We start from the raw sequence: 128,515 nt of genomic DNA on the forward strand, positions 1-128,515 counted from the left end.
TCACTGCCTGGCAGGGGTCAGCCCCCCAGTCCCCTGTGTGAGGGGCTGAATGTGATTCACTGGGCGGAAACTGTTTTACTGCCTGCTTCTCTCCCTTTCTGTCTCACCCCCCTAATGGCTGCACAGTACAAAAGGGGACATAGTGCCATAAACAGAGCCTGCTCATTGATGAAAGGTGCTGAAGTGTTGCACAGCGCAGACGGGATGAGATGGATGTTCGCCTGCATGGGAGGAGATGACGAGCATTCTGCGTGTGTGGGGATAGAAGGGGAATCGAGGTTGGCGGTACAGCTCTTCATGAACTTCAGTGGCCTGCAACAGGCTGTGCACCACAGAGCGCTGCAGAGCTGTAGAGGAGGGAGGCATTTTTTATTAAACCGAAATAACTCTTGGTACAGTTTGATGGCTACACTGATATTCATGATCATTTTTGTGATCTTCCACATCAGTAATATTTGCATAATTATTCTGAAACTCAAAGTAACACAAAAGGTTATAGCTGTCCTCTCTTCAGTCAGTGTTCAGCGTTTACATTTTTCATGACGTGCAAAGCAGCAGATCTTTATCTATTTCACACCTCCCATTAGTTATGTTCTGGTTTTCACCTTGAGAGGATGAAATGTTGTGCTTACAATCCCACCACTCTCTCGAATTACAATTTCTTTCAGAGGTACAATGCAGTAGAATGATTCATAACTATTTGGTGCAAGACAGATTTACACCTCAAACCTGCCTCTTTGGCACGACACTGGGAGTTGAACTCAATAAAGGAAGTGTTTTTTGCAGCAAGAGATCAATTTATCTGTGCACAGCTGACATGAGGAGGGTTTCCCTTAAATGCAGTTTGTATGCACTACAAAATTGCTGGGGGGAAAAGCAGCAGCGGACGAGCAGAAAGTTTTTGGTGTCATTCCTAGATTATGTGATATCTGGCCAATGTGGGGAGAAGAGGCGGCGCTGTGGACAGAGAGTCTGATTAAAGCTCTCAACTCCCCGGGCAGACACTGAAGAGACCAGGCACGTGCTATAGAGTCAAATACAGAGAGAAAATACAAATGTAGGAAAATGACAAAATTTGACAAACAATACCACTCTAATATAATTGATTAAATAACATTCACCATCTCCTCAGTGTCAAATATTACTGCACCTATGTAAGTCTATATGCACATCAACCAGTTATGTAACTCTACTGAGACAGTGATGTGAATATACATATAAATAAGTGTTGTATCCTGTTCTCTAGTCTAGTTTGTTTTCAGAAATCATTTGACAGTTCATGCTTACGCACAGGAGACGGTGTCATGTTTTAGTAGTTGTTGTCCTTGGAGCAGAGCGACAGGAAAGTGGTTGGCCGTCGGCGGTGGCCAACAATCCTGAGGTCTCTTTAGTGGGCCTGACCAACCGCATATTGTTCCCGGTGAGAGGCTACGACCTCGCTGTCAACTCTCATAATCGCGCATTCTTACATACACACACACTCATGTACACATGCAGACACACACTTGTTGTTATACCTCACACTCTGTAGAGGTAACGGGGAGCACTACTACATTTGCCCAAGAGCTCCACTTTAGTTTTAAACTTGAACTCTGACCTCTTGTGATGCTGGAGGAGTCGGTGACATCAGACAGGTCAGCCTGCAGAGACTCTCCTACCAGCAGTGGTGAACACTATTCACGTAAAAGTACAAATGAATACACAAAAATGCACTCAAGTAGAAGCGCATGAACTCTTCTACTTGCGTAAAAGTAATTTAGTACCTGCTCTTAAAATATGTTTAAAGTATTAAAGGTAAATGTACTTGCAGAGTGTGACCTATTCTCCAAGGCTATAGGTTAACTGCAAACATGTTGTGGGGTAGAAGGTACAGATATTTGCTGATATATTTAGTGAGGTCAAAACAGTACAAAGTACCTGAAATTAAATCTACTCAAGTAAGGTACAGGTACATAAAAAGTACAGAAACTGAGTTTATGTACTTTGTAACATCCCACCCCTCCCGTTGAGCTGTACCAGTTAAAGTCCAGCCATCGTGAGCTATTGTCCAAAAAATTATATTCTACTTAATTTCTCTTAGTTGTAGAAATTATATTAGTTCTATCATAATTTAAATTTAAATCCACTTCAACTATAGCAGCTAAGTTTCATTTCCACTCATAGACTGAATGGGAAATCAGTGCAGGACGCACACAGAGTAACGGGGAACATCCTTTTCTCAGATATCAAAACATAGAGAAAAGTAGAGGAATGTTTAGGACGGCTGTTTCCTCTGGTTCGCATTAGCTTGGCTAGACTCTGTACAAATTAAATTAAGTTTTAAGGACTGTTTAAAGCATGTATTCCTTTTTTTTCAAACATGGAACGGTTTATTATCCCCATTGCTTTAAAACCTGCCTAATTTGATAAGTCAACACACTGTTCAATGATCCTGTTCTTTAGACGCACAGACCCCCACATGCAGGACCCTCCGTCTGGCCATAAATCCGCAGGAGTTTCAGCCGGCGTGTCTGCTTGTTTTTGAGGGAGCCACGTGGAACACATCCCACGGCACCCGCTGCTTCCTGTCTTAATTTAGACAGGTTGAGGGGGTCACACTGCATGGGAGGACATCATGGCTATCCGTCTCCATACCGCTTCCTTCTTTGTCAGAACCCCCTTTGCTTCTCAGTGGGGTCTGAAGTTCTTTGTGGGTGTGAATGGGAGAGAGACGGAGAAGTAGTGAGTGGGAGAGAGGAAAAAGTTTCAGGGTCTTTTTTAAACATTAACCTGGTGATGTAGGTCACCCCCCCCCCCCCCCCCCTGCCCAAACCATACTGTCCTGTCGTTTATTCTTTCTTTCTTTTCTTTCTTGTCTTTCTCTGTTTATCGCTCACTTCCCTCATTGTACAGTAGTCGGTCAAGGCAGTGGAATCTCTTAAGTAGGTGCGGGCGGCTGATCCGAGCATGGCTGAGATGTGGCGGGGTGTGTTTATTGTTGTAAAAATAATGATGTATTCATCCACTCTCTCTGGACGCCTGTCATTATGGACCATGGCTTTGTGAGTAAAACTTCTCAGGAGATTAGGATCACTTGATCGTAAATGGAAAGCACTCCCTGTGTCTTTGTGTGAGGAGCTGCAGGAGGTCGAGAAGTCACCTCAGATAAGATTCTTCTGTGTGTGTAGGGCAGCGGCGGCCAACATGGTGGCAGCGAGTCCCTGATAACTCACACAAATAATTTTATGAATTCTTCAATAAGTTTTGTTAATAATTGATAATGTATAATAGATAGATAGATAGATAGATAGATAGATACGTTTATTTTGACATCACGCCCCACATCCAGTGCTTTCAGGTGTTGGCTGCCTGCGAAATAGCAGACTACTTGTTAGAGTTTTTCAAGGCTTTTTGTGGTCTTTAATTCTAAATCCATGTTCCATGCATATTTATGCACAAATATAGGTTCAACGTGAACCAGGTGAAATGACGTGGTTCTCGAGTTGACAACGTTTTGTACAGCAAAAGCAATAAAGCAAATATATGAATTAATAAAATGATGAGCACTATGATGGAAAAGTGTGCTGCACCTAAAAAAATATTTTTATTAAATTTTTCGCTGATATATAGAATCTGTTGGCCGCACGTGTTCAGGGATTTGCCTCTGCCTCAGTCCTGCCTTATGGCCCTGTCTGCTTTCCACTGTCCCGACGGCCTGAATGAGGGGCTCTCCCACACCTACTGTCCTGAGGATACGTGCACCGTGCATGTCGTTGCTCAGGAGTGATAGAGTAGAACCAAGAGAAAAGGGAGAGGGAGTCTGAATAGGATAGTTTGGATTGTGTTGAAGAGGAGGCTGGCAAGCCAAAGGAAAGTGGGAGAAACAAAAGAATAGAGAACTGTGGCGATGTTAGAAAATGCACGAGAAAACACAAAAAGCAGCACGAGGGAACAAAAGCCTGCCCGTTAAAATTGTGTGCTATAGTCAGTGAATTGTAAAGTCCCTCTTCGTCTCCAATGAAAATACTCCCCCGTTTTTGTGTTGCCTCTCTGTTTTGGGAACGCTTTTGAAATGCAATTAGCATTTCATCCAGGCCCAACTGGTTACATGCAATGAAGTAATACCCTTTCTAATTTGGCCCTTTGGTCTTCGAGGCAGTGGAGAGCACAACCTTGTTTAATCCCCTGAAAGTTCTTTTCTGTCTGTCTCCATCACTGTGTGTCATACAAACTAATCAGTCAGCCAATGCGGAACTGGAAAACGGCTCCGAATTGCTCACGCACTGGTTCCTACTCAATTGGAACCACTTTCCTTATTTTCTTTCCCACTATTTCCGAAGCAGAAGAAAGAAAAACTCTTGTTTTTGGTTCGGGATGGGATATGCTATTGGCCCAACTTAAGAGACCACGGCCGCATGCACAATACCTCTCTCTCTGTTTCGTTTTTCACGGTAAAATGCACACTTGATTGGCAGCTTCTTGCCCCTGAAGGAGAAACGCCTGGTTTGAAAAGTATCGTCTGACAATAGCTGGAAGGCTGACCTCATGCATTTTTCTCTTTCAAGAGGCATTCATTCAAGGGTTTTCTAGTGTCCCCTTATGTGGCATAACTTGGCTGCAGTTCAGGACTTTGCCATCTTTCTTTCCCCCAAAAATCGCTCTCCACCTTCTTGTTGGACTAATGGTAGGTTTTCTATTTTCCCCCCTCAAAATAAACAGAATTCTGTTTTTTGGGTCGAGCTCTCCAAAATAAGCCCTAGTGAGTAACACAGTGTTTTTGTCAGATTTAATGATGTATGTTTTAGCTCTACTCGCTTATTAAGTTTCTTAATTTCTTCTCCTTAGCGTCTCTGTATGGCGAGAACATTCACTGATCTAAAAATACCGGAGGCAGAAACTACATGCGAAGTGCAATTATGGGCTCGTGAGTTGACCGGGTATGGCAGCCGCGGCTGCGTCGGGCTGAGAATGGACGGTGGGTGGTTTCTGAGGTATAGGCCCCACTTGCACTGGGCTGGTGGCATCGCTTAGAAAGGAGTGCTGCTCGAACAGAAAACAATCCAATAAACAGAACAAAGGAGGCACCATGGCTTTGGACCAAACACAAAGCCTGAGAATATATAAACTCAACTAATTCAGCAGCCGCTCTATGAAAAGAGAAGCTAATTTATTTGCATTGTATAACACAATATTGTTATTAGGCTTATTCATTATTTTATTTTATTAGAATTGCTTTATTTAGTAATTTTTAATAGTGACAGGCTTTTATAAACTGCCCCCCGTCTGCTCCAATAATGCATTCTTACCTCCGAAAAGGATGTTATGATTTCACCCATGTCCATTGGCCTGTTTGTTGTTGGATTGTTTGTTTATGAGAAAGATTATGCAAAAACAACTAAACAGATTTCGAAGGAAGCCTTTTGAAGTATACTGTACAAACAATTCTGGTGCAAATCTCCATAAGGGGGCAGATGCAGGTTTTGAGAGATCAGGCATTTTTAACATTTTCACAGATTTTTCAGAGAATAATTCATGGTTCTTGATGAATCATGCATGTTAAGGCAACTGATATCTGTGGAGTCAGGAGTGTGCAACATTTGGTACATGTTGATTGGGTCTACTGTTTGGCCTTTTGCAGAGGTATGCGCTCGACTGAGTTCCATTCTAATTAATGTTTAGTCTGACTTCTCAAAAGTTACCAGCCATCCAACCACAGAGCACTTCCATTTTGCAGTGTGTTTACAACCTGAGCAGTGATCCCCCTCACATAACTAGACGGATATATTTGAAGGCTCATTATCACCTCGGCCTCTGTTTCTTGTTGCTGTTTCTCTGTTTATCCGTCAGTAGCCGTCTCAGTGTCTGTTTGTGTGGTTGGTTTTCAGTGTGAATTTGTGCCCAAGGAGACACACAAACATTCCAGCTACATTGGCATATCAGTTGATGTTAATGACAGAGCAGTTTCTTTTTGTGGCCAGACTGACTCCAGATCACCGACCAGAGCTGTAAGATTGATGAATGGCATCCCACTGCAGTGCCTCCCAGTGTCAGACAACTGGGGGATCACGTTCTGTGTGTGTGTGTGTGTGTGTGTGCGCGCACCAGATATAACCACATGCCTCTCCACCAAGGGCGTCTCAGGACCAGGGAAGCCTCAGGGCAGGGATGCCACATGGGAAAGCCCTTGATTAAGACTCTACAGACTATTATCCAACACACCCTCAACCAAAAAGGAAGTAAGAGTATTGCTTTCCACTTTTAAAGCTTCTAATCTTAGTATTCGCTGTGAGGCGGCTCAGGCTAAGTCACTGATTATGATTATTGAGGCTGGTACTTGACCTCAAGAAGCTCTCAGTGGCAAAGAAATAACAAATACTCAAATAATGTGTCAGAGTTAGAAAGAGTGAAGTTTAAGTCACTCATTATCAAACCTGACTGTCTGTGAAACCAAAATTGTAAATGCAATGGCACTGAGAGCGCATTCCTCTGCCAAGGCCCAGCCATCCCCTTCAATTCAATTAAGCTGCAGAAAATTGCACACAATCATAGAAATTGGTTACAAGAATAAGACAGATTTGTTTCAGCAAGATCACTGTATTATTTCTTTAGAATCCACAAAACTGTTGAAACATTACTTATCTCACAATATTAAAGAAAGTGAAAGCAATTCCTGGATTTGCCCCCTGTTCCGGATCCATACTAAAGTTTTATTGGTTGTCCCCTGACCCGTGCTGCATCCTTCCATCAAGTTGTGTTGCAATCCGTGCAGTGGTTTTTGTGTTATCCTGCTAACAGTAAAAACAAAAAACAAAATAAATATGTCAACTACCAAATCATCCAACTTACTGCAGCCAGCGTCCAGTCACGCTTACTACCATCATCTGGCTAAAGTCTTAGTCATTCATTGAATAATTGATGCTAAAGATTACGGCATAGGAGCCACTGTCAGGAGAAACCCTAGAGGCATCAGCAGCGAGCAGTGACCCCGGGAGCAGCCCTGCAACCAGACACCAGACACCTCCACAGCATCTCTGATAGGGCTATCCAATAGATCAGCGTGTGTGTGTGTGTGTTTGTGTTTGCCTGTTTGTGTGTGTGTGTGTCTGAAAGGGATCCAACACAGCATGTTTTGAGAACCAGGCTCCCAACACTGGTGGGACAGACAGGTGACAGGGTCGAAACCACCACTGACCAGCACTGACATTATCACTGTCTTGGTGACTATCATGTTTGAAGCCTGCTGTGATGGCGGTCTGTGGGTGGTGATAAGCTTTCCATCACAGACACATAGAAAGAGGTCAAAGGTATTATACGTGTGACAGAGCATGATAAGGAGATGGTGATTGGAAGTGGATACTGATGAGTCATTCTACTTGTACCATACTCAACTTGGATGTACAAAGCCAGACTGTTCAAGAGAAACATTCATTTTCAGTGACTGTATATCGGAAAAAAGGGAGAAGTCAGTGGGAATTATCATGAACTGGACAGACTGAGTAATGTTATTGTTTGGGAAGAAGAATGATTCAGGATTGACCCGAGCCAAATATTACTTTTCATCCTAGCCTTAAGACTAATTAGAGATAAAATCTGACGCTGCTTTGTTTTTCTGTTGTCAATGAATATTATGACGTGCATCACATATTTCTCCAATAGTGGGTCATTTACTGGCTGTTATTGAAATAAAGTAATACATTATAAAAGAAGATTGAGCTGACTGAGGTCAGAGTTTCAGAATAAGAAAATAATAAAGTGATTTTGCATGTCCAGAATGACAAGTCTCTTTAGTTGTGGTGTTGTTGCGGGCGCCAGAACCCAGAGTCCTGGTCCCAGTCGTCGTTTTCTATTCCTTTGGCTGAGGATGTTTGTGATGGACAGGGTGTTTTTCGTGCATTGCAGATCTCTCCAGTGTCTTGGCCTGTCACCCAGCGTGACTGGCTGAGCATTGAGTCCTTGCGTTTTGGACGCATATTCTGAATGTGGCAGCTCTGGCAAATGCATCGCAAATGCGTGTGTGTGCGCATGCATGTGCATCACACATATGTGACTGTCTCTCTTTGGCCTCTCTACATGGACTCTGACTCCCAGCCTTATTGATGTCAGAGGTCTGGGCCAGGCACTCCATGTCGCCTTTTGCGGTGACGGACAGATCCTTGGTTCCCCTGTTACCCCTGGGGTCAGGGTTGGCACAACACATGATGCCAGCACAAAAACTGCTTTGCCTTTCATAAACCAGACCTGTGCCGTGCCATCCTCTCACCATCTGCTTTGTGTTAAGCCGTTTGAAGAAAGGGCAGCAGCTGGGTCGGTGCATGCAAAAGCGACCTGCCCTCTTTTTTCAGAGGTAACCGAGTTGGATGTTTTCTGCCAATCATCGAAAAGATTGTGGTCCACGTGACGATAGGCAATCAAGTGAGGTTTTGAAGATTTACTGAAGAAGAAGTCTGACTCTGAGACCTTTTGTTCTGAAAACCGAAAGCAGACATGACATAAGACTTAATGTCCAATGTTGAACTCTACATGATGAAATTGTGATGAGTTTGCGAGCTGTGGTATTGCAGACGTTTTTATTCTTAACCATTATTCAACTCAATTAGGCAGACGAGGGAATATACTGTACATGCATGGGACTAGAGGCTATGAAATTGCAGGTACCCTCAGGTGCATTATCACCCATTAGTCTCGACTATTGTAGACTAATAATGTGTAACGCGGTTCCAGTAAAACGGTTTATTGCTTTTCAATCAAGTTCCTGGTCAGGAAGTTCCTAACCACAGGAGAGAGACCAGGGCAAATAACAGGATTTATTCAACCCGGGCCCCTCTTTGTCCAGTGACACACCCACTTCCCACTTTAGCCTCACCCTCCGTCCATCCAGCCCCGCTACCCACCAGCTCTAAATCCCTTTTTGATGGATTTCCCAGCCATCTCTCAACAAACACACACAAACGCACACACACACACACACACACACACACACACACACACACACACACACACACACACACACACACACACGCACACAGACACACACATCCCAAACCCCTAACCCACACACACACGCAGCCGTGTCTCCATGACTTCATAGGACATTACTTTGACATGCATTGATTTCTTTGGAAACTTGCTCTAACCTTAACCATAGTTAATACTTGTCCAACCCGAATCTTAACCTAAACTTAACCTTAAAGGTTACCACCACACCCTCATCCAAAAAGGAAGTAAGAGTATTGCTTTCCACTTTTAAAGTTTCTAATCTGAGTATTCGCTGTGAGACAGTCACTGATTATGATTATTGAGGCTGGTACTTGACCTCAAGAAGCTATCAGTAGCAAAGAAATAACTGTGTTTAATAAGAATGTGTCCCAGTTAAAAAGTGAGAAGTTTAAGTCACTCATTATCAGAACTGACTGTCTAGAAGATCGGAATTGCAATTTCAATGGCACTCAGAGAGCACATTCCTCCGCCAAGGTCCAACATCCCCCTCAATTCAATGAAGCTGCACCAAACTGCACACACAAAATCAGTTATACAAATATGCCTGATTTCTTTTATCAAGATTCCTGTATTATTTCTTAAGAATTCATAAAAAAATTTGAGAAATGGTGTATCACACAATGTTAAAGAAAGTGAAAGCAATTCCTAAAGGTTCAGTGTTCAAGGTGGCTGAAGTTGCATGTGGCAGATGAATTCCCCTCACCTCACCCTCCCCTTCCAGACATGAAAGACAACCTGTAGCCTTCAGTTTTTAAAAACTCAACGTAGAGAAGACCCGCTCCTGATGTAAATATAGAGTATTGGCTACCCCAGAACCTATAAGTAACCTAACTGTAACCTAACCTGCCCTAAACTTAGACTTAAACTTAAACCTGACCTTAAAACATGTCATCACCTAAAGAAATTAATGATTTACATAAGGGCACTTGCTTTTTGTCCTCATAAGGAAGACAAGTCCCCGTAATGTGACTGTGTAAACAGAGTTTGGTCCCCACAACATGAGTAATACCTGCACCACACACATACACACACATGCATGCCCACACAAACACACACGCACACACACACACACACACACACACACACACAAATGTTGTCTCTATCACACACATCCATAATGCCTGCATCAATTGATTCTGACTGTATCTGTCAACTGACGGCCTCGAATACTGAAACATTGTCGTCTTCTCCTCTCTGAGCTGACAAATTGATTGATGTGTGGTTGTTATTTAAACGCTGAGAATTAGTCCGATTGATATAACAGTAATGGAACATATGATAAATGGGATATATTCAATGTCCAACTTTCCTAAACGATTTCTGCGAATGAAAAAAAATAAAGGCACCAAACAGCATGACTTCATTCACCGTAGCTGCTGATGTTCTTTTTCAACCTAGTAATTAAGAGCAAATATTTTTTTTTAAAGACCTTACGTGTGTTCATACTCTTGGCGAGGTCGTGCGGTGCAGATTATGAATGGGATGGGTGAGGAGGCAGCTGGGACGGGGAAGACGGGACAAAGTGGCCACAATTTAACGTTAAGCTGGCTCCACCTCGCTTGTCATGCTGTGTTTTTTTGTTGTGTTAACCATGACAACTGTCCCAGCAGCTCCATCCGGCTTTAGGATTATTCTGCGTGAGGGAGCTGAGCAGGGGATGACGGGGGGAGAGCGGAGGAGCAGAGACAAGTGGAGGAGAGTAACGTGAAGAGCAGACGGGGGTAGAGGGGACAGATTGAGAAGTGAGGATGATTGGGGGAAGCAGGAGAGAAGAAGAGATAATTAGAGAGAGAGTGTCGGCAGAGCACAGACTGTCTGAACGTACCCTCAGTGACCACATTGGTTCTGGCAGGACATTAAAATCCATAGAATAAACTCAACAACAACTGCTTTAACAGTTATGACAACATGAGGACAACAGCCATTGTAATTATGGAATAGTGCTATGAATCACATAGACCACAGTGACCAGCAAATCTGCCAGCCAGCCCGCCTGCATATTTTCAAAAGCCAGACCTTGTGAACATCTGGCCACTCAATACTGTCTGTGGATGGTATTAGTTATACAATATAGTTATTCTATACCCACTGTATATTTTAAATTCATTTTATTTTTCAACACAAATTAGTATGAAGTTTCTAGGACATGAAATGTAATTAGGATGCCCACTTGGCATATAGTGAATATTTTAGACATGGTTTTCTGTGGTTCTTTACTTTTTAACTTTTTCCTCAAGATTTATTCTGAAATATCTTTAAAGATTAAATAGGTTAATTCTTATTACTGTGACATATAATTCTCAAAATTCTATCTTGTGAGTTTTTCTGCATAGACTGAATTATATATTTTTGCAATTTCAAATACATTTTCTTAGTGTGTGGAGAAAGATTACATATATTATATATTTTATTTTTTAGATTTACCCATATTCATATCCACATATTGGCCTTTGCGTAATTACCTGTGGCCAGAAGGTTATGCATCCATTGGAATTTCTTTGTTTATTAATTTGCAGGATTACGCAAAAACTACTGATTTTAATTAAATATAATGGAAAGGTTGGGCATGGGAAGAACCCATTAATATTTGTGGCAGATCTGGATAAACAAGTGGATCCAGGAATTTGTTTCACTTTCTTTAACATGGTAAGATAGGGCATTAGCCTTGATTGAGGTATGCTCTCTCCGAGCGCCCTTCTAGTTTCAGTATTTACGTTATGTCTGCCCTTCCAACATCTTTTTTGAATGTGTCCTCTGTGTCCTCCCTCCTTTTCATAGGAATGCTCCCTGTCCTCCTGCTAGCTGGGTTGATTCTGGCTCTGTCCATCCCTGGCACCGCGTCCGAGTCCGCCACGCTGCGGTTCCTGGGACAGACGGACTTTGTCGTGAATGAGAGCAGCACAGCTGTGGTCCGGCTGGTTGTGGAGAGAGTCGGAGACCCGGTCAATGTGACGGCTTTGGTTTTGGTAAGGACATGCGATCCAAGCACATCATTGATAATGTATCCGTACTCATAGAACTGCCATATTGACACACGTTATATCATGCGTGAATCCAAACACATACATGTAACAGCAGGATACATCAAGTAATACAGAGAAAATCCCTCTGCTGTGTTGCCGGGCTGCTAAGAATCAGTGATCTTTTTATCAATGACAGAGGCGGTGACATTAGACTCTGTGTCTTCACAGAAACAGTCTTGGAAAGCACAGTATGGGTTTGGCTTCATGTTCTCCACATAGGAGCTGGTGTCAGCTGCTCACAGTTGGTGTCTGGAAAGGCGAGCTGGCCATCCAGTGAAGTGTGGTTGGAGTGGGGGGGTGGTATATCTTCCTGATATCTTTACCATATTTTTTCTTCTTCTTACATGAGCTATTATAACCGGTCTGTTTTATTCATAGTGAAGCACTTAGTTTCAGGAATCTAATGGGCATAGACAGAGGCACATGGAAACTTAAGTAAGCAGATAAAGGCAGAAGTTGAAATGAAGGAAAGAAGCAGGAACATAGTCAATGGACTCTGCTGATGGAAAGAGCTGAACCAGGAAAAACCAAGGTTAGAGGCCAAGGTTTCCTATTAGCTTAGCAGTTCAGAGCACAAATCATGCACCTGCAAAATTCATGGATTTAAACTCCTCTTTGGTCTAGTGTACCACATTGTCTCCATCTCTTTTGTATCTCCAACAAACAGAAAATGTACAAAGAAGCAGGCGTCTTACTTTAGTGAAATGGTGAGTGATACAATGCCATGCTTGGTTTTTGTTCCCAGCTAGAGGGAGTCGACACAGGGGACTTTGAGGCCGTCAATGCTGCAGCCTTTCTGCTGTCCACTGAGTCCAGTAAGACCATCTTCATCGCTGTGAAAGATGACGACTTGCCTGAAGCCGATGAGACGTTTACCTTCAACCTTAAAGTACAGGTAAAGGCTCAATGATTGCCTACAAATCGATGTGTGTCTGCCACTTTTATTTTGTGGTCTCGTGTGTATTTATGTGGCAGGTATCTTTTTGCGCCCTATTTCTCCTTTCAGAGCTCCAAGCTTTTCCCCACAAAGTCCCAGTGTTCCGATTCTGCCCGTGACCGTCTTAAATCCTAACCCCAGCTACTAAGCAATAGGGAGTGTGTGTGTTGGGGGTGTGTGTGTGTCACAGTAAGCCCCGGGATGCTCGGAGCTGCAGGGTCTTTTGATGCCTGTGTGCGCTGTAGTACTTGTCCATGGCTGCTGTGGGTGGGGCCCAAATGTTGTGTGAGGTTCCCCACTAAAAGACACCTTTTGTGAACAGAAACTAACTTTGACAGCCACCGCCTCGCCGCACGTTAGATTAAAGTGGTTCTCTAAATCACAGTCCCCATTGACCTCAATGGGCATGTCCGTTCCGTGGATTTCCCCCTCATATATGTTTCTATGTGTTCACCACACACTAGTATAAATGAAAGCTGCTACAATGATTGAATGGATTCCAAGTACAGGAACATCTTTTCACGCATTTCGAGACTTTTTGTGCTGAATGGAGACACATGTTATCATCAGAATCTGAAGTCTTACTACTTTATTCTCAAAGACAATACAAAATGTTGAGCATATCATGCTTTATTCCATTGTGCACAGTCTTGTACAGAACGTTTATAGATGTTTTAAAGTTTGAAAATGATCTCTAGGGGTACACACTGTAAATCCCTGTCAAAAGAATCACCATCGCCGCCGAGGATGCCTGACACCCAGAGAGTGTCTCCATGGTTTCATATAACCTTTGGCTGTCAACTTTGATTGATGAGCTCGGGGGCCTGGTCTGTCTGCCCGTCTTCTCCTTGCTGAAAGACCCAAAGACAAAGGTCATCGGGAGTCACTGGTTGTCAGCTGTGTATATTTACAAAACAGCAGCAAAGAGGAACTTCTTTCAAAACATTTGGTGTTTTATACATTTTTGTGACATCTGGTTGAAATCCAGTTGCACAATCCCTCAGTTAGCGTGCCACCAGAGTGAAAGGACCAGATGAGGCCCACTTAGGCCTTCTGTTTACACTACAGTGCAGACAAAGCTGCTGGCGAAATGCTACCCTATCGGTTTACTGAAGGACCGTCCAGAGGATGACTGTGAGCTACAAGAGGAGCGACCATCGCGTGTCAGAGATCAAGAACAAGTGGGAAAGAAATGTTTGAACATTATAGCTCTATCATTTTTGACAGAGGAATCTGTTTCCAAAGAAAACATTGTACTAGATGTATCGGAAATTAACTAAACCAAACCAGTTGTACCAAAGTAGTGAAGGGTCATGGTGGAGCAGAGCAGGTGCAGCCTCACAGAGCTGCGCAGGAACAGAAGGCAGACACACACAGTGGATTGTAGCATCTTGTGTGGTCAGGGTTTTTCCTGTTTCTTTGGGGCTTAGGCGATTGGGTGGCAGGTGGGGGATGTAATCACATCCAACCTACTGGTCATCGGGCATTACAGATAAATATTTAAAATTTATCATTATCATTATCAATGCAGTATTGTCATTTATGTTACCATTTAATCATTACAATATTTAGAAAAACACTATACAGGTTGTTGTTTTTAATAGTACATTTTGATATGTTAATAAGAGAAAACTGAAATACAGTATGTCCTGAAGTAATTCTTCACATTTTGTGAGTGCTCACACTGTGCACTGTACAAAATAACACTGCACTTCATCCTCCCACAGCCATCTGACAATGAACCAGCGTCTGGCAGCTTCCCAACATTCTTGTCCAGTTGGACGTCTGCAGACAGCTCATTGTCCCTTTGGCCACCAGTCAGCTGATTGATTTACTGTAGCAAGTCGAATCCTCTCACATAATTATCATTAGACATTAATGTAAAATGTATGGTAAATGGACTGCATTTTAAATAGTAATAAACTACCACTCTTATCAACCACTCAAAGTTGCACTCACCCATCCACTCCACACACACTCACACAGTGATTCTAAAAGCAAGGACTTTTCCTATCACCAACTGTTGGTGCAGCTGACAGGGACAACTTGGGGTTCAGTATCTGGCCCAACAACACTTCGGGATGCAGACTGGAAGAGCTGGGGATCAACCACAGACCTTCTGGTTAGTGGACGACCCTCTCTTCCTCCTGAGCCTGTGTGTTTTCAGAGCACTTTCTCGGCCAGTGGCTAGGCTTAATGAAAGTGAGCGGATTCTGTGTCTGTGAGTTGACCAGAGCCGAGCAGTGGAAAGAAAGTTCTTATATAGCTTTTCATGTTATGCTTCGGCTGCTCTCACCTTAACACATACAGTGGTTTTACGAAGGACTTTCAACTAGACTGCGTTTGGCTGAGAGAAATCGCACACTCACATTTATTTTCCATAACATCATTGTATGTTTGAATTTAGGAGATTTGCTTGCACTCAGACACAGTGGTCAGCAGAGTTGGTCCATGAGATGCTTGTGAAAACATTGGTAAGCTCCCTAATGGAAACCAAGCAGCAAATAACAAGGCTGCGGTCGGTCTCTTTAACAGGGCTCAGAAAAAGGAAAAGCCTCCTTTCACAGATCACATGTTGTGGCTCCTTTATTTTTTTTTGTTTAGTTAAAAAACCTGGTGGAAGCCCTGTGCAGTCGCTGTGATTTACAAAAAACACGGAGGTTTGTTTTGTCTTAGTGCCGAATCACAGAGCACAGCGCAAGTCCTGAAGAGGTGTCCCACTGTGAGCTGACCTGACAGATCAAGTGGGCTCAGACCAGCGCTTCCTGCCTTTGTGCCTTCTCACCTGGGTATCTCAGTGGGAGCACAGGAATGAAGTGAAGACCACGAATGAATGGGGCTGGCATTTTTTCACGGGAGCATGAGTGACAGAGGAGGTTAAGGTTTGTACTGTAGTGTGTATCTAGCCTGCAGTTTGTGTAACTATTTCAGTTTTCCCCCACTTTCCAGAGTTCGTCCAATGGCGTGACACTGGGGACGCCAAACAAGGCGACCATCACCATCCTGTCCAATGACAATGCCTTCGGAATAATTGCCTTCAATTCAGTAAGGAACCACTTTTTGCATGCATCTTGTCTTTGTCTGTTCTTTGTCTGTTCTCATCCATCACAGCCTTTTACAGTTCAATCCATGGTTAATTCAATATACATCAGTTTGTCATACTTAGTGTCACGGTATCAGTGTGTTACTACTGCCCTGTTCAGACCTTCAGGTGAAATCCATCTTGGTGATCCAATCACAAGTGGACAGCTCCAAGTACGGGTGTGAACTCACCCAAGATGCATTGAGGCATGCGACCCCCATTATCCCAAAGGACATTCATTTGAGGGGGCGGAAAGAAAAATCACTTACATGCTGCAATATATCCTGTGGTGCTTTAAATCAACCTGATGCAACTGATGCTGTCACTCATCCGTCCCAATCACCTCAGGAATAAAAAAAAAAGTAAAATAAGAAGATTGATTATTATTTGCATAGTATTAATCGCAAGTATGTTTTAGCTTTCAGAAGAATTATAAAAACCCATTTGTCATAGTTGCAGAAATGATGGACATGTTTATTTGCATATGGAGCCGAGGAGTGAGATCTGATCACAGGAGACAAATGTAGATGCATTCTAATGCCAGTTGTGAGACTATATTCTTAGAGCTGTCCACGTGTGATCAAATCACTTCAGAGGAATTTTATTACCAGGTCTGAGCAGGGCCGGCTAATACAATAATATTTACATATTATCTTTGGAGGCGCAAAAAGACAGAAATAAAAGCAGCTCTGATCAACCAGTTAAATGGAAAAACAAGACTGGTTAATGATGATTAATAATAATTATGTGCATATACTTAAGACAGTTTATTTTGAGCAAAGGAGGCACACAGAATCAATCCATGTTTCAAACATGAAAAGCTGCCTGGACTCTTTGATCCTTTAGGAAACTGCCTTTATCTAAGTTTTGTTTAATTTATTCTCAATTTCTAAACCCTCCATCGACTTTTGTCTTTGCCTCTGGAGCAACACTATTCTGTTTTAGTTTTACATCGCATCACTGTTGCTAAGTTTGCGACTACCGTCCACACTACTTCACAGTTTCATAGGACCTAACATGCAGAAGTTCGGAAACGCTGCTGGCAATGTTTCGATTTGTAACAAAACGTGCACTTGCACTATGAGCCCTCGCTTGTGACCATATTAATGATGTTGTAGAAACTAAGAACGGTGGTGAACGGTTATTTAGACCCACTCCTGCAGAGACGGGGTCGATTATGCCAGTGTTGTGGATGTGGATGAAGTGAGCATCTTGCGGTTGTGGGTGCCAGGGGCGATTAAAACCACAACAGTCTCTGGATTAACTTATCAGTGGGAGTTTATATTGTTTCCATGGCGGCTTAGCTATGCTGGGAACTGTGTGTCCTACCACCCCAGATGGTCTAATATGCTCTATGATGATTAGTCTTGCTTACAATCAATAAGAGGGTTGCTGGTCCTCAGGGGAGGGACACGAGGGGATTACATTTCAAAACTGCAGTAGCTTCATAACGACTTCCAAATACATAATGGGCTTTTTGGCTTTCACTGTGTTACTGTAGAATCAATGTTTTGATTCAGTGTCAGATTCATTTCCTGAAGCAGGGTACAGCTTTACCCCTGCTCATATCACTTTACTTTTTTGCAATTCTGTTAATAATATAAGACAGACCAAAACACATACATTTTATACAATTTTATACTGTTTAATCAGTATTTCTTAAATATGAAGCATTTTTTAAACTTGTCGGGTGGCTCTTCTTTGAAAGAATCTGATAATTTGTCACTAAACTGACCTCCACCGCCCTTGTGCTCTGTGTATACGACCCTTTTAAACACAAATGGACTTGTACTTGCTTTGGTTGATTATAAGTCTGAATAAGAAACTGCATACGATTGAATAAGTTGAACTGATTGTGTTTGCTCTTTCATGTGTCATGTCCCCTTCCCTCTCTTCATCTCAGACTGAGGAGATCGTAGTTGATGAACCCAGAAGAAGGAACCATTCTGTGCCTTTCACGCTAATTAGAGAGAAGGGAACATATGGGACCGTGACTGTGAATTATGAGGTGAGAGGACAATTCAAAAAAAGAAAAACACAGCGCAATGTTTTCTCCACTGGCCAAAAGTAGAGTTTGGATAATTTAGACCCAAAGGTAATTATTTGAGTACATGCAGGGATTTGTTGAGGTAGTGAAAGAGCCGAATCAACAGCTTTGTGAAAGTGAAAGACGCAGATGCAGACATGCAATCTGAAAACACACACTGGGTTCAGTATTCACAAGGCTAGCATACTGAGGAATCCTTTTTCAACTGTAATACACTGCAGTAGGATCTGCAGTATTTTAAAGAGGCTTGTGACTCCTCTGTTTCAGATCTCTGAAGGGCCCAACCCGGCCATCGAGGATCTCAGTCCAGACAGAGGCACCATCACCATCCCTGTAGGACAGGCTGTAGTGAACTTCAGTATCCTCATCCGGGATGACCAGGTAATAAACAGGTTCTTCACTGTGCCATTGAAAACACCCACATGTCACGATTATATGGATACAGCTATCATTCACATTGCATTGATTTAATAATGTGGAGCTTAAAGATCAACATTATTGAAGACTCCCTATAACTTCAGATCTCATCTGCATCGTATCTTTAATTCTTTCATACTTGAAAGTCACATTATTTTCAATTTCAAAATCAATAAATCACAGCATGAGGAGTTTCTGTCATGTTTCATATGCAGACTCCAACCAACAACTGTACATGAATGTGCTTCTCTTTCTCTGTGGACCAGATCCCAGAGGATGATGAGGTGTTTTCTGTCAGACTCACGGGTGTGGCAGGTGGAGCCCTCCTCAGGCCCAACACCAGCAGTGTCCAGCTGAGAATCCGGCGTAATGACAGCCCCCTGCGGTTCTCCCACTCCATCATGGCAGTGCCCGAGTCCGCTGGAGTCATCGCCATCAATGTGACCCGAGGTCGACTGACTGAAGACGGGCCACTTGTCGGCTCTGTCGACTCTGAGGTTCCTTTCTATTAATTGTTATTTGTTTAACTAGACAGAATATGACACAACCACTTTAATTATATACAGTATACTATATGTATGTTTTTTCCTCCGATCTTTATTCAGAGCAGGATTTATTGCTTTCAATGCTCACACTCAAAAACCTGCACTCTTACAAATATAAACTTTCCTCTCCTTAAATTTGTTGTGCTTTTGCCCAAACTGGGCGCTTGCACTCAGATTTTCTGTTGCTTGGATGTATTTCTTGTCCTCTAGGTTCAGCTCTTCTCCTCTGACTCACGATCTCTAATTTCTCCTATGCTATCGCATTTCCAACCGTAGAGAAAAGAGCTGAAGCTGGAGTGCAAAAAAACGGTCGAAGATATCTGAAAGCAAGTGCACAGTTTGGGTTTTGGGCTATTTGAGTGCGAGCGAAGGGGTTTTTAACTACAGCTAAACTAAATCTGTACGTGATATTAAAGTCCAGTTCTCAAACTGAAAGACCATGCTCTTGAAAGCAAATATTTTGGATGAAATATATACATAGTATATTGATGCAAAGAAAACAGTACGCATGAGGCAAATTAATACCAAACATCTGGTCTGTACTATCCTTAGGTCTCTGTTGATTACATGGTGGTGAGCGGTGAAGGACTGGGCAGCGCCACGCCAGCTGTGGATTTCGTCGACCTGCAGCCGGTCAGCACGGTCACGTTCCCACCGTTTGTTTACCAGACGAGCCTTCTGTTTAACATCAGTGACGACGCGGTGCCAGAGATCGCAGAATCCTTCCACCTGGTCCTGCTGGAGGAGACCCTCAGAGGAGATGCAGTGCTCATATCACCTAATGCCGTGCTGGTCACCATCGAACCCAATGATAAGCCCCACGGCGTCCTGTCAATCAGCAGCAGCGCAGTCATTCAGCCAATCAGCATCAACGAAGATCTGACACAGAGGTAGATAGTTTGTGAATACTGGAGGAAACTGTGATGACTGATATAGGAAATACAAGTGGATGGTTAGTTATACTCTCTAAATATAAGGTTTTTGCTCCCACAGATTTGATGGCATCACCATTGTAAGAAACGGAGGCAGCTACGGTGCCGTGTCTGCCAACTGGTCCATCAGCAGGAACTCCAGCGATGGTTCCCCGGTGTCAGATGACTTGGCGCCCGCCGCGGGGACGGTGAAGTTTGCTGCCGGTCAGGTGGCCGCTGTGATTCCGATAAACATCGTGGGAGACGATCAACCGGAGGAGGCAGAGGCCTTCACTCTCAGACTGCTGCCGAATACTGTCACTGGAAATGCAGAGCTCGACGAACCCATGGAGGTCAGTTTATTGGAGATCTTTTAAAAGCCAGTAGTTAAGTCAATTTATTTATTTGTTGTTGCTCCCTGTTGCTATGGGTTGATGACAGAGAGAGAAAAGGGTGCACTTGCTAGGGGGCATACTGTATATGCTCCAGATGTCATGCATCTGTTGTGCATGTGTGTTTGTGGGCGTGTGTGTGTGTGGGTGTGTGTGCGTGCGTGCGTGTGACCTACTATAAGGTACAGTGGCAAACTTGGCACATTCCACAAGTCAACCCCTCTTAATGTGTCACTTTGCTCCGTGGGTGTTCCCTTAATGTGGCTGAATCAAAACAAAGCAGACACAGCAGGCGCACTCTGTGTGTGGTGTCTGTGTGCATTTTTTTTTTTTTTTTTTAGAAAGAGTGGGTGAAGTGGTGACACATTTTTATAGCTTCCATCTTTGTCCAAGCCTCTGGGCTATGTGTGAAAGCAGTGGGCAGATCTAAGTCTCGTTTATGTTCAAGGCCTGAGATGAGGCGCTTGCTTTGGTCACATCAGAAACACACACAGCAGAGCAACACCTCAGGTTGTGAGGCTACAGGGTCTGTTTGCCACCTGTGCAGAGCCAGGGAGTTGGCTCAGCAGAAATTCCCTCAAGAGTGAATACACAGCTTTGACTGTCGGACAAGTGAATCAATGTTAATCGCTGTAAATGTTGGAAGTGACATATACATACACACAAACATGTGTAGGCGCACACACACACACACAATCATGCACACACATAAACATATACACGCTACACCGAGCTGTAAATCAGCTGTCGCGTATGTGCCGGGCAACGCATCAGACAAGTGTAGGCTTCAGGAAAATGAATGACCCCCAGTTAAAATGCTCATGAAAACTCCTCATGCAGTCTTAGCAGAGTTAATTAAAGAGGATGCCTCTCTAAAGTTAGCTCAGGCCTCTGTTTTACTGCTCTCAGTCTCACTTGTTTTCTTTCCTCTCTCTGTTCTTCACCTCTCGCCTTTCTTCTTCTCCTCATGACCCGCGTCGCAGGCTCCGTAGCACAAAAACAGGATACACATCAAAGTCCCGAAAAAGCAATTTAATTGTAAATCTGAGCGTCATTGCAATTACCCCCTCTCAGCCTGAAGATCAGTCAGCCTGCTCCCCGCTGCACGCATGGCTGTGCACGGCCCAGAGTGCTGTCAAACTTTTGAGATCACAGTCTCCTCCAAAGCAAAGTGAATATGCCTAATTGTTATCCACCAGAAATGTTTTATTTTAAATTATTTAAATTATTAACTTCATCCCAAGCCTGTGAGACACTATTTTAGAAGATACGATAATAAAATAAAGGTCTTTAGTAAAGCGATCGGTAAGCTGTTCACTCTGATTGGACAGAGCAAAGGCTCATGGGACTGGTAATCGTCCTGGTAAATGAATCTTTGTTAGTCATTATTTTAGTAATGTTGTATTAATGGTGGTTAGTGTCATTCTTATGTTGGTATGTGGTCAGGATAGTTTAAAGTTAAGGCATGTATGTTTACTGGGCATTAGCTATTGTATTGACCTATAGCCATTGATAAGGTCTGGTCACTGTTCATGTGGAAGGTGTCATTGCAGCTAAATATATTGTTCCAATTATTGTGCAATGTAAGGGGCAGAAGTCGTGATCTAAAATCAAATTCATACTCTCAGGTTCACCATACTACTTAGGAAATATTTCTACAACTTTTCCAAGATTTGTTTTTCCTTCAAATCCGCAATTGTCTTTTCTTCAATCTCTCATTTGACTAAATGTAACATTTGCCTTTCTCTCTACTTCCACTCTTTCCTCAGATGGTCTTCTACATCCAGGACAGTGACGATGTCTACGGGCTTTTCCGGTTCGACCCTTCAAAAGAGCAAAGCATCCAGAGCCAACCCACGGGCCGCTTCCTCTCGCTGAGTTTCATCCGAGAAGGCGGCACCCTGGGTGACGTGTCGCTGACCCTCACCGCCCTCTACATTCCCGCAGGTCCAATAGACCCGTCATTGGCCCGTGACCAGATACTGAACGTCAGCAGATCTGTCAATGTGGTGTTTGGGCGCGAGCGGGCGGTTCACGTCACGCTGCCGATCAGGAATGATGCCTTTCTGCAGAACGGAGCTCATTTTTTAATACAGGTGACAAGGCTGCAAACATCTTGGGGTTTTAATTCCACAGCTTTTGCGACACTGTGTTTTTATACATTGTTATTCAGGCAACACTTTGCTTGCATGTCCAGAAATGTGCTCTTTCTGCTTTTTTTTTCACTTCTGGCCAAATCAGTGCCATCCAAGGTTTAAGTGGCTCATTTGCATGTGTGAATGGTTTGACACTGGCACTCAAATATGGCATGCTGCTATGGGATGGGTCCAGCTCCCAAGACTAACAACATCACCAAGCCTGTAAAGCAGGCAAAAAAAGTGCAAGAGAAGCCGTCTTCGCATTCTGTAGAACCACAATCACACCACACACACTTTGAGCCTTTAACGTTTACATGCACGACCATAAAAGGAGAGAGAAAAGAAATGAGCAGATTGTAAAGAAAGATGTGAATTTTATTTGTATTGAACATTAAAGAAACATGCTTTTGTTTTCAAAGCTTCCTCTACAAAAGATGTATCTCTCAGTTGTCCTGTTATGTCGGTTGAATTGTGTCTTCTGTTTTCCTTCTAGTTAAATACACTGGAACTCGTCGATATCAACCCCAAGATTCCTTCAAACAGCCCGAGGTTTGGGGGACCTCTAAACCTGACCTTGAATGTCACTCCTGACATTGCTAACGGGGAAATAGGCTTTACCAGTAACACCACAGTGGTGGTTTATGAACCAGAGGATAGCAACACCAGCACAGTAAGATGCTAAAGTGCTTTTATTTGATAATTGTACTTTATATTCTTATTTATAAGAGGCTGATCTCGATAACGTTTTGGTGCAGGTGAGCCTCCCTCTGCGACGTGACGGCACAGACGGGCAGGCTGTCGTGTTCTGGAGTCTCCAGCCAATCGGGGCCAATCGCGAAGATGTAACCACTGAAGACCTGGAGCCTCTGAGCGGCTCTGTCGTCTTCCTCTCTGGGCAGAGCGATGCCTCCATCAACCTCACCATCATGGCCGACAATATCCCAGAAGTGAATGAGATCTTACTCCTAACTCTGGATAGGTAGGGATATGAAACTACAGGAAAAGTCATACTTGACCAACATAACATCTGTAAATGTTTGCTTACTTTGAAAAGGGTGTGAAAGTAATGTTTTGGATCTAATTCATAAATCACATGAGTCCAGTGAGATTTAGAAGGCTGAGGGGGTCTGATCCCATCCCCCCTTTGGTTTTCTGGAGATATGCATGCCTGTTTGTGGCAGCAGTTTGGTTGATGGGTTCATCTGTTAGTCTTAGTTCTGATGAGAACGGCATCTCCCTCTCCCTCCCACTCCTTCCCTGCAGGGTGGAGACTGCACGCTTTATCGTGTTCTTCGGGTAAGTGGGGAGTGGGGTGAACCTGGGCCTTTTGTGTGGCGTGAATCGGGACTTTGTTTTCCACAGAAGGGCCTACTTCAGGACTTCTGGGGTCTTTGGTTGACGGGATGGTGGGGGTGGGGGCGGGGGGGGCTTCTGGGATGGTGTGGTTTGGGGGGTTTCTGCGATGGTGAGACTAAAAAAGAGAATCCAGAAGAGGGTGGGTGTTGGGGCGTAAATAAAGAGTCTTCTCTGTTTGTTTTGCTCTAATTTAACCAGGCTTTATTGTGTTGCCCTTTTTAAAGATGTCAGGGTTTGTATGCATGCAGCGCCTCGGCTCTGACTGTTTGTTTGGAGTGCTTCACTCTGTTGTGTCTTTGTCTCTAATTTACCCGTCATGTGACACTCGCTTGGCTCCAATTTTCTTACACACACACACACACACACACAAATCCCTGTGGAGCAGCAAAGATGCAGGCATGCAGATGATTGACATTGTTATTAAAAGTTGTCTTAACAGCAGGACGTCGGGATAGTAAATGAGGATCCCATGATACGAGGAATGCTTTAAGAATTTTAATTTGATTTAGCAGAAACAAGAAACATTCATACGTGTGTTTTTCATCTGCTAAAACAAAGTGACAATTATCTGTATCTGCATCTCCACAATGCGCTACATTTTATGCTGATTTTGATTCATGGCAACGTGCTGACACCATGTAATACTGTGTATGTGTGTGTGAATTTGTCTCAGGAGTAATGTTGAGAATCAGATCCTGAAGGCCGGCTTCACCAGCAGAGAGATTGTCATTATGGAGAATGACGACCCTGGAGGAGTCTTTGAGTTCTCCCCGTTCTCCAGAGGTCCGTGGTTCATTAATGTAAGTCAAACTTTGACATATTTATCCAGCTATAATTTAAAAGTGATACCCATGTGCATAAAAAAAAACTAATATTGCTATCTTATCTTCCCAGGAGGGTGAGGCTGTGGAGCTGCATGTGGTCCGAGCCCAGGGCCAGCTTCTGAAACAGCTGGTGCGATATGCTGTCATGCCTTCAGGCAACACTGAATTCTACGGTGCCACGGGCATCCTGGAGTTTAAACCAGGCGAGAGAGAGGTGGTGGTGGCACTAGTGGCAAGGCCTGATGGCGTGCCGGAGGTAAGAGCACGGCTAATGCTTTGTCGAGCTTTTGTGGTGATATAAAACCAATTTCCTCACTACAAACTAAAATCCTTCTGGTGTCAAGTTTCCTATGATTTGATTTAGGAATTAAACTTTTACGTCTCTTTAAATGAGGCAGAATTATTCTGTTTTCATCTCGTGTTCACAAACCAACATCTGTTCTACATACTGCTGCTGAAATGTGTCTGTAAGATTATACTTTAAACCTGTGTGTGTGTGTGTTTGTGTGTGTGCCTACAGCTGGATGAGACTTTTTCCGTGGTTCTCAGTAGCCACAGCACTCCACCCAGTCGTCTAGGCAACCACCGGGAGGTCAACATCACAGTGCGGAAGAACGACGACCCCTTTGGGGTCATTGAGTTCATCCAATCAGGACTGACAGTGGCCATCAATGAGAGCAAGGAGAATGAGACGCACAGGGGTACGTGGAAGTAGCAGTCCTTCTTTGAGCCACTGAACGTTTATATGCATAAATGATGAGTTGGACTATGATCACTTTTAGTTTTAAGTTTGTGTTTATGTACTATTTCCTTTAAATTTGAGTGTTTGTGTTTACATAAATAAATATGCATATATCTAGTGGTCAATTTGGTCCTTAGAGCATCTTCTCAGGCTCAGTTGATTCATCACCAGTGTTGTTTGCTTCACTTATTGTGAGCAAGGCAGGTAAAACTTTTCTTGAAGTTGTAAACTTAGGCCTTTTAGTTTAGTTGTAAGCTGGATAAATTAATTTTGCTATTCAATGCCAAAATGGGAGCTTCAAGTGTACAAGAGTTAATGCTATTAAGAAAGCTCCAGTATCTTATCAGATCCATTGATTGATTCTCTTTCAGCTGTATACCCAGTAGTGAGGAACAGGGGTCATTTCGGAGAGGTGTCGGTGGCGTGGGTCCTGGGGCCGGCCCTGTCCGGAGACGTCAGCCCTCTCCAGGGATACATCACCTTCGAGGAGGGAGAGTACCTGAAAAATCTTACTCTCTTCTCTGTCCCCGATGAGGTACACATTAAAACTAAATCCTGACTTAAAGCCACATTGTTTTTTTATTTGCATATATCGAAATTTAATATGTTTTTGTTTTATTAAAGATCCCAGAGGAGATGGAGAATTTCACCATCACACTGTTAAATGCCACAGGTGGAGCAAGTCTTGGAAACCTACTCAATGCCACTTTACAGATTAATAAAAATGATGACCCCATTTACTTTTCTGGTAAGGATTTCACTAGACATGAGAGATGCAATCATTTATTCATATATAACTTCCAACATCCATTCACCAGTCTCCCCTGTCTCTTTCCGTCCCAACTCAGAACCTGTTGTCGTGCGGCTCCAGGAAGGAGAGGTCGCCAACTTCACCGTTCTGAGGGCAGGGCGGGCCGACTTTGTTGCCACGGTGATGTACCGAGTGGAGTACGGCGAGGCGTCACCGGGTGACGTCACCGTGCTGAGTAACGACACGGTGCTGGTGTTTGACGTGGGTGAATGGATGAAGAACATCTCTGTGGCCGTGGAGGACGACAACACACCAGAGACCGACGAGCCCTTCTACGTTGTTCTCTTCAACGCCACTGGTGAGTAAGGGCCTTGCTCCCCCACTGGGGTGAAGTGTGAAGTATGAGGATATCATCGGTGAATTGGTGCTCAGAGCCGATGTCGCAACAACCGATTTTTGAAGGTATTTCTTTTAGAAAAAACACTTAGCTCGGAAATAGCATCACTCACTTCTCCCCTGTTAAACTTCCTCTTGTCTTCATGCCAGCTGTGTATGTACAGAAGCATGTAGCCGGGTAATTTAGCACTGTACGTGGTCACACTGAAAGCTCTCCTTAATCCCAGCATTGTGTGTCAGGGATGGGAATGAAAGACCGCTGGGCCCCAACAGGACCTTAATTACCAGACTCCAGACTTTCTAAGACACAAAGCCCGGCCACTCCACCGGTCTCGCTCTGTTTACTGATTGACACAGAGCAGAGTGGAGTAAGGGTTGGCCCCTGGTTTATGCCAGTGGATTGTCCTTTATACAGGGATTATGTTAAAAGTCAATAACCCTCATGTTAGGAGTCAGTCAAATGGACACTGGGATCTTGACACCCTTTACCTTGCCTGTTGGATTTTGAGAGGATTTGAGTGCTTGTTACAGTGGACTGGTCGTCTGGCAACTTGAAGGATAATATTTCCACTAAAAATGACCTTGTATTGCTTATATGTTCCTTATTCTCTTTAGACTCTCTCTCTCTCTCTCTGACTCTCTCAAGGTCTCTCTCTGTTTCTCGCTCTCCGTCTCTAACTATCTCTTCATCTACCTCTCTCTGTCTCTCTATCTCTCTGCACATATACGTACATACTGGTCTATACTAACCTGACAGTATGTTTGTGTGCTCAGGTGATGCAGTCGTGTACGGAGCTCACACAGCGACTGTGGTGATCGAGGCCAACGATGATGCCAACGGGATTTTCTCCCTGGAATCCACGGAGAAACCAGTGAGAGAGGGCAAGACCAATAATTTCAAGTAAGGAACATGTCCTCAGGTCACCTTCCCTTTGTGACCGATTTAAAAGTTGATTGAGTGTGAATGAGAATGAGCACCGATCATATATATTGAATCTTTTTACAGCTTCTATGCAGGCACAAAACTCTATTTCTATGTAGTTTTCACCTGTATTCTATAAATGAATCGTCTCTTCTCTTCTTCCACCAGTGTTCTGCGTGCAAGGGGCCATTTTGGTAATGTTACAGTCTTCTGGCAGCTGTTTGCCAATGACTCAGTGACTCCTCTGGAGGAAAACCAGGAGTTTACCAACACATCTGGCTACATCACCTTCACTACAGGGGAAGAGACTAAGCCCATTATCCTGGAAGCCATCTCAGATAAGCTTCCGGAGTTCAATGAGTTCTACATCCTCAGTCTGGTTAATATCTCAGGTGAGTTCAAGACCAGATACATTTGTCAGCCCTAGTCGGGATCAAATTTACCATGAAATACAATGTTTTGATTCCAAAAGATGAATTTCCTTTCTAATTGTCTATCGATGACCCTTCAACTCTTGCCTTTAATTTCTTTAAGGTGGTTACCCAGGGGAAGGGGGACGACTGGCCGAGACTTCTCTGAACGCCTCTGTTCTCATCCCCTTTAATGACGACCCGTTTGGCGTCTTTGCCATCGCTGACAGCAACCTGGACCAAGAAGTAGCCGAAGATGTACTCTCAGAAGATGATATGGCTGATGTCACTTCCTTCACCATCCTCCGGCAGCAGGGTACTTTTGGTGATGTGCGCGTTGCCTGGGAGATTGTTTCTGGCCGCTTCCCAGAGGGCCTTCCTTTGATGGACGACCTGCTCCTTCTAGCTTCCTTCCCAGATGAGGTCGAGCTCAGGCCTCACGCCAGGAGACACCACTCAGCCACAGACACGTGGTTTTTCTCTGGGCTCCCCGGTGCTTATGGGACCATCTCGCCCGAAGATGGGCCGGCTGCTGTCAGCAATTTCACCTTCTCTGCCTGGCTAGTGCCCAGACCAGACACGGACGGCTTCATAGTCTCCAAAGGAACCAGGAATGGGACCTTGTATTATGGAGTGAAGGTCCACACTAATGAGTCTCATGTCATACTGATGCTGTACTATACAGTAATAGGATCAAACAGCACTCAGATGGCCCGGGCCAGTGCTGAGAAGTTCGTAGAGGATAACACGTGGTTACATGTCATCATTACTGTTGATGATGGGATTATTCAGTTCTTCTTGGATGGGAACCCTATTCCTGGTGGTCTGAAGAGCATCAAAGGGGAGGGCATCAGTGATGGTAAGTTGCTGTTGGAAATATATCAAACAATTAGTGTCAATCATATGCTCGTTACACTCATCGCTTGTGTTTGCAGCTGTAGTTTGTGTGTGTGTGTGTTTGTGTGTGTGTGTGTGTGTGTGTGTGTGTGTGTGTGTGTTGAGCATATGTTGCCATGGCTTTTTGGTTGGCCAATGCACCTTTAACTTGGGAATCTAAATCTGGCCTCTTTGCGCCACTATTCATTTATATTTAAATAATATGCTGATACATTTATAGATCTTAAAAATGTGGCTGGTTTTATCTAAATGTTAAAATACTCTTTTTATGACTCATGGCTGCCGCCAGTTTCGGTTTTAAATTAGTTTGTGGAGGTGGAAGGTCAAAGGTCAAGGTGACCCCACTGGGAATCTAACCCTTTTTCGCCCTGTGAACGCACCATTTTAAGATCGCCTGCAGAGCATTCTTTCAAATTTGTGAAAAGTTTTCATTTAGACTCAGAGATGAACGGATTCGATTTGGTTGGTCAAAGGCCAAACAGCAAGGTTAGAGTGGCCCCACAAAACAAGTCCTCGTGAGCATGATATCTCCAGTCTGCCTTTAAGGGATTTGTTCAAATGTCGAGCAGTTGACACTTGGACTCAGAGATGAACTGATTCGCTTGCAGTGTTGAAAGATCAGAGGTCACCGAGACCTCATATGAGTCTGGAAAAAACACAAGCATGTAGACTGGAACTGCACTGATTTTTATAAGCCCAATTCAAAAAGCCACAAATTCTTGAAATGATGGACATCTGCTTGTGTGTTTGTATGGCTGTGTGAGAACCACACTCTAAAGCTTGTTTCTCACTGTTAACATATGGAGGAACAATACTAAACATCGTACATATACTATATGAATTAATTCACACAGACACACATTCACTTACCCCTCAGCTGCTGCTCATTGTTCACAATTGGGACTCTGCAATGCTTGAGTGAGCACTCAGCCTCTGCACTGCTGGATATTGTTACTGCTAAAGGGAATCAGTCGGCATTTTCTTTTCTTCCTCCTCTCTCTGATTAATGGAGACAATAGTGGCGGCCTGTAGCGGACCCAATGGTTCCAGAGAGGAAATATCACAGCAGATATATACATAATCATCAGTCATGTCATGCGTTATTGTCTTGTTACTGGTAACTCAAGCCACAGATGGATGGCTCTGTGTTGGGGCTTTATATTTGCTCACTGTGGCAGATTTACTGCATTTGTTCCCTTTGTACAAGAGGAGGAAACAATAGACTCAAGAGGTATAAGGATATAAATGAATAATGAGCAAGAGCTGGACTTAATCAAGATTATGTTTGGGATCCTAGTGCAGTAGAATTAGTTCCAACACTAACAATATTATGTTTATCTGACATCTAACGATGCAGATCCCCTTCGGGATCATGTTCTGTTGTTATGATCTCAAGTCAAATTAAAGACTCATGGACAAATGTGCAAAAGTCACAAATTTGTGTAATTTCACAAAACAAGTTTATCAAACTAACTTTTAACCCCTCGTACTTCAACCCCAGGACCTGCAACCCTGTTTATTGGCTCAGACCCTGAGGGTGAACAGCGCTTCACAGGCCTTCTCCAGGATGTTCGCTTATATCACGTCAAGCTGAACCGCAGCCACATCCACGAGCTTCACACCCAGCCCGCCAAGACAGACCTGCGGAGCATCTCCGGTTACCTGCGCTACCGTCAAGACGAGAGGCAGAAGTCGTTTGTGGTGGAGACCAGGGACGATGATGAAGAAGAGGGTGAGGAGGTGTTCTACCTGCAGCTGGTGGCGGTGCGCGGAGGAGCCCGCCTCCCCTACCTCAGACCCACAGCCATTTTGCGAGTCATGAAGAGTGACAACGCCAATGGGCTTTTTGGATTCACTGGTGCCTGCATACCTGATGTAAGTTCACCCAGTGGCATTTAGGGGAACCCATCTGCTGCAAAGTATTTCAATTCTAACTCTATTATGACAGACAATGCAGACTGTCAGTCGAGCATAAATGATGCATCTCCTGAATTAACCTGATTCTACATGACCACTGCTACCGTGGCATTTGTCAGTGTCATCACTCTGTTGTGTCCACAGAGAGAACATGTGCATAGAAACACGTGTAATGTAAACCCAATGGTTAGTCAGCCCCTGTCCTGCTGCATATTTCATCAGTCTTCATGCCTGGCTGCAGGGAGAGCATGCTCTCTGTTTTTTAGTTGGATTGGATGTGTCTGCTGTCATGTCGGGCCCCTCTCAGGTAGAGCGACAGCTGGCGAGGCCGCCGCAGCTCTACCACTCAGGGCATTCCTGTAGAAGCGTATCGGGAGTTCCAGCACTGGAGATGAGAGATCTTGTTCCTTGTCTCTCTCAGCACAACAGGTGGCAGAGCTATAGGCATGACATTCCAGCAGAACTGGAGAATGTCTTTATATCCTAGACCCTATGGGGATGAAAAAGACGTAGAGGCATGTGGGCTATCAGGTGTTCCCTCTCAAAATCACTTAATTACTGTGCTGGAATTAGACTGAGCCATTAACATAGATGGTCTGATTAGCTCATGTAAGCATAAAAACTAAAGTGTTTGGATATTGATCTATGCGTCCAGTGTCCCTGAATTACTGAACATTTCTTCCCCTTGTGTGTCCTCATAGACGGCTGAAGAAGGCTCCACTGTCTCTTGTGTGATCGAGCGTATGAGGGGATCCCTGGACCACGTTTACGTTAACTACACTGTAACCCAACTGGACAGGTTGAACAATGAGACGGCAGCGCATCAGGATTTTGTTAATGCCACCGGAGCTGTGCTTTTTCTGCCTGGACAGCGTTCTGAGGTGTGTGTGTGTCCCTGTATTAATGTTTCCTTATGTGAGCCCCTCTGAGTTTATCCAGGGAGCCATCGTGCACAGTCACCCAGTGGGTAAAAGCAAGTGTGGTGGACCTGTCATCCACTGTATTTGTACATGATCATATTGATTTGAAATCAATATACATTGTGTCCAATTTATCAGTTGTATTATTCAGTCCTCCAGTTGCATCGTTTTCTTGGTAATCAGCTCCACCTAGTGGTCATGTCGCCTGTTCATTTACACATGAGGCAACAGGTGTCTCCTCATACTAAAGGTTATACTTTATGTCTGTGGCAAACAACCAAAATTAAAGTTGCTTTCATCAGCTAACCTAAATCAAGAGCTTAATGAAAGCTGAAATATAGATATATCATCTTTATGAAATATATTCAGCTTTATTTGTCACTTATACTACACATCATGAGTTATGTGCACTGCTAGGAGCTTGGAGCTGCTGATTTGAAGTTTTATGATATTTTTAAGGGTATAGCCTGGACTAAAAAACATGACATCATGCACGCTCTTTCTTTCTGTTAGGTACTGAACCTGTTGGTGTTGGATGATAACATCCCAGAACTGGCAGAGTCCTTCCAGATCACACTGGAGTCCACAGACACCGGCGATGGGAAGCCAGGCTCCACTCCTACCAGTGGTGCAAGCATCGACCCAAATAACTCCATCAACACCGTCACTGTCACAGCCAGTGATCATCCTTATGGTATTCACCTCAATATAAAAAAAAATTGTACTTGAAATATTATTGAAGAGATCCATATTTTTAAGATGATGTTATTTTTCGTTATGATTTCTCCTATTTTCCCTCTTGAAACCATCACTGTCACACACAAACACTAAAACACCCTTCTTTCTACCAGGCCTGCTGCAGTTCCAGCCCAGTCCACCAGGGGAGGGGTTGATCTCTCCAGCGTTAGAACCTGCCCACATCACCGTTAACGAGGAAGATGGACAAATCCGTCTGCCAGTGGCCAGGGCCCAAGGGCTCCTGGGAAGAGTCATAGTAGGATATAGGACAACCCCTTTCACAGCGTCCAGCCCTGAAGACTACGAGGTTACTATCCACCAAATTCCTTAAAGGGATAGTTCCTCCAAACTATTATCCCAAAAATCGACTCACCACTATGCCAATGGAGAGATGGGGCAAGTGTTTGACTCCACAAAACACTTTGGAGTTTCAGTGGTAAACAGTGTTGCAGCCAAACCCAATACAATTGTAGTAAATGGGGACAAATTCTTCAAACGTAAAAAAAGAACCGAAACAAAAATGAAAAGCCTCAATATTGCTCCTGTGCTGTCATCCAGGTGTTCAAATTTTGGGGGGAACTATCCCTTTAAATTTACAGAGGCACACACACTGATGATGTATCGATACGTAGATTAAGAGAAAATATTTTGCCTACTATCCTGGTTTCCTCTTCATATTCCATCTGCAGGACTCAGATGGTGTGCTGGAGTTTCTTCCGGGGGAGAGGTTGAAGTTCATCACCGTGACCATCGTTGACAATCCCGTCCCTGAACTGGACAAGATCTTCAGAGTGGAGCTCTACAATGCCGACGCAGGAGGTGAGAAATAAATAGTTAGAATGAGTTTTCTCAAGCAAAATCTTTACAGTCATTACATTTTTATCCGCAAACCTGTCTTGACCTATCCTAATCATAGCTGAACTGACCCTGTATTCTATCCTACTGTTTTTGTGTGTTTTGTGTGCTGTGCTCCTGTGTGCTCTCCCACACACACACCTACCTTCCTGCGTAACTACCTGCCCACCCTCCTTCACATTTGCCCTTCGACCTCCCTTCTTCTGGTGTGATTCTAACCTGGTGTGACGCTTGTTTGATGCTGATCCATCAGTGGATCAGTTTCTGCATAGTGAAGGAAGTGGAAGTGGGGAGAGTGACTCTGACTTCCTCCTTCCATCCTATCACCATCATGGTAAGTATCTCCCCTCCTTTATTCCCCAAACTGCTTAGCCTCCATTTCCTGACGCCTTCACTGACATAATTCCTCACTCCATAAGGATGCATTTCTTTATTCCAGGTTCTATTATTAGAATCTAAAAGTCATTGCTTCTTTTCTGTTCTCAAAACTTACAAGCATTAGTTTTTGGCTGGCTGGATGAAATTGTATCAACAAGATTTGGCCCATAAAAGCTGGGAAGGTTGTGCGGTTCAGCCTGCATGTGTGTGTTTAATTGTGTGTGGTATTTACATTGTGAAGAGTACCCAGGGAAGTGATGTGGGGAAAGCAAATAGCCTTTTCTCAGGCAGGAGGGGTAAGTGGTAGACATGAGGTGTCATAGACCTCAGTGGTTTACACAGAGATTAAGCTGCTGTCGCTCAGACCGAAATAATGAAGCTGCCAATTCAGTCTAATGTGCTTGTTCCAGAACATCACTTTAATTATTAGTTAGATAAGAAGATATGTATTATTAGAATTATTATTATTATCCTTGTGCTATTTCTACCAAAATCAATGGCTTACATTATTAGAATATTATTGCCGTATTTCCTTTCCCTCTTCTCTAACCACATTCAATTTTTTACTTTTCTTCAAACTTAACAGGAAAAATGCAGCTAATAATACATGATATTAATAAAAAGTAACCCAGGGTTGTATCTGGTATCTTGCAGCCAGCTTGGGAGTCGCATCCCACATCACAGTGACCATCGCTGCCTCAGACGATGCTCATGGAGTTTTTCAGTTTAGCCCTGAGTCGCTCTCCGTCAATGGGACAGAACCTGAGGATGGAAGCAGCTCTGTCGCCCTGCAGGTCAGTGTGATAAAGTCAAGATGTTAATACTGTTAATCGAGCATGGTTCACCATGGTGTTATTTTATTTTGGTCTCCCCCAGGTGGATCGGTCCTTTGGAGACCTCTCCAACGTGACAGTGTATTGGGAAGCTGACCTCAGCTCCGAGGGCGAGCTCCTCAGCAGGTTCGGGAACATCACCTTTGGTGTCGGTCAGACGTCAGAGAACATTATCATGAACGTGGCTCAGGATGAGATCCCGGAGCTGGACAAGAGTTTCACTGTTTCTTTGGTCAACGTCTCCCACGGTCGCCTGGGAGCCCAGACATCTGCAACTCTGACTGTGCTCGCCAGCGACGATCCTTACGGTGTTTTTGTATTCGCTAACTCAACAAGGTCTGTCCGACTCCCTGAGTCTGACTCAACTGTTTCCCTCACCATCCTGAGACTCAGAGGCCTGATGGGTCAGGTAAGTCCTGCTGCTGAAGATTTAAAAAAACTTCATAGAGCAGAGAAATTAAAATCATTCATGATGACATAAAGAGCCCAGAATCATACAACCTTTATATATTAAAGAGTTAAATTACAGAGACAGACAATGAGGAGAAAAAACAACAACATACTGGTATACTAATTAATTATTTTACAGTTTATATTATACATAAGCCGTTTAGATTTTTTTTTTTCTATCAGAACAATAAGAGGAATCAAGTTGATCAAAATGTTATGTAAAGAACTTTTCCACCTTAAAATGCCAAAGAAAATACAGTTAAGTGAGACATTAAACTTAAAATAATTTGTCATAAAAATGTCAAATAAGCGTTCTGTTATATAAAAAAAAAATTATGCCGCCTGTCATAGTGAATAATTCATATGGTATTTGTTTTTCTAGGTGCGAGTCACATATCGGACCCTAAACGAGGCAGATCCGGACCCTTACAGGATTCCAGGGGTGGGCCGAGCCACTGAGGGGCGGGATTTTGTTCCCCTCGATGACTCAGTTGTTTTCTCGGCCAATCAGAGTGAAGCGAATATCACTCTGAGAGTGTTGGATGATGAGGATCCAGAACGAGACGAGGTCGTCTTCGTGAAGCTGATCAGTGGTCAGCTCATCGAAGGGGAGCAGGAGAGGCCCAGTAAGAAAAATCCTAAAAGAAACATTAAAGATAAAAATAAGACGAAACCATGTGACATTTAAGTGATGAAATATCCCTTTAATGTTCTTTCCAGTTTCCAACTCCCCGTCTCTTGGCTCCAACACTGACACCATAGCCCAGGTGGTAGTGGGGGCCAGCGACGATGCTTTCGGCGCCCTGCAGCTGTCGGCCTCTGCTGTCAGTGTGGCTGAGAACTACGTGGGGCCCATAATAAACGTCACGCGGGTCGGTGGGATTTTTGCTGACGTATCTGTCAAGTTCAGAGCTGTGCCTTTGACCGCCAGAGTCAGTAAGTCTCGACCTCAGGGTTTTGGATATTCTTCTCGATGATTTGTGTCACGTCTATATGAGCATGTACGTGTGTAACCCCGCAGGTGAAGACTACAGCGTAGCCTCCAGTGACGTCGTCCTCTTAGAGGGGGAGTCCAGTAAATCTGTGCCCGTCTACGTCATTAATGACTTGGTCCCCGAGCTGGCGGAGACTTTTCTCATCGAGCTGATCAACCAGACGACTGGAGGGGCCCTGCTGGGGGAGCTCACACGTGCCATCATCACCATACTGCCTTCTGATGACCCTTTTGGTGCCTTCGGTTAGTAGGCATTACACTGTTTCGGTATTTTGATTTTAGTAGGTTCCTCATTGATTTTCTTTTTGTGCAAAATATATGTATTATTTTCCTGCATAACCAGGGTACTGACAGATATATAGAAGAAAAAGAAAAAGAAAATCAACCCCCCCAAGTACACAACATTATGCATATTATCAATTGCCACAGTCACAGTTAAAGTAGGCATGTGGTAGTGGTCCTGAGACAATGACACGATTGAGGATTGATGCTTCACATTAGACTCCACATTCGTATTCCCACTATGAAAAGAACTTCAATCCCACCTTTTGGCAAATCTTATTTTCATTATATAACACTTGATTTGTTTTTTACCTAGTCTTCCAGGCCATTCCAACTACCGTGGAGGAACCGGGATCTAACTCCATTGAGGTCACGTTGCCTATAGTGCGTAATGCTGGAACTATCGGCACAGTGGTGGTGCAATGGCAGGCGACTGTCAATGGTAAACTAGCAGTGGGAGACATTAGACCGACATCAGGAGAAGTGAGATTTGCTCCTGGAGAAACAATGAAGACGCTTCAGGTGGAGATTCTGGCTGATGACATTCCTGAAATCACAGAGGTAAAGAGCTGTCGGAGAAAATACTTTAAAATTATGCCAATGTGTAATTTGCTACATGCTTTTAGTTGAAACGTTAATTACACTCTGTCTTTTAAAGATAATTAAGGTGGAGCTTACTGGTGCCAGTAATGGAGGAAACCTTGGAGCCGATACATCTGTTGATATAATTGTGCCTGCCAATGACAACCCATATGGGACAGTCTACTTTGCACAGCCTGTTTACCGCATTCAGGAGCCACTGGAGGGAGTTTACAGAGCCAATATTTCTGTTCACAGAAGGTACTTTAATTATGGTCTTTTGTGGAATAATGGTTTTATTTTATTTTTAAATTCTACTCAAGCTAACATCCTTTTTTCCTTTTTTCCAGAGGTGGGGACTTTGGTCGCTTGGAGATCGTGTACAGCACCTCTGAGATCGACATTGTTGGCTTGGCTCAGGCTGACGGCCGGAACCTGCTGACTTACTATGACCTCCCGAAACCAGGCGTTCCATCAACGAGCCCCATTAGGACGGTTAACCTCACCGGTCAAATCGATCCAAAGTCTGCGTGTGCCGCTGCGTGCCTGAGAGAGCGCGCCTGCCAGGCCTTCTCTCTGACCACAGGGGCGGCCCCACCGTCCTGCACGTGGGTGACTTCAGGGGCCGACCAGCTCACCCCCAAAGCAAATGTTATGACATACTTAAAAAACGTCACTGCAGCTGCTGTGCTGTTCAGTGCCCAGGCTGTGGCCGGGGGCGATTACACCCCTGTGACAGCTCAGAGCGCCTTCATGGAGGACGGGTCACAGGTCGCCAACCTCACAGTCCAAATCTTAACGGATAAATTCCCTGAGATGGATGAGAGCTTTTCCATACAGATCTTAAAGGTAAAAACCCAAGCGTATATTAATTTACCTGTGTCATTTATGGTTATTATTATTATGGCGAATAATATGTTTCACTGTGTATTGTTTGAAGGTAGAGCTGCTGAATCTGAGTGTGGCGCAGAAGAACCTGCCCTCGATCGGCCAGCCAGACAAGGCCTTGGTGACCATAGCAGTGAACGGAGATGCATTCGGTGTATTTTTGATATACAGCCTCAGTCCTAATGCCACTGATGAGGGGCTCCACTTGGAGGTCCGGGAAGAGCCCAGGGTCGTGGTGCCCCTGGTTATAGAGAGGAGAGGAGGGAATCTGGGCACTGTCTCAGTTGAGTGGAGGTTTGTTGGAGGAAAGGCCAAACCAGACGCTGACTTCACTGGGACGGGAGGAACTCTGGTATTTGATGGTAAGTGATCCAGTGTGTCAATCTAAGAGTTGGGAGAATTTACAGAGCACTTGCATGTAGTATTATATGCACCTTATCCTCTCTGTCTGCAGGTGACCTGAAGAAGACCATAGAGATAGTAATCAGAGATGATATCGAGCCGGAGGACAACGAGAGCCTCCTGATTGGTCTAGTTAACACGGAGGGAGGAAGTCGAATCCTGCCCAGCTCTGACACTGTAACCATAGTGATACTGGCTAACGACAACGTGGCTGGGGTTGTCGGATTCCATCCAGGCTCACGTTCTGTCATCGCCAGAGAGGGTGGGTGGCTGCTTTTGGCTATATGCATATGTGTCCCAATTATGTATGAGTGTAAATATAAGGGAATGCAGTCATAGCTTCAGGAGTACTGTATGTTGACTTAATCAGCAGCTGATTTTCCCCTGAGTGGAATCCAAACAATTAGAGACATTGAGTTACCTCCTCTGGAATCTACAGTTGAAGAGAGCCAGTTCACTGTCTCGAGTCTTTACAAACCTAGATTTGAACTTGGATAATCGTCATTTGCAGATTTCAATTCCAGACCGATTTAAAACATATGAAGGGCTTATGTAGATCCAATATTCAAGATTCAAAACATTATTGTCCGATAATGCATTAAGGCATAAATGGAAATGTATCTGTCACTGGTGTATGGCAAAATAAAATCTATATAGTACACAAGAAGACACAAAAATATTACCTGGAATAACAAGAATTTCAGGACAATACTAAATATTTGAAGTTTAAGAACTCAGGTGAACATTACTCACTCTTTGCTTTGCATTAACTCCTAACTCCCAATACTTGATGCTCCAGGAGAGAGGCTGTCCTTACTGGTGTTGAGAACAGCTCCAGCTCTGGGTAACGTCAGTGTAGACTGGACTGCGACAGGTCCCCTTGTGCACCGGACCTTCACCCAGACCTCAGGGACACTGTTCTTCACTGAGGTAAGTACTACAGGGAGATCATTGAACAGTTAGTGTGGGATCATAATGAAACACATTTACTGCACAGTATGCCTACACAGACTGTGGATCGGTATGTTGTTATTTTAGTTTTTCTTGAAAGTATCAACTACATGACTTAGGATTTACTAAAAATATACTACATTTAGATGGTAAAGCTGTTATTTGATATCTCCAGCAGTAATTTTGTGATTTTGCCTTCAGAGAGAACTAAACACCACCATCGTCTTGCAACTCCTTGATGATGCAACACCAGAGGACACCGATGAATACAAAGTCTCCTTGTCCAACATCCAGACTCTCGGTAATGTATCTGCCCTTAATGTCTTTTTGCTCGAGTGTGAAATCTTTGTGAAGATACCACAAATACCTAAAAACAACCCCAGTCTCTGTTTCTACATGGATTAACATTGCCCTGACTTGGACACAGGTGTTGTGGTGACAGGTCACGCTGCTCTGGATGTTCAGGGCAGTGAGGCGGTGCTCACTGTGGACACCAGTGATCAGCCCTATGGGCTGCTGACCATCGCCCAGTCATCCCTCAGGGTGACCACAGAGGAGCGGGACAGGACGATACAGATCTATGTCAACAGAGAGTTTGGAGCCTCAGGTCAGTGAGTCCTAAATGGAACTAAATTAATGGATTTTCTACTTTAGTTCATTGTGTTTTTGTTAAATGCTACTTTACACTACACGTTGGTTCAGGTGTCAAGCTTAAACACACTGTAATCCTTTACCCTGTAACTGATATAGTACCTAAATGTCTTGTACAGGAGCTGTGAATATCACCTATGAGGTTCTAAGGGGGTCTCTACAGGACCTGTCCCAGGTAGAGGGGGCTCTCGCTGACCCGGGACAGGACTTCATCTCTGGTGCTGGATCTGTGATCCTTCAGGATGGACAGACTTCTATTGGCATCCCTGTTACCATACTGGAGGTAAAAAATGTGGTTCTCTTCTATTATTTCATTTATCTGTCCATCACAAGACTTGATATTCCTGCTGATTATATGTGGTGTACCAGCATCATTTTTGAAGTTGCAATGTTTTTGTTTGAATGTGGAATTTAAAGTTAGTAATTTCCATTTCTTTTATCAGGATGACATTCCAGAGTTGCAGGAGTTCTTCCTGGTCAACATAACATCGGCTGTACTCATCACGACCCTTGCCACTGCTCCTGTGTTAGGTATGGAGCAAAACAGCTGAATGTGGAACTATACTACAATCATTATTGAATATATCTTGGATCACCATTGGCCTGCAGCTTGGACACTAGAACTGTTAAAAGTTGGTTTCCATCATTTCTCTCTGTTCTGCTATGTCTGCTGCATTTTGACAGTGTCACAGTTCATGCAAGTTTATAAAATGTGTTTATTTCTTTTCTTCCTATAAATGTTTTAATTTACCTTGTTTGATGAGTAGAAGTTGTGTATTGCACTTTGCCAGGTAAAATACAAATACACACCCATTGCGATCCCAGTTTTCACCAGGCTGTTTGATGTACAATATTTCTGTACATTGAACATAGTAGTCATGTAGTATTTTGACAGTCAAAATGCAACATGAAAGAAGCTTGTTAGTTACTGCTGCAGCTTTTACACGATCCAAACCACCGTCTAATTTATGAATGAGTAACTTTAGAAAGCGATGAGTGGACAGAACACGACCGAGCAGAGCAGCACTCGCAGGCTCCCAGAATACTATCGGCCTTCTGCCTGGAGACGAAGGGTAAACACACGGCGGCTCTTCTGGCAGCACTCATTATGTGGCTTGGACGCTGATATTGATGCTTTCCATGATTGAGGAAGCCCGGGGATTCAAGGGGATCAGAGTAGCACTGTGCGGTGGGGGGAGCGAGAGCCAAACTAAACCCGGAGCTGGCCTCCCAGGGTCTTGGCCCTTAGAGTGAATGGGAGAGGACTATTCACGGGGTCATAAATCAGTCCACCCGAAACACTTGGCTGCTCAGCCTCACAAGCCACTTACAGGAGACGCTTCTTAGCTGTAAACCTCCGCTCAAACCCTCCCGGATGGAAATTAGATCCTCTGCAGTTTCCTCATGCACAGCTTGCTGTTGGTGTCTGCACTGTAGTTACAGCCCTGAAGTTAGATAAGACTCGGATCCAAAACTTTTTACTGCAGTTTTTATTAACAATTAACAATCTAAAGGTCATTATGTGTTCACTCTTTGTATGTTGTCTGTTTCCTAGACACCCAGGGTTTGGTGGCAGAGGTCAGCATTGCTGCCAATGATGGAATTAGAGGAGTCATCGAATGGACAAACACAATGTAAGAGAAACATCCATAAATTACTTATTTCTCGTTTGATTTGCCGATGCTCTACTTCAAATCCATATCTTATACAAACATGTTCTTCTCTCCAGGTATGAAGTGAATGAAACTATCAGGTCACTGACTCTCGTGGCCTACAGGAACAAGGGGACGTACGGAAACGTCTCTCTGTTATTCTATGCTCAGAATCTGGAGGCTCAGCAGGGACTGGACTACAACGCCAGTGAAAGGGTCAGATATACACAGTAATCATTTCAATTTAATTGTAATTAAAAACCACAAAATCATAAAAATACATTATCTCAGGTTTCTTCACATAGAAAGGTTGAGACCTTACAAAATTAAAGAGAAACCCAACAGTTCCCCCAGCGAGCAAGCACTTGGAAAATCACTGACAGGCACGCAAACATGTTTAAACATCAAATCATATAACACTCAGTATGAGTAGCATGACCCAGAAGGAAGTCAACAGCAGTTGGATTTGGTTTCGATTTAAGCACTTAAAGCACTTCATAGTCCCTCTTGCTAAACCACCATATCTCACTATCAAGTAATTAAACTGAAAACTCCTCTGCCTTCCCAGACACTCCAGTTTGTAGATGGCGAGAGGCATAAGTTTGTAGAAGTGCAGATCATCGATGACGACATTCCAGAAGGAGCTGAGAGATTCCAGCTCATCCTGTCCGAGCCGTCCACTGGTCTGGAGCTGGGCACCAACACCACAGGTAGACGCAGCAGCAGAATAATCTGCAAAAGTCTTTCTGGAATTTCTGAGTCAAACAGCATGAGATAGCCGACCATAAGCTTCTAATCCATACCCAGTTTGAAGGTACAATGCGAAATGTGCGATCCCTGGGTGAGACTTATAGAGATTTGAGTTAAGAGGGTTACGAGTTTAATTAATTAACAGCGTGAGATAAAAGAGGTTTTATACCTGTGTCATAGAAATAACTTGTTTCTGCTCGTCTGGCAGGTTTTATAGGATTCTTTGAAAATCGTATGTTGGGACACGTTAAACCTTGTTCCAATGAACAGATGCATTCTTGTTCTACAGAAATGGGAAAGGTTAAAAAAAACTGTAAGTAACAAGAGAGACAGTATTTCTTCCTCATGCTGCTCCAGACATTAGTGGCTTGACTACAAAAAAGCTGAATGACGCCTTAAATACAGTCAACCTTATTTTATATCAGAAATGGTTTAAAGTATGAAATATTTATAATATTACACAGACTCAGGGGAAACCTCAACTATATGTGTTATTTACTTTACATGATCAGGTACATCAGGGCAAACAAGAACACTTTGTTGTGTATAATGGCTTACTGAGCTGCATACGTCTCAATGCAAGAAATGAGCATTATACACAACATCACCCAATTGTGGATTATACCTGAAGCACTATACATAACTGAACCCAGTGTTATATGTTTGTAGAGACCATAAGAGTTTTTGTGTAGTGCCATATATTTAACGCAGCACTATTGCTATTATGAAACTGAAGTTATTTTAATAAAAATGGATCACTGATTTATTTCCATCTACCTATATTCTGAACATGCACAACTTTGCCATTACAACATTCTGTTTCTGTTTTCATGCAGCCACCGTGAACATCCAGGCCAGTGACGATGGACACGGCGTCATTTCCTTCAACACCAGCGAGCATTTCTTATTGAGAGAGCCCACATCTGTAGTGGGGCTGGGCGAGAGTGTGGCCACCCTGTACGTGGTGCGGAACCCAGAGGAAGGCACATTCGGCGCCGTGACTGTTCAGTTTACCATCACAGATGCCAACGGCAGCCTAGCAGAGGGCGATCTGAAGCCAGCACAAGGGTTTGTGGTGCTGGAGGATGGAGTCAGATTTGAGGTGAGGACAAATAGTCAAACATTCATTTGTAACATGATTTTTGTTTGGCAATGCATATCTGTTTTGATTGATCAAAAGTTTTCTAGCCTCATCTGTTTTGTTTCAGATGCTGGAGATCTGGGCAGTCCTGGACGCTGAGCCTGAAGTGAATGAAACCTTCACCTTGACCCTGTCCAGCCCAACGGGAGGCGCACGGCTGGGAGAGCAACTCCAAACCTTCATCACCGTCCTGGAGAACCTGGCTCCTTCTGGCTTGTTCCGCATCGGACCCACACTCAACAGGTCTCACAGCTCATCTGATACAGTTGTGGCAAATACAAATATGTACAATTGCACATACAGTGCATGTCGTCTTATCTATGGTGTATTTTCTTCACAGAACGAACACAGAAGTGGTTGCTGATGAAGGTGGCCGAACAGTCTTCCTCACCGTGTCTCGGAGCAATGGTCTGGAGTCAGCTGTCAGTGTGGAATGGGAGACGCAGCCTGGCACAGCTGTTGCCTCAGGTGAGTCCAGTAAATGTTTAAAGTCGCCTCAACCATCTCAATCTGCATTTTCTTCTGTTGTTCCCTCAATCCCAGTTTCCTTCCAATAAGCAACGACATTTTTCTCTTTTCCTCCCAGCCGGTCACCTTCCAGTGATGGGTGTATACCAGAGCTTTGAGGACAGACCCACATCTGCTTGGTGCTTCCTCCCGGAACAGCTGTCTGTCCTGGCTATGAGGCTGGATAGGAGGCCCTTTAATGGATCCCGCCCCACCTCGGCCACGCTGTATCGCTGGCAGGGTGTATTTGTGCCATCAGAGGTAAAAACAACAACCTCACAGCCAATCCATGATGCCTCTGCTTTGAACTGAAATATATATGAGAGTAAAATCCAATAAAAATCGTATAATCAGTGACCCCCGACAAAGAGGTAACTCATTCAAAATCCCTTATCTCATTACAGTCCATTAGGATTCAGGACCCCCGCTCTTGTGTTGGGTTTGCAGTGAATGGTTCTACCTACATTGGTATCACACACAGTGGCCCCCCGTTTGCCCCTGCTGCCAACCTCAGCATCTTCAAACTGCACAAGGACTTCAACATCACATTGGTAAGAATAAAACCAATCAACTACAACATTACTCTGTTTCTTTTTACATTACTTTAAACACATTGTCCTTTATTATTTTCACATGATTCTTTAGGAACAAACTCTAGGTGTTGAAGCTCTGGATGTGAAACACTTCTCCACTGAAGGCAGAGATTATCTCATAGCATCAAGCCAGGTGAGGCTGAATGTTCCACATTAAAGATCTTTAATTCTATTCGTTGCTGCAATTTGACTGAACTCGTACATTATTACTCCACAGATTTTTGTCTGGAGTGGTGGCTCCTTCATCCTCCACCAGACCCTGGACGTTGAACAGGACATCCTCAGTGTGACTCCGTTCACCCGTGTAGATGTTCCCCATCTCGTGGTGTGCGTGAACAGCGTGACCGTCAGTTGCCTCCTTCTTCGATGGAACAATGGAAGGTTTCAGAATCCAAAGCCCCTCCCTCTCTCCGGCAGAGCCAGTCAGGTGGAGACGATCACCACAAGACCAGATGACACTCTTCTGTTGGTTGTTGTCGAAGGTGACCAATCTTACTCTGATATCATATAATATTAATGAATGACTTATTGTTAATTTAAACAAGTGTAGATACTCTTTTAGTTTTTTCGAGAACAAGTTAAGCGATGTATCAAACATTTTTAAATGTTTTTTTCACCTGAGGGGTACTCAACCAGTATGGCTCTCAGTAGAGCTCATAGACTAGAGCACATACCTCCACCAAGGCCCAATTTTTATATATATATATCATATTATTATTATATTTGTTTTTTTTCATCAAGATCCATGAATTATTCTCTGAGAAATCAACAAATATTTAGCAAAACGCTCAATGTCTCAATTTGGAAAAAAGGGGGAAAACATCCTGTATCCGCTCTCTGATACAGATCTGCACCAAATTTGTAATGGCTTCTTCCCTGATCCATTCTGCATTGTTCCACCAAGTTTTGCCATAATCTGTCCTGTATTTTTTAAGTAATCCTTCTTACATACAAACAAACCAACCAACAAACAAGTAAGGGGGGGTGAAAACATAACTTCCTCGGCTGAGATTCGAGTGGCCTTCAGTGACAGTCAAGTGCACTCAGTCTATGTTCTGCTCAGAGGATGGTTGTGATTTTGCAATAATGAGATGCTATGTTCTGTGTTTGTAGTCTCAGCGTATTTTCAAGAAGGTTGTGCCGTGGCTAGATGTTGGTTAGCGCAACTCAAATAAGGCCATTTGGAAACGGTGTGTCTGTTATAGACAAAACAGCCTTGTTCTGTTGTCTAATCTAAGATGAGAAAATTCACAGTGTAGACCGGATCATGTATTTATATCACGCTCTGTATATTTTGATGAGACATAATCCCTCTGAGTCTGCAAAAGTGGTGAGTGTTCTCGGTGCAGACCTGTTGTGGGTTTACGGGAAAGGCCTCAGTGTGGAGCGGAGCGGAGCCGCAGAGCGACTCCGAGGTTGTAATTTGTCAGTCTTGGGTGTGTCAGTTAGACCAGTACTTACTTTTACGTAAACATGCTATTCTAGCGTGAAAGAGCCTACATCTGTGAGTAATAATGTGTTTGTGTGTGTGAGTGTTTCAGCTTCCTGTGAGGTGTTTCAATGGACGTCACAGCAGCCGTCACCACAGCTCCATCAATCTATTCCTCACCCAGGCCTCACCTCGGTTCACCCCTTCACTTCGTCTGGCATCAGTAGGCATAAATGTCAATAATTTATCCAGCCGAACTTTTCTCCGGTATTTGTCAAATCAGTCTGTCTTGTTTAGATCGATGAAAACCTTTGTTTCTTCCTCGTAGCTTATGCTGTGCTGGCTGGAGGAAATGGCTCAGCCCTCTACTCCTGGAGGTCCGATGTCAACCTGTTCACCATCATCCTGAGGGCCCCCCCAGCCGTTAGCTTCCTCTCTCTCATGGTCCCGTCCCTCAACACCACCAAGACCCTCCTGGCTTCCACTGAGGAGAACGGCTCCACGGTTTACGAGTTCACCTCGGTCTCCAATCAGTCCGATTTCATACCCAGGTACCCGGATTGTTTTTAGAATTGACAGTCAGGTGACTTGTTGCTCTGACAGTGAAATAACGCAGGTTGTGTTTGTCTTTACCTCCTCACGTTCAGTTTTGGGGAGTTGTTCTTCGCACCAGGTGACAGCGAGCTGGAGGTCGCGGTGAATATTGTGGATGACGACATCCCAGAGGTGCAGGAGCATTTCCAGGTGGGCCTGAAGAATCCGAAGGGAGGGGCTGAGATTGGATTTGGTGGTCAGGTGACTATACTTGTCCCGACCAATGACGATGCCCATGGAGTCATCGGCTTTGCTCAGGTAAGCAGATTAACATTTTGATATTAGACAAGACATTTACATTGAACATCATGTTACAGCCATTGTGTTAAAAACCCAAGTAAACAAATTGTATCTTGAATTTCACTTAGGGGAGCGCATCCCTCCACCAAGGCCCAACAGTCCCCTTAAATTAAAGCAATAATTTTCAGCTAAGACCAAATTATGTTTCTCAGCTAACAGCTATACATGTTGTTGGTTAAAGGTTCCTAATCCTATTTGTTACCATACAGCAGCTAAAACATCCCATGAAACCACATTCTTATTTTCTTGTGAAAAAATCCTGTTGTATATGTCGTCTAACAACTTTAACTCCATTCTCCTGTCTCACATTGCTAGTCGGACTGTTGACAGTGTAGGCTAGTGGAAGATGTCTTGTCCTAGATATTCAATGTCTACGCCAGACGTCCGGAAATATTAGTCGATGCCCCCAGACACTAGTCGATGGGCTTCAAGATTGCCACCCTCCTAAAAATGTTTGAATTTTTTCATCAAGATTCAAACATAACCCTTTTTAGGAATCAACAAAAACACCCTATCTCCCAATATGTTAATTGAAAAACAAAATTTTGGATTCGCTCCCTGATGTGCACCAAAATTTAAGCAAGATCCAACCAAGTTTTCGTAGTAATCCATCCTGCAGTTGTAAACATAACCTCCTCGCTGTATGTAATAATTTTAAGGGGCATTTTCTAAGCATTTTAACTATTTGAATACAGAAATGTTTTGTCATTAAATCTCTGCAGGATTCTTTATCCATGGAGGTGGAGGAGTTGGAGCAAAACAATCAGATTTCTCTCAGTGTGGAGAGAAGAAGAGGCACTTTTGGCAGACTGACTGTTCACTGGGCTGCAAGTGGCAGTCTGGCTGACATATATCCCCCATCAGGAGTGGTGAGCAGACCGCTAACCTTCCTCAAGACATCATACAATATGCATTGATGACGTGTTTGAAAATGAAAAGCTCGCCTGGATAAACAACGGAAGAATTTAAACACAAAGATAATCTAAATAACTTTGAGGAAACCATCTAAAATGTTATGTTTTCTCTCAGGTGACCTTCTCAGAGGGTCAATCAGTGGCCATAATCTCACTGGCCGTGATCGCAGATGGCGTCCCCGAGCTGACGGAGAGTGTCACCATCACCCTCATGGACGTCACCACCGTGGGGCTGCAGGACCTTGGACAGGCGGCAGTCATCGACAAGCAACGGGCACAGGCTGCACTCTTCATCCTGCCAAATGGCTCTCCCTACGGGGTGATTGGATGGCATCTGGACTCCCAGTTTACACTAACACAAGAACCACAGAGTAAGAATCTCTCTGGAAAGAGATGAATACAGATTGTAAATGTGGGTTTTATTGGATCACAGGGCTAAGAGTCTAAAGTACCATAATTGGTGTAAGTTACATTGTAAATTTACCCAATTACATTTCTTGGTTATGGACTCACTTTGTTCCATCCTTGTTTTTTCCTTTTTAATGACCAAATACCCAATTTTTTCGGATGCGGTTTCTCAAGCAGTTGTTACAGTAATCACACATTGAGCTTTACTGTAAAAGAGATCAGACGAGATTTCCAGGATTTGGGATTAGTCTTAATCTGGATATTGGAGGAAGGCCCAAAATATCAGAGAAGTGAGAGTAGAAGGGTCACACTGTTTTTGTGTTACCTTCTGTTTCTCCTCACTCGCAGGGACTCCAGTCAATGTGACCCTGTCCATAGTGAGGGAGCAGGGCTCTTCAGGTGAGGTGGCGGTCCATTACCAGACCAGGCCAGCTCTGTACCAGCCCCCAGCCAACCAGGCCACTGCAGGACGGGATTACACCGCCAAAGAGGACACCATCATCATGACACATGGTGCCACCGTGGCTCTTGTCACTGTCACAATCCTGCCGGTAAGGATGGGCAGTTGGTTAATAGAGAGGTTTATAAAATCTACTTTAATAAAGAAGATTATATTAGGAATAGGAATCAGTTTTTAGTTTCCAACAACATCAAAGTCTTCATTTGTCAACTTCTGTAAACATGTAAAACCTGACTTTGCATAATGTCAGCCACAATTTTCATCTCCCTTACTTATGTCCATGGAGACTTGTTTTCTCTTTCCCTCCTTTTCTCCCTCCTCGTCCACTCATAGAGAAACAACCATGAACCCTCATTAAACTAACGCATCTTTCTTCCTTTCCCTCACAAATATATTTGTTGGCCTGCAGAGATTTGATCATTGTATGCAATTTTTGAACGTGAATACCCAAAGTTATATACCTCTTGCATTATTCACTATTACCGCAAACACTAACATAATTTAACGACAGATCTTATTAAATATTTTGAAAGTGTTTTGAGAGACAGAAAGGTTTTTTTCACACACATAGGTCTTTTCCCTTTATTTAATGTATGTGTACACTGTGTTTTCTCAGGATGACATTCCCGAGCTGGCAGAGAGTTTCCTGGTGAACATCACCAGTGTGGAGCTGGTCGGGGGCTCAGTGGGAGCAGGGCAGCCCAGTGTGAAGCGGCTCGGTATGGAGGTAGCAGAAGTCACCATCCAGGAGAACGATGACCCTCGAGGGATTCTCCAGTTCAATGTTTCTGAGGTGAGCACAGGGTCATCACCTCTGGGGCCATGACTTGGACTTGAGCATGGTAGAGATGCAGCTTCTCAACTGATGCCATAGTGACACATTAGACTTATAGAAGTGTAACTAATGGATCTTGAATTATTTAAATTTTAATAAAGCAAGTTAACAAAGCTTTATTTATGTTGCATTTCATCAAATACATTAGATGTTGCTTCTAAATAATATTTGTCTAGGATATTCTTGGAAGAGTGCTGGCATATGAGCTACCACCACCAGACAACGTCCTCTCTCTGTCAGTGGTGCGACTCGCTGGTGCAACAGGAAGACTGGTCATCTACTGGGATGCTCGGCCAATCACAGCAGATCTCAATGATTTCAGCCCCACATCTGGAAACATCACCTTTCAAGATGGACAGGTGAATGGATTAATTTTCTCGGTTTTAAATGAACCAGCCCTAAATATCACATCGATCCACAAGGTGAAGCCGTCAGTGGATAACTGTGTTGGCATGTGTTTCCTTATTTCAGAGCGAGGCCATAATTTCCATCAGCATCCTGGACGATGAACAAGTGGAGGCTTTGGAGACGTTCACGGTGAATTTGCGGCGTGTGATTGGTGGCGCTCGTCTCGGAGAGGTGACCTCTGTAACTGTCAGTATTCCAGCCAATGACTCACCTCTGGGACGATTTGGATTTCAAGAATTGGAGGTAATTCTGAAAATAACATTACTATTTTTGTAATAATCATTTTCTATTTGGTTATAAAAGTCCATGATATAAGGTAGCATACATAAGCAATATGTTTCAGTGCTTATAATGTGCAGGATTAATTACTTGTTTCTCATATGATTCCTTTTCCTTCACACCTCACCACTAGGTGTGCATTATACAACATTTAGCATTTAGCAAACATTTTACATTGTTACTTAATCCCCTTCAAGGTTACCATCAGTGAGCCAGAGTTTGTGGATGACCCCGCGGCGGTGGCGACACTACTAGTGCGCCGTAGTGCAGGAGGTGAGGGGGCAGTGACGCTGGTTTGGCAACTGGAAGATCAGGCCTCAGATGACCTCTCACCTCTCAATGGAACTCTCGTCTTCACTGAGGTACAGTGTGAGAAGTGCTGTCCCACCAGATACTGTTATTTATTGAAAGACCATTTATCTTTAGTTTCTTGATGACGCATGGAATGTGATTCCTATTTTACAGTCTGAGTCCATGAAGACATTTATGATCAGAGCCCTGGCTGACTCTGTTGTGGAAGGAGAGGAGCACTTCACTGTCCGGCTGCTTCTTGCCGGGAGCGGTGCTGTCATCGACCCGTTGAATGGTTAGTGTTTGTAGACTATTGGCCACTTAATCACCGTGTTGCAAAGTGAGATCAGATATATGTATACAGAAATGTCCTGCAACTGATATATTTGAAATTATTATTTGTTAACGTACAGTATCTGAATAAAGATCACCCCCCCTATAAAGATTTACAACAATCCAGATTTTTTTTTTAATACTCTATTTACAATTTTCAGATACACAAAGTATGAACAAGACATAATACAAATTCACAAACAAAAACAAACAAAGGGTAAAAACACATACCAAATACAAACAACAACAATATAAAAACAAGCTGCCTGACAGATTACTCAATTACATATATGGTCTTTCAGGAATGTTCTCACAATAGCCCTATCTCAGAGATAGGGCAAAATAACATGAATAAGTGAACAGAGTTATGCACTGCACTAAAGCAGGTCCCCATGTTCTCTCAAACCTTTTCTGTTTGTTGCGAAAACTTAGTAGGTTGTTTCCTATTTCCTGACCTATACCACATCTTTCCATGGCCAGTGCAGTATTTTAATGAATAATTGTACAATAATAATCTATTCCTTGTCTGTTATATGCTTATGCAGACATGGTCACCATCACTATCAGGGCAGGAAAAGCCGCACTCGGGATTATCGGAATAGCAGAGTCGTCCAGGAGCATCCTCATTGGAGAACCTCAGGGAGATTACAATGGTAGTGCTGTGGTCAGGTGAGATGCTGCTAACATTATGCTGTGATGACAAACTAGAGTTTAAACATTTTTTGTTTCCATGTATTAACTAAGAAAGTATTGTGAAAATCCGTGTTTGTGTTGGTGTATGTGTCCTCCAGCCTTGTGCGAGGGCCCGGTGTGTTTGGAGAAGTCCAGGTTTACTGGAACATCACTCCAGCTGAGGTGTCTGAGTTTGAATTGATTTCTGGCACTGTGACTCTGAGAGACAGACAGTCTGATGCCACTATTATTCTCAAGGTAAATTTCCTTAATGTCATATCAAATGAAATCAGGATATAGCTCACAGAACAAAATGCATCATGATGAGTTTGTATGCTTTCCTTAAAATGTGTCCCCTGTCAAATCTGCTGTGATTTCAGGCTCTGGATGATGAACTTCCTGAAGTGCGTCGCGAGTACCAGCTGACACTGACCTCCGCCACCCCTGGATTAGAAATAAGTCAGATAGCCAGACATGGCACGGTTATCATGGCAGCCAGCGACAACCCCCATGGCATCTTCTCCTTTGCTCAGCGCCAGATCAGGGCAACGGAGGAGGAGGGAATGGTGAGGGCCTGAAAATAACACAGTTATAGATAGACATATTGACAAATGAGGTGGTGTACATAAAGTAAACACAAACTTAACACACCTCCTCTCTTTTCCTCAGGTGAATGTGACAGTCGGTCGCTCTTGGGGCAGTCTAGGCAGCGTGTGGGTGACCTATCAGACGTCTGGTGACACAGCGGTGAGTGGGGGGGATTTTGCTCCAGCTTCAGGACGACTGCTGTTTAGCCCCGGTCAGACCTCGCAGCAGGTCACGCTGCGTATTGAAGACGACCGTGTTCCAGAGGGGCCTGAGATGTTCTTCTTCAACATCACTGACGTGGAGTTAGTCAATGACAGGTAAATCACCGGATCAGGCTTTGTTTTAAATATATTAATCTAATAAAAGCTTCAACAGGGTTTTGTTGTTTCAAATAGGATGTTGTAAATTATACAAGAGGGTCTTTGTCATTCATAAAACAGGAAAAACAAAATCTTAATTTCATGGGAATACCTTTTTGATGTTGCTGGTTAAAGTGATAGTGACACCCTATCTTGTGTCTCCCTCTGGTGGTCAGTGCTGTGGACTACACAGTGAGGGAGTCAGGTCTCCGGCTGGATCAACCTCCAGCTTTAGGCAACTACTCCTCTCTCACTGTGGTCATACCGAAGAATGACAACGCTGAGGGCGTCCTGGAGTTCAGACTGGACTTCGTCAGTATAACAGGTACAAGTCCAAACAGAGCTAATACGAATTACTTTAAAGTGTTCAAGTGATGTGAACACGCAAAATGAAATAAATAATTATATAATACACCATTTGATAGAGAGAAGATAATTCACTATGTAAAATCCCTGTTTTCTGTCTGTCAGTTGAGGAGGATGTGGGCAGTGTGTTGATTCCGGTGGTGAGAAGCGTGGGCTCGTATGGATCCGTCTCAGCTCAGTTCATCTCCAGAGGCTCGAGCGCCACCCCTGACCTCGACTACATCCTGTATAACGGCTCAGTGGCGTTTGTCCATGGCCAGAACACCAGCTATATCAATGTGACTATCATAGACGACCCTGACAGGTGAGAGGAGAAATTCCAATAAGTAAAATGTCAAGCATAAATGTACTTTGTGTTTAGCACTCACACATATTAACTTTTAAGCATTGAGTTCAGCTGTGAAGAAAAAAAAATGCAATAAACAAAACATCAGCAACTCAGCAGGTCACAAGAAAAACATGAATTCATGGTTATTATGAGTGAACACTTTATTTAATTCCATTTGAACTGGTGAACGATCTCCCACAGTGAACATGCAGAGGTGTTTGAGGTCCTGCTGACTGGAGCCACAGGAGGAGCCGTTCTAGGCGCTCAGCGTGTTGCCAGGGTAACCATCAGTAAGAGTGACTCTCCAAGTGGAGCGGTCCGTTTCCTCAACGAGAGCCTCCTCACTGTGGTCAACCCCGACTCCACTCTCAAGCTCACTCTGGTACTGGAGAGAGCCGGAGGCCGAGTGGGCAATGCGACGGTACGAGGGGCAGCTACACTTGAGTTCTGTCGTTTATCTTCTCTGATCACGTTTGAATTTAATCTGTATTTAATTTGCAGGTTGCTTGGATCGTCCGAGGCCCCAACAGCCGAGAGGTTCTCCCTCCATTCAACACAGACATTAGAGAGCCTGTGACTGGGTCCTTCTTCTTTAGGGATGGAGAGGAAGTCACACGCACCATAGAGCTGCTGATTCTCCCCCACGGAGAGGTGGAGGTGGAAGAGACCTTTATCATAGAGCTCAGCATTTTGTCTGGAGAGATGGAGGTTGATCCTCAGGCTGGTTCCATAACACTGAAGGTACGTCGTGGTATCAGGTTGATTTCACCACCGGGAATCAGTTAAGATTGAGCCCAGATGGGTAAATGGGGTCCCAGCATCCTTCTCACCCTTCTGCCCTCATGCGTTTCTGTCTCCCAGATAGAGAAGTTTGGTGACCCAAACGGTATCGTCCAGTTTGCTCCGGACGCTCTTAGAGACCATATCTACAATGAATCCACAGAGGCAGAGGGCCCACTCAACATTTCCCTGTCAATCACACGCAGAGAGGGGGTCATGGGTAACATCACCGTAAGTCTCCATCAATGAACGTTTATTATTTATCCTGCAAATCCAGAATTGGTGCTCAATCTGCCTGAATTCAACTCCTTGTGGCCACTGTTAAAACGTAAACCCAGGGGCGGATCTAGGGGCGGGACCCGGGGGGGCGAACTATACCCAGCTAAAATTTGATTAGCTCCCCATGTACACCTGTTTTATAATAACAATAAATACAACAATTTGTTAAGAATTTTTATTCATGCTTTTTGAAGAACACAATGTCTTCGAACAAGAACAATTTCTAAAATATATTCAATGATGTGTGACTTTTCTCAAAGCAATAAAGCTAACAGTAAACAAGGAATGACTTACAGTAAATGTGCAGCTTGCTCAATAAGAAGTTGTGCATGGATGTTGGACATAGAATTGTCCCCTCTGTGCCCCTGAATTAGTAAAATCATAGATCCTCCACTTTCTCCTCAGGTGCACTGGCAGATACAAAGTGACTCAGACACAGCAGGGGACTTCCTTGGGTTAGCTGGGTCAGTGATCATTCCGGAGGGTCAACGGGACGGTGAAATTATCCTCAGCCTGATGCCTGATACAGTGCCAGAGCTGGAGGAGCTCTACACTGTCCGACTCATGGCTGTGGAGGGGGGTGCTACTCTGGATGCCAACCCCAACCTGGTCAGCACCCACATCAGGTGTGTCATTTAGATCTATAACACATGTCGACCTTCAGTTTGAAGAAAAGTCCAAAATAACTCTAGATTAATCTTGTTCTCTCACCTTCAGGGTCAGTGCTAATGACGACCCCCACGGTGTCTTTTCCCTGAACCCGGAGCAGCAGTCTATAGTGGTTGCAGGGGCAGGGTCAGAGGTCACCAGGGCTCTGGTCATGAACTTGACACGGCTCGCCGGGCTGTTTGGCAACGCCAGTGTGGGCTATAAGATCAGTGGTGGAATGGATGAACTGATGGACATGGAGGAGATACTGGGAGGACAAGCTGAAGGAAGGGTGTTCATGAGGGAAGGAGAGACCTCCAGTACTCTCACTGTGCTCATCACCAGCCAGGTAAGAGACAGGATGCTCACTGACGCGCGTACAGAGATAGATTAAGACTTGACTGTTTAAAATCCCATATTTGTTTTCCTGCTTCACCCCTGTAGGTGTTTCTGTCAGTGGGTGAAAGCTTCACAGCAGAGCTCACAGATGTTAGACTGGTCGGCCCCGTCCTCGGCTCCCCGCCCCGCCTCCTTCACGAGGCCAGCGTTGCTATGGTGACTGTGCCTGAAGAAGCTGCCAGCTCAGAGGTGAGTTGTGATTGTGTTCTCTGCAACATATGATTTATCAGGGAGGTAAATAGTTTTCTCTGCAGGACAATCAGAATGTGAGATTTGCCATCAATCAATACATTCTTAGATGGATGAGCCACAACACTCTACTCATTTCAGAATGAGTGTGCTCTTTCAAGGCACAGTCATTTACACAGTTGCCTTTAGAAAATACAATTCAATACATATCAATACATATCGATGTGTTAAATAATTTGTCAGCCACCAGAGGACAAAGATGAACTCACTGCATCACATTGTCTTTCTCCACACTAATTGTAATCATTTAAAACTAAGTTTGTCTTTGACAACTCACATCAGAAAATTCTCATCAAGCCCTTTGAATGACCCATCTAGCACAACGGCTTTCTGTGAGCCTGTGTGCTGACAATGAGAAGTGTTACAGAAAAGACTCTTCATTCATAATACCTATTTCTGTGAGTTACCAAATACTGTACTTCTGTGTTTATATTGGCAACAAGGTTAATGCCCATCGCCTGTCTCTTCTCAATGCTTGTCGTGCAGGTTGGCTTCGCCTCCCTGGCTCTGCAGGTTTCAAGTTTAGAAACGGGGACGTGCGAGGCAGTGGTGACACGAACTGGGCTGTTCGGGGACATCAGGGTGCAGTGGAGAGCCGGGTATCCATCAGGAGAAGATTTACCAGGCTTCAGGACCGGAGATATCACCCCAAGCTCAGGTAAGAACGTCAGAGAGGGAGTATAGACTGACACATAACCCCCCCCCCCCACTACTTGTGCACTATCTTTGTTGTTTTATTAATACAAACATTTTAACATTTAAAAATGTATGATATTTCCAAACCTTTTTATGTTATCCTCTCAGTTTGATCAGTAATTAACACAACTTACTTCTCCTTAAATGGCAGCGCACCAATCTGAATGTTAATCTCTCATCTAATAACCTCCCCTCTTTCAAACCAATGAAACCTGGGTATCCAGCTGATGCCTCAGACTAACAACAGGCAGCTCTTCTAACCATTAATAATGTGCTTCTTCTTTTTGTTAAGGCTCACTGACCCTGGCCCATGGAGAGAGGACCAAAGCTTTATCTCTCACAGCCATTGCTGATTCATTAGAGCCAGCTTCCTATGCTGTGCACCTCACCGCTGCCAGCTCCAGCACTGCTGCTGTCAAACTCAGGTAATGGTTCCACAGTGGTAGAACTAGTGGTGGAGGCAACATACTGGAATTTTGACTGGTACTCCTTCAGTATTGATAAACCTTATAGATACGTATCTTTTTTCAAAACACAGTTACAAAGTGCTTTACATGGTGGAAACATTATTCAAATATTTGAGAACTAATGCAAATACGATCAGGGGAGTAAAATAATACAGAAATAAAACATTTAAAATATTAAGAATAAAACAAATCATGATATCTTTGATTAGGGATTCTAAACAACTGTTGTATATCTTTTTCCCTGCACAGGTCCGGCTTCACCACAGCAGAAGTGGAGCCACTGGGGATCTACCAGTTTGCCCCTGACTCCCGGCAGCTAGTTATCGCAGAGGACATCCAGACGATAACACTTTATGTTCAGAGACTCTACGGCTCTCGTAGCAATACCAGCCGCATTTCCTATAAAACCATAGCCGGCAGCGCAGCGGCAGGAGAGGACTTTCTGGCGGTGCCTGACGGCCGAGTGGTCTTTGACTCTCCTCACCAGACCAACACATCGTTCCAGCTTTCAATACTTGATGACTCCCTCTCAGAGCCTGATGAGTACTTCCATGTAAATCTAACTGATGTTCAAGTCTTTAACCCGATCTTGGCTTGGGCCGAGGTTTCTCCTCGCCTCAACCCTCAGCACAGCGCAGCCACTGTCACCATTTTGTCCAGTGACGTGACTGGTGGAGTTTTGAGCATTGGACCTGGACTGGTCCAGGTACCGGAGGACAGGGATGAGGAGACCCAGCAGGACCGGAGGGTGGTTCTGAGGGTGCGCAGATCGGACAGTGTGGCAGGGGATGTGAGGGTTCGGGTCCAGGCCTATGGAGGTGTGTGTTTGTCTTGTTGCTCCATTGCAGTATATAGAATTTTGTTATTTACTGTGTTTAAAAAACGACTTAAACTTGTGTTGCTGTGTTTTTATCCAGATGGAAGCACGACTCCTCTTCCATTCGCTCTCGAACCTGCCGGGATCCTCGCAAAGGAACAACAGGACTTCCGCTTGGAGTCCAATATCGTGTCACTGCAGGAGGGGCAGAATGAGACAGAGGTTATCCTCCTCATCCTCGACGACTCAGAGCCCGAGGGACAGGAAGTATTCTTCATCTACCTCATTGATCCAGAGGGAGGAGCACAAATCACAGACCGACAGGACGAGGGGTTTGGAGCTTTTGCAAAGATCACTATCCTTGGTAAGATGATGAAATAAAGATATTTGTTTGTATCCACTGTATCCACTTGAGACTGAAGATGAAAAGATGAGACGTATTGAAAAACATACAAAAATAGCATGTCCCAGCAAATAAGAAAGATGCAAAGTGTTTATTTGTTGGTTTGTATTCAGCACCCTTCCTTATGTTACAGCAGATGTATCTTTATCTCTACAAATCAAATGAACCTGCGGACATATGTTTATTATCTCAATGAGTGATTCTCTATTCGTCTCCACTTTCACTAATACCATTTGATTCGCATCGTGTCAATGCTGCATTCGTCTCCATCTGCTATTTTCGGCTTCATATAATCACATCAGGGGGCAGATGATTTAATTATTCTTCATATAGGATTGATGAAAAAGAAAATAAATTATTATGTAATCATGAGGTTACAAGGAAATTCAATTCTACTCTGTTTCTCTTTATTTGTGATTCATCCTTTTGTCTGTCCATGCCAGGGAGTGATTTCCATAATGGTATTATAGGGTTTAGTTTGAATTCTCTGATGGGCCAAGTACTGGATGAGGATTCAGAGAACAGAACTGCTGTCCTCTACCTGCAGAGACAAGAAAACAGGTAAGAAAAAACCTTTAGTTTTATTTTCACCCCGACAATAGTTTGATATAATTTGTTCCACCAAATTTATGTAATTGTTTATCATTATTATTTCCCCCGTCTCCCTCTGTTCAGAGTCTTTGAGGACTTGCAGGTCTTTTGGAGAGCTACGTTTAACAAAGCAGCTCCGACTCTTGTCAGCAATGGAGTAAACCTAACCACACAGCTGCTGCACACCTCGGGAGCTGCACTGTGCAGGAGAGGAGCGATGATATGTGCTCTTACTCTGGAGGTCCACGATGATGAGGTCAGTGGGATGCAGGGGATCTTGCTAAGTTTCAAACACACACAGTATTCCAACATGAGACAGATGACACAACCTGCTCATCTGTGTTGCCATAGGAGCCAGAGATCCAGACGTGGTTCCTGGTGGAGATTTATCAGGTGGGTGCTGGAGCCGCCATTAACCAAACCACTCAATTCGCCAACATCACCCTGGCAGAGAGCGACGACCCACAAGGCATTGTGTTCTTCACGGTGGGCCACAGACTTCCCATCGCCACGCTGAAGACCACAAAGCTCAGTCTGCAGATCTACAGACAAGCGAGCACAGCTTCAGCCATGTCTGTACAATACCGCACACGGGTAAGTAACAATCGTGCACATGTGGAGCTTCACATACATGTGAATACAGTTGGACATAGACAGAAAATGGAAATATGCACAAATTGCACTGAAGAATCCCTTGAACCTTGAAGTGGTTTGTTCAAGTTTGCCTTGGAAGTGTCTTTTTAAATTGTAGGAAGTCTAATTTTCAAACTTAACTAATATAATTTCAACCATTTTGTAGCAAAAATTGTGTTTTCAACAACCACTGATGTGGTGTGCGTGTGTCTGACCTATTTTTGTCGACCTCATCATTCTGAGTTTCAGCGCAGTATATTGATCTAATCAGGCTTCTTCATAATAACACTGCAGTTATGTGTAATTACATGTTTGTAAAATGTGTTTTCTTAATTATGTCATCAACTGTCTGCTACAACTGAGCAAAAATTACGGAATTATTTGTTAAAGAGCAATATTTAAATTCAATGAGTGAATTTAGTTATTCTAAATATGTGCACTTATTTAGGGTATCCATCCATCCATCCATCCATCCATCCATTCATCCATCCATTATCTATACCGCTTCTCCTTTGAGGGTCCCAGGACATAGCAGGAGCCCATCCCTACTGACCACTAAAGACCCCAGTTGAACCAGGGCTCAAACCAAGAGGAGATAGCGCTAACCACTGTTCCCCTGTGCCACAACTATGTATTGCAAAGTGGTGCAGTTAAATACTGCATAAGTACCAACTTTGCATGATACAGTACTTAATTTATGCATTTTAAAATGGAGGATCAATAACACAGCAGTGTTTAATAGTCAATTTCACCTTTCATCTGATGGATGCCTCCATTATTCAGTCCATCGTCCACTTATAGTGTCTATATAGTTTAATAAATAGTCCTGGTTTATTGACCTCCAAGACAAATGCATCCCTCTCTCCTCACCTCTCCTCACCTTCACATTTCTCTTTGAGGTGATATTATTACCGACATCTCGGCTGCACTCAGATCGGCGGCTTTACTTCCACTGGCTCTCACACTTTTTGATATCGGAGATCAAAGTGGGATCGAGTGTCTAGTGCACTCAACAAAAATCTAAACCTCACAGAGACACAGGGTCTGCTTTAATCTCTGAGAGAGGAAACATGTTGTTAGACTGCATCATAAATCATACTATTGTTCTTATTGCTATTAATAAAGGCCAGTCCTCATTTGGTTTACATCTGTCAAAACATGAGGTGAACTTCACTCATTTACATTGGGATGCAGACAATGTGGGCACTGCGCATCACATGGTAAATGTGCCGTTAAAAGGTCTAACTGTATAAATGTTTTATTAACTGTTTACAGGTGTTGAACATATAGTAATACGTTATATTACCTCTCATCAAATGGGATTTAAAAAACTTTATTAGTCATGATGTCTGTGTTTTTCCTCCAGGAGCTCCTGAGGGACGAGGTGGTGGGGCCCTCAGTCATCCGGCCCGCTAAAGCAGGGATGGACTTTCCTAGACAAGAGGGTCTGATAACCTTCGCTGTGGGCCACCACAACACGACGCTGGACATTTACCTCACTCCGGACCTCGCCTCGTCCCTGCCCACACCGAAGCGCTTCCAGGTGGAGCTTTACAACGCTACAGGGGGCGCCAGAGTGCACCCTCAGTTCGGGCTGGCCAATGTGACCCTGGTGTCAGACGCTGCGAGTGAAGCGATGTGGGTTTTACTCGACCAATTACATCAGCCTCTGGGCCCAGATATATTGAACAAGGTGCTGCAAGAGCTGATAAACAAAGTCACTCCTCCTCTGAATCGTGAGCAGATGACGGCCGTGCTCGAAGCTCTGGGGAAGGTAAGAGAGAAAATTAAGAAGTGAAATATTTGTTGCGAAAATGAGCTGATGAAACACTGAGACATGAAATATAATTGAATCACTGTTTGATGCAGATCTAGTAATTTGTTAACATTGTGTTTTAAGGGTCTGTTCAGTCTTGGCAGAGGTTTGCACTCCTTTGAAGGCCATTCTAGTTATATATATTAGTATAGTTTTACTAATGATTTTTTCCTGAAAGTTATAATTGTGAGGTCAACAATATTTAGTTTCCCAAACTTTGCAAATCGCAGATTACTGATTTGAATTTGACTCATTTGTTCTAATATTGTATAATAAGACAGTAATGAGCAAAATACAATTCCACCACTTGAAGTTTGTGAGTCAGTAGAGTAGTTTTTGTCTGACAGAGTTCTGCTAAAGGGCAAACATCACCAGTGCACCAGTGTGACAGAAGTGAGGTCTAATTTGTCATCCGAAAAGGTCTCAGTTGTCACTCCAGCAGAGCACTGTCATCAGAGTCTGCATACTGCACTCGCTCTGCCTCCGGACGAGTGGAGACAGTAATGTAATTTAATATGAGGGAGGGTGCGGGGCTGCAGAAAGAGAAAGGAGTTAGGCAGCTTGAGAACACATGGGTGCACAGAGCGAGTGAAAGGAGACACTGCAGAGGCAAACAGCATTAAAGACACAATGAATGAAGGAATGAATGAGACACACAAGAGCTGTAGAACACAGAGGTCTGAAGGAAGTGACGGAGCCAGAGTCAAATAGAGATCAGATGTGCATCAGTGACAAAAACATGCAAAACAGTACCAGAGAGTCTTAATGATTCTCTCACCCCGTCTCTCTCAGGTGCTCGAAGAGGCGGAGAGGACTCCTTTACAGGAGAGCAGCCGGAACTTGACCTATGACCTGCTGTGCTCTTTGGCCAATCCCAGCAGGGTCGACACCCGCGGCCTCAGCCACCTTGCCGAGGTGGCTGAGCGATTTGCCTTCTCCCTCCTCACCCACAGCCAGTGTGCGATGTGAGTGTCAATATCGCGCTTTAAACCTTTAGCGATAAACCTTACGATGACTTTTCACTACAAGACACCATTGATTGTCCTTTTCAATATAATTAATGAGGTTTTAAATGTTTTCCTTTGATTTCTGCAGAAGGGGTACCATCCTGGAAACGTGTCCGTATATGACCATCTCTGCCTTCCAGTGGTACCCAACACAAATCAATGGGCACAAGTTCAGGGGCCGTAATTCAGACTTCTTCCAGCTCCCAGACACACTGTTGGCTGTACCAGCAGTCCTGACTCCCGACTGTGGCAACCTCAGCCGGATCCAGCAGACCGAGTTCAGAACTGAACACTGGTTCATCAGCAACAATACGACCACTGCTCTCAATGGAAAGGTAGGGAAAGTTTTTCTTCATGTCATGTCATGAGCAAAAGAAGTTTATCAAATTACCTTTTCACTGAAACTACTACTTTTAAGAATTCCTGCAGGGGGCAGTATTGCTCCAGCAGAAACTCGCCATAAATGTTTTAGTTCACTCCAGAGCTGAACTCTCTCTCTCGTGTTATCGCTTGTTTGAATGTAGGTGTTCTCAGTCAGCCTCCAGGACAGAGGGTCACGACCTTTAGAGGATGGGAATGAGGTGGTGTATCGTATCCACACCCCTGGTCAGCAAGTGAAACCAGGCCGGTCTCTGTGCCTTCTCTGGAACCGGACCACTGCAAGGTGATCCAGCATAGACACACATATTAAGACACATGCTCTGTACCTCTAGATCCTCCACAGAAGACTTGTTAAAACTCCAGATATTAAAGCAGGAAAGATTTCAGTCCTGATTGATTTAACGACACCGGTAATGGTAAAAGCAAATGTGGTTTAATACTAGAGTGGACACTAATTTCTGTCGGGGGGGGGAGTGAAAACAAACTAATGAGGAATCATTCTGTGAGAAACCGTGATTCAATTTATGCAGCAAACAACTTCTTCCAGCTCTTTGTGGTGTTTTCTTCTCACATTACTCAATACCACCGTCAAACAGAGGTAACAAAATGACCGTTGTCTTGTTTTGTTGATGCATTTTTGATCTACAATAGCGGTAACTGTAAGCTCAAGGACACATACACAGGATTTCATTACAAAAGTAAAGTTGTATTTTGCCTTGTTATGTGTTTAAATGTGAATCTGCAGCAGTTGGAAATGTTTGGTTTGATTTCGATGATTGATGAACCTTTGACGGATGTGAAAAACTTAAAATTGTTCAGAAAACTTTAATGACAAAAATTTCAAAGTCGTTGTGTAAAAGTGAGCGACACAACGTGAGGTCGTATTAACACTTACAACGCGCAGCAATTTCAGAAAATAAGAACTTGTTGTGGCGTGATCTTTAGTCTCCATCTTCCTTACTGGGATCTATGAATATGTTTTCCAGAGGGCGACTTTATCTGAGTTCTTCACAGTGTGTCTCTGAAACAGATCATCTATATTTATAACTATCTACATTTTTTGCGAAGCCGTAACCCCGCCCTCACCCCTCGGGCATCCTCACACGTTCTGTGCGAGTGAGACCAGTTTGCTGAGTCCAAGTTCATCCTCTCACCAAGGCCTCTCTCTGTGGGACCATGGGGGAAGGTGCATCTTTCTCGTTCACATCTGCAGATGCATTCTGCTCCAGTCTGAACCCTTCCACTCAGAGTCGGTTTGTCGAGGACATTCTTGGGGAATGGAACAGGACTTGGCTGGAACACACTGTTAAGAACTGGCAGTTTTTTGGGGGGGTTTGGCCCCGAACAGCTGTTTGGGCAATCTATCCCAGAAAAACTAAACAGATGAAGGAAGTGATACTGAGAGAGACAAAGGTGAAGCAAGAACCAAAGTCGTGTTGATACGACTTGATGTGTTTGGAAAAATAAGAGGAACATTCTAGAGGATTGATTTGGCTATAAAAAATAAACCCCGTCAATCTGTCAGATTTATCATTGAATCCAGCACAAACTTTGATATAATGGTCAATTGCACAACATCTGTGAGGGATGCATGTGATGCAAGATGAATAAATATATATTTCAAAGAAGATACAAAAACCCCACTGGTCCAACTGCTGAGCGAAGGGCTCCTTCCCTTGTTATTTGCCTCATCTGTCGTCTAATCTCTTAACATCGCAATTGTGTCACAACTTTTTTTCTCCTCACCTTTACCTGCTCCCTCTCCTCCTCCTCTGTAGCTGGTCATCCGATGGTCAGTACTGCAGGGTGGTGAAGGAGAGTGGGAGCTATGTGGAATGTGCCTGCTCCCACTTGTCTGTCTACACGGCCTACGCAGAGTTTGCCACCCTTGCATCCTACAACGAGGCCTTCTACGCTTCAGGATTTATTTGCATCTCAGGTACAAAACACACCTGCAATACACATTTCGCTTCTCTTTCTTTCTGGCGGATCGTGGTCATCTCTATCCCTCCCACATCGATATGATGAACCGCTGTTAATTCATAATTTATTCATCTTGTTTTTCGTGTTTTCCACTCCCCTCCACAGGCTTTGCATTGGCCATCATATCCCATGTGCTGTGCTCCCGTTTCCCAATGTTTGCTGCCAAACTGCTCACCCACATGATGGTGAGCTGCCTCGGAACCCAGGTAAAGCATACTTACTGTGATCACTCCCTACACAAATGTGCACTGTGACCCACAAATCAATGCTTCTGACGGCTGAGACTTCCAGACGCCCCCCCCCCCCCCCCCCCCCCCCCCCCCCCCCCCCCACACACACACACACACACACACACACACACACAAATACACCTTCATTTGTTTCTCTTGCATTTTCATTCCATATATGGGCTCACTGCAGATGAATAGGAAAGTTTCAGAAGAGGCCCCTGTCCCTCTGTGCTCTATGGATGAGCGGCTCACACATTCAAACTTTCGCAGAAACACGCAGGAAAAAACCCACGCACAAATTTATAGTCTATTTTAAAACCTGTATACACACACACACACACGCTGCCCCGTCCCATCGCACTGGTCACCAGACATGTCACAGGTATCTTCTTGGAAATGTGCAGAGATGCGGACACACACCACTGAATGTCAGCGGTTGCGTAGTTTTGCGGGCCGGCGCGTCCTGACAACGCAGCCATGCCCCCCGCACCCGCAGCCCATTAAAAACGCAAGCTGTCACACAAGCAGTGAGCGAGATAGAAATGTGGCTGCGCGTCGGTGTCTCAGCTGGACCCCACAGTGTGTGTGTACGTGTGTGTGTGTACGTGTGCATGAGTAAGTGCGGGACTGGTAATTTTCCACTGGTCTCCCCTCTCTGTGGTTGACAAACACGAGCCCCTACTAAAGCAGACTGTCATTGGGGGCGAAGCTCCTCGGGCCCGACTTGTTTATGGCCCCGGCAGAGCCCCTGAACCTGAGGGTTTCGGATGGAAAATTCCATCCTGTTCTGTTTCCTTGTTGATACTGTACTTTGTGTTCAAGGCCCTCTTCCTTGGATGCACACGTGTCCGGGATTGTGAAATCGTTTTTTAAATACATGCTTGTGTTTCTTCGGCCTTCTAGTCGAGGCCGGTCGACGGAGGTCCGGTGGATTTCCACACTGGCAAACTGAAGGTCTGGTGTAAAGACGCAGCCTCTTAGTGCTCATCTGCTGGGAATATTATGGAGACAAGACCGGCTCTCTGTGCAGGATGTGCTGAATGAAAATAGACCATTGGACGTCATTGTCTTCACTTAACTCTTTTAATCTTAGATCTGAGACGGCTTGCCAGAAACAGAAAACATAACCGCCCTCTCTGTATAAACCTCCAGCTGGAGATTTGTTTGTCTTTTTGTCTCAAGTCTCCTCTTTCTAAAAGCTTTGTTTGTGTCCGACAGCTGCTTAAATTCAGACGTCTTATTTTCATAAACCTTGTAAATGACGTCAATACAGCCGTCAGCCCAAATGTTCAGTCACTGATTTTGCCTTGTTAAAAAGGTTAAAACCAGGTGCTGAAATATGTGACGAATTATCAAAACCAAAATCTCTTAATGAAGAGTCGCTGTTATATGTATTTCACTTTCCAAGGTCAGGATTCTAAATTCTCTTTATGGTCACTGCCACTAGACACAAGACAAGTTCACAGTTGAACAAAGTTACATGGCATCTGCGTTTATGAATGTACATATTTTAATGCTACGGTTTCCGAAGTAGTAGTAGTAATAATAATATTAATAATAATAATGTTAGAGTAAAAATAATGAGTAGATAATATGGTATATACAGACATTGGGTTATTGCGTTCCACTGAATGAAATGACACTTTTTTCTCAACGAGTTATACAAACGCACTTGAATTGAATTAATAACACAATTTTTATTAAAGGAGACGCGAGACGGTATTTGATTATTTTTAATGCAGATATCAGTTTGAAATATCTCATTTTTACAGCTGCTCATTGTTCCCTTTTTTCCTCACAAGGGTTGGTGTTGGAGGACGTTCAGATTTAAAAAAGATTTATCTGGACCCACTGTGCCTGTAATTTCTTTGTATTCAGCTCAGACCTCTACGTTATTTAAAAAGTATTAATTTGATTTGTGTGAAATAATATATATATTGAGAAGGTGAAGGACCCTGCATCTCCGGAGGAAGAGACACACACGATAACACAGATGTCTCATGAGCTTGTGGCTCACAGCCTGGCTCGTGCCTCACCATTCATTTGAGCTGTCAGGTTCCAGCACCAACCACTTGTGACTGAGGGCGGCTCTCCATCTGTGGTGGCTGAGCTGTAACTGGTCACTGACGCTGCTGCCCTCAGAGCGGAGAAAATGAAAGCTGCCGGTTTGATTTATTTCTCTCGCTGCGAGAGCTCCAGTTGCCTGGAGAGAGCTGGAATAATACCCCTCACCTCTGAGAGAGTCTGAGAGCAGGTGGAGGAGCTGCAGGCTCGTGCCTCAATTTATGAACATTTTAAAATTGTTTTACTGCCACAGTATGTCTGGCTGTAATCCTTTTTTAGACGGACATTTGCATAATGTCATAGACCTGAAGGTGCCAATGGATGTATGTTTTACTATGGATTCACCTATGACAGTGAGGAAACAGGAGTATTAATAGAATAGAAGGAGAAGTGCAGGATAGAAGGAGACATAAGGAACATTCTGGAGAATTATAAGCTTAATAATAATAGTAATAATAATTCATTTTATGTATTTAGCACATTCAAAGAATCAATTGCACCAAAAAAGGCAACAAAACGTATATCTTCGGAACCCTCAGGCCACTGGCTTAGGCCGATTGCTATATATGTATTTTCCGAATATAATATTACCTATATGGATGTTAAACGTACTGGGTTAGTGTTGCACTTTTCCAGTCTTATCCACCACTCAAAGCTTTTTAATGTACGAGTCACATTCACTCATTTCATACATTCATACAGAGTTTATATGCACAGTGCTTGTTCTTTTGCACATCGTTCATACACTATCAATACAGCATACGATAGATAAGCCAACATTTAAGACACAGTCCTGTGTGTGTGTGTGTGTTTGTGTGGATGTTTTGTCACCACAGAGGTCACACAGCCTCCGGCTCTGGACAGCAGTTTGTCCTCCCCTCAGCAAGACAACTGAAGATTGTGTGTGTAGAGTGGAAATTTACCCAGTGCATATGTCTGATGGGATGGAGCCTCGCCTTGTGTGTATTCATTGTAACATGCATTAGAATTTGTGCCTTTTTAATGTCGGGGCTCATCATAGGAGCAGCAGTGAAGCTCATTTATTTGGTGCAAAAAATTAATTCAATAATCTAAAACATAATCTGAGCTTTTCCTTACTTTTCATATGGACTACAGATGTATGTAGTGGTTCCAAATGCAATAAGTCCAGACCGGACACTCTCAGGTCAGTATTCAAGCTGTTTCACTGTGTCTCCAGGGTGAAGATCGCATTCATTTAGCGATAATTAGCAGGGGAGACATAAATATTTTTGGGGAGAGCCATCATTTTCCAAACAAAACTAGATGGCTGATGGTTTAATTTTTCTATTTATTTGAACTTGTTTTTTTCTCATTTTTTTTTTGCTCTAGATTGTTCCCTTTTCCCACTAATTTCAAGAAAAGTAGAGGATGTTGTGTTGTCTAATATTTCTGAACAGTACGCGACATTGGACACTGACTCACGGACACTTTCCAGGGAAAAGTGTAGAAGTGTCAAAGAGGTCATTGTTTCTTCTGTCGTACTCTACTGTTGTCCCCATAGACTGTATCTTAAACACTTAACAGATTTACAGCATTGAAAGTTTAAAAAATCACAGGAACCTCAGTTAATTTGATAAAACCGAACTATAGTTTGGTTCTTGTTGATTATAACTTGTGTTGGACAGAAGTCCTGTAGGTAACATGAAATTGAGCTGAGGGTTATGTGTATGTGCTTGAACACACGTATGCATCAGCTGGCGTGGGAAAGTAAAAAACTTCCCCATCCTCTGTGATTAAAGTGCCCCCCACGTCCCGGACAGTCGTACGTGTTTACCCCAGTGCCCCCAGTTCTTTATTCCAGTATCTGGGAGGTGTGTAGGTGACTCTTAGTTCAGATTTTAAAGGATTTCCTGTTAGCTCTGGGACGGGTTCCAACATTCAGAAGTATGCTCCTCAAACCACACACACACACAAACACAGAAACACTACCTTCACACACATGCACACAAACACCACACACCACAGTCACTTCCCGTCTCGGAGAAGAATAAAGAAGTCGTCTGATTGCCGTCAAAACTCCTTAAAGTTCTTGTTTGTCGTCAGCGTGTGGGGGGGGGGGGCTCTGGAGGGTTACTGGTTTTGGACAGGCATGCAGGCAGTTTCTCAGCTCTCCCTGGGAATGAAGATGGATGAAGTGCCAGAATCAAAGACCTGTAGAGTTTATCAACACAGTTCTTTATAAATAAAGTGAGTGACTCCGCTTTTCCAGAGGAAGTCCATCAGTTCTCATCATGACCAATCATTAAACTAATAAACAGAGGGAGGTTTTGTGCGTCAGCAAACCTTCAATTGTGAAAGAGGGCAAGGAATGAGGAGAAATCTGTGTTTATATTTATTCATATATATACTGTGTTCATATAATTTTGTTCATGTTGAAATGTTTATTGCATAATCAGAGTTGGCATCTAGGCTCTGACTTCATCACTTCCCCCTATTACATAGAGATAATTGGGAGTGATGAGCAAATATCTTTCAGCCTGCAGCCTGGAGGTGGATGCTGCAGTGGTGAAGGGGCTGAGTCAACAGGCAGAGATACTGACAGCAGAGGCATTGAAGAGCAAAGGGACAGATAGGAAACCTTTGCTGCTTAATGTTCGTTCATGTAGTGTCGGAAATCGTAAAAATGAGTTCCTGACTTGGAAAAATTCACGTTAATGCCATCTCAATTCAGAGAAAGGAGTCGACAAACATGTTGACAGTCCCCTAACGTCATAACATATAATCTAATTAGTTTAATTGTACCATCAGCTCTAGACAGTAGGGTCCCGTGCAAACTGCAAGTCCATCTCTCACAAGCGCCTAACGCCATATTCTGGGAATTCTGACCTTCTTAGGAGTGTCTGCATTCACAGCAAAATAGAGTGAATAGTGTGTGCGTGTGCGCGTGTGTGCGTGTGTATGTGTGTGTGTGTGTGTGTGTGTGTGTGTGTGTGTGTGTGTGTGTGTGTGTGTGTGTGTTGCCTCTTGGGAGGATTAGATTACAGTCCTCTGGCTGATCCACCACCTAGTGCTTAGTGCTCCTCTCCTCCTCTTCATCTGATCCGTCTCTGTTTGACCCGGCAGCATCTTACTACTCAATTTTCATTTTGACCTTGTCGCTTTTGCCTGACACTTGAAAATGAGGCTAAATTCTATATAGTAAAGTCTCATTCACTGTTTAGGTCTTTCTTCCCCTCTAAACTGGAAAACACGAGGCAGCCAGACTGCCTGTCCTAAAATATACTGCTCTCACTTAACCTTCTTTTCACAAAATGATGATTAATGTCACTGTTTCTATTCTCTGCCTTCTCATTATGGCTGTTCCTCTCTCTCTCTCTCTCTCTCTCTCTCAGTTAGAGTGGCTGGGCACGTCTTGTATGACTCATCAGTTTGACCAATGACAAGATTTCCACATGTTTGTTTTTTTATCCTAAACTGGTTACAGTGACTTAATCTCAGAGAATCAGCGACCAGGATGTCTGCCAGCAGCATTTTCATCATAGTGTCACAACATCATATACAATGTGGTGGCTGCTATAGTCCTTAAATGCACCCTGTGGAATATTCCTTTAAAAACTGTGTTTACTTGCAGTGTTTCTCAAAAGGACACATTTCACACATTTCTTCACCTGTCAAACGTGTTGAAGACATCACACACACCCTTGTTTTTATTATATTTTGAAACCTCATTTCAGATATCAACTGACATAACCAACACTGCAACTGAGCTTTGGACTGATAGAGGCGCCTGTGGCTGAGGGCTAGAGCAGTCGTCCTCCAACCGGAAGGGCTGCGGTCCCAGTCTCTTGGGAGAGTGTCCTTGTGTCCTTGAGCAAGATACTGGACCTTATAGTTATTAGAGGTCGCTTTGGATAAAAGTGTCAGCTAAATGACATGTAATAAGAGACAGACTGATGTGTTTTTTGTATATAGCTAATAGATAGTAACATTGTCTAGGTTGGTGGGTAAGTGTATATATATTAGAAAATCAGCAACCAGGATGTCTGTCAGCAGCATTTTCATCATAGTGTAACAACATCATCTACAATGTGGTGACTGCTATAGTCCTTAAATGCACCCTGTGGAGTTTTCCTGTAAACATTAATCTAACCTAGATTACAGAGAGCCATCAGTGGAGTCTTCGACCAATGCAAGCCATCCTTGAAAGTCTGTTTTTTCTTGGTGAACTATTGACCTATAATACGAAAGCAGTACACTTACCTCATACTGTACGTGTCCTCAGCTTTCGCACATATTGAGGCGGTTATGCTTTTGTGTTTGTGGCCATTATCTGCACTTCCATTTGTTATGTTCAATTTAAGCCAAATTAAGTTTTCCTAATGCTGTGCCACAGCAGTCTCTGACCTCTCTGCACTCTGGAAGTTAAACTCTCACTTTTGCCAAATGTCTGTTGTCCTAACAGCTGCTGACCCCAGACACAGTTCCATGAACTTTCCTCTATTTCCAGCTATCTTGTCAGGTGAGATGTAGAACAGCGAACAGAATATCCTAAAAGCCCTCAAACAGAAAAAATAAATATAATTTAAAAACTGTCAAAGCCCCGGGGCAGTTATCTGAGAGGTGATTGGATATTTTAGATGCACAAATTAGACAAAATAAGCAGCGATAAACTCGTAAATACAGATTCACATAAACTGGCCACTCAGCTGCACAATGTCATTACTTTTATATTTAATTTATCTATATGTATATATACAAACTATAAATATGATACAGTTACAGATAGATATCAGGGAGTAGTCAGCTCAAGGCATTGATTCATTTTATCAATTGCTGACTTTTCTGTAGAAAATAGAGACATATTCAAACCTAAAGAATTTAGGGACTAGATGTAATAAATGTTCCAGCATGAAGAAGTCTGTTTAAAAGGTAACAATAGTTATTGTTATGTACTTATAAAGCTGTCCTTTCCAAACTCCTCATAAAGAAGCAGCCACCTTTTACCTAATTCGGTGGAGTCATCCAGTTCATCAAAAGGCTGCTGACATTTTTGCTGATAAGCAAAGTTGGAGCTGCAGTTGTCAAAGTCCCTGCTCTATTTTGGGATTTGACAGCTTGTCTTGGCAGACCTCTGTGTGCAGAGTGGAGTGAACCTTGGTGGTTTGGAGAAGAGAAAACACGCTTCATCCTGAAACTGTTGAGGTCAATATTGTTGCCGTTCCAGCTTGTTGATTGCACTGGGTTTCTCGGATTCTCCCGACTGTCGCCAAACATAATGATGCAGCATATTGGCATTAATTCTGTCGGTGATGAGAACGATTTACAATAGATTTTTTACGTTTATATTTGGTTAGAATTTAGGAATGTTCTGTTGGAGCAGTTTTAGGATTTCTGTTTTTGTTTGGAAAACTATACCAAACTTCAGATTTACATCTTACCCCTAACCCTAACCAGGAGCTCAACATTAACGATTTGCCTAATTAGGATCAGACTCTGGTCTCAATAAGGTCTACTGGTCTTGACATGGTAAGTGTTGATGCTGGTAAAAGGAGTACACACACACACACACACACACACACACACACACACCTGCATAGACAAATGTTCACAATATCATCAAGAAAGCAGAGCAAGCTTTCTCTCAGTTGTGAAACACACACATACACACACACACACACAGACACACACACAAACACACACACACACACACATACGTTAACACACAAACACACATAAGCAACACAGCCCTTGGTCCCCTTGACCTGTAGGGGTCACTGTAGCTCCACAGTTAGAGCCAAGTTCAACAGCAGATGTGAATGAAAAACCATGCCAATGACTACCCTTCTTTTTTATGACAAATTACGTTTTTTACTGTTTTTTACTGTTTCACTCAAATCCTCAATCTTTTCTTCTATGAGTGAGGACGATGTTTGATCTGTATCTAAGCAGCCAATCAAGAAATCCTCAACAGGAGTTTCATTAAAGTAGCTCAGATTCAAACTTGCAAAACAGTTGAGAGTTAAATTGCATATATTGGACTGAGCCAAAGTCCTCTAGGCCTTGTGCTAGTTTAGTCTGTGTATAACACTTGAGTTGAAGAGGCCCACTGAGACATTATGCAGCACATGATAGTCCAGCGGTGGCTCTGATTAAGTCTAAATGAGACTGCGAGGAACAGAGAACAGTGTGTGTGTGGGTAGGAGCAGCATGAATGGAACACACAGTATTTAACTCAATCAGAGTCTTCACATATTGAGCGGCCTTTCAGCCGGCCACTGACGGAGGCTGGGAGCTGCTGCAGGTCCGTCAATTTGCAAAGACACAATCTCTGCTGGATCGATGGCCAGTTGCACAGCAGTGGATGAGGCAGCCTCAGTGGGTCAGTGTAGGTTTCTGCAGGATTTTCAGATCAATAGGATTCGACTTAGGCACCTGATGATTAGACGAAGCATTAAAGAACCACTGAACTGGAGGTGATGTAACGGCCCACCGGAATACAATCCATGTGTGCCCAGGCCAGCAGCCCAATTGTTCCCCGTCTTACCTGTGATGTAACACACGTGGCGCTGTCATAATCAGTTCTCTCTCTCTCTCTCACAATTCTTAGCACTCCCTAAAAATGCTGACACGGTTATGATGGTGACACGTGAGTTACGTCACATGGGACTGTGAGACAGTGCAGTGGATAATTGTTGGCCAAATCTCTATGTATGCATTGTTTATGATAAAAAGAAATATCGTGTGTGTATATTCAGATGAACAGATTATCCTCCCTCTCTGGCTCTCAGTCTGAATCCATCTCACCTTTCCAGAATGATGGTCGGTGAAATTGCTGGAATAAAAAACAAATAAACTTTCACAGCATCAGCCGGAGCTGAAAAGTGCTCATGTTTGCATGAACTTTGGCTGTGTGGCATTTCATATATTGAGTCAGAATAGTTTAAAGCAAATGTGGTCAAACCATGGAATTCGACTATAGAATTCTATTTGTGGATCGGTGCACACCCACGTCATGTATGCCCTGAAGAACACACAGTGTGAGTCTTGTGGTGGAGCAAAGTCGACCCACTGAGTGTGTGTGTTTAGGGAGCTGGCCCCGCTCAGCTGGTTACAGTGTTTTTATAGCAGGAGCCGTGTGTGTGTGTGTGTGCGTGTGTGTGCGTGTGTGTGTGGGAATCCACTCGCACAGTTCCTGCCTTGCAACCCGAAGACTTTTCTGTCTGGCCTCCAGACCGGTTCGCACCAGATGTTGAGGAAGGAAATTCGAGAGGCGTCTCGAAAGCAGCCCTGTTGTGATTGGAAGCAGCTGCAGGTTTCCAGCTGCAGACTCTCTTTGACTGAAGTGTGAATGGGTGAAAAGAGCAGAGGCCGCTCTGTATGGATAAATGCGCCTTGTGTGGGAGGTGGTGCTAAGAGTGTCTGTATGGAGGAGGCAGCACCAGCACTGCTCCCTGTATGAGTGAACATGAGTACATTGAATTGGGACTAGTTTCTATCCATGTCTTTCTAAATGCATGAACACTAAATAAGTTATGACGAGCCATATTACCCCTACTTTCAGTTTGCATCAGTCTCTACTACACTCCACAGAAAACATTCATGAACGGATATACACATTAAAACAATTAGAGCTAGAATGTCACATAGAGCACACACCTTCATCATACATATCAATCCAAAGTCTTACAGGTTCTTCCCTGACTCATACTGCATCCTTCACCTGAGTATCATGGAAATACGTCCTGTAATTTTAGAGTCATCTTGCTTAGAGACAAACAACCTACCAACAAAACAAAGGAACACTCTAAAAACAAGTTTTATGTCATTTCTACCAAATCTGTAAAACATTCAATGGAATGAAATTGTGTATATCAGAACCCATGTGCGCATGCAAACAAATGACAATCCCAAAAAGCTGTAGTGCTGAGTGGCTGAGTTCAATTGATTTCCAACAAAAATAAAATAATAAGCATTCAAAATATGTTATCTAATCTTGTTCAACAGTCGTATGGTCTGTGGGAAGAAGCTTTTGAAGATGAATTATTATAATAATATAATGAAACAAATATGAATTGATTCAGCTTCTTTTAGAACATGATGCATCAGCAATACATATCGTACAGGGCACAAAAATCTTCAAATGTTCTGACTACACATAAAAAAAAACAAAAACTGTGATTTTCCTTGGCTTCCACATTCCCTCACCTTTAAACAACGGCATCAATGTCACGCTAAACTTGTTGACAATTGTGCAAACTTGCTGTAGCCTTCTCACAAAGCCCTGAAACCTGCAGACTTTGCATCTTATCGTCTATTGTGGGAATATCAGTGCTTCCCAGAATGTGCGGTATAAAGGCTCCTGATATCCTCCCCTCCCTGTCTCACAGATGCAAGTAGACACAGTGTTACCGGTTTTGCGGCGTGTGCTCACGTAAGCGAATGTAGGATGCGGTGTTGTGGTTGTTTGGATTTGAAACATGCCAAAGGGGGGTGGGTGTTTATTTGCAAACAGCTGGCTCAGCAAATAAGCCTCAGCGCAAGGTTCAACCCCAAACACATGTGAACTTTACTCCTACATTCTGACCTTAAGCAACTGAAAACGCTTTTCTTTCTGTAAATACCTGAAATAGCTGTTCATTAACGCGCAGGAAAAGTACGTTGGTGAACCATCTAGTATGTCATAAATATAGAAACCTTTAAAAACTTAAGATTTAGATGTCGGGACGTTAGACACTTGAGATTTGATCGATCCCCACCTCAGCACTGGCCCCGTTTTGTGTTTGTCTTCACTTATTCTGTATTTTACCAACCTCACATGTCTCGTCAGCGAATGTCAGCTCACTTAACTTATCCCCCAACACACTGGCCCACTAACCCAGCTATCAGCAGGCCCCATGTGACCTGTTCCGTGCAACTCGCTGCCCTGTGTGCTCCGGCACATAAACAACACGCTCGCTCGCATGAATTTAGAGGCTACCGCACGTGAAGAGACTGATGATGCTTGCTCACAATGAAGAGTGTGAAAAAAAACTGCATTGAGTGGCACAAATACTGTCACCGCGATTTGTGTTTAAAGCCTCACTAAGTGTACTTACATAAATGTGTACTTATATATATTCTAGCTTCTTTTTGCCTAGGCCACTAGAAGCTCTGAGGAGGAGTGGCGGCACAGTGATGAGAGGAGTGAGGCGGCCTGACGGGAAGGCTCTGCCTCAGTGAGAGTGATGAGAATGAATGAGTGTGGAATAATAATCTCATGTTTCCCTTTCTCCCGTTTCTTTTTCTTCTTCTCTTCGCCTGAACAAAGGCATTAGAGGAAACACCCAGGGTGCAGGCTGAGGCTGGAACCAGCTAGATCAGACCGGTAGCTGTTAGAGAGAAGGGGGGAGTTAAGGGAGCAGGGGAGAAGGAGGAGGAGGAGGAGGAGGAGGGGGCGAGGAGTTGAGGGGCTGCAGAAGGAAGAGCTGGGAGGAGGGAGGAGGGAGGATGGAGGAGAGGGAGAGGTGGAGGTTAAGTGTTTTGGACATGGGTCTAGATGGAGAGTCTGGCAGGCAGACAGCCAATGCCCTGTTCCCTCAGTGATGTAATGCATCAGGCCGATGCTATTTTTAGCCACAATGGTACACTGAGCTGCCTCAGCATCAGCACACAGGGTGTGCATTGATCAGCAGCACAACTTGCTGTGCATAGTTTCCCCTGTGCAGTCTGATGCTGCAGCATTTCTCTCCTCCATCAGACATAACGTGTTTTGTATTGTACTGAATTTAATTTCTCTTATTCTTTTTTTTTTGCTAATGCATTTCTGCTTTCTTTCATCTGTCTCTTGATGAGTTTATTTGACATTAATCCCATTTGATGTGCAGCTCTCGGATCATTTACTGCTGCTGAGCGAGGGTTGAGAAACAAGCCTTTTGTTTATTTCAGAGGCCGCCTGTCATATCAAAGTGAGGTTAAATCTTTTATATAGATAAGAAGAATAACTCCCGAAGGGCAGCAAGCGATCTGGAACAAAAACATCAGCTCTGAGCTGCAGAGGTGCTTCAGGGAACGCGCAAATTTGGCAAGACAGCGAGGAGTTAAAGGAGTTAAAGGGGTTAACTGCTTTTTTTAACTTGGTTACCCGGGTTTAAAAATGTCACCCGGGTCATATATCCGCTAATTTGGGTGTAAAAGATATTGTTCTGTGTCTGTCTCTCCACCCAGTCTTGAGTCTTGATATCTACTCTTTGCCTGGTAAGATAATGAATGAATAGGATTCAGGCATTACGTATGTGAGCTTAGGTGGTTCCTGCTTTACCAGATGCGATGTAGTCCTGCAGCACCTCCCTGTCTCTGCTCTGAATAAACCCGAGGCTCTAGACACGGCGACTCCGGCTGCCTTATACAAAAGAGGAGGAGGCCTCGGGGACAAAAGGACAGAGGAGCAGATATTGCTCTGATAAACTCCACATCCGCACCTATCTCCTCCCCGCCACAGCTAATCCAACCCCGTGGCGAGTCTTCATTACTTCGGCGCTGACATGTACCTAGGCTCTTTTCTCGAAGCAGCGAACAATGGCCTCAGTTGTAACCGTGACCTCCAAATCTACTTAGCTTACCTCAGACCTCTTCATACAATCGTGCTGCGGACTTTACGTTTCTTTTTCAAGCACAGAGCTTGATCTTAACACAGATTGCTCTATTCAATAAGGCCAAAGCAACAGGTGCAGGAATTAGTTTGGGGTTTGATCTGACAAAGGATGTCATATACCATCGTCGCAGGTGACACTATAATGAGAGGCAGCGGTTTATGTTACAGGTCATTAGGTCACAGAGGTTTGCATGTTCCACCATTGACCAGTGACCAAAGATCAGTCCTCTCTGTCATGAATTGTACTTTACTCCCTTTGTCCCAATTCCACCTCCCTCTTTTATTTTTTTCCGGTCTTCAAAAGTTGTTGAAATGTAGAAGTCCAATTACGTTCACTGGTGTAGTTTCTTTAACAGATGACATCAACTTTGGGATGATATCCTCCTCTGGTCCGGGGCCTTGTTATGTTTAACCTGTTAATGTGATCCATCTCGACCAAAGTCAACACTTATGCCACTGCAGTAGAAATGCTAAATTAAATCCATTTAAACATTCCAAATTCACATCATTTATAAAAAAAAAGCATTTAGTGCCTTGTTATATACTGTGTAAAGTCAATACGACCCCGGGGGAAGAGAAGTTTCCTGTGTTTATTTAAAGGCTTGTGTCTTGTCCCCTGTGACTGTCTGAGTGTTAAAACTCCCCTTCACTGCACATTATCCCAGAAAGTGGCGACAGCAGCATTTACACAGATCTGGGCTGCAGCTGGATGTAAACTTCAGTGTGTGTGTGTGTGTGTGTGTGTGTGTGTGTGTGTGTGTGTGTGTGTGTGTGTGTGTGTGTGTGTGTGTGTGTGTGTGTGTCTGTGTGTGTGTGTGTGTGTGTGTGTGTGTGTGTGTGTGTGTGTGTGTGTGTGTACTCTATTTCCGGCATAAAAACTGAGCTTGTCAGGACCAGAGCTCACTTCTGAGCTCCTGGTTAAGGTTTTGGTTAAGATATAAATCATGGCTAGGTTATGGCTAGGGTTAGGCATGAATTGGTTATGGTAGAAGTTATGGATACGATTTTGTTAGGCAATGCAATGTCCTCATCTGGATAACTGCACAAAGCTGTGTCTACGTGACATGAAGTGCGTATCTCTACCAGAGTAACCCTAACCCTACTCAGCAGTAACAATAGAGTCTTAAGCAACAGGCACAAAAGACATAAAAAGGCACCACAGTGAAAATGTGTGTGTTCACCGGTCTGTGGAACTGCTTATTTTATTTGACCTTTTTACAAGACTGAATACATCGAGACAATATGTCATCAAATAAAACCTTCCAGTGATCCACCCTGTTACCTGCTGACTCACCCAACCTGGTTCACAGAGTTCACCTGGTTTCTATCCTCAACCCACACCAGGGCGTTCCTATAGCTCAGGGCAATGGAGGACACAAACACACCGAGACTCGTACACAGCCGGGAGGCACCAATCTGTCGGAGGCTGCACTCTTCTGGGCCCTTTGCCCTCCTTTCCTCACAGGGTCATTTCTCATTATCTCTTATGTCATCCACAGGGGTCAGTAGGTCGAGTGGTTCAGTAGACATCCCGGTGGATTTTAGGGTTTGTCTCTAAAGCCTATAGCAAACATGCGCGGGCACATTGCTTGAAGCTTAGCCTGGTTAAGATTTACACTGCTGTTCCAGACAGTGTTCACTATGTTGTTGTTCTGTACATGCAGCCAAATCTAATTTAAATCCATATAATCATTAAAGTAGATGAGCCGAGCCAAAGTCTAATACCTCGACACACTCACTGATAACTCATCCCCCTCCAGTTCCATGTGTGCCTGCCTGTCTGTGCTGCGTGTTTGCTCACGAGTATGTGTCACAAGTCCTGCAGTGTATTTGGCATTTCTCGCTCGGTCCTTTCCCCATTGTTTCGTTTCCGAGAGAGGAGAGTTGGTGTGTCACTCTGTGTCCGTGGTCGAATGAGGCTTAAGCTCTGCCAAAAACACACACAGGCCCCCCCCTGCATAATCTTTGTTCCCATAAACTACCTGAACACCCCCCCCCCCCCCCAAATCAGGCATCTTTCCAGGCAGCTCGGGCATGAGTTTCCTTCCTGTGCCATCCCTTCCACTCACACCCTGCAGGGCCTGGAACATGGATGGGAAAACGACTCATGGTTCCTTTCTTTGCGTGAACGCCCAGGTTTTTCCCCTTAGTCAACAGGAGGCTGCAGGCAGTGGCTCGTAAAAGCTGGAAAAATCACAAGGATGGTTATTAAAGGTTTTTCCTGATGGGATTTATCAAAATGTAAGAAAGTAGGACAGCAGGAAATAGAAACACTGTAGAGGAGAGTAATCTTAGGAGTGACTATACGTTGGCATCACCCAAATCAAGGTTGGATATGAAGGCCACGTCTTTTAAACGTCAATCCTTGTCTGACCTCATAAAACAGTTCAAAAGCAAGCTGTGTTTGTTTGTGAGTGCGTGCGAGTGTGCATGTGGACCTGCAGTGTCCCGGCCCAACCTACCTATTTACCTTGTTACTATAGCGACCTGCCTGCTATGAAAATTAGTCGATACCAAAGGGTGGTACCAGCAGGCGAAATGACTAAAACACGGATAATTACAGTGTGCTTAGGTTAAAGTGACGCTGTTAAGCTGCTGTTTGAGGAAGATGTGGTGATAAACCCTCCTTTTCTCACCTGAAGCTGTGCGACTGCTGCTCTCAGTCCCCGGCTGCCGAGTGTAGCGAACGTAATGTAAAGTAACATTTGAGACCATGTTATCAGTCCCCCCCCCACGTTCCTCGGCTTCTGCCACACTCTCAGTCACCCTCTCTCCCTGGTCCACGGCGCTGGCAGCGGGCCAATGGGCTAAGGGTTATGTAACCATCGGCCAGCTGCAGTGGCACCGAACTCTTGTCAGTGCCAGAGGTTAATGAAGCTCTGGGATGGACGGCAGAGCAGCAGTATTTTCTGCTGCCCTCATGGGTTTTCCACACAGTCCTGCCTCCAATGTTACAAATTGAATTTTGGTCCTGGTGCCTTTCCATCTACAAAAATCTCCCTCCCTCTTTCTCTCTGCCACGCACATACACACTCACACACACACACGCTTACCACACGTTGTTTTCTGCGGTGCCCCTTTATTCCGTTATCCGGAGAAATGTGACACCCACACATTTGCAAGAATCTCTGCATGTGTGGGACGATAGGAAGGACCACATTTTGTCTTTGTTGTTTGTGTTGTTGTTTTTGTTTTGGCTCCAGTCTGCATTGCTTGCTGCATGGTGATGTAACAGGTCTGCAGGATGGGATGTCTCTCCTCGGGAGGGGGCGGAGGGGGTATCCAAATCCTGCTACTTAAAAAATGTATGCACCATAGGACAAGCTGCAAATTGCCTAAGGACACAATATGAACTGCTGGCATTGCGAGGAGCAGTGCACCTGTATACAAACAAACATTTTCCAGTGCTCTCTTAAAGGAGCAAATTGTGTACATGCGTGGATTTCCATAAAAACTTGCTGCTGCCGCTTCCTGTGAGAACGTGTGAAATTCGCATCACACACAAGTTCTAAATTTGTCTTTTTCTCTCCTCAGATCTGTTTACTGGTCTCAGCTTTCCGGGGCCGGATGTTTTCAGAGGACAGCTGTGCTGCTCTGGCGCTCTTCTCTCACTACTTCCACCTCAGTCAGTTCTTTTGGATGCTCATACAGGTAATACACAGACCTTGGAACTGCCCTAAGTGATCCAATCGCAAGTTGTCAGCGCTAAATACAGGCGTGAGGTGTGAATGCGTCCCATATGCGTCCTGAGATCCACAAAACCACATTCAGAGGTCACGTGGGATGCATGTGGTCACATTCTTTGACTTGTGTAAACCCAAATGTGTCCTCGGCCAAATATGAAGGAGTCGGACCACCTACTCCACTGACATCCTCTGACCCGCTGCTGTGTCACAATCACTTAAATATATTTCTATGTTCTCAGTGACCATGCGTCTGTAGCCACCACGATATCAACACTGATCACCACATAACGATTGATACTTTTATTTTTTTTTATGGTAAAAACATTTCTTCACAGCAGCGGCACGAGACTCATTCAGCCCCTCCTCTGCCTCTCTCACTCTCGCTCACTTGCACCATAACACCCACGCAAGCTGACATAGGGAACATCTCTAAACTCACATTGGGTAAAAATAACATCATGAGGTCTCTGTGAACACAAATAGCAGTCGTGATTATTTGCATATAGAGCGGGGGAAGTGACATCCAATCACAAGTGGCCACAGGAGACACTTCCAGGACACATTTTAAGGCGTGAACACATGACTTAGTGCTGTCGGATTGTGATTTATATCCCTGGGGTTCAATGTAAATACCAAGATGCAGTCTGTACTGCGGCTAAAAAACTGTAACCCCTGATGTCTTTAAAACCTGAATATTGGGTGATAGACAGCATTGTTATTACCCTTAGATAAGAAAAGGTTATTTTCCATAATTGTTGAATCGGTACTGTGCAGACAGTTTGTGATGTATGAGTCTTTTTTTTTCTCAATATGAGCAGGGATATTGCTTTGTCCCTGTGAAAAAGAAGACATGAGAAGTGCTTCACCGTTATAAATGTGAGCCTCACTGAGGTCTGTAATCTCACAATGGGCTTCAGTGTCGAGCAGCAGCACAAGAGGGTCAGTCTGTGGGTCAAAGATAAACTGTACAGCAAATTGAGTGATTTTAAAATGTCATCGTGCAACCAATAGTCTTTTTTTGCCGTAACCTCCTTATTGTAGTTTGTTGCAGTTAACAACAAACAGTTAAACGCGTGTTCAGTTAACTCCTGTTTTCATTAGGGGACGAGATGAAGGCTCCACTGTGCTGCATGACATGACCTGTGACCTGAGACTGGTACCACTTAGTAACACTTCGCCACACCTAACCCACCCCTCCTTTTTTCTACCATCTGGCCTCCATTTCATATTGTTTTTCTCTTGTGTGTCGTAACGTCCCAGAGCAAAGCCGCTCAGGCAAAGTCCTGACTTGAAGATATAAGGGCTTGATTTACGCTGGCGGCTGGAGTCTAACTGACATCAAAAACTGAACTTTTCATTTCTCCTCAAACATTTGTTTGCACTCAGTAGTAGAGCCCGACTGATGCCATAGATCCATGTCACTCAAAAAGGAAAAGAATATGATTTTTGTCTGGGGGTGTACATTTTATCTAAGCCAGTTTTTAATCCCGCGGAGAGACTATAGACGACCTCTGACCCGCTGTGAGGGAACAGGAATGTGCTGAGCAACGGATAGAGAGGACGTCAGGGATTGAATATTCACCTCAGTTGATCCTTTTCTTAATGGAGCCCTGTGGAGTCATTCACTTTTTCCAAATTAAAACAATTGCTTGTTTTACATGCATGAATTTTTAGACTGAATAAATGGTCCCCTTAAAGTCATTCTCAGCCCAGGCCCAAATAATAATAAAAAAATTTGAGGTGGGAAATGTGATCCGTTGTTGCTTTACTCAAAATCCCAATGATAGTTGTTACTCTGTGGTCAAGTAATTCAGGCTGACGTAAAAAAGAATGACTGTCAGCAAATAAACATGAGCCAGTATGTTCTGTACCAGACCAGACTCCTCAGGAGAGCGGTTCCAAAAGTCACCATCGTCGTCCCCCCCCTCTTTCCCCCCCTCTTGTGTAAGTCTCTGGCTGTTGTTGTGCTTACACACTCTTAAATCTTTTACGGCGTGTGACGTTTGTTAGTGAACATAATCAATGTTTATGCAGTGGATATAATCTCTCCTGGCACATACGTTACAATCGCTGGAGTATTATAAGATTAGCCCTTTGACCCACATTAGGGTAAGACTGGGACCAGGCAGTCCTGTACATGCTAAACATTACATTTTTTCTTATATCGAAGTGTTTTAGGATGACCTCTGACAAAAGACTACCGTTTCATGTAGCTTCAGAAGTGTTCAAATGTGAAAGGAGCGGCAGTGGGATAAATTGTGTGTTGACGTAAATAGGCAGTTTAGACACACGGTAATAGTTAGTGTGGTTGTAGAGCTGATGTGTTGTAGTGGAGGACACATAAACTATGATTTACAGCAGTCATTTATTCACATAAATGTCATTTATGTGAATTTATTCACATAAGTCATTTATTCACATAAATGACTCGCTTCACTTTTCCTTCAAATGTGTCACAACCAAAGCGCCTCGCATCATATCTGCTCTACATCTCTCTTAAATATGGCTGCCAACCTGGTTTCCATTGATGTGTGGTCTTAAACCCCCTCTGTCCTCACCAATCTCTCAGTATCGACCCTCCTGATGTCTCACCGCTCATTTTCCCCCCTATCAGGTGGCTGCTCTCAGCTAAGTGGTTGATACGAGTAGGCGCCAGCAGCAACTCATCTCAGAGCATGAAGAAGATTGAAATCGATAACTGCTGCGTGTCGGGTTCATACACACAAACTCAGTTTACTGAGAAGATGCACAACAATACATAACAATACTGTACAGTTCTTTCAGTCAGGAAAGACCAACTTAAGCCTCAGTTTCATAATGTATTTGTACCCTGATCCACTGTGCTAGTCAGCGAGACTATCAAACAGCTATGGAGCACACCTCATAGGTTTGTAGTTGCCAGTGTTTTTTAGTCAACACATACATTTCAGTATTTTCAAGGCGCGGGTCAGTGGAAACCAGTGGCTGTCAGGCCATCTAGTCCATCTGTCAGCTAACATCTAAGTATCTTCATGGCTAGATCCCACAAGATGTAAGTCAAATATTGAAAATCAAGTTTTTGTTCAACCTTGCGATACGCTGGCGACCTGTCCAGGGTGTAGCCCGACACTCACCCAAAGTCCGCTGGATTTACCATCCTGGTAATGATACCCCTGGTGTCCACAGAGTTTAGGAGCTGCTAAAAACGGAGAAGCTTGAAAACACTGCTGGCCCCGTAGTTTTGAGGCTGGACGGGCAGAAACGGATCTGTTTTGAAATGATGAGACCCACCTTCACGTGCTGATTGGGACTTTTGGGTCTTTCTCGATCGTGATGTAGCCTTTGCCAGTTTATCAGTGTCCTGTCACATGATCCTCTGTCTGCTGCCGGTGTCGAACACATCAATAACGAGCGTTGCCGACCCTGTTATCTTTGCTACCAACTGTTCTGCAGTAGATTTTGCAATTTACAATGATTCACAGCTGCTTACATGTGAAGGAGACAAGCTATTTGGAGAGCAAGTGATGTGACGTGCACTTTCAGTTAGTTTGGACAGGATTAAATCTGATGCAGAGCCAAAGTGTATACGCTGGACAGAGATTATTTTATTTTGAAAAAGCCATTTTCAAACGAGATCTCTGTAGTTTGGATGTAGCCTTAGGCTGCAGTATCCACAGCCAGCGAGTGACGCAGCCGTTGCAGAGCACACACTCTGTTACACAGTCTTACCCATAATGCATTACTGTGCATGTCTTGGTGGCTCCAGCCTGCTCCCAGAGAAGGCGAGGCAGCTCTTGATTGACTATTGTCTCAGGGCAGTGCAGCCAAGCTGTTACACAACGGTGTATCCTGAGCACAAAGTGTATTGTTTGTTTGTTTTGCCGGTGTTGTGTATGTGTATGGATATGGCTAAGCATCTCTTAACCTCCAGTTATTAAATGCGTCACCGTGTCCTCGATGCGAATGTCCTCAGACAGACGGACACAAACAAACACCGTCAGCTGTTGTTCGTTGTAGCCGTGGCGCCGTTGCATAAATGTGTGTCATCCTGAACCAAACAATGGACTTTAACTATAAACCCAGCAGACAGGTTAGATTAGAAAACAGAGAGCAAGTTTGTATTTACCCTTGAGCTCGTCTTTAAAAGGTAAATGGATTTGTATAGCGCTTTTCTAGTCTGATGATGACCACTCAAAGCGCTTTACAGTACAGTTTTACATTCACCCTTTCACACACACATTCATACAGTGCATCTATCCCAGCACTTTGTTATTCTATGGGGGGCCATTCAGGGTTCAGCATCTTGCCCAAGGACACATCGGCATGCAGATGGGTCAGACTGGGGATCGAACCGCCGACCTTCAGGTTGGAGGACGACCACTCTACCCCTCAGCCACAGCCGCCCCTTTAAAACTCAAAATAAAGTTTTGCCCTTTGCTCTCCACCAGTGTATCAGATTAATGATACGGCATTGTCCCTGTGTGAGATCTTCACTCGGGTGAAAGACACTGTGTCTGTTTCCCCGAACAGGTGTTCAGGAAAGCCACTTATGTAACAATGCAGGGCTTAGTGCATCTGATGGAGCAGTCTATCAAAGCCTGCTAGATTACAAAGCAAACATCACTGTTGTGTGTGTGTGTGTGTATAGAAGTGTGGCTGTATGAGACATGGAAAAAAATCATCCAAAGTCCAAACACTTTGCTTTTTCCTCACAACATCCAGGTGCTGCTGCAGGTTTAAAATGTATTACCCATAAATGTGTTGCCTGTGCAGGAACATATCTGTGTTCACATGTTGTTTTCCTCTAACCGTGTCCCCAGGCCGTGAACTTCTGGCAAGTGCTGGTGATGAATGACGAGCACACCGAGCGCCGCCACCTGCTCTACTTCCTGTTGGGCTGGGGACTTCCCGCCCTCGTCATCATAGTCCTGGTTATCGTGTTGCTCGGCGGCTTCGGCTGGACGATACACGCCGTGTACGGACTGGTGCAAGGAGACGTGTGAGTGCATGGTGCAAGACACTAATACATACACGAGTGGTTGTGAGAACTGATGAAAGGGAGGTGGAATAAATCCAGGGTAATCTGTTTTCCTGAGACGGCTCAGGAATGTGCTTTCAAAACCGGTTTGTGTCAGTCACGGTGACTTGAGTTTCATTTTTACACCCTCACTTGAGTAGAGCAAACAGAAAACACCTGAGTCTACGACATCATGTGAGGAGGTGGCTCGACCAATCGGCTGAACGAATCGGTGAGTTTCGGTGTTTGCGTGCGTCTCCCCACTACCTGGAGGGTGGAGGCTTTCACACAGAAGGAAAAAAGCTTCAAATAACTCGGATAGGTTATGGTTCTTTATGTGTTTGTTTACTCTAGTCAGATGTGTGTATGTGTGTCTATCTATCCTTCCCGTGTCTATTTATCAGCCCACTTGGAGTGTGCATGACACGGCAAAGTCAAACTTTGATGAAGTTAAAAACCCTTAAATCACATCTTAAATTAGCCAGTGGTCCGAGGTGTGGCTGTTATCCTTGGGATCAAGAGTGCACGCGTGTTTCCTGTAGGCGGGTGCGTGTCGGACAGTGAGCGTACACATGAGAGATTTAGGGATACAGAGGAGTATTCAGCTTCCCGTGAAGCGTACCTTCCTCTGTGAGGGAAAGAATCCATTCCCTCTCTCTCTCACTCCCTCCCTCACTCCCTCACTCCCTCCCTCCTTCTCTCCTTCTCTCCCTCTCCCCCTCCCTCCTTCTCTCTCTCCCTCTCCTCCTCATTACTGTAAACAGGTAGCCTCTTGTTTGTCTCAATTTCGCCCGGCCTGCGGACAAACAGGTGTCACGCTCAGACCTTGCATAAGTAGTCAGCTTTGCATTGGATTCTTACTGTATGTACTTGTTGTGTGATATATATATTCAAACAGCTGTTGTTAACCTTTTTATAGTAACTGCTACTAAATCCATAGGCAACAATGTATGCTGTGTGGCGCACTTTTAAATCAACAGGGGTCGTCTCCTTTTTCTCCATGTTTATGTCATGATTTCATGTTTTTTTTTACCTTGTTGTTTATGTAGTTGGCTCAAGGTACATGAAGGTGTCTGTTCATCTGGATCACATTGTCTGCTTGAGAGCTAATTTAGTTTTTACTGGCGCACATTGGGAATACAACTTTCAGTTGAACAGACCTTTCTGGATAAAGCAGAAAGTGGGAACATAAAGTTGGGAGAAAATTTTAACAGACAGAATCCCCGAAAAAGGATTGTGTCATCAATAAAGGCAATAGTATAATAAATAAATTACTCATGTAAAATGTTCATTATTTTATTTTATTGGAATAATATAAATGGTTAGGTTTAGGGTCACTTTTGCAGATTTATTGCTGCTCGAGTCGTTTCCTGAAGAGCGGGACATGCCTCTACCCTGTTAAGGTTTTATAGTCTCCTTCGAAAATGTCATGTAAGCTGAGAGCTGACACATGTCACACACCCATGTCCTGGAACGACCCATTACCTCACACCGTGGTGTAAAAACGAACATCACAGTAATGACTCTGTAAAAAAAAAAACATAAAAAGGCACTGCTTGTTTTATTTGTTCTCTCCCAAACCATGTATTAAATTAAATGGGCCCCTGGGTAATGCTTCCCCCATCCACTGCAAGAATCCCTGGGATCTTACTCGCTTGTGAGATTTTCAGTGCAGTAGGATCTCATCCCCTCACTCACAAGGCCACAGCAGCACAAATATCCATATTCCAGTGAGTGCACACTCTCATAGTCCGGCTGTCATCCTGGGACGTGGTAATGCAGTGCTCTATTTGGAATACCTCATGTTATGTTATGACTAGTGTTGTTCCAATTACTTCTCTGCCTTTACTGAGGGCCTATCTGTATGTCTTTCTCCCACCAAACAAGGGGCTGAGCTTGTTTTGTGAAAGTCACATGGGTGGTTTCATAGTTGTTTGGCAGTTACAGTTTATATGACGATGTTGATTTTCCCAGAGAGAAATATTTCAGTCCGTTTTATTTTACTTAATAAAAGAAAAACAGATCCAACTGGAAACAGACTCCAGAGATTTCCCAGGAAACGGACACAGAGAAGGACAGTCAAATACTGGCTCACAATAATAAACAGACTAGATAAAGATAAATTAATTAACAGTTGACCTTGAATTAATCCTGAAATTCAAACCATTCTCTCTGCAGGTGAACTCTCACAATCCAGACATTTTCAATGGAATATTCAGTAGTTTGTTCTCTGTCATGTTTTTTCACCCTTTAAACAAAGTGTCTATGGCATTAGATAATAACCTGCTGTGGCTGCAGGGAGACCTGGTTGTTCAGAGAACCTGAGAACATGCCCATTTAGCTGCTGAAGGCAAAAGCTGCTGTTGAGCAATAATGCTGCTGTCGAGTTTTAAGACGTTCCTGTTTGTGAAACCCGAAAAAACAAAGTCTTCACTGGAGTAAATATAGCGCAACAGGCGTCTAATGCGTTTCTGTTTTCCACAGCTCACCTTTGACGCAATTTCCCCTCCTCTCAACATTTCCTTGTTCTCCTCTCAGGCAAAACCAAACACTCACATCTCTGTCCCTCTCTCCTCTAGGTGCTTTATCCCCAACATCTACGCGGCTCTGAGCACGGCCGTGCTGGTGCCTCTCATCTGTCTGGTAGCAGTGCTGGTCGTCTTCATCCATGCCTACCAGGTTACTCAGCAGTGGAAGGCTTATGATGACATTTACCGTGGACGCACCAACAGCACAGGTACCCAACAAACCGGCAAACTTGTACACAGTATAATGCATAGGCATGTTTTTGCAATTGTGCAAACTTTGGATACAAAACTTTGCATGGACATGCAAAGATAAGACCTGAACATTGTTTACATGTACAGTCACACTATCATTCTTGTTGTATGCACGCATACAGACGCAACAGAAACAAGGAACCTGTTGCCAGAATGCCTTCAGGAACTAGACTGCACCTACCCATATTTTGGGACAGAAGTATCAGCCCCTATTTTACTCAGCTTTCAAACTCAGTGTGCACCATACATGATACCGAAACTCGGCAGGAAAAGTTTATTATCAATGCCTGACCTTTTATTCAGCCACTACAGTTGTTTGTCTTAATGAAAGGATTTGCAGAACACAGGCAGTTTAAAGCACCATTATGGAAGTTTAGTCCCTCGGTATCATGGCTGTAATCAGCGGCCAATCGGTAAGCGTCAGCAGGTTTAAGCTTGTTTTGCCAAGTCAAGGCCCTTCAATTACAAAGCAAAGGCTGAACTGGTGCCAGTCCCGGTGAGCTGTTTGCCCTACACACTGTGTGCGGCCTCTGAAGTCGTGCAAAAGAAATCAAAAAAGCATTCTGCTGAGCTGCAGGTAGATGTGCATTATTAAAAGGAGAGCAATACTTTCTCAGTCCCCAACCAGGCTGAGGCTGAAGGTCAGACGATAGGGTTTTCACCTGACAGGTATATTTCACTATGGAGGGACAATGTGGACAGTTTATCTTATAGTTCAAGACAGTTCTGTATGTGGAACTCATATCTCTAGAACCCTTCATCACGTTTATTCTTCAGGGTTCAAAGTGCAAATTGGTGCGATTTGAACACAGGATACATTCAGTAATAATATATCTTTGAATAACCGTTGGAAACTGATTCTCCAGCTCATGGTTCTGCGTTGTCGAGCTCCACCGAACTTTGAATAAACCGGTGAACAGCTCTTTGTGCAGCAGCGGGGGTGCAGCTTCATGGTTCTGTGGACTGAGCCCTGCAGTCAGGCTTTACTTGTCTCAGCTCAATTACTGCAGGTCAATTTCACAGTTTCGCAAAGAAAGCTGCAACCAGCATCACCCCAGGCCAGTCAAACTGCCCGTTCAAAACAGACAGGTTCAGAACGGGCACTACTTATTGAAGTAGACAGAATGTGAAAGTAGATAGGACAGGGTTCTGGTGAGTTGAGGGCAAAGGAGTCAAGGAATATATTATTCTGCTTTATGTTAAAAGAGAAAGGATGAGGTTTCGTCAGCTTCTAAAATTCCTTCTTTACACCGAAAGAGAGAGTGAGGGAACAAATGTGTGGGAAAGGCAGCTCAGGACACACTCATCAAAGCAGCAGTGTAACATCAGGGGGCTTTCCTTGAGGTGTGAATATATGTGAAGTGTATATATGTGTGTGTAGTTCTGTATAAAGCAGCTGCACTGAGAAAATAAACAAATCCAAAACTTGGACAGCACCATTCATTATCAGAGCCCCTGCTGTGATGAATCAGTGTAGCCTGTGCCTACAGGCTTCAGAAGCACATATACACATACACAGGCATGAGCATTGTATATAAGCACGAACACAACATGCACACAACAACGAAAGACTGCATGTAGCTGCAGTTTTCTTTCCTTTTCTTTGTTATTGCTTTCGACAGAGCACACAGTGCACAATACAGGGCAGTGTATCAGTTTTGGCTCTATACCAACATGTCCAGAGTCCAAAGGTGAATAAAACAAACTAAGGGGAAGGTCTGTTATATTTGATTGTTCTAGACACAGGTCATGCAGCTGCTCCCTCTTTGTACCTCGCTACAGTTTGTCAGAGTTGCTTTGAAAGCAACAGGTGCTGCTACAAAATACCCCGACCAGTTTCAGAGCTCAACAGCTCGACTCCGGAGGTAAAGATCCCATTCGTTTACTGAATGGAGATTTTCAATATTAACCATTATATCTGAGACATCTAATGTCCACCTACCATAAGCTAAAAGATTGTGGAACAATGTTATATGCTCCGGTAGAGACCCCAAGCCTGTATGATGTAAATTGTGTTTTGAAAAAAAAAGTGTTTCGTTGTCGATGTCAAGGGGAAGCTCAGCACATACCCACAATCATTGGGTTTAATAGTGACGTCTCTGGAAATGTTTACCACAGCCGCGAAACTGTTACATTAGGTTTTCCACAGAATAACCAAAGGATAATTTGCAATGGTTTACCGGATGAGTTGTTCCTTCACTCTCAAGATATTTTTCCTGTATTCCAGTTTTTTTTCAAATCAAATGTTTAATGGTCACGTTTCATCTCGTAGCTGGTCGGACTGGTTGCAGACTTAAAAGATTTTCTGTAACGTCAACTAATGAAATGAACGGGTAATTTACCAAAGCAGTTCCTAAAGTGGGCGGTCACTGTGATGCTCTGTATGCAGAAAAATGACTAGAGCTAAAAAGCCTTTGATTGACATTGATATGCTCCACAGATATGTTTTTGCAGGTTCTTTCCACAGTGTTGCCCCTTTACCTTTAAATAGCCCACGTTACATATCATGCATCTAAGAGTGTGAGCTTCACCTTGATGTTCTCATCCATCAGAGATCCGTGTGATAGCTGATGCCATTCGTACCATGAATATTTAGTTCGCCGACATTTTCAAGTTCCTTAGACTGCAGCAAAGGACCTGATAAAATAAGATGAGGGCTAATCTCTGTCATTGTGTGTGTGTGATTTTGAGAAGGGAGATACAGCTGGACCTCTGACGTCGGTGTAATCTAGAAAGCGTGCCTGCGTGTGCCTGCACGTCGTCCCGCCAGCAGACATGTACCTGTACCTCAGCGGACACCCGAGGTGACTGATAAACACAGAAAACTAGAACTTACAACTGTGCCTATTCAAAACACAGCCCCAGCCAAAGTTAAAGCCCTTATCGTGTTTCCCCGTTGAGCCCGCAAGGTGTGTTTGAGACACATGGTGTTCTTTTGATACGGAGCAGAATTTCAATTTTCAACAGAGCGGAGTCGAATGAATAACCATTATTGTTCTGTGTCAGTGGCCCCGAGTGTTCCCTGCGTGCACTTTGATCGCTGAATGGTCAGGAATGTGGAAATAAACAAATAGATGTGATGAGGTTTGATTGCAGAACTCCATATTTTGGACTTTGTGCTTTTCAGGCTGTGTAGTTGCTTTGTTTGGATGCCAGACATGTGTTTATATTTTGCTCTCACATCCTTGAAATGCAAACACTTTTTTAGAGGGTGTTCATGTTGGATTCATTTTGCATACCTGGTTTAACCAGGAATATTTGTTATGGCTACATTTAGCACATATCAAAGTATTCAACTTTATATATGTGGTGTAATACGTTTCCTTTGCAAATGATTGCTGGATATAACTAAACATCTAAAACTCAACATGAAGATCATTACTTCAGATGAATATAAACATTAAACAGGAATAACACTCATTAGAGTGCATTTCTCCCCCAAGCACAACAGTCTCCCTATGAAACCACATTTAGTTGGATCAACATCAGTTTGCACATTCTCATAAATATCAGTCATTTAAACAAGCCAGATTTTTTTTCATCAAAATCCACAAATTATGTTCTAAATGGAGCAAATCTCACATTGTTAAAGACCGTGAAAGAAAAAGATTCCTGGACCCAACGCCTGATCGGGAGCTGCTCCAAAATTGAATTCTTTCTTTACTGACCCCGACATCATTCAACCAAGATTCATGGTAATCTGTTGCACATAGTTTTTGTGTAATCCTGCTCTCAGACAAACAAACAGGAGAATCCACAACCTCCTTGGTTGAGTTAAAAACAAAAGTCTGAATCTGCTTTTTTTGCAGGTGTACTTTATTTAGCAGAGAATATTTAAGATATTAGGCTTATCTTCCTTCATGAATTTCCAAAATTACATAAGAATCCATAATATCTTTAGGGTTTTTCATAAAATTACCTTAATACCCCTTAATAATGCGATCAGTAGAATATTATTTTCCTTTAAACTGTAAAGAAAACATTGCTTGTAATGTGTCGACATGTTCACACTTCGTGCACATAAACACAAGTTTTATGTGTGGGGTGTGCTTCCACAGCACACTCTTATTGCAGCGTGTTGTTATGACAGCTGCTGACCCCTCTTTGACAGTGGTGTCAGCACCGTCTTGAGTTTCTCCCAGTTTTTGTTGAACCCGCGCTCCCTTCTCAGTTTGTCTTCTCACACCGGGAGCCCGCTCTGATCAAAAGTAAACTGGAGCCTCTCTGACTGTGGAGAAAAGCAGCTCCCTCCTCCGCTCCAAAAATCACGAGACGACGTTTGAGACACAAATTACACCGCTGGGGGTTAAAGCTCGGCCAAACATAAAGTTACCCCCTTGACATCATTTAGCATCTGTTCAGCGGAGAGCCAAGTCCCTCTCACATACTTTTGTCGCACATAAACTTCATTTCATACACATGTTAATACAAGCTTATACATGCTCACATATGTACCGGCTGAAAGCGTGAGCCTGCTCTGCTTCTCACTGCCTAGAGATATCTCATTTGGCCATGGGAACTTTACTCTTACTGTGGGAGCGCTGGCCTGTCCACAGACTGGAATGTGCTTACAGGGCTGGAAAAAAACTACCAGGGAGGGAGGAGAAAGAGAAAGATGTGCAAGCTAGAAGAGATAGATGGTTGGAAAACGTCTAAGTTTCATGTCATGAAACTTAGTCCAGAAGAGTGGACATGAAAACCAATGTAACATACACATATTATAATATAAGCACTTATGAATCTGCTCAGCAGAAAGTAGCTTTACACTGTATTATATGGCTGAAAAATTACTGCCCTATGTATAAATCGGATTTTCAGGATTTGCACCGAATTGCCCTCACTCGTCGACATCAATTCAATAAAAATGCCAGATTTTTTTCAAAACAATTGGTCAAAGATGTTTAAAGAAGTGAAAAAAAGGTATTTCTGCTAAATTAACTCACTAACTAACCAACTAACTGTTTAACTTATGACACTCAGTAGAGCATATACCTCCGCTGTGCCCTTAAATCCAAACAAGCTACACCAAATGGCACACACTCATAGATATCAGCTCCACAGATATGCCTGATTTAGGTCATGAATGAATCTCTGTAAATCTTTGAAAATGTCCAAACAGCCCTATCTCGCATGTTAAAGAAAGTGGAAAAAGGATTCCGGGATCTGCCTCCTGATCCGAATTCGCACCGAAATGTTACGAGTTTTCCCCTGAATCGCATCACATCCTGGGCATTATTCTGCTTAAAATCAAACAAACAAACATACAAGGGTGAAAACAGCAAGGAAAACAATGGATGAAGTTTTAAAGGGGGGAAGTCTCCAAATTAAAGAAAGAGGGATGGAAATAGAGGAAAGCTGCAGTGAGCTGAGGAGGAACGGTCTGAGCAGAGTGGAACTGAGAGTGGTGGTGGAAGTGGCACCTAAGTGAGGACTTTCTGTGCAAACCTGGGCCTCGTGCCTTGTGTTTCCATCCTACTTGTGAAGTGAACTGTACGGACTGTCCTACATAACGCTGACCAGCAGACTCAGGTCAGACTGACTCTGTGGGGACATTTTTAATTTGTGCATCGGATTCAAAGGTCAGTCTAACACCAGCTCATCTGTTCCGAAAGAAACCCCTTTGTAATGAGACACAAAGAAAGTCAATTCAATCATAAGGAAATCGGGACAATCAAATATTAAATAAATGAATCATTTAGAAGACTGAAGATCCAGAGGTATAATCTATTCTGGAGAAATGCTCAACCAAGTCCTTTTGATCATTTAAGTTATCAAAACTTTTTAAAGAAAGGTCTCCATACCTCATAGAACCTGGACTTAATCCCCGGCAAGGAGTGTTCAAATTTTGACCAACTTTAAGTGAACCACTACTTTTTTAAACCATCTGACCATTCCACAGGGCAGTGACAAATATCAATACATTTCCTTCATTTTTAAGTCTGGTTCTATCACTATTAATATTCTGCCATTTAATATCTCATTCATTATGTCGTGCTTTTTTTTTGCCCTTGTCTTTATAAGTACCACAGCAGATATTCTTAAAATACAGGAGTTGTCACCATCATGTTCTCCTTCATTATTCCCTCCTGAGCTATTTTATTTATCAGGCCTGTCTCTCTGTGTTGTGATGACTCCGCCTTCTCCTGATTGGCAGTTCTCATTTTGTTCATCTCCTAATTACCTGGTGTATTAATAGGGGAGGGGGATTATTTTTAAGCTGAGAGGAGAGAAGAAGAATTATATCAGTCTCCACTCCAATGAGGGACTGAGGTTGTTCTCCTGAACCCTTGCACCACTGATCATAATCATTGGGCAGTGGTTAAAAAGATGCTAAATGAATCTGTTATATCCCCTCTTCTACACCTGAGAGCCGGGTATCAGCTCTGAGAAACAGTGGGTTACCAGTATCACCGAGTTGCCACAGCCGAGCTCAGTTTAATAGCTTGCAGTAAGAGCTTTTTGGTGGCCACATCTTACAGTCCAAATACAGATGATGCGTTCAGTGTGGGCTGTGTGTATAGTGTGTACAGCATGCAGGGCAGAAAGTGTGCGTTTTAACACAAGATCACAAGGTAGCTGACAATTGTTTGATCGCTTGTATTTGACTTTGTTTTAGGGCCGTGTTTGCTAAAGGGCTGATTACTGAGTACAACTTCAAACTACAGAGAGAAGCCATCCGAGTAATTATTATTAATGATAATAATTGACTTCACCTTTTAATGGTATGAGTTAAGCTTCGGTATTTAGGAAACATGAGTCGCAGCGAGTCACACCCTCTGAAGTACAGAGAGAGGTGAGGCTAGCCAAGACGTAGTTAGCTACAAGATTTGTTGACATGGGAATGGCACGGCTCCTTTTTTATTTGTTAAGAGCTTTAGAAATATCAGTATTTGTGTTGTTTTAGTAAAGACCTTTAATATGGCATGTATTATTCATTTTAATCTCATTCTTAAACACTTCGAAGATTTAAATTATCGAAACAATTCTGTCGAAAGGGCGCTTTGTTCAAAGGCCTGCTGTGGCTTTGGATCAATAACCTGGCAGCCATGGTTTTTGCTTTTGTAAGAACATAAGATTGTTTCACCTCTGTTTTGGCGATCAGCTCAGTTCTGAAACACTTTTATCTAATTTGTTGAAATCCTCTTCACGTCCTGATAGCCATGGATAGACAAAGAGTCTGTGACCCTTGCAGGACTATAAACACAACATAATCATTTACCTCTGATGGAATGAAAAGGCCGGGTTACCTGTCTGTCCCTTACTGACCTGCCTGCATCTCCGGAGTCCTCAGCCAGAGAGGCACACACCGCCGAAGCAGGGACGATTTAGCGAGTTAGGCTGTTTGTGATCAGTTGTTGTTCTGGCAATGGGAAATCAGGGGTGTATCGAATGCATCTTTTCAAAACGTAGCTTGCTTATGGTAGCTTTTCAAGGACTAGCAAACCTAGCTTTAAATACTTGGAGGCTGACTACACTGTCAACCATGTCTCTTTGTTTAAATGTTTAAACGGCTGTTGTGTGCAGCCATGTTTTCCTTTAATCAGAATTCAGGATGTTGCACCTCTCAGTTTTAATGTTTGTTTTTGCACAGTGGCAGAATCTAAAAAGCATACAATATGTACACACCAGTTGTCTCCACCATTTTCACAAACAAAATGACACACTGTCTTATTATAGTATCAGCACTTCTTATAAACTGGCGTTAGTGGCAGCACAAACACTGTTATATAGACAAGGCCCTGAGTGGCAGGGATGTAGTGGAAGTACCGAGCTGAGGAAACGCTGCATTCTTGCTTATTAGCAAACGTAAGATCTTTGTAGCCAACGTTATTCGTGAGCTCTCCAGCAGTGCACCGCAGTCACCTGCTGGGACATTAATCCGGGTCCACATGAACCCACATGCACATGAGGACTGCTCGAGCCTTAAAGACCAATATATTTACATGTTGAATTTGGGCTCTAAGAACTGGCTCATTAATCAGCTCCCGAGGCTCACTCATGCTCCAACTGCCCCTCCCTCTCTTCTTACTGCCCCGCATGTTGCAGGTTGTTACCTCCAGCTTCAGAAACATGAGCAGCAAATAAGGTTTACACTCTACATCTCCTGGAGGATCTCACTCCAAAAGATGATGCATCAATGTCGAGAATCAAGCCTGTTGTATTCTGCACTTATTTAATCGTTGCTCATTTCAAACTGTAATGTAAAGCAGTTGAGTGTGTATTTATCATATCATAAATTGTAAAGTACAGCGTGTATGATAAGTGTTAACTCCTCTATGGTACTTAGAATAAAAGTGCCGTAGAGGAGTGAACACACACACACACGCAGGGGAGGAGTATATGAGTGGTTGTAATATAAATAAGACTTATTCATAAAGTATAATAAATTGCTGTTATTGATTTAAATATTCCTATGTTCTCTTGTGCTGCAGAGGTGCCGCTTGTCCTCTACCTGTTCCTGCTCATCTCTCTGGTGTGGCTGTGGGCGGGGCTGCATATGGGCTACAGGTCCCTGTGGATGCTCATCCTCTACGTCATCTTTAACTGCCTCCTGGTGAGCTCATGGATCTGTTTATTTGTTTGGATGCATGCTTGCATGTTTATACATACTAACAGTAGCTTTATATGTTTTTATATTGGGAAGTGCATTATATTGCCATTCTTAACTGGTTATAGACTGTACCAGTGAAATGTATGTGATTTGCTGTTCAGTATCTTCCTCATAATTTTCAAAGCTTATGGTAAATGTTAAATCTAGAGTTTTTGCAGTCATGATTACTGAAATTTAGGGTTCAGTATCTTGCCCAAGGACACGTTGGCATGGGGAATGGAGGCGCCGGAATCAAACCACTGACTCTGGTTGGTGGATGCCCACAGCTGCCCTGTTCATCAACATAAAATGTAGTTGTCATCTTTGTTAATCTTCCCAACTCAGATTTATAAAGTGAAACTCATCAACAGAAATGTTTTAATGCACAATCTCTATCTCGACATTAGTAAAAGTTTGACTTACTCTGACTTGACATCGTCTGATTTTGTTTCACAGTTCACAGCATCCCATACAAGGCTTAACTCCCAACCAAATGCTGCTGTGTTCAAACTCAATGTGAACTTTGCAGAGTAAGCCAGAAGAAAACATGTGGATTTTGAGGGTGCTGCTGGGTGCTATGATAAAATCAGGAAGTGTACTTTTGGATTAGTGTTGATTTATTTTTCAGTGTGATAGTTGGACACCGTGTTTTTATATTATACCGTCTGTGATATAAGAGGACTAACAACAAAAGTAAATTGTATTGATGCTGAAGACTGGTATGTTTGTGTGTTTGTGCGTGCGTGCGTGCGTGCGTGCGTGCGTGCGTGTATGTGTGTGCGCTGACTTAGTGTGTGAGGCAGTTTTGAAGTCTACTTCATCGCACTTTGAAGCTCTGCTTTGAAGTGTTGCTGGGGCAGAACAAGAGGAGACAGAGGGGCGAGACAGGCAGGGTTATCACTGTGACACATCTCTCTCTCTCTTTTCTGTCTCTTTCTCCACTTATCTATTAGTGGCTTTGTCTGTTTATTGTCTCTCTGTCGAGTTGCTGCTCCCGGTCTTTAGTCTGACTCTGTGCGCCAAGTATCAGTGAAGATAATGAGCGGACATTAATGAACTACAGGACAGGTTTATCATCAAATGTCTCCTCACAGCTGGAAAACCTCCGGTCACAAGTATCATAGGTTCTTCAAAGAGTCACATGACAATCGTCAATGTTACTCAGCTAATACGTCTGGATTCAGTATCTCATAGTAAATTATTAGTGACCAATTGTGTAACTCAACTTACACAGCCTCCCCAAACAAATGAAAACACTTCAAAGGTTCATGATCATATACCTCACGATTAAAACATGGACTGTATTTTGTAGGAAATGTCTTGCGTCTCGTAGGACTCCCCCCTCCCCCCGCTGTCTTTAGTGCAAAAGATATTTTCTTTCTTGTGTTCTTCGTCTCCTCTGACGTCCTCTGAAAGACAACATCTCTCTATAAAATGTGCCAGAGAAAGTCTGTGGTAACCCTGTGGTGATATGTGGCATTCACATGCCTAAGACGACAGCGCTGCACCAGAGTAAACATCTCCTGAGTGTCTAATGAGGAGAAGTGACATCAGCGCCAGCCGGCAATGTCGCATTTGGAACTTGTTCATGAGCTGCTGCAGAGTTTCTCCCACTTTGACATCATGTGGTCTGTTTCATTGGCTGACCAATAGATGATGCTCTTTCAGTGTCACTTGTCATAAGTTACATGGATGGTAGGGCTGCACGATCGATCATATGGAGACTGTGATACTCATTTCAAATTGACAACCCTGCTGCATTTTAATAGTTGCCGAATTTCCCATTAACTATCTAGACCAGACATGGGCAAAGTACGGCCGGTTGGGCGTTTTAATCTGGCCCACCGAACTTGTCCAAATATTAAAAAAATAAAATACTAACATTTTTGGAAACTAACAATTTAGTAGCACTTAAATGGCACTTACTTATAGTATTAGTAGTTTTGCTTTCTTGCTTCTTGTTGTTCTGGGTTTGTACCCTCGGGGTTGAATGCACTTAGTGTAAGTCGCTTTGGATAAAAGCGTCCGCTAAATTAAATTCGACCGGGAGTGTGGTGTATAGGGCTCGAAAGGGCACATGGTCTCCCTTCACGTTTTCGCTTTGCCCTGTGAGCCATTCTGTAAAATGAGCGGATCAAGGAAACGAAAAGTGGACAATGAGTGCCGAGTGTTTAACACGGAGTGGACAACAAAATACTTTTTCACTGAAGTCCAATCGAAGGCTGTATGCCTGATATGCAGAGAAACAGTTTTCAAGGAGTACAACATCAGCCGTCACTTTGCTACGAAGCATGCTAACTACGCTAGCAAGCAGTCAACGCAAGAATGGGCGGCTACGGCTCAGAGGTTGGCTAATTTACAGACTCAGCAAAAAAAAAAAATCACAGACAAACTGCGAATCAAGAATCAACTACCAAGGCAAGTTTTTTGCTAGCATTCAAAATAGCAAAGGCTAGCAAGCCTTTCTCCGAAGGCGGGTTTTGTTAAATTGCCTGGCAAATAAATGCTTTGCTACTTGATAAAGGCCAAATCCTTTCATGTAATGATTTTTCCATGTCATTTATATTAGTTCACAAAAACACTCTCATCTCATCTGGTCCTGGCCCGGCCCCTCTGTCAAATTTTAGAACCCATTGTGGCCCGCGAGTCAAAAAGTTTGCCCACCCCTGATCTAGACAGTCGTGGCCCATAAATATTTCATATTGTTATGCCACAGTTTCATTATCAACCAAACAAATGTTAACACTTCTCATAATAACTCGTGCAGCAGGTTTGTTATTTATAGGGCTTTAATTAGATAGATACTTCCTCAGTTTCATATGCTGGTGACCTGTCCATGCAGGTTGTAACATGCCACTTGCCCAATGTCAGCTGAGATTTGTTTCCGGCCCCAAACCCTACCCCCCTACCCTCAATGGATGAGTGATACAGATAATGGATATGGCCAATAACATTCTCGCATTCAATCCTCCGATGTCCACTCATGTCTCCTCATGCTGGCTTTATGGCAATCAGCTCCTTTCTACTGAGTGAGGGCGAATACAAAATAAAGGGACGCCCTGTCAAACTAATAAATGGCCTCACATTGCACCCACCTCGCCCTCGGCTTCAGATGGGAACCATTCTGGTGACGAGGTGACCCTTGCTGCTAATGTTTCCGAATAAGCTTCCTCAGGGAGAAAAAGAAAGTCTTTTAGAAAAGAATTTTGCCAATTGATTTTCAATCCCTGCTGCTACGATGCAACCTCAAACCTCAGACTAAAGCGCCAGCCCCTGGGGTTTGGTCTGGGTCTGCAGTCAGAATAAGGAAGGGTTCATCAGAGTGGAACAGACAGGTGAAGAGCCCAAAAGCCAAAGCACAGACGAGGACATTGATTAGCAGTAAACAAACGCGTCTGACCTCCTTTTAAAAAAGCGAAGAAATTGGACTCTGCGTAGATGGAGATGCTGCTGCCATGTGCCAAGCATGGTTGCAATTAGATTTGTGTGTGTGTGTTTGTGTGTGTGTGTCTGTGTGTCTGTGTGTGGTGTATGGTGTGTGGTGTGTTGTGTGTGTGTGTGTGTGTGTGTGTGTGTGTGTGTGTGTGTGTGTGTGTGTGTGTGTGTGTGTGTGTGCAAGTTTTATAGAGCAAACTTAATTAATTTAGCTGTGAAGGAGAATATAGTTTGTGTAGGGGAGCTGACATTATGTGTTATTTGTAGGATTCCATTAGGGGCAGAATGAGGGTCTAATGAAAGCAAATGGTATCCTGATGAGCGAGACAATGAAAGAGAACACGTGTTTCTTTATCGAACACTTTCATCGCCACCGTAACAAACATTTTCAATCAGATATTGCACAGAATGAGATACTGTTTCTGGCGAGGCCGTTCCACCCGCTGTATATATACAGTAGCAGCTAACCATATGTAAACAGATGTGTCTCGTCCTTTAGTCGGGTCTTTAATTTCATCATCTTCCATTTTTTTCCATTGCCTTGAGGTGGGAAGTCGTTATACTGCAGGTCCCTGCTGCAAACTATCCTTAAGCTGTTGTTATTGTTTCCTTCATGTTGCGAAGTTTCCATTAGGAGAATTTTCCGTGTTTACCTCTGTGGTGTTGTTGATGTGGTTGTGTGGCACACCTCCCTACAGCTGATTACTGTGCGCCATTAAACACATGCAGATGCTACAGCTATGCTCAACTTTGTTTGTGTCGCAGAACAGGAGACTGCTCTTCAGCTCCCGAGCGCTCTGTGTGTAGAAACAAACCTCTGGTTTCGACAGAACCAGGCTGTCAAACTGAGGGAAATTAGACAGTTCAATCCTCTCTGTCCCTATTCCTTCCAATTATTTTTCTTCCATTGTATAACATGTTAGAGAGGATCTATGTTTTTGCCACATCAGGTAAATTCAAATATGTTAATCAAATCAACGCTACCACAACCAGCCCCTCATTATCTCCTCCTGCAGTGGCCGCTCTGCCATGTAAAGGCCAATCTTTATCACTGCGTTCAAAGGAGATCATAGATACAGCATGGCTGTGTACCATACAGGTGAGACTGACATCTCCCTAGAAATGTAACTACACGTTACAGCGCTGGGGTCTGTCACAACTGGGATTGGTCAGCTTGGCAGCATGTCTCCTCCCTGTACCGCATTTTCCGTAGCGCAATCAATTCTGTAAAATAAACTCTTGTCTAATGTTTATGAGCTCCAGCTCCAGCTTGATCTGCTCAGCTCCATTGTTTGAATCACACAGTGGTATAGAAACCTCACAGCCGACTGCTGTTCGATGCTTGGTTGTGTAATAACAGATTAACACCGACACACAACACACATCAAGTATAAACACTCACAACGACATTAGCCACTTGCGTAGGCCAAAGCAACCCAGGCTTAAACCTTTATTTGTTGTATCATCACAGCCCTTGACCAGCCCAATGTAATTCAAATTCAAGCCACGATTTCTCATTCAACCTTTGAATTGAGCTATAAATAGACAGGCTATCTGTGTGTTATTAAGAAGACTTGAGCTCACACACACACACACACACACACACATACACACACACACACACACACACACACTCACTCGGCAGTATCCAGCCTGCAAAGAATCAGGATTCAGGGGAAACTGAGCACAGAAAATCATATGTTCACAGCACTTTCCACAGTTAGGACTGAAGGGAATATCAATTATTCAAATTAAAACAAGAACTAAACTGTCTCTAACAGCAACTTCTCACACTCACACTAGTCCCTTAAGTCGCCATTTCTTTTGAATCACCTCTACTTAATTATGTCTCTTTGTCCCATTAGTTCCTCACAATACAAACACACTTCTGTAGCTTTTCAATCGTTTTTTCTCTAAAGCCTATTTCTCATTCTTGCCCCCGAATGTTCTTGCTCATGTTCTCTCTTCCATCCCTCTTTGCTTTCTTTTGATCCCAAGCTTTGTGCCGCACCAGCCCTCCACATTCCCTGCTCTTCCTGCTCTCCTTAGGCCTGTGCTTTCCATCTCTAAAGACGTGGCCTCTCCAGCAGACAGGGAACACTTATATAACAGGCCTACGGTTGTAAAGCCTGTTCCTCAGGCTGCGCAGCCTGCTAATGTTATGTGCGTATCACCCACAACACCGCCGTGATGAATAGCAAAATACACACCCAGACGTGAGCACACACCTGTCTGCTTTTGTTCCGTGTTCAAAGTGATCACGCAGCAAAGAAATTCATTTTGTGGTCATACTCGTACACAAAAGGTGCAAACTAAAAAGTCACAATAGAGTAATACTCTCTAATATGTCCATGAATGCAAACTGTAAACTCTATCTTTGTGTGGATGTGCAGCACCAGACAGTTTGTGTAACTCACTCTCTCAGGCTATAAAACACAGCTAATGACCTGTGAGCATGTTCCACATTCAGTTTTATGTTTTTAAATGTTTTAAATATTTTTTTATGTTTGTATTTGCAGACTTTTTTTTCTCTTACTTACATACTGGAAATTCCAGTTTGGCAATGCAGCCATTAACACACAGTTTCCAGTCGTACCTGGTGTTGTTGTTCCTAATGGTGTTTGTGAGCATCACCACTGATGGAACCCTTTTATCCATTTGATTATCCCATGTGTACCTGCCGATGACTTTTCTGCTGGGCATGTGTTATTGTTCTTTGTTAATCGTCTGTCTGATCTGCTGTTGGCTGGGCTCTGTTGCACATGAAACAGACGCCTGTGGTGTTAACGTTTAAATATGCTACTAAACTTCTTGTCACGCAGGGAGCTCTGAGGTTTGGGTCAGTTTAGGAGGTTCTCTGCCACCACTGCTCTGTCTTTTCACTTCAAATTGAACCACAGGCCCTAAATGTGTCTGAGTCTCCATCTTTGCATGCACCTGTATGCACCAACATTCATTCTCCACTCCATTGTGCATTCCATCTCTGTCTGTGGCTGCCGTCATCAGCCATGGATGAGTGTTGTGAAATACAGGAAGCTCCTGTGGTATTTGGCACTCTGGTGTCTTGGGGTAATTCACAGCCCGGTGCTGTTGACCAGGAGGATTTGGTAATGACGAGGAAGTGGAGCAGGCAGAAATACCACGGTGCCAATGATGTCATGGCCCGATGATGAAGTAACTCTCCATTAATCAGGCTGGAAGAAAAGCTGCTGCTGCTGCTAATGATGTGAAATTTAGGTTTAACTACTGCAATAGCAATGCATTGCTTATAAATGCAACCAGTTATTTAAGAGTATCAATGTGTACAATTTAGTTAAAGCATTTAGTTCTTGGTTCTAAGCCATCATGAAACCTGCCAGCAAATTGACAGACTATGTGTCAGGCTTAGACTGATCGATATTCAGGATTAGAACCGTGGAGATTGTGTAACATATTTATTCATGCTGATTTTTTTTCTTTTCTCTCTGGCTACAGGGGTTGTATGTGTTTGCTGTGTACTTCGTCATGCACAACCAGCTGTGTTGGCCGACTAAAGCCAGTTACACTGTGGAGATGAACGGCCACGACTCGCCCGACTCTACGTACCAGGGAGGGGGACCCACCACTGTGGGGGGCGACATCAGCAAATCAACCCAGAATCTCATCAGCGCCATGGAGGAGGTATAAGACTTACAGATACTCACATGCAGAGAGCTATCACAGAGACTCAGGCACTGTTCAGATCTGTCTCAGGTGGTCCAGGGTCCAGTCACATGATAAGGTGTGAGCGCACCCAAGGTACTATTGAGGCAGCTGATGTCCTCTGCCTCGCTACAGTTTCATGACAAACCGAAATTGTAGCTGTGTTTCCCATACATTGATTTATTTGTGGCCATCGGCGGAATATCAACATTGACCACAGCAAATCAATAAGCAATTTCTTAGAAACTAGAAAATGAAATATTTGCAAGCAGAGCTGCATGCAGAGCTTGCTCAGCACCTCCTGTCCCTGCTATGTCCTCTCTCTCTCTCCCTCACAACAGCACATACCCACACAACAACTGGCTGAAGATGAGATCATTTGGTCTTTGCAAACAGAAATTATGCACATGTTTAATTCTACATAGAGCATTGAAGTGAGATCCAATCAGAATTTTTGATCGGGACAAATATTAGTGGCGGGTGGGAACCGACATAGTCAGAGTGTCCACTTGGTTAATGTGCCAGGTCAGAACACAGCCAGATACATTCACATAATCAAATATAGATATACTGTTTATATTAAATTATATGGATTTACAGTATTTCTACTCATACTTTTTGGCACTCATGCATAAAGCCACTTATAGTTTATTTACAGTACACTACATTTCCCACTGTCAACCTCTCATAACTATATAGGACATTTATGGTGGATTTTATGGTCTGGGTCTTATGTATATATGGGCTTCAGTATCATCCATTTATGCAACTTAAAACTGGTTCAGTTGAACTTATAAACCAACCACTGTTAATGACATATCAATAAACCTTGTCGGAGGAACATCTCTGTATCCCCAGTACTCCACAACTTTGTTAATAACATGTCAAAAATCTTGAATGAAAAAACGTCAGCTGGGAAAAGAAATGGGATTTTCCTTCCAAAACTAAATTTCTATCTTTGCTTTCTTTCCCCTCGCCTTCTATCACCTTAGTTGCTTTTTTTCTCCCACGCCCTCATTCCCATGGCTCTGTTTGCCCATTCCCGCTCCTCGGTCACACATTTCTCACATCAGCTGAGTGTGGCTCCACTGAGAACATCGGTGCTCACTCTCTCAGACACTCACACTCACACCACTCTCTGGACTGATTCTCATTATGTAATGTGTGTGTGTGTGTTTGTGTGTGTGTGTGTGTGTGTGTGTGTGTGTGTGTGTGTGTGTGTGTGTGTGTGTGTGTGTGTTTGTGTTTGTGTAAACGGTCAGTCTTGATACCTCCCACTATCACCCTCATAAACTCCTATTATGACCTTTCTGCCATACAGGCCCATAGCATGCAAACACACATGAAGCACTTCTATAGTCCCTTCGACGAACTTAGTCCTTGGAGAATACCTTATAAGGACTGAGCTGCTGGGAGGAACAGAAAGGAGGAGAGAGAAAAGGGAGAAGGTTTAACTTCCTTACTCGAGGCCCCCCTCCCTTTTCTTCGGTTATCCCTCCACACACAGGAGTCCAGTAATCTTGTTTTATTCATGAGAGCACAGTCCCCTCCCGTCTCTCTGAAATCAAATAAGATAAATGAAAGCTAAGATCGGCGATCTAAGTCGTAGATGAGCGATTATTTGTGGAGTGGATTGGTTGAAAGGAAATTGAAGTGAGATTAGAATAGGTTTAGTAACGTTTAAATTGTGGGGTGATTGGTTTATTGAAAGGTTTGAGTCATCCACTCGCTGCCTTCTCCTCCACCTCCTCCTCCTGCTCCTCCTCCTCTCAAAGTGGAGGTGACAGATCTGAGGTGCCGGATGGTGCTTTGTTCACGTCACCGGGACGCTCTGTACCAGTTATGGCCCAGCTAGCCTAAAAAAACGTAGACATGCACACACATTTATGCATGCGCATGGAAAAATCAGCCATTCATAATATATGAACACAGTGGAAAACAAGAGATAATGTATTCATGTGATTCATGTGGAAAAGAATCTGTGTATAATTGATGTGCTTTTATCATAAGGAAAATCCCCATAGTAACTAATATATGCAGAGTATACATATATATGTACATCATTGTGCTGGCAGCATCACTTTCATGATGTTCTCAAGGCTGAATCAGTATGAAACCCAAAACCCACTGACCCCTCTCTCACCCCATGAACCCTGTGGGTTGGACTTAACCCTTTGGGGTGCTTGGACAACGTGCACTCTGCGTGACCTGAACTCATCACGGACATGATTACACGGCTGACAGACCAAACCATTCTCTGAATTAGGCATTTATATGTGTGTGTGTGTGTGTGTGTGTATGTGTTTGTGTGTGTGTGTGTGTGTGTGTGTGTGTGTGTGTGTGTGTGTGTGTGTGTGTGTGTGTGTGTGTGTGTGTTTGTGTGTGCACTTTATAAGATGAACTTGAAAAGTGCTGTATATATAAATGCACTACTTTGAAGGTAAAACTTAACATCTCACAAATAGGCTGATTGTAACTATAGTACTTATAGTTAATGATGGTGTTTTGCTGTGTCTTGGCTCATATGACTGTACTGTGTGTCTGTGTGTGCCAGGTGTCAGCAGACTGGGAGCGATCGTCTCTGCGGCACAGCAGTCAGCATAGCAGCGTGTTTAAACCCAGCCCTGTGATGGGGACCTACACCACAGAGGGAGGTTTCATCAACACCAACATGGTCACTACTGACGAGGAGTCACAGGAGTTTGATGACCTCATATTTGCCTTAAAAACTGGTGAGGATCCCACCAACACAGACATGAGATGTCTGCTCATCAGTTTACTGACAGAAAAGTTCTATCAACATTATTTCACATCTTCACCTGATACATCAGAATTATCCTTATAACAACAGATGAATGCTAAAGTATTTTAGTTTAAAACATTCCAAAAAATAATTAAGTTTATCGAGAGAATCACAGAAATAGTAGTGGACATCTGTGTGAGATAAATATACCGAATTTAGTGTCCGCTAACCAGTTAGCAGATTCTAACTAGTTAGCGGATGATAACCAGATGGCGGATGCTAACTGGTAAACCAGACCCAAGCTTGAAATAATAATAATAATATATATTAATATAAATAAAATATTGCATCCTCTGCAAAACGTATCCACATGCAAACCCTAGTTGCATGTGGTAAGAATATACATGATCACATAATAACATGAAATATTTTACATGGCAATTGTAAGGTATTTTAATGTCATAAAAAGATTATTGAATATTTTGTGTCAACGTCAAACGTTTTTTGTTATAATTATAAATTATGTCTTCAACTCTTCCTCATATATGTGTGTGTGTGTGTAAAGAAAGTTATTCTGCTGCTGACCTTAAATCTTTCTGCTGCCATGGAAACCATTCTTCCTCCATCACCATCAATGTTTAATGAGCTGAGGGGCCGAACTGCTGGCTGATATATCACCAACTCTCACACACACACACACACTCATACAAACACACAGATGCTCCTCTCCTCACTCTCTCATATCGCCGGGTAAATGCTTCTCTGTGTCTGAATGAGAATCAGCTGGGCGCCAGCCAACAGGAGCCTGAGCACATCAGGACTCTCCTCTGCTGTCGATGTGAGACAGAAAGACGACTCCACCGGAGTCATTTTCACATACAAGCAGTCTGATGAAGTATAACTCTACAGGCAGGGCCGAGCTGTCTGACCTGAACTGTACCGTCTTCAATACTGAATAAATGCTGTCATGAATCATGTCATGAAGAGTTTAGGTTCAAATCTAAGTCTTTCTGCTGTTTGGCTCTTCCTACCATATTACATGCATTGTGAATTGTGAGGGTTATTTGGTTTGTATAAACCTTTGGACACTCAAAGGATATAAGATAAATTTTTGTGTCAAATCACAAAATTGAGATACCACGTAATGCTGTAATGAATATTTTGTTATCATAATATATTCATTTTGAACTTCTCTGTAATTGTTCTTGTTCTGAAGATGAAGATTAGCATGATTTAGTGAGAATCTTAATTTTGGACTCTTTTCATTAACTTAAAATGTTGAATCACAAAACCTTTTGGGAAACTAAGTAGAGGCATTGAGTATTTTTTTTTTGGGGGGGGGGTGGTGTTTCAGTTTCATCAGGAAATGTGAATTAATCATCAAGATACTACTTCCATGGACCAAGCAGTCAAGGCAAAACAAATCTCTGATGTGATTGTAATTCTTTGGTTATTTATCGCTCATTGTACCTGTTACTGTCCATTAATGCCAAATAGTTTTTCCTAATGAAAACCATTTAGTCTCTCATCATTATGAGAGCAGGAGTCTGTGGTCACTCTGGGAGAGATAAGAAACAGGTAGTAAAGATAAACAGACCACACTGATTAAACCCTGAAATTAATGGGACTGATTCAGGTCAGATTGAATTTCTTTGTCAATCTCCTGAGATTCTGGAATAATCATCGACAGGTATCGAGCGGCTCTTGGACTCTGATGGTTTTAAGCTCATTAAAGCTGCAGTCCTGAGGTCGGGTTGGACGCCCTGTCTGGGATGCAGCAGGCTTTACATTTTGAAACTTACATCAAACTTCACTTGGTTGTTTGAGTCTTGGATTCCAAAAATACATTGTAGGTGAGAACACAAATTGCACGAGGCTCCAGATATTCTCCGGAGCTGCTCTTGCTATCCCCTAGCAGATTACCAGATGATGTCGTTGTGTGAATAGAGCAGGAGATCCTCTGGAGGATTCACAGCGTGCGAGTTGGCTTGTTGATGACATTTTTAACACGCACGCATGAATCACCAAATGGAACAAAATCACGTTATCTCTGCAGTAGAATTCAAATGTTACATCCTGCACTTCTCACCTGAACACTCCAGAGATTGCTGTGTTGTTGTGAAGGCGTCTGAGCAGAGAATCTCCAGCTGAATCGTGTGGTGACCGGATCAAATCGAACAAGACAAGTGTGTTTAGACGTGTGTGTGTGTCCTGAGTCTGTGTGCCGTTCAACCTTAGATACCCTTTGGAGCTGCAGTGAACAAACCAGGGGAGTGATTGCTCCCTTTTCTGCAAACTCAGCAGATTGAAGCAATCATTCATATTATTCAGTGAAGCAAAGAGGCAACTTTGCAAGATTTAATTAAGTCAAAGCAGTTGGCTCCTCGCAAGTCCCTGGCAGGGCCTCAAGAATATGTGACTCTCCACCGGACACCTGATCTTAAAATAGAACGCTAACTCAAAAGTTGAGTTATAAAAATAGAAAAAATCAATCAGCAGATAAACTTGGGTTATGTACATAAACTCCTCTGTTGAAACTGCATTTTTGCTCCGTGGGTCACAAGGACATGTTTCTGTTTCACCCTTCCCCTGGTGACCTCTGATCTTCTCTTTGTCCATATGTGCCACGCTGGATTTATAGCCATGTTTAATCCCGACCAGTTAGTCAGCAGGAAAGATAATTTGAGAAACACAATTACATAACTGTCTGACTGGGTCAGTAACTTGTGCTGTAATGAGGGTCTTCACACCTCATTTGGTCGTGAACCATTAACACACACACACACACACACACACATACACACAGTTTTACTGTTTAACCAACAGTTCTCTGCATGAAGGATCATAAGTCTGGGCACTCCTCTGGTTATGTCACATATCGCCTCATTCTAAAGGTTACAGTTCAATGCATAAAGGCAAAGAATTGAATGCAGGACACATAATACTGTATATAAATATGTGTCTCTGCTGACAGTGCATCATGCTGATGTGTGATATATGATTCTGATAATGCCCAGCCCAAGAAATATTCTAAAATTATTCAATTTTTTTTATAAAATGAACAAACTGTGTCCTTCTGAGAAATGACAAATGTTTAGATATGTCAAACAGTCCTTTTTGTAGCAGAGCTGTGGTTCATACAAAACTTATCCATTAAAGTGTTTAAAATATCATGTTTTGCAATGCTGAGAAATCTTGCAGCAGTTGTTCAATTGATTTAAAGACGGAGAGATATCTCTTGTGTCTTAGTCCGTTGCCTTTGAACACTCCAAACTCTTCTCAACTCATTTATATACATGCTGCCTAAAGCAGGGTAATTTTTTATGACCATAGAAAAAACACACAATATGTCATAACTTTCCATTATGTCATTATTTTTCCCAAAAGGCCTGTTGTGTGCTTCATCCTCTGTCAGATAAATAGTCGCTGTGTGTGCCTCCCTGTTCTCATATACGGCTCGCTACCTTGACGGATCAGATACAGGCCATTACGCTCTCTGATAACCCACAGTTTATCACATACAGAATTACATAATACCATGCTGGCACTAATAAGACAAATGTGACAGATGATTAGCACTGGAACTGATTGGCACCAGAGATTTGTTGCACTGAACCAACAAGGCTGTTTGTGTTCCTGATGTTGAGTAAGGGATATGTAATACATGGTATAGATAATTATGCATATATATATATATTGATACATGAATGGAAATTAAGCTTATCATGTTTTTACGGATTGAGGATTAATTAAACTTTTTGTGTCTCTTCTAGGGACCGGCCTTAATCTCAGCGATAGCGAGTCCATCCCCGGAAGCCACGACGGCGGAAGCATGAGCAACTCCCAAATCGTTGAGCTGAGACGAATCCCGATCGCAGACACACACCTCTAACCTTCTCACCTCACACACATCCCATGTCCTCTATTCTTCTTATCAGAGAGAAAAATTACAACCCAGTATTTTTATATCACAAAATGCTTTTGCACTAAAAAAAACCTTTTTTAATGGAACATTTCCATATAGATGTTTGATACTGTATGCGATTTTTACTGTACATTTTTTGTATGTGTATGTATATATATAATCCTATACAGAAATGTTTCACTAAATTAATTTTTAAAAGTCCCCGAAGGTTTTCTGAATGTATATTTTGATTTATTTTTTGTTGTTGTTCTGTAGTGACCTAGAAAACGAAATAGCCAGCTGTGCCCTAATTAGTAAAACTTCTGCTGCTGAGGATGGACATTGTGTAACATAGTTAATAAATAATTTACTATATATTTTACACCTGAAGATGCTGATTGCGTTTATTGTGGCTCATAACTCGCCAAAGACAGCAGTTTACTACAGGAGTGGGGTGGGGGGGCTGCTCGCTGATGGTTATGTAAGCGAGCCACTGTGGGGTCGCAGGTCACACCCTCACGGGGGATGGATTGTTTTGTTGATGAGTGGAGTTTCACAGCCTGGCTCTGTACGCTGAGCAGAGGTCGGACGGCTCTGCTGGTGTCAGAACAAACCAGAGTCTGAACATCAGAGCTGAGGAGTGTGGAGCGTGTAAAAGTTGAATCCGTCTATGATCTGCTCCGTGAAGAACCCATGACCCCTTCCAGCCCCACAACAGCAGCTTTGAACCTCTTGGAATCCTCTGTCCATTTGACCCTCGCACTGACTTTTAACCTCTGCTCTCCCCTACCTCAGACAGACTTCTGAACTTGGGTAGTGGCAGCCTGAGGAGCTGTTACCTTTCCCTGCTTATGAACAAGAATGTGAAGGCTGCAAGAGAGGACGTCAGACACACGCTGGAGTTTAAGGATCATCCAGTGATCCATTTGTCGCCAGCCCCTCGCTCGTTACACCCAGTCCGCCAGGCTCATGGTGAATGGTTGAAGTCGCGATCCCAGTAGATAATGAGAAAGCAGCAGCAGCAGTAGCAGGAGATGAGTGTGCTGCTTTGAGGTATTCTTAAAAACAAGAACCAGCTAGACAGTGGTGTCTCTAGATGAACCTCCCAGCCACTTGCCAATGGTTTTGTTCCCCTCCCTGCAGCCCGCAGTTTCATAGCTTTTAATGAATCAGTGTGTAGAATATAGTGAAGTTTCATGTTGTAGTTGAATACCCCTCACCTCCCCCTCCCCTTCCAAACATGAAGGAGAACCTGTGGTAATCTTCAGTTTTCATAAAAACTTTGTTTAGATTGTCCAGTTTGGACGACTGTAAAAAAAATGGCGGCCTGCATAGATAGGAGCTCCCGATGTAAGTATAAACTATTTAAATATATAGGGCTCATTCTGGGATAAAGAAAACAATAATTCGTATAATTTAGATGAAACACACTAGTGAAAACATCTCTAGGATTATTATTATTATTATTATTATTTTATATTCAATAGATCCCTTTCACCTTACTGAACCTACAATTTAAAAGAACATATTGTAGGAGACAGTTAGTTTAGATGTTTCTCAGACACCTTCTCCATGAAAAATTCAAAGAAAGATCTCAGAGCACTACGATGCTCGGTGTGCTTTCCAAGTCTCTGTCTCCTACAAGGTGATTACATCACTTTGAGACCCATTGTTTAAGCGCCAGTCGTTTGCCTCTGGGATTTGAAAGGAAAACATCGCTGTAATGAGCAAAGAAGTCATTACTTCATTTAACAAGATAACGCTCAACAGTCGAATTGGCTGCAGCTTCTGGATGTGTTTTCTCCTGCTGCCAAGGAACTTGTAATAGTGCAGTGCAAACTTTTGATTTGTCATGTAGCATTTCTTAGCAGGTTTTAATTGTTTACTTCCTTTGAAGAAAGCAGTAAAAGACGCAAGCAATTCATTTCCATGTCTTATTGCAGCCTGCCATCATGGCAACATTACAGCTTCAACGTATTCCTATTGTGCATCCTCTGGGGTTTACTGCGTTGTCTGTAGACTGCATTATGTCATTGTTCATGAGATATGGTGCAAACAACACGAGAACCTTCAGAGGCTGCAAGAGAACAAGGAATTCCCTGACCTTTGATCAGATGTGCTGATTAAAAGTGCTGATGACTAGTTACCCTAGTGCACACCGCATTTTAAAGTCCATATGTTCGTTATGTAATTAATCACAATCAGGTAAACATGTCAATGTTGAGGTCCTCGGTCTCTTCTGGTCTGTGCACCCTCTCCATATATTTGTGTCCAGGGAGATCGGCATGAGGCGAGAGAGCAGACAACCAGGCAACAGCTGATTCACGTGAATCTCTGAGTGAAGGACTACCTCCTCGATGCAGGGTCATCAGACAGAGTAATGGAGCACAGCACATAATCCCATCAGTCATGTCCTACTTCCGAAGCTATCTGAGATCTCCCTCCTCAACGCTTCCCTTTGCCTCGTTGATAAAGTTTAAATGACTTGATGAAAAATGAATCCATGAGTCTAACACAATATTTGTAAGAAAAGGAGATGAAGTTACACCACCAAACAAAGAGAAATGACATAATGTTTATTTATATACTTCATATGACGTACAGCTGACGTTTATTATGACAACCACCGTCTCCGTGTATCAAATCGTTCTTTAAATTCAATGTGAAGGGTGTGCGTTTCTGAAACATGATAATGTCACCGCTCAACTGTTTTCTGTTGCTCTTTTATTCTGCCATGCAATGAATGTAAGAAAACCCCTCTTCAATTCAAAGTGCACAGTTCAGGTGAACACAGACTGGTCATCCCTTTTACTTGAACATTACAATGCCCTGTCTCAGAAGACAATACACTGACCCAGTTTCACACATACAGTCGAGCCTGGCACCAACAGCCTTTGTTAAATCAATTCATGGGGTCATGTGATCGGAGCCTGACGAATTAGGGAAGTCTTTGTCGTGATTGAAAAGATCCAATCAGCAGGCGGTTGTGAGTGTCTATGTCCTTGTTTCCAAACATCTCCATTTCTGTCCGTCCAGATAAAAACAAACCGCCGGAGGGCATCTCTGTAGCAGAGCTGATGTGATTTCAAGCGAAAAACTGATAGTATGGACGCAGCCACAGCCAGACAGTGAGTCAGGAGTCACTGTGGCACTGAGAGAAATATAATAACATGTGGCTTTTGTAAAAAAATGAATTCTTCAAATCCTTACAATTATCTATGCTGCATATAATTCAGCCTCCTGTGGAAGTACACAGCAGAAAGCACAGCCTTCATTAGAACCATCAGTGGAATAATTATAATAATAATAATAATAATACATAACTTAATTATAGATAATTTGAATTTGATTAAATTGAATTAAGTTCAACTCAGCATAAATAACACTACCAGGCACTCCTGATCAGATTAAAATGAGAAGTAGCACAGCGTCAGACACAGACAGACGTAGGAAAACGTTCTTGCACCTCACTTTGACTTACCCAACAGATCAGACCCAACATTCTAACAGATACTGCTGAGCAGGCGCTACTGTCCAAATCCGTGACCTCGTGACTTGGTCGAGTTCAGGGACGGGGGATTTGCGTTGCTAGTACGCATTTGTGAATGTCTGTATTACGCACATGGCGCTTGTTCACCCACTACATTCCTCATGCTCCTGTCAGCCTTCCCTGAAACACGCCACATCGCCAAAAAGGAAAGTCTTCGTCACAGAGTCAGCAGAAGCTTCAGTCATGTATGCAGATTAACCGAGGAGACTTGAGGCTAAACACCATTTAAATGAGCTTCTGTACATGTGTTTGCATATGTTAAACTAATGTTCCCGTATTTCCCCGTGTCCACAGGAGGTAGCAGACAATCAGCTCGTTGAGGACATGATGCAAATATGTTCCCACATCAGTGAACATGTATGTATGTGTGTGTGTGTATATCATCTTAATGAGGAGCACATTGTATGGCACCCCTTTAAAGAGCTAATGAAAACCTTGTCTATTATGAGACAGGAGCGTGCTTCTCTTTCTACATGTAACAAGCTAAAGTGAACATCCTGTTTAATACATTACACTCATCGCTGCAATGGTGGGTCTGACGTGTGTGTGCAGGTGTCACACTGGTGCTGCTGAATAGACACATGGAGTTGAGTGTGCGTCTATTACTGGGTGATTAGATGAAGACTTTGGCCTCTACGGTCTAATATGGCAGAACGGGAGAGGCGATACCATTTTATCAAAAGACATACATTACATTTTGTCAGATTACAGGTCAAAGGTGCAATTTTTTTTAAGATATATTTCAAATCTTTTTGCGCTTACTGCAGCTCAGATAGCTCCATCACTTTGTCACCAGCGTGCCATTAATCCTGACAAAGGTTGGCCCAACAAAGATCCTTGCATTTGATCCATGGTTTGCTCTGAAATATCGGCTTTTCTCTGATACGTTTGTTGAAGAGTCCAAAGTGGTATTGCTTAGTTGTGCCACTGTTACACAATCGGTCTTGGGACACAGCTGAAGATTCACAAACTACACTGAAAGCAAAGTCTTAACCAATAATGTATTTGAATTCCCCACTTCCTCTTTCTATGCACACAAATATAATTTCAGAGACTTCGCACAAACTATATTAAAATAGACGGGCGGGCACTTGAGCAGTTGGACACCGTTCGTATTTTAAGGGAGTCAAACATTTGCCCGGCTTTTATTTGAAGCTGCTGACAGCCAGGTCAGATAACATGACCTTTGACCTCTTTCCGTCCTCTGACTCCAAAGGTTAGGCAGATTAAATAGAGAGCCTTGTGGAGGTGTAGCCAGGAGCACTTGAGCTAACAGGATGTCTTCAGCTGTAGACATAGTCATCATAGAGGTAAACAGCATGCTAAAATTTGCGGGGTTACTGATTGGAGTTGACAAGAGGGGCCTAGCGGAGAAGTTCTGAATGGCAAATTCAACTGTGGTGAAGAAAAGGAAGGAAAAACGGAACAGAGAAGACAGACTTTCCCTTTGGTCTGTTTCTAAATGTGTCTTGGATGCCCCTTGTTTTTCTGCGATATAACAATGTGCGCAGTGTGTTGTAGCTGCAGGCTGCAACTGCTCTGTGAAATGTGATTCTGCAAAATGAAAGGCAATACTGTCCGTTGAGGCCTCGTCGACATGGCTGCCCGCAGGGGCCGAAAGGCAGAGTTGAAGGTAGCCAACAGGCATACAAATATCGTGTCTTCAAACGAAACTCTACTCTCGTTCTCACTATGCTGTCTGGTTGGCACAGAAACTAGATCAGCCCCCCCCCCCCCCCCCCCCTGTCTGGGTTATGCGTCTGCTTGTGCTTATCTGTATGTAATTGAATGTATCAGTTCGTCCACATTAGACTACGCTGTATCGTCCCTCATCACTCGCCTGTGCTCGAGCACTATTGATACATGTGTACGTGTACATGCTTTCATGTGCTTGGAAGTTGACACAGGCGCTATAGCCTCCAGGTTGCAGTATATATTTTTAACCTCCCCACCAGCCCCCTGATATAGGTGTCACGTTTGGACAGATGATTTGTTTAGCTGGAAACATAGATCGTCCGAGGTCCACAAATCATTAGAGGCAGCTCTGAAAAGTGTCCAGCTGGACTTTTACAGCCAGTGTGGATTCGTATGCGCGAAAGGATCAAAGCTGTGTGTGTGTTGTTTTATTTGCACTGCCATAAACAGGGCTATATGTTCCACTAAAGGTCAGTCTATAGAGATGGTCTTGCTGTCACCACCACTATACACATTGCTTGAGCGTGTGTGTGTGTGTGTGTGTGTGTGTGTGTGTGTGTGTGTGTGTGTGTGCAATTAAACAGATTACAAGCAGAGTAGAGAGATATTTACTACAGTAAATAGTATAGACACTTTTCTGACTACTCTCTCTCTCTCTCTCTTTCTCTCTCTCTCTCTCTCTCTCTCTCTCTCTCTCTCTCTCTCTCTCTCTCTCTCTCTCTTCTCTCTCTCTCTCTTTCCCCCCCTGTGCGGAGGGCATTGCTCAGCAGGCTGAGACCAGTTCTTGCTTATCACCCTCCAGTTGCTTTTGCTGTCATGGCCTCATACCCTACATGTGAAGGAGCAATATGTGCCCACCTGTCATCTTCTGGTCATTTATCGTGACCACTTTAACGAACATGACCGCCATCGTCATCATCACCTCGAACTTAACTGGTCCATTAATCATTCCATCTCAGATCAGTGGAGAACAAGGTGGTGACGTAGTACACGTATACTGGTCTTATTGTAAATCACAAACTCGCCTGGGACCAATGTGCTGATGTGATTTTAAAATAAATCAAAAATCGTCATGTTGATACTTGCCTACTTTCTTTGAGATGCTGGGAATATCTGGTGTTAATGTGTTGTCTGCTGCTAGGGACTCTTCAACATCGTTAATGTGTTGGATATATAATTGGCACCACTGTGTAAATTCTGGCCCAAAAATCCGAGATCCACCACTGCAACTATTATTATTAAATAATATATAATATACTATAATAATATACAATCACTTATTTCATTTATTTTTACTTGATTCAATCGGGTTTACAGTTTTGTTACTTTAATTACCTGCTTGTGATGATAGTTATAATGTCATATTAGTGAATATAATACATATTATCTTGATAGTGATGAGTTTAAATCGCAATGTTTTTGTGCTGTATAACATAATTATCCACTTGGAGGATTTCAAAGTTTTATAAGTCGAATCATCACCAGTATCAGAAGCAGCAGCATGATGATAATAAATTCCATCTTTCGTTCCCAATTTACTTCACACCAGTTAACAAGTATTCCATCATTCAAATGAGTAAAGGTTGTTTGTGTGAAGTGGAGGACTTTCTGACCTTAGAGGTGGGGATGCACTCTATAAATACCACACCCCAAGCACAATAAGTGGAAATGTGGGCTATCGCGCAGGCACATATCACATACAGTTGTATTAGCATTAACAGGCACGCCTATCAGATAACAGGCCACTGCGAAGGACAACTAAGCAGGATTAAAATGGGAAAGGCGTATAGGAGCAGGGCTGCTGGCGTGGAGCGATACAGAGGGAAACCAGCGGTGACCTCAGAGGAGGGTTGTGTGACCTTTCTGAAGGAAGTGACACATCAGAGGGAGAAAGTCCCTGTGTCACACTGGTTCCTCTGTGTTTGCGCAGCCAGACTCAGCTGGTTTGATCTGCATCAGCAGCAGCGTTTGCACGAAGCAGAGTAACCAGCCCAGACAGGCTCTGACTGCATGGACGAGAACAATATCAGTTATTGTTGCGTGTCTGTGAAGAAATGTCAGATGGCAGCCAGTCGGAGCAGGACCTGAGGGTTGGTGGTGGGAGGCTGACTGGCTGACTGACTGACTGACCGGCACCGGAACAATGGAGCTACTATGATTACCTAAGTAAAAAAAAGGCCACTGATGAGAGCAGAAGTGAAAATTTCATTAAGCCTTAACGTCTCTCTTCCACTTTCTCATGACTTCCCCTCCAGCCACATGCTCTGACAGAGTCTGACTTCCTGCAGCCAAGAACTGGGAATGTCTTTTTTTAAATCTGGTTAAATAACATGAGCAGAGATCCAGTAAATATTTTTTTCGAGTACATCCCTCTCACACATATCTCTCACCTCGATTTTATGCTGTCAAATATCTTTACCAGGGTGCAAGCAGAGTTTATGTGCTACTTTTACGTGGTGCATGCTTCATAGGTCATATTGTTCGCAGTCGCCCACCTGTTGTTCTTTTTCGGCAGTCGAGGAGAACAACAGATGATGCAGCTAGAGGTCTTAATAGCATTAAAGTTAGCCGTGTGTGTGTTTTGATCGGCCACGGTAATAATAATTAACCTGAAATGTGTTTGTGCCCGTTGAAATTATTTAGTCATGTCGACGGGTAAATTAGACATAATTAGCTACATAAAAACAACACAAGTTCACTACAGCACTGAGAAATTTTGAATTTCCCAATGTCATAATGTTTCAATTATGGTCATCACTAGTGAATGGAATGTTTCTTTTTTTATCCCTAATCTAGAAGTATTATACCTGATGAAAATGGTTTGTCTGTCCGTCTGTCTGTCTGTTAGCAGGATTAGGGCATGGTCTCACACACGTGAATGCAGTTAAATGTTGCAGGTCAAAGTTCACCAAGGTTAAACACCACACAAAGCCAGGCTGCAGATTTGCTTCAGAAAAATCAGGCCTACTTAGGGGCTGATGAGTGTGTGCAATTTCGTGCAGCTTGATTTAATATAAGGGAGCTGTTGGGCCTTGGCAGAGGTATGTGCTTATCTACTTGAATTAGTTACATGTGACAAAATAAGTGAAAAGATACAGATTTTCAACAAAAAAAAAATACGTGTCGAACTTGTCTTGGTCCAGTTTGCTGCTGAAAGAGGTGAAGCGAGAAGAGGCTGATTACATGTTGAGCAGAGAGTTAAGATGACTGCGCTGGTATGTGTCACACATTCCTCTCTGGCCAGCGTGCAGCGACGATGAGCGAGGCTCTCCTCATTTGGAGGGAAACGACGAGCGCTGCCAAAACCTGACTCAGTTTGATGAAATGAGAGAGGCCCTTTAGTCTATCTTTTTATTTTTTCACCGGGCGGACGTTCCAAATGATTAAAAATGAGTCACAGAACTGGAGCAGACCGGACTGGACTGCCCTTGTCCTAAAATGACTCTTGTGTAAGTGTCTCTGGTGGTAAAGAGGCATAAAATGGTTTGGGATGGAGACAAAAAACTGAGCCTATTATTTGAACTTTGACATCTAGTTTTAACTTCACACTCCAAAGAAAATAAAAAGCGACAAACTGACTGAAAAGCTGTAAGACAGCTCTGAATACTACAGGAAGTGGGTTTATTGTGTGATTATAGGGCTTCAGCACCCTTAATCTATATAAAAAGCAAATGTACGCTTCAAATTGGAACCACGTGGAAGAACTGTGAGTGCATGTGTGCACAGGCTGATGCTGGAGTAGGAAGCAGCATGGGCGGTACTACAGTGAGGGTGTGGTCCATCCCCTTCTTGCTATTGGCTGATTCCTGTGAGCTGAATTGGTCAGAGATAAACTCAAAGACCGGACCCTCGTGCCTCACTGGTGATTTAGCGGTTAGAGCCAAGAACAGACATGACAGAAAGTGAGAGGAATGAAAGAGGGAATAAAGAAAAATAAGTGAACAGTTTTTAAAAAGAAGACATTGAAAATGAAGAAAGTGAGATAGATAGATAGATAGATAGATAGATAGATAGATGGATAGATGGATAGATGGATAGATAGATAGATAGATAGATAGATAGATAGATGGATGGATGGATGTTATGTAATACCACTCCGTTTGGTCCTCTGATGTCACTCAGCCAACTTGTATCCGAACAACATTTCAGCAGCCCTCACTTTGCTGTGATTAACATCTTTTGTGGCTTTCATCAGTTTTTCATTTGGACACAAATTAAAGTGATGCCTCGGGACAATATAATGTGTGCACTCACGTAGACTTGACTGTGGGTATCTGTGTACCTTTCCTAAAGGCCGAATTATAGTACTGCGACTGCAACCGCTACTGGCCACGCAGTTGCATCGACAGACTCGTTTTGGTTTATGGTTCCCCAAGGGTTGCGCGTGTTACAAAGCAATTCCCCGCCAGAACACAAGGGGGAGTAACGTGTTTTGTCGAAGATGACCTTAGAGACGCCTTCTTTCTTCTTCGTCGACTGTTTATTTACATCGCCACTGCGGCTCCTCATAGCCTTTTTCTGGCGGACAAATCTGTCAGTCAGTGACGGGTTATACAAGTGGTCATACTTTCGGATCTCTTCTGCCAAACGCTCTTCTATTTGGTCCATATTCGTTCTTCTAAATCTTCCGTGGTTTCTGCCGGTATTATGGGGCATGAAACCGGAAATGCGACTCCGGAAAGGATGTAGTTAGCAGACCAATCACAGCCTTGCGGACTGCGTGAGGCTTGCGGAGCTTTGTCGTATAGTTAGCAGACCAATCACAGCCTTGCGGACTGCGTGAGGCTTGCGGAGCTTTGTCGTATAGTTAATTAGCGAAAAATTAGCGGACGCGCGCAAGCCGCAAGAGGGGGTCCGCAAGACACACAAGTGGCTCTTGCGTGTCTTGCGTGCTTGCGTGCCTATAAATCCGACTATAAATCGGCCTTTAGTCTAGCCACCTGGTCATTCCTATCCTCTCTGCTGGACTCACACACCCGCTCGGGTGACACCATGTTGTTAATATGTCGGTCTAACAGGACAGTATAGAGGCTCTGAGAAATGCCCACCGTGTCCAGTCTGGTCCAGACCAGACAGGCTCCTGGAACATGAGCTGGAGTCCTGGGATATCTGGCAACGAACCCAAGGTCCAAGAAATTTAAGTCGTGTCAAGTGGGCTAAGTTATAGAAAGATGTTGGCTCCCTCAGTGTTGTTATAAAATGAGGTAAATGCTGACTTTAACCTTGTAATCGAATGATTCTGATATTTTTGCAGATTAATGTTGGCAATGTCTCAGTTCATGGGCTGGATCCTTCCTTTGGAGGACCCGGATGAAAACCAGATGTTAACCGTTAGCTGTTTGGTTAGGTTGAAGCGTGATACGCCAACATCGGATGTCCTCACATGCACCATGACATCTTTATAAAACAGTCTATCACCAAAGCGCAATGCATTCTGGGATAGGTTGGGCAGTGGGAGCATTTGTTTCTCACGGATCGATGGATGTATTTCTCGGCCACATTTGAAAGAGAGGCCTCCAAAGGATGCCGCCCCTGTATTGAGCTGCTGTTAGCCTAGCATTAGCCCTGTGAGTATTACTACCCTGCCAGTTCAAGAGATCGGACAAAATACACTTAATATATCGAGAAACGGGTTGCATGTTGCATAGTATCCAATGCAAAAAAATTATTTTGTAAGAAAAAATTACTAGGTTTTTATTGTAATAAATTTGTTTTAAAATTTCAAATATTTTCTCGTGAGAGCTTTTTGTTTAAATCAGTACAACAGTTTGTACATTAGTCGACTCTTTCCAATCGAGCTGCTGCTGCGGCCTGGTTTGTAATGTCCGCTCATTTATAGACTAATCAACAACAAGTGTCTCGGTCCTATTTCGAGCAAGGCCAAAGAGAACTTCTTATGACTTCTCCGCACCATAGAGAGTGTTTACATCCTGACAGAGCAACAACTGATTTAAAGGCTACGCAAGTATGAACTCAAATAGCCTCAAGGCCGTGTAAAATTCTTGGAAACATTTACTCAGCAACTTTGATGCAGTAATATGAGCATGCATGAACAATGTGTTTAAATAAAGTAGCACTAGTATTTTGGGAATAGCCTTCTGCTTTTGCTGCAGTTGTATTTTCTCTTAGCTCCGCATATGAAAAAGATTTACAGCTAGACCCACCTCTAACCCAATAACAAAACCCCTTCAAGACTTGTAAAACACATGTGCACTTACTCCTCTAAAGCTGTATTGTACAGCTTGCCCTATTTCACCGTGCGGATAAGGCCTCTGTGGTATTTTGGAAGTCACTGGGCTATCACCTCGAGGGTGTTACAGAGAGATCTGGGTTAGAGAAGAAAGGCCATGTGATGTTTGGAAGCTAGTGTGTGCACAACACAATAAATGGCCCCTGGAAACCTGAGTGGCTGCTAACAAAGAGCAGAGTGTTGACCCACTAAACCGGACGGTCGCAAATAGTCAGATGTGAAATTACACAAATCACAGTCATGACATAAAGTGAGTGTGTGCGTAAAAGGTTGAATTGATCTGAGGTCATGCAGGAGGCAATATGAGGGACGGAGAGAGCCAATGGGCTGCAGAGAATGACTTTTATCAAAAAAAACGGAAATGAATCGAGCTACTTTTGAAACAGAAGGTCATCATCGCATCGTTTGCTGTGCTGGCAAGTAGCACGGAACAACTTATTCATTTTCCTGGAAGGAATGTGGATCCAGTGGGGAGGAGAGTGGCAGACGTTTGAGAATAGAAGAGCGGAGAGGTGGCGGAGGGGGAACAAGTGCAGAGATAGAGGCCGAGCGGAGGGTGGGGAGGGGGTGACAGGGTTTAGAGGATGATGGGGGAAGAGGCGAGAGATTGGATGGTTGGAAGCCAGAGGGGGTGAAATAACAGTGAGAAGTGACCGGGAGGCTTTGGAGTCGCTGCCCACCAGACAGCCCGCCCTCCGCAGGCCCCCGCTTGCACCTGTTGTTTTTCAAGAGCGAGACGCACAGGGGGGGGGGGGGGGGGGGGGGGCTGAGGAGCGGGCTGTATCCGCTGCCTGTGACTCAGGAGAATCTGAGCAGGCACAGAGAGGGACACTAAGCTGAGCAGGGACTTTGCTAAAAAGTCCAGGAGGGGGGTTTGCGGTGGTGTGGACTGGAGTCGGGCTACGCTATGAGTCAGCCATGGCTAAAAAAAGGAAACTGAGCCACTTCCACTGGGGACCACCGGGGACCAGTGGGGACTTGTGGGGACCAGCGGTGTAAGATAAAACACGTGGTCTGGCAGCAATCTTATGTCTGGCGTCTCATCCCCTTGAAGCCAAGCATAAGGTGACGAGGGCTTTGTAGAGAGAGTTACATAAAACATAAATCGAGTTTCACCTTGGATAATCAGGCTTTATTTGGACACACGCAGCCACATATCATATTTTATACACCACGAATAGACTGAATAGCAATTATCCACATTTGAGCACCTAAATCACCTGGGATCTCAGTTTACAAGATGCGATGACATGATGTTGACCTATACCCGCTGCATCTGAGCTCTCAGCTACGACTTCCGATTGAATGAATGAGCGAGGGAGATTGTAGGATACTATATTAAGACACGCGCAGCCACTAATGTAGACGTACAATCAATTCACGTCTTAACAAGGTATTAACTGCGACATTTTGTGGGTTTATCTGGCAGCGTCTCAGGGTCTGTTTTTAGGGCTACAGTGGAATTTCAGCCGCAGTATGTTCTGCAGACGAATCCTCGGTGAATAGGAGGAGAGGTGGCGTGGCGGAGATATCTCCCATTCCTCCCCTCCAGGTCTCAGAATAGAGCAGAGCACCCGGCACTGCTCAACCCGGTGAGGGAAATACAGTAATCGGAGTTGCGTGGTATGTAACTTCACTTTATGTATATGTGTGGTACATTCCCATCATGGTGACTCTGTTTTTTTTCTCCCTGGATCCATGTCATGCAGTGTCCAAAGTCAACGGTATAAGAAACACCATCTCCTGTTGTTCTGCAGTCGTCGTCGAAGCAGTTTCTGCCTCTGCAAAACTTTCACACACTTGGTGATGAGGATTTAGATGGAAACTTTATAAAGAGGACAACAACGTGGCTGCACAAAATCCTGCAGATGAAAAATGCTGCTAAAGAGAGAGCACAAGAGAGGGGGCGGGAGAAAGGGCAAGGCTGTCAGAAGTGAACTCTATGTGACTTTTTCTTTGTGGCCGGGCTCCGACAGGATTTTGAAGTACTGTACTCAGGTCTGTATGACAAAGCATTTCACTCTGCCTCTGCTAGAAAGGACGAGTGTTAAAGAGCAACTTGCAGGTTTGAGACAACAGTGAATGAGTGTGCGTGGAAATGATGTTGAAACACCATTTTATAAAAAATATGTACTTATGTTTCCTCCACAGCCAATTGAGTTGTTTCTATGCAAGAACTTTGCTTCCGCATCTGAAAACGACTGAACTGTTGTGCATCATGCTCATCTTCATTTTCACACAGGGAGCATGTCTGCTGGTGTGATAACTGTATTTCCTTTAATAAAAGTAGCCTTTCTACTAAATGCCAGGACTCAATGGCATCAAGCCATGCAATCTTCAGGTCCTGCAATGAAAGCAAAATAAAAGTTGTTTGAACAAAAGAATGGTTTGATGAAAATGTTGATAAAAGTGATTTTACCTTGAAGGAGGTACAGGAGATGTTGCAAATATTCATGATTATGACATATTCAACAGATGGACATTGAAACGCTCAGTGTGGCCTGGGCGAGAAGGAGATTAATTAAATTAAATTAAATAATGTTTTATAGTAACACATATGGATCCAATGCTAGTTTCAAAAGTAGAGAGGTCACTGCATATACAGTACATATAGACCACAGGTTTGAAGTATAAGTCTGCTACTGTAGACGTCTGAAAGACCAGGGACAGAAGAAATAACAGGCACAGGAAAGAAATTGAGATGTGGTGTGAGGAGAACCAATGAGGAGCTGAGGAGCACAGCTTATATCATATACCTACACAACGGTATATCTATGTAATGTCTCTGCAGCCTGAGTAACGAGAGATCAAACTGACGTCACTTTGCACTGACCTTGTTTGACTCTGTAGGCTCAGTTACGATGGACACAAAAGAGCTGGATTAACTCCAATCTCAAATTAATATGCCCTATTTTAATACAAACTATTTCTCTCTCTACACAATTAAAATGAGACCTAATATCATCTCCTGCACCTTCGACCTGATTCCTTCATGTTACTGCATCTATTTTGGCCGGATCTACAGTGGGAGCAAAAAGCGGTGGGAGCCGTGCAGGACTTTTCCCAGCAGTAGTAACTTCAGGGTCTTGAACTGTTTGTGTGTAAGAGTTGCATGCATGCCATTTGAGGGGACTGGAGTACAGTGTGTGAGGGATCGGCGGAGGTGGTATGCTGACCATGCTGGGGACTTTGGTATGAGAGGAATTGAAGTCCTGGCATGGGAACATAGCACAGTGTCACTGTGGCGATCCGGTTCCTGTCCGTACAAAACATTGTGGCCCACAACTGCCCACCCAGCTCCACAGAGGATATTTGACAGGATTTTCAATTAGCAACATCATCATCAATTATACTTAGTCCCTGTGTCCAGGCTAGCAACTGCAAGCTGCCTCTCTTTCTTAAATCTAAAAAAACAATCAAAAGTTTGTCTAGTTAACAGAAATAATGACACAACAGCGAGGTGACGACAGACTCTTGGCTGAGATTAGACGAGGAATCTGACATCTGTCTTTGAACTGTGGGACTAATTTAAAGTCAAGCAGGCTAAAAACTGACAAGTGACATATACTGTTCTGCAGCTGCTGTTGATATGCATGCACACGCATTAACATTCACTTAAAATGTTGTTGCAGTAAACAACACATGTGCATATGTGTTGGTAATGCGAGAAGATGCCGGGACAAAAGGTCTGCCTGAGGTTGTGCTCTGGACAACACAGGAAAAAACATTGTGTTTTCTCCAGTGGTAAGTTTGATCATTTTGGTCTATTTTGCTTTAATTCTTTCAGACTTATTAGAAGAATATACACATTCAGGGGCACTTTGTTTATTCACATTTGTAAATTTCAATTCTAATACATTTCCTTGAAGGTTGTTTCCTTAAAATGAGTTTTTCTCGCACACTGAGCCAGAAATCTCTCACATACCCCAAACTCCTCTTGTATTCACATCTGTAGTCCAAGTATTGTTACACAGGGGTTTGTTCATTTAAGTAAAATCACATCTCTAAAACCAGGAGACAATTATTTTTTATGGATGATATAATTTTTGATTAATGATGTGATTAAAAATAAGAAGTAAATTCCATCAGTGAAATCTTCAGTCTCTAATATGAAAAATAAAGTGAAAAAAGACATTGCCTCATTTGCGTATTATATAAATATTTAGAAATCTCATAATACAAATCATAACATCTTAATGAATGTAATCCATTCGGTAAGTTATATTTTCAACCCCAGCGACCTCAAATCTGGAGTCTTTTCTACATTTATGTATCCTCTGTATAAAGCCGGCAGAGGTCAACCTTTGTGTGATGGTAAGCTATTCTGTCAACGGTCCAAGGTGGTACGTTCAGCGGAGGAAAACAACTTGTTCCTGGCAAGGTCTAAACAACAGTGACGAAAAAGCTGCAGCCTCTGCTGTCAGCCTCCTCATGCAGGAGGGTTTCAAACTGGAATGAACCAGCTTCCGAGGAAGATCACGAAGAGAAGTCCTTGGGAGAAAAAGGACATTGCTGCCCACTCCACTTCTATCAGCAGCTCTATCTCTGTCTGTTCTTCGGGTTAAGAAAAAAACAGAGTAAGCCTGTGCTAGGGACAGAGGGAGAGCGGCTGCAGACCTGCTGCTGTGACTGTGAGTCAGTGAGGATGATAAAAAACTCAATGAGTAGCGGCCCAGTGTTTTCTCTGATGCACCTTCCTACAGGATGTATTAACTGAATAACGTGTCAACAAATCCCTCTCCACAAAAAGAATCATTTAGATCATATCTGACTGATTTCACATTCAAACATTGAAGGGAGAAAGTCCCTCTGTCCGAGTTGAAGAGGGACAAACAGGATTTTATGATATCTCAACTCCTGGCTGCTTGTCGTGATCCAACATACAACTAACACAATGATGTAGACCTGTAAACTTGATGAAGCCGTAACAGACTGGGTAGGAGACATTTCGTGCGAAGCATTAAAAGCTTTTAAAAAGCAAGAACTAATATTTTAATATTCACACAAAATCATTTGTAATATAGGCTGAGTTTGGCTCAAATAAAATACATTGAGTTTAGTAAGTGAGGCATGCTGCAGATTGGTTTGTGTGGGTGAGACAATGAACTTGAGAAGTCTGTGAGGAGGGCAGGAGGAGCACAGAAAGACAATGATGTGGTTATGAGGATAGGGTGTCGAGTGCAGACAGGTTTATTTGGCGAGAAGATACAATGTGGTTTGTGACAAACTGGTTCAATCCTTTCTTGTCCATGGGAAAGGAAAAGTTTCAAAGCCTGGTCGCCTGGGTTTGCCAATAAATGTGGTTTTAAAATATTACAACAGCTTTCGAAACAAACAAGAAAACCTGAATACAAAGATTGGATTTGGTCCTTGTGCCTCAGAAGTGCTGGGAAGAGGAAAGAGGTGATTATTGTTGACCATCAGTCCCTGAGCTGCCTCTTCTACAGGTCACACAGTATGACCTGTGCAACAGGTTTTATGGGAATGAATATGTGTGATATAAGTCGTGTAAGATCATCTGACTTAAAATAAAACATAGTAGTCATAAAAAGTTTTTTAACAGATACATTTATTAAATCTCAGAGTCATTTATGATCTCTGACTGCAGATCAGTTCCTGCATTTGTCAGATTTGTGGTAATATTTGTTATTCCATTGTTTGGAGGAATGTGTGGGCTCAAAAAGATGCTTGGCCCCGGGCCTCAGTGTGTGTGTGTGTGTGTGTGTGTGTGTGTGTGTGTGTGTGTGTGTGTGTGCGGCTATTATGTCACAGTGATGATGTGGCAGGTGTACAGGGGGCCCTCTGTCCCAAATCTCCCCCCATCCATGCTGAACTGCACTGCCAAGAACCTCTGGATCACAACGGCTTCAGGGCAGTGGGATTAGCTGGTGAGAGGAAACAGCTGAGGCCTGTCCAGTGTCAGCACTTGCTAATCAACGCTCCCAGTGCACACGTTTACACGCACGCCGCCCCCCCATCTATGCTCTCCCTCAACAATCCCCATCCTCCTTTCTTTTTTTTCAATCCACAGGGGTCAGACACCCACAAAGGCCTGGGCCCACAAAAGTCAAAGGGGCCCAAAGGGGAGGAGGGGAGGGGACAAAGGCAAACCGAAGTGCTTGGTCAAAGCTGACGGGGGGCTGCTGAGTCATCACTGATGCTGCTCCAAACTGATCATGTCCCCAGATGAGAAGTTGATGACTTTTCGTTTGTCAGTTTGGAGTCGGAGGCAGTTTCCCTCTTTCCGTACCTTCACCACGTGTTTATGCATCACAGGACGTTTGGAAATCGAATCACTGCCAGCCCAAGTTAAGCATCTGTGACCACGTTCGTGCTTATCGTAGATCACTCTGTGCATTG

The 128,515-nt window shown here is 43.4% G+C and overlaps 1 protein-coding gene across 1 annotated transcript; it reads left to right on the forward strand.

Annotated features, from left to right (window-relative positions):
• The first annotated feature begins 11,756 nt into the window (after positions 1–11,756).
• On the forward strand, positions 11,757–111,050 carry adgrv1 (adhesion G protein-coupled receptor V1). Its single transcript, XM_053421042.1, has 94 exons — positions 11,757–11,942; positions 12,745–12,894; positions 15,886–15,981; positions 17,922–18,026; positions 18,333–18,446; positions 18,749–18,979; positions 19,580–19,917; positions 20,021–20,291; positions 22,100–22,426; positions 22,962–23,138; positions 23,224–23,447; positions 24,498–24,624; positions 24,719–24,904; positions 25,169–25,349; positions 25,762–25,925; positions 26,015–26,138; positions 26,239–26,499; positions 27,312–27,438; positions 27,628–27,851; positions 27,994–28,728; positions 30,268–30,641; positions 31,385–31,564; positions 32,117–32,297; positions 32,455–32,648; positions 33,031–33,160; positions 33,450–33,534; positions 34,233–34,368; positions 34,451–34,816; positions 35,240–35,483; positions 35,578–35,793; positions 35,879–36,094; positions 36,450–36,694; positions 36,792–36,973; positions 37,063–37,561; positions 37,653–37,962; positions 38,055–38,264; positions 38,802–38,932; positions 39,155–39,254; positions 39,381–39,560; positions 39,724–39,887; positions 40,048–40,135; positions 41,160–41,238; positions 41,334–41,472; positions 41,825–41,966; positions 42,843–43,108; positions 43,215–43,390; positions 43,488–43,615; positions 43,734–43,915; positions 44,059–44,205; positions 44,300–44,380; positions 44,465–44,729; positions 45,780–45,899; positions 46,005–46,227; positions 46,324–46,528; positions 47,293–47,439; positions 47,600–47,855; positions 48,241–48,443; positions 48,969–49,145; positions 49,364–49,546; positions 49,659–49,838; positions 50,072–50,236; positions 50,340–50,460; positions 51,044–51,167; positions 51,290–51,428; positions 51,551–51,736; positions 51,840–52,075; positions 52,294–52,442; positions 52,589–52,787; positions 53,013–53,232; positions 53,313–53,552; positions 53,673–53,822; positions 54,276–54,496; positions 54,588–54,867; positions 54,963–55,106; positions 55,653–55,824; positions 56,155–56,287; positions 56,579–57,151; positions 57,254–57,510; positions 57,993–58,110; positions 58,225–58,396; positions 58,492–58,734; positions 60,140–60,547; positions 61,382–61,554; positions 61,685–61,931; positions 62,121–62,260; positions 63,756–63,916; positions 64,066–64,166; positions 80,380–80,496; positions 85,331–85,509; positions 88,107–88,264; positions 96,740–96,861; positions 103,807–103,992; positions 106,568–106,745; positions 110,530–111,050. The coding sequence occupies exons 1-94, from the start codon at positions 11,757–11,759 to the stop codon at positions 110,646–110,648; spliced, it is 18,609 nt and encodes a 6,202-aa protein (XP_053277017.1). The 3' UTR covers positions 110,649–111,050.
• The last annotated feature ends 17,465 nt before the right edge of the window (positions 111,051–128,515 follow it).

The sequence above is a fragment of the Pleuronectes platessa genome, chromosome 4, assembly GCF_947347685.1.
Source record: "Pleuronectes platessa chromosome 4, fPlePla1.1, whole genome shotgun sequence".
In the NCBI taxonomy this organism is placed as follows: Eukaryota; Metazoa; Chordata; class Actinopteri; order Pleuronectiformes; family Pleuronectidae; genus Pleuronectes; species Pleuronectes platessa.

Excerpts from the sequence above, each read along its gene's own strand:
- adgrv1 (XM_053421042.1), top strand. The coding sequence starts at position 11,757 with ATGCTCCCTGTCCTCCTGCTAGCTGGGTTGATTCTGGCTCTGTCCATC. Across the intron at positions 30,642-31,384 it reads CTGGTGCCTGCATACCTGAT|ACGGCTGAAGAAGGCTCCAC; the intron begins GTAAGTTCACCC and ends GTGTCCTCATAG. Across the intron at positions 47,440-47,599 it reads TATATCCCCCATCAGGAGTG|GTGACCTTCTCAGAGGGTCA; the intron begins GTGAGCAGACCG and ends GTTTTCTCTCAG.